Here is a 119,578-nt window from a genome sequence, read left to right on the forward strand (position 1 = left end):
CCACGTCTGTGAGCCTCACAGCAGCTCATGACAATAATGAATCCTTAACCCACTGAGTGAGGCCAGGGATCGAACCCGCATCCTCACCAACACTATGTCAGGTTTTTAACCCGCTGAGCCCCAACGGGGACTCTAATCTTCCTCTTAGCCTACCTTCTGCAAAAGGTCCTAGGCCACTTGCCAGAGAACTGTGGTCTGTGAAAGGAAAATACACAGGCTTCTCAGGGATTAGCAGACCTTGAATCTATCTAATGCTAATTCCTGAGGACAGAGAAGGCTGCTGTGTAAGGCTCAGGGGGTCAGGTCATAACCGGAGCTCTGACTCAAGTCCAGGCGCAGTGTCTGAACTCATCCTGCAATTCTATTTTCAGTTTCAGGGTGCACATTGAAACAGAGGCAGAAGTCACACAGGAGCCTCCGGACCTGTGCCATAACGGCCATTGTGGTAACAAGGGCCAAGTAGAAGCTTCGAGAACTTTTTCTTCTTACGAATCAGTAAACCAAAGCAATGCTGCATGTCTGGGAGAATCAGAAATGTCTGCCATCGTCAAAGACTTGAGAGATGCAGGGTGGTTTCTATTATATCCTACTTAACTCACCTCTTTGTGCAGAAGGCATAGGTCTTGGAGAATGACAGGAGATTATCACAAGCTCACTCAAACGATGATTCTAGTTGTGGCTGCTATTCTAGATGTGGTCTTTTTTTGTGTGTTTTTTATTGTTGTTGTTGTTGTTTTTGGCCACGTCCACAACATGTGAAAGTTCCCGGGCCAGGCACTGAACCCAGGCCACAGCAGTGACCTGAACCACGGCAGTGACAACACTGAATCCTTAACCCACTGAGCCACGAGGCAACTCCTTGGTGTGGTCTTTTTATGGGAGCAAATATACATATTTTTGTCACTTAATATGAAACTGTTTATCTGAAAAAGAATTTTTAAAAATCCCCTTTACAGAAAATACCAGACACAGCTTTCTTTTTTGTTTTTTTTTCTTTTGTCCTTTTAGGGCCACACCCGCGACATATGGAGATTTCCAGGCTAGGGGTCTAATCAGAGCTGTTGCCATTGGCCTACACTACAGCCACAGCCACAACAACGTGGGATCCGAGCCACGTCTGCGACCTACACCACAGCTCACGGCAACACTGGATCCTTAACCCGCTGAGCAAGGGCAGGGATCGAACCCACGACCTCATGGTTCCTAGTCGGATTCATTTCCGCTGCGCCACGACAGGACCTCCCAGACACAGCTTTCTTTCTCTTGGCAGGGACAGCAGAACAGCTTTCTCATCTTGTCTTGAAACCCCCCACGTCTCTGGTTCTCTGTTACAATGTAACCCAGGGGGATTCTAATCATCTTCCCCAAATCACAGAACCCCAGACTTATCTACTGCATTTTTCACATCATGTTCCCAGGATCCAGAGACTAGAAAGTAGCAGGTACTGTAGATGCATTGATAAGACACAGATCTGCTGAGAATGGGAGATAAATCCCATGAGAACACAGGGGCCTGCCACCTAAGTGAAGTTTCTGGGTGTTCAGGGGTCTGGATCATGCTGGGAAAGATGAATTAGGCAGGGTTCTCCAGAGAAACAGAATCAGCAGAAGATACACTAGAATTTTATACATTCATATATATAAGTATGCATATAACTCTCTAGACAGAGTTATATATATATAACTCTCCTCCATATATATGAGATGTATATATGTATATAGAGAGGTGTATATACTCTGTATATAGTTTTATATCTTTCTATAAAACTGTCTCTATATAGAGAGGTTTATATATGTATATATAAATATATAGTATACATAATATATATAAAATGTAAACTTTACATGTATAAACATCTCTATAGAGAGACATTTATATATACACACACATATATGTGTGAGTGTGTGTGTGTGTGTAGAGAGAGAGAGGGAGGGAGAGAGGGAGGTTTATTACAAGGAACTGCCTCACACGATTAAGGAGATTGAGAAGCCCCAAGATCTCCAGTCAGCTGGCTGGAGCCCCAGAAGAGCAAACGCTATATATTTCCAGTCCAAGTTTGAAGGTTTGAGGAGCAGGAGAGCTGCTGGGGTAATGCTCCAATCTGAAGGCCAGATGAGATCAATGTCCCAGCCTGAAGGCAGCCAGGGAGAGCGCGAACGTGCCTTTACTCAGCCTTTTGCTCGACTTCAACTGATTGGATGAGGCTCACCCACACTGGGGCGGGCGGTCTGCGGGACTCTGTCCGCAGAGCCAGTGATGGTTTCACTTCTTGCAAGCACACCTGGAGGAATGCGTGACCATATATCTTGGCACCCAGTGGCCTGGTCAAGTTGAGACATAAACTGAACAGTCCCACCCAGCAGAGTGTAGAGAACTCGCTGCGCCTTCTGCCCCCAGCTGCAGTAAGAAAGATGCACACTTGTGGGGCTTCTGTGTCTTTTGCCGGCGAGGGGGGATCATCAGCTTTGTGCAGCTCGGGTTCATTTATGGCGAAACCTGCCAGTTTCAAGGGGAGCCCCGGGCAAGTGAACGCATCCAGGCTGAAGGGCAGGCAGCTCTTGCTCAGAGCCCTGAAGACCCAGCAGATGCAAAGGTGATTCAGGCGTCTGTGGCCGACGCGGCTGATGGCTGAGCCCACGGTAAACCCTGAGAGAAGAACCGCAAGGGAGCGAGAGGGAGCTGGCCACGGAGCCAGGCACTCCTCAGCAGGCAAATTTCCTCCTTTTGAGGAAGAGCTCCTGGCTGGCTGCTGGGCCTGCTGAGAATGGTCCCTGTGTGAGAGGCACCAACTGTGATCAATGCCTTTTTTTTTTTTTTTTTTTTTTTTTTTGTCTTTTTGTCTTTTTAGGGCCACACCCGCGGCATACGGAGGTTCCCAGGCTAGGGGTCTAATCGCAGCTGTTGCTGCCGGCCTACACCACAGCCACAGCAACACCAGATCCAAGCCCAAGCCGCATCTGTGACCTACGCCACAGCTCACAGCAACGACGGATCCTTAATCCACTGAGCAAGGCCAGGGATCGAACCTGCAACCTCATGGTTCCTAGACAGATTCGTTTCCGCTGCGCCACGAGGGGAACTCCGATTGACGTCTTTCATGACTGTCACACACACATCTTCTCTTTCCTCAGAAACACTTGGTGGGGGGGGTGCCCAGGGATCGCCTCTGGGATGTCAGTGAATCACGCATCGGATGTGAAGACACGATTTCACTCCTTTTTGTCCCCCGTTCACTGGACCTGGGTTTCGTCCCTCCACTCTAGAGACCCTGCAATTGCCAAGTTCACCAGCCATCTCTTTATTGTTTGTGGAGTCTTTAAAACAGGATTTTGGAAATATGGAAAATTTCAAATATGTGTGAGAGTTGAGAGGGCAGCATGATGAACCCCCAGGTACCTGTCACAAGCCTTCACTGTGTCTGCCGCTTTACCCACCTTGTTCTATGGACATTTTAAAATCCCTGTCCTGGGAAGCACTCGTGTCTCTGATCCTGCTGAGCCCTTCCTCTTTGATGCCTTCTCCAAGGTGAGGTTCCTTTCTAGTTCTCCTCTGGCCTCTCTGCTGCTCCGTGGGGGGCTCCATGCAGGGCCCCTTCCTTGCCTGTCCCTTAAACGCTGGTGTTTCCCAAGGCTCTGTCTTGGACCCTTCTCCCCTTCCCACACTCCCCCGGGGTAACTCTCCCTCCCTCAAGGCCTCAACATAACTTCCCAGGGCTAGTGAGGCCCACATTTTAGCGAGGTCCCCATCTCTGCCCTCCCCCCAGGCCCCTGTTCCAGGCCAAGGCCACTCTATCAGGAGTCTCCTAGATGCCTCTCCCTGTCCCAAAGCCATCTGCCATTCGACATGCCCCAAATCAAGGCCATCCCCCTGCCCAAACCTGCTGTGCCTTCTTTTCCTCTTCATCCTCTCAACACACAGTTATGACATATATCTATCAGGTGTGTAAGAAAAAAATGGAAGATTCTGGAATAAGCGAAGAAATCACTGCTCTGATAAAAAATGATGGACAATAACAAGTGTTGACAGGCATGTGGAGAAGTTGGAAACCTGACATGTTGCCGGTGAGAATATAAGATGGTATAACCCTTACCCTCCAAGAATCAGGTCTAGGAGTTCCCATCATGGCTCAGCGGAAATGAATCTGACTAGCATCCATGAAGACGAAGGTTCGATCCCTGACCTCGCTCAGTGGGTTAAGGATCTGGCATTGCAGTGAGCTATGGTGTAGGTCGCAGACGTGGTTTGGATCTGGCATGGCTGTGGCTGTGGTGTAGGCTGGCAGCTGTAGCTTCAACTCGACCCCTAGCCTGGGAACTTTCAAGTGCTGCAGGTGCGGCCCTAAAAAGACCATTAAAAAAAAAAAAGAAAAAAAAAAAAAGAATCAGGTCTAAGTTCTTGTGAAGTAAGAGTTCTAACTAAGGGACACAATACCACCCCCACCCCAAAAAGGCAGCTGGGCGCCTTTTCAGCTCTGCCCACTTCATACCATCCTTGTAATTATGTAGCAACCACATGCCCTGTGTCCAAGCCAGCAGCCCTGCTAAGGGTGCTCCAAGCATTGCTGATCAGTTTCGCTTCTGTAACCTTGCTCCCCTTCTTAGGCTGGAACCCTGTCTGCTGGGGGAAGGGGAAGGGGGAGGTCGGGGGGCTGCTTACATGGGAGAAGCAAGACCCTGTCTTATATAAAAGTTGCTGAGAACAAAGACCTGGTGCTCAGACTCTGGAGGGGACTCCTCTGAGCCGGCACCGGTGCTGAATAAACCTTGCTTTTCTGCATTTCTGAGTGCCGTTTGTCTCTTTCCACCGCCATGGTTTCTCCATACTCGGAGTATGTTACACTGGATGGGCTGAGGTGGAGCGGGGATAAAACTGTAGGTGCTTTGATGGATGAGGGGGTGAAGTGGCCTGACTTGGGAAATGGGGGTGTTTAGGCCGGGCAGGGAGCTGGGGTCTGGATTACGGCGCCTTTGAGGGATGGGCTCAGATGTGGATGGCTATAGAGTGCCTGGGAACCAGCAGGAACACAGCACAACCTGGGTAGGCTTTGGGAGCTCCCCAGCCAAGCATGGTGTGTGTGGGGGGGAGGGGCTATGCCCCTCTGACTGTGCTGGGGCAGCCATTGTGACAACCTATGTGTCTCCTCTGGACCTAGGGACGGGGTGAAGCTCCAGGAAAATGACTAACATTGAGTTCCTGCCAACCCTGGCAGTGAGAGAAGGGGCTCCAACTAGATTTAATTTGACTTATCAAAAGAAAGAAATTTCTTTTTTCCTATCTCTTTCGGCCACATGTCTAAGTTCCCCGGCCAGGGATTGAACCTGTGCCACAGCAGTAACCCAAGCCACAGCAGTGATCACACAATCCTTAACCTGCTGAGCCACCAGGGAGCTCCAATGCTTCATTTCTTACACCCTGAGCGCCATCATGTAATTCACAGATGGAATTACAAACCGTGATCTGTGTGAAGCAGGAGGGGGCACAGAGATAGAGAAAAGAGAGCAGATTCACCATGTACTTAGCAGGTAGAGTGAGCAGGTCTTAGTGACAGATTGGAAGTGGAGGGCTGGAAATTGGTGCGAAAAAAAGATTCCAGGTTTCTGATTGAGAATGGGGTGCATTTCCATCCCCTTCCTCTGGAGGATCCATCCTCGCCGCGACAAGACACGGAATCTGCAGTACGACCGGCCCTGTGGCCTACCCGGAGTCCGCCTGCACGGTCTCCTTGCTCCCTACAAAAACCACGAAGTGCGCAGGCAGTGCAGGGCCTAAGTAGGTGTTCAAGGCGGGGATCACAGCGCAAAAGGAGGAAAGTCGCAGCCTTTCCCCGGATTCGCCACCAGGGGCTCCTGCGAGGCCTCCGCCCAGCTCCTGGAGGGCGCGCCCCCTCGCCCGTGACACCACCCCCATCTCCAGGTGGCGCGCGCCCGCGGGTCCCTGGACTTCTCTTGCCTGCTCTCGCCAGGGCACCGCCTCCGCACGGAGCCGACTCCTTGTCGCCAGGCGGGGGCAGGGGGGGGCCGCGCGCGGGCAGCGAAACTGACCTGGCGGAGCGGGCGCGGCGGGGTGCGCGTGCGCGGACGGCGGCAGCTGGGTGTGCGGGTTCAGCCCTGACCGCCCTGGGGCGGCCTCCGGTCCCCAGCGGTCAGATTCCGATCCGGGAGGCGTACTCGAGGCTCTTAAGGGGAGCCTGGGCATCTTCAGGGTCCAAGTCTCGGATTCCAGCCACTTCAGAGGCCGAGCAGCGGGGAGGGGGCGCCGCCCTCCCCCTTACCCCAGGCGGCCGCGTGTGTGCGCGGGCGGGGCAGCCGTGGAGCCCCTGGGTCCTAATCTGGATTCGCCAGGCCGCCGCCGAGGGGAGGGATGGGTAGGGGTGGGGCTGGGAAATGGCTGCAGCTGGGAAGAACCAGGCCAAGGATGAAATCTGCATCTGGGAAGGGCCAGGAACTTCTAGGTCATATCTCATCTTTCCCGCCCAGGTCGGGGGTCCTTGAGGCGACCACCTCCCTCATGGGCCCCTTCTCCCGGTGCGGTGGGGAGCTGGGCAGGACGCAGGCGGGGCGGTGGCTGCAGCTCACCCCTGAGCTGGAGGTTTTGTGCCCCAGGATCTCCTCTTCCGGTCAGGACTATTTTACAAATGGAAAAATTAAAGGCGGCTGGCGCTGGGCTGGAGCTCCGGTCGATCTGGGCCTTCTCCGAAGCTGCCACAGCCCGCAGTGCCCTCTTGGTCCTCGTCTGCGCTCTCTCCCCTTTAGGCCTTGCCCACAGCATGCAGAAGTTCCACGGCCAGGGGTCAAACCTGCGCCACCTGCAGTGACCCGGGCCACAGCAGTGTTAACCCCTGATCCCTAACCTCTAGGCCACCAGGGAACTCCTCTCCCTCTGAGTATCTCTTTCCTGATTGAATCTGCCCGCAGTACAGGCCCCTGGCCTCCTTACAGGGCTGGCTCAGCCCTTACTCCGGCTTCCCTTGCGCGTCTCTTCTCACCTTTAAAAATCTCCAGAGCCTTAAGCCGGGCCCAGCTCTCTTTCCACTCTGACACTGTTGCTGAGGGAGCTCAGCCATCCTTGTTTCCAGGCAGCTCTGTCTTCAGTGGGAAGCCCTAGTAGCCAGTGGCTCCCTGGGCATTAGCCCCTGGATGCTGCCCATCACAGAGACAGCACCACCTGCCTGGCCCTGGGCATGAGTGTGCCATGGGACCTGGTGTATGAGTCAGAGAGAACTGAAAGGAAAGGGCTAGTGGTCATACGTGATACTTTCTTATTCCATACACGATACCTTTTTAGCTCCAGTATGGCCTTTTCTTGTCTAATGGGGCCCTGTTAGAACTCATATGGCAGCAAACCCTGTGTTGGGCCAGGAAGAATCCTCCTAATATGTGTGTGTGTGTGTTTATAGAGGTGGTTTGTGGGGGCTGTTGGGAGTGGAGTAAGGAGAAGGCTTGGGGCCAACTGCTTAGAGAATTGGGCCATTTGGGAGTCATCAACACAAGCCGAGCTCCTTTAAAAAGAGCCTTGGCGTTCCCGTCGTGGCTCAGTGGAAATGAACCTGACTCATATCCATGAGGACGCAGGTTCAATCCCTGACCTTGCGCAGTGGGTTAAGGATCCGGCGTTGCCCTGAGCTGTGGTGTAGGTTGCAGATGCAGCTTGGCTCTGGCGTTGCTATAGCTCTGGCGTAGGCCAGTGGCTACAGCTCTGATTCGATCCCTAGCCTGAGAACTTCCATATGCCCCTGGTGCCGGCCTAAGAAGACAAAAAATAAAAATTGTATCCATTGAGTTGCAGTGCAATGGGATCAGGGGCGTCTTGGGAGCACTGGGACACAGGTTTGATCCCCAGCTCAGCACCGTAGGTTAAGGATCTGGCATTGTGGCAGCCGTGGCTTAGGTCACAACTGTGGCTCGGATCTGATCCCTGGCCTGGGAACTCCATAGGCCTAGGGGTGGCCAAAAAAGAAAAAAAGAACCCTGTGAAAAAGAGACCTTTAGGAGTTCCCTTTGTGGTGCAGTGGTTAACAAATCCGACTAGGAACCATGAGATTGCTGGTTCGATCCTTGGCCTTGCTCGAACCAGGGGTTAAGGATCTGGCGTTGCCGTGAGCTGTGGTGTAGGTTGCAGACGCGGCTCGGATCCCGCGTTGCTGTGGTTGTGGCGTAGGCCGGCGGCTACAACTCCGATTCGACCCCTAGCCTGGGAACCTCCATATGCCGTGGGAGCGGCCCTAGAAAAGGCAGGAAAAAAAAAAAAAAGAGAGACCTTTACAAGGGGTTAATGTCCTTACTGGGTCTCTAAGGTCTTAAAGGGGAGAGGTGTTCCTTGGGAGCCGGCTCCCAAGGCCCCTAGGCCCCTGAGGACCCTCGGTTTTAAGGGGGAGGCTACAGTGGCCCATACCAGTGGGATCCTGGTGGGACGCATCTCTGAGCAAGGCTGAACTTGAGCCTTGCCGGCAGCCCCCAGCCTTTTCCCCAGTAACACACTGACAGCTACAACACGGACCCCCTGACTCCCTCCCGAGGTCCTGGGATTCAGAGAGCTGCTCCCCCTGCCTGGGTGACAGTCCTTGTGCAAAGCATTTTCATTCATTTGTGCAAGCCCTCGTGCAAAGCACTTTCTTTCATTCAAGGGCTTCCAGAGGGGGCTAACCCTGGCCCCCCAACCATATCCGTGACACCCCTTCCTGTCCCCGCTGCCTGGGATGTCTCTACCGCGTGGCCACTTCCTCCGGGTAGCCTTCCTGTATCCTTTCTTCGCTGTCCTCTGAGAGCCGGTCCCTCAGCTGTCCCAGGGCCTCATCCACACCACTACACATCTTATTGTCATAAAATGGGGACTTTTGTTTCTTTTTACAGCCGCACACGTGGCATAAGTTCCCGGGCTGGGGGTTGAATTGGAGCTGCACCTGAGGCTTATACCACAGCCAGGGCAACACCAGATCCGAGCTGCATCCGTAACCTGTGCTGCACTTTGCAGCTGTGCCAGATCTGTAACCCATGGATCTGGCATTAACAGGCCAGGACTGAACCCGCACCCTCACGGAGGCAATGTTGGGTTACTTAACCTGCTGAGCCACAGTGGGAACTCCAAGACGGGGGACTGAGTGATGCACCAAGCCCAGCACTGAGTGATGCACGGAGTAGGGGCTAAGAACAAGTCAAGTGCCTGCATGAATGAATGCAGGCGGCACGCATTGTTTTAGGAGCCGTCCTGGATACTGAATGAGGACCAGCCAGTGTTCGGTTCTGCCCTCATGAGTGTCCTGGGACTCTTCCCATCAGAGGCCTGGTTTTCTCAAGAAGCATGACCTCTGAATGAGCTTCGGGACTGAGCCTTGGCAAACAACTGTCATCCAGAATTACCCTGCGCCGCCTGGGTCCTTCCTCTGTCTCCTCTGCAGGTTTCAACTCTGACCAATCCAGGGCTCAGCCTGCCATGGTTTGGTACCTGTTCCCAGGCTTTTGTGGGACCTGACCTGTGACATAAGAGAAAAGATATGTCTTGGTCTCTGCCCTTGGTTCCTGGCACAGAGCTCCTGGGGCATAGGCGTGTCTTTCGTCTTAGGAAGGAACTCTCGGTGGGTTCCTGGATGGCTTCGGGATGGGGGCTGGTCATCAGAAAGACCAAGTCATGATTAAAAGCCTGGCATTTTCGGTCCCACTCTCTCTCCTCCGGGAAGGAGAGAGGGGCTGGAGCGCGAGGAAATGACTGATTATCCCAACATGATGAAGCCTCCGTAAAAATCCCCAAAGTTCAAGGTTTGGAGAACTCCGGGGTTGCTAGAGGTGCTGGGAGCGCGCTGTGCCTGGCGCTGTGCCTTCCCCTCGACCTTCCCCTAATGCATCTCTTCCGTCTGCATGTATTCTTTATCCTTTTAGGATAAATTAGCAAACGGAAGCAAGTGTTTCCCTGAGTTTTATGAACCAATCATTCTGGCAGATTACTAAACCCAAGCAGGGGGTTGTGAGAACTCTGATTTACAGCCAGTCCGTCAGAAGTACCAGTGGCAACCAGGGACGTGCAGTTGGCATCTGAGGTGGGCGCTGGGTGGGGCGGGGGCAGTCGTGTGGGAGCTGAGGGTCCGTCTCTCCAGGGAGACAGCGTCGGAAGTCAGGTAAATGTAGGACGCCCAGCTCGTGTCAGATAATTAACTGCCTGATGGGCAGGAACTGCACCCCCCAACACACACGCCTGGCATCGGAATTGCAGGGTGGTGCGTGTGTGAGAGTCAAGGGGAGACCTGGGTGTGTCCTGCCCACACCGGCACGGTGGTGTCTTGTCCTCCGTCTCCTAGCGTCTCCCACCCACGGTCACGCTGGCAACTCACAGGAGCCGGGGATTTCTCAGATGGCCCAGAAGGATGAACACGGAGGGCTGCGTGCCCGCCCTCAAATGTGCATCACACATGCGCGCGCGCGCACACACACACACACACACACACACACACACACACACACACACCCTCCAGTGGAGCCAGAGAGAGACACTGCTGAGCCAGAGGGACCAGTTTTATTCGATTCCAGCAAGACTCTACAAGACGTGTTTCATGCAGATTAAATATGTGTCTTCGCTGCCCCTGGGGGAGCACCTTCACGGCCAGCTCCTTCTTTGGCATGTCAAGGGGTGAGTGTCAAGGGGAACTCTCAACATATTCTGCGTGGGGGACAGTTGGGATCATGACTGGGGGGGGCTGAGGGCCCTTGGGACCTTGAGTCTTCAGAGGTTCAGGGACCACAGGCCCCTGGTCCTTTGCCGAGGATGGTACCAGAGGAGCTTGATCTTTCAGAGGCACTGGGATTGTAGGAACGGGAGTCTTCGCAGGCTCAGGGACCACAGGACCTTGAATCTGAGGCGGCTCTGGGATCACGGGGCCTTGATCTCTGACTAGGGCTGGGACCACAGGCCCTTGATTCTTTACAGGCGCTGCTACCACAGAGCTGTGATCCTTCGGCAGCTCTGGGATGCCCCCACCTCGATCCTTGACTGGCTCTGGGATCACCAGACCTTGATTCTTTACAGATTCAGAGCGTACAGGACCTTCATTCTTCATAGGTGCTGTGACCATGGCGCTTTGATCCTTCAGATGCTCTGGGACCACGGGGCCTTGATCCCTGACAGGTGCCTGGACCGCAGGGCCTTGATCCTGGGTGTGTACTGGGGCCTCAGAGCCTTGATCCTTGACAGGTGCCTGGGCCTCAGAGCCTTGATCCCTGACAGGTGCCTGGACGGCAGGGCCTTGATCCTGGGTGTGTACTGGGGCCACAGGGCCTTGATGCTTGTCAGGTGCCTGGGCCTCAGAGCCTTGATCCTGGATGGGTGCTGGGGCCACAGAGTCCTTATCCTTCAGAAGCGCTGGTACCACGAAACTTTGCTCTTTAACTGTTGCTGGAGCCATAGGACTTTGATTCTTTAGAGGCACTGGGACCAAGGAATCTGGGTCCTTGACTGGTGCTGAGATCACAGAACCTTCATTCTTTAAAGGCTCAGGGACCACGTGGTCTTCATCCCTAACTGGCACAGGGGCCTTGGGACCTAGATCCTTTAGAGGCTCTGGGACCGAGGGGCCTTGGCCCTTTGAAGGCTCTTGGATCACAGGACCTTGAGCTTTAGGAGGCCCCGAGCCCAGGGGACCTTGATCCTTGCCTGGCTCTGTGGCCACAGGACCTTGAATCTTACGTGAATCCCTGGTGGGCTCCCCCTGGCTCCTGCAGAGGAGAGAAAGGCGGTCACTGTGAGGGCCAGCGCTCGGGCAGGGATGGGGCAGAACACAGGCTGCCTGATAAGTCTTGGCCTAGTGGAGCATGGGCAGGGCAGCTCTTGCTGGAGAGTCAGGAGGGGACTCTGAGCTCCAAAGCCTGAGGACGGAATGTGGGGGTGGGGGTGGGGGTGAGGGGCAGGCGTGGGAGTGGGTCATTCAATGTGATTGCCAATTGATTATAACCTGCACGCGGCACCGAGGGCAGCCCCCCGGGGGACAGCAGCAGTCCCAGCGGGCATCCAGCAGCCTGTCCACCCCACACTCCACCAGGCTGCTCTTCCTTCCTCCGTCCCAGGGGCCCATCTTAGCTGTCCACTCAGATGACCCTAAGGCCACAGTGCTCTTGTTCCCAGGGCCTTCCCAGACTCCTTCCCCTCCCCGACCCCCTTGTTAAGGGCTGAGTGGGGAGGGCAGAGGGTCCAGGGCATGCAGGAAAGAAAGAGGGCAGCGCGAATGTTCCCCGCCCCCCGTCCCTTGCCAGGGGAAAAGTATTTTATCACTGATATTGTTTAGAACAGCTGGCCAGGGTGACAGTAAAAAGCAGACCATTAATTGGTTTTATATTGCTCTTAGCTTCTTTCGTCGCCTGCACCGTGTTTGGTAGGGACTGGTGGGGACTCTCCGTTCAGGCCGTGAAGGGGCCCTGCTGTCCTCGCTCTGTCCCCACTCTGGTTCCTTCTTTTTCTGGACCCTCCCTTGCTCCAGGGCTCTGGGGCTGATTTCCCAGCAACCAAGAGTCCAGGCCTCTAACCAGAACCCTCAGCGGCTGCCCCACCTTCCTCACCCTGGACGCCAGCCCCGCCCCTTGGCCCGCCCACATCGTGGAGAGCAGGTGGCATCACTGACACCAAGGGCAAACACCACCACATTCAGACCCTCCCCCGGCCCCCGCCTGGCCCGTCTAGATTTGTGGGCACGCTGGCAGGCCCGGCTCAGCCGGTGTCACAAGCCCTTGCCCACCTACAGCACATTCCACTTTCCAAAGCATTTTTTTTTTCAAAGCTCATTTCAGCAACTCAGCCACCCTGTGACGCTCGAAGAGCGGGTTTATTGCCCTCAGCTGCATGATGTACAGAAGAAGACACGGAGGCCCAGAGCGGGCAAGGGATGCGGGAAACGAGGGAAGCTGTCTGGACTGCAGCATCTGGGGCTTTCCACTCCTGGGGCCTGTGCTTCTTCGCCTACAGTGCCCGGCGCCCAGGACGTGCTCAGTGCAGAAGCGCTCTTATCTGTTACACACTGTGGCCCATCAGGCCTTCGCGCTTGAAACCGCGGCAGCATTTTAACGGTTCTGATCATCTAAAGCGAACCCAACAGACCTCTGCTCCGTAATGCTTTCTTAGCTCCTTATGCTTTGTTTCTCTGGGCCTCAAGTGTGGCATCTATTTCATTGGGTGTAATGATATCTATTCAGAAATTTATGATGCTTAGAAATTATATGGAGCACCTTGTACCATATCACTATGTGATACTACAATTATTTTTCAATTTACTTAGAAGTTATACATATTTGGACTATTTTTATTGTGACAAGTTATCCCAATCTAGCATTTTTTTTTTTTTTTTTTTTTTTTGACAATATGTAGCATCTTGAGCTACATGGGAACTGACTTGTCTCCGTCTGGTACCCGGCGCTCCAGGTGGCCTGCCTAAACAGCCCCTGTTGATGTCTCTGAGCATCACGGTGGGCAGAGAGGGGCCAGGGTGGCTCCCTGGTTCAACACGACACAGAGCACAGCGGCTCGGGTCACATGACACATCTGGCTGCCATCCGTAGGGCCTTCGTGTTTGTGGAAGGATCCAGGCAAGGCTGGAAGAAGCATGCCGAAGCCAAAGATGGCACTAAAATACCTCTACTCTTTGGTGGTTGGCCAGAGAGGAAAGATAAAAACCTCATTCAGAAGAGAAGCCAACAGGAAATTGATGAGATGAATCCTACCAGGTAGGGAACAGCCTGGGTGGAGTCCCCCCGAAGGGGTGATGAAGCTGAGACAGGAGGCAAAAGAGGTGACTAGGCCTTAACTTGACCTCAGGAGCTTGGCTTGTGAAACCTGTCCCGCTGGCAGGACACGGACTCAGTGTCCCCTGCTGGCCTGGAGATTTAAAAGAAGGCCAGATGGGGAGCACAGGGTGCAAAGTCCATTTCCCTGCTGTCTGCAGCCCTGGCTCCCTGCCCGGCCCTATTTTTCTGCTTAATGAGCACCAGCCTGCTGCAAGCTCACCCCAGCTTTGTTCTGATGTATACCCCATATTGTTCTGGTTCGTAAACTTGTTTACGTAGTAAGAATCTGGAATCGTAGAAAGGTTTAGAATTAAGATTAGAAATGATAAGTAAAATCTAGAATATTGCCTTTTTTTGGTATTAAACTTAGGAAAACTCTGTGTAAATTTTTTTTTTTTTTCTTACAGCATGAATCAGCCTGATGTGGGATCTCAGTTCCCAGACCAGGGACCAAACCTCCTGGGGCCGCAGTGGTGAAAGCACTGACTCACTAGACCGCCGGGAAACTCCTCAAATAGGTTTAGTTTGAAAATACCTGTAATGTGTAAAATTATTTGGGATATTGTATCTTAAAGATTAGTTTTATGATTCCAATATAAAATGTATAATGGAATATTTAATTTAGACCTGTGATTTTAAGTCGGAAGATATAAGACAGTTTTATAAATGTTATAAACAATGATGGAGCTTTTATTATTACCCACTCATTAATAATTTTTAAGCTTTGTTTCAGATAACTTATTTAATTTAAAATATTTAGGAGAACTGAATTAAGTTATAAAATCCTCTTTACAAGAGTTTGTTAAATGTTAAATGGTACTAAATTTTGAAGTTTGTTACTTTCATAAATTAAGTGTTTTTTTGGCTTGTTTTGTTTTGCTTTTCAGGGCTGCACCCGTGGCATATGGAGGTTCCCAGGCTAGGGGTCAAATCGGAGCTGTAGCTGCTGGCCTACACCACAGCCACAGCAATGCAGGATCTGAGCCGCGTCTGTGACCTACACCACAGCTCACGGCAATGCCAGATCCTTAACCCACTGAGCGTGGCCAGGGATCGAACCCGAGACCTCATGGTTCCTAGTCGGATTCGTTAACCACTGCGCCATGATGAGAGCTCCAAACATTTGTTTTTAAAACCAAAGCTGCCTTGGCTGGTTTTTCTATGAACAAACTGCCATCAAGGCTGACGTAAAACTCTCATTGACACTGACTGGTCAGCACTTGGTGCCACGGTGGCCTGCCTGTCTCCCCATCTGTAAAGTGCCCCACCACCCACAGTGCCCTCTGTGAATGAGGCAGAGCTGCCCCCACAGGGTGGAAGCTGGGATGCTTTTGGCGAGCAGAAATGGGCTGGGCTCAGCCCCACTCGGCCCAGCTGCCCTGGGATCTGGTCCAACCTGCCTGACTGAGTCTGGCACCTTAAGCCAGCTGCAGACCCTCTCAAGACAGCATTGGAGACAGGCTCCCCCCCCACTCCCCAGCCTCTGGGAAACTAGCACGACCTGCTGGCTATATCTTGGCTTCTGTGCTGCTTATTGCCCGTCAGATCTTGGGCAATTTCTCAACTTTGATAGACCTCGGTTTCCTCATCTGTAAAATGGGAATAAAAATACAACTGTCAGGGACTCTCAAGATGGAGGACTGGCTGATCCTGTTAGGCAGGGATCTGAAACCATCATCTGTGACAGGCGCACAGACGGGGCTTGGGCGCATCACGGAGTACGCCCGACCAGAATAACTGCGTAACTGCCTGAGAACTGTGCTTGGCACTTGAGCTCCCGGGAGCCTCCCGGTAGCCCTGGCGGAAGGCAGGGGAGGTGGAGGACGGCCTGGCAGCCCTGCCCTCTGGCCGCCCCCCGCTGCTCTACCACACTCCCGGTGGTTCCTTTGCTGCCGCTGCCTGCACCGCCCTCTTGGACCCACTTCCCTGTCAGCCCCCGATGGCTCTGCTCAGATCCCCCCTCCTCTCGAGGTCTGCTTGGGTGCGTCTCGCCAAGATGCTTGTGACTCTGTCTCCCCTGCGGCACGCTTTACGGTCTCTGCCCACATTTCCAGATGCCCTCATCGCACGTCAGCTTCCCCCCATCAGACTGTGAGCTCCCTGAAGGCAGGCTCATCCACCGGCCTGCAGCCCCAGCGCCCAGCACGGTACCCGAGACAAAGGTCTGGTGGAAAGATTTACAAGTTAATTGTTACGGAAGCCTGGTTCACGGTCCATCCCGCGGCCCCAGCCAGAGCCTCGGGGTCATCCTCGATGCCTCCCTCCCTCCCCCGGGCCATCAGCAACCCTCTGTCCAGGCTGCTAACGTTTATCTCCTGAATATTCCCATTTCCTTCCCTCCCTCCCTTCCCCTGCCCGCGGTGCCATCGCTGTCTCTGTGGACCACTGTCTCGGCCCCCTAACTGGTATGCTTGGCTCCTCCTCCAATCCTTTTCTTTTCTTTTGCTTTTTTAGGGCCGCAAGGGCAGCATATGGAGATTCCCGGGCTAGGGGCTGAATTGGAGCTTCAGCCGCTGGCCTACACCACAGCCACAGCAGCGCACGATCTGAGCCGCAGCTATACGTATACTGTGACTTACACCACAGCTCACAGCAACATCAGACACCTAACCCATTGAGTGGGGCCAGGGATCAAACCCGCATCCTCATGGATACTAGTTGGGTTCCTTACTGCTGAGCCATAATGGGAACTCCAATCCATTCTTTATACAGAAGGCAAACCCCTCCCCTGCTGACAAGGGAGCACCCAGAATAAAGAGTAAAACTGTTCCATGGCCCCGCCTCGCTGACCACCTGCGCCTGCTGCCTTCTGGCTCCCTGTGCCCCAGACTCTCAGGACCAGGTTCTGCTCCTCCTCCTGTGCCCTGCTCCCTTTACCCGCAGCGCTGCACATGCTGTCGTCTCCTCCTGGGACAGTCCCGTGCTCCCTCTTCCCCCGTTGATTCCTCCCCATCCTCCCGCTCTCTGCTCAATTTCCCAGGCCCCTGCTACAGGCTCTCCTAGTCCCTGACCCTTTCTTCCTACCCCTTGTCACAGCTAATTACTTACATTCTCTTCCATTAATGTTTTCCCCACTGGACTTCAAACGTTCAAAGGGCAGGACCACGTTAATTTTGTAAATCATTGTCCCTAAGACAGTACCTGACCCAGGGAAAGCCCAGACGAAATGCTGGTGGAATGAATGAGTAAATGACTTTTCTGGGCCAAGCGCTGTCCTATTTGCAAAATATAATGTTCTGAGTTTACAGGAGACATCCTAAGTCTTAGGAACTTATTTTTCTGCCCTCCTCCTGTTTCCATGGCAACAGGCCATACTTCCTGGATACACACGTGCTAACCTTGGATCCAAGCTTTATCACAGTCTGGAAGCAGGATGACCAAGCCCTGCTCAAGATTATCTGGAGAAAGGGCTTCCAACCCTCTCGCTGATTTTTGCCTTGAACACAATTCTAATCCAATAATCCACCTGTGGTTTTTTTTTTTTTTTAATTTATTTTTTATTCCAAACTGTCTCCTGACACCATCGCCACAGCCCAGAGCTGAAGCAGTGCTCCTGGTACAGGGCCCTGCTCAGACACCAGGGACATGTGGGCCCTGTCCTTGAACCCTCTGCTTCGACAGCTTGAAAAAGCCCTGAGGAGGGAAGAAGCTCAGATCTGCTGAGTAATAACACAGGCCAGGCCCGGTGCTGGGTATTTTAACCTAGACCTTTTCTCATCTGGTAAAGAGCAGCTTGCTGGAGGAGAAAGTGCACTGACTGGGCCCGAAAGAGCTGGGTTCGAGGCTGACTCAACTCCCTCCTGGCCACGGATGGCATCGTGGGCATCCAGGCTGCAAGCTTCTGTTTCATTAATCTATAAAGTGGGAATTACAGGCCCCACCTTCTAGGGAGGATTAGTTTATGGGGACACTCATGGCATAACCCCTGGAATAGAGGTGATATATTTAGTAAATGTTAGTTGCAAAGAAGGACTTGGTGATCTGATCCCAGTGTCACTCTATAAATGGGAAACTGGGCCCAGAGTGGGCAAGCAACTCTCCTAGAGCCACACAGCTAAGGAATAGCAGGTCCAGGAATGAAAACAGGCCTCTCGGAGTCTCACTGGGTGGGTAAAAGGGATGGCACAAACTCACTTGAAGCAAAGTTGGGCAGGGGGCGCTGAGAGGGGTCAGGCTGCCTATGCCTCTGGGGCCCTGCAGGGGGAGCAGACGAGGGGCTGGGTGATTTCACGGCTTTGTCTCCTCCTGTCTGCCTCCAAGGGCCCTGTACAGGCGCCCACAATTCCCAGATACAGACAAAGCACCCAAGACCTTATAAAAGATGCAGCCACCTGGGAGGGGGGGGAGTGCCCAGGAAAGCATCTTTGAAAGGCTTGTTATTCCTATGAAGAACTGCAGGAGACAAGGCCTTCTCAGAACAAGAACCCTCGCCCCGCCCCTCTGCCTCCCGAACTCCGTGGCCTCTATTTTAGCAATTATCATGGTGTTTGGTGATTACCTGCCTCTCTCTAGCTCGTGGGCTGTGTTATGCTCATCTCTGCATCGTGAGTTTCTAGCGTCTGGCTCACAGGACCCGGCAGATATCTGTGGGAGTGAGTAATGGATGGACAACTCTTTTCTCTTGACTCTATTTGACGTTTTTTCTCTTTTATCCATTCAGTGAACAAAGTCTGCTGAGCCCGTTGCTCGGGGGGCACAGGTGTGAATGAGCCTCAGGGTCTGCCTCAAGGAACCCCCTTGCATGGAGTGCACACCAGGAACGCTGCAGAGCTACCGGTGCCCCAGGACCTCAGCGCTGGCCCCAAGCCCTCGTCCCATCAGAGGCCTGAAAGTCCCTTGAGGGCATAGCTGTCACTTAGCTGGAGAAGTCCTCCCTCTCTGGTCCTTGGAAGCACAGCTCCGCAGAGCCAATTCAAAGGCACCTAGGCTGGAGGGACAGACCCGAGGGTTGCTGGGTCTCCTGAGCTTGGGCTGCTGTCTGCCTTCCAGATGGCCCAGCACTGCCCACGCTGCCCTGGGTGTGCCCCAGGGAGGCAGCCCACCCTCTGAGCCCAGAGCCGTTGCAGAAGCCCGTGTTTCTGTCAGCCCCTCTCCCTCCCATCCTTGCCCTGATCTGAGTTCTGTGCTCTGGGGCCGCCTTCCTAGAGAGTGGCATGCTGCCTCATCGTGCCCTTATGCCTGGCTTCTCTGGGCAACACATGCCCGACCTGACTCAGAGCCCCCACTGTCCTGACCGCCCTTCTCACCACGATCTCAATTGGCTCCCCTCCCTTGGAAAGTGTGACACCAGAACGAAAGTAAAATCCTATGTGCAGGACACACCTCCTCTGCCCTGGCATCTATACCTCCATTGATAGAACCCTTGCCTGGTCAGCATTTTCTCAGGTACGTCAGTGCTGCCCACACACCACCACCCTCTTCATCTGCTAGGAACACCCTCCCTCCTCAGCAACTAAAGATTCGGTTCCAGGGTCACTTGCTCAGTGAAATCACCCGGACCCTCCACCCCCAGGGGTCTAGCATGGGTTCTCCCGTCTTCCTACAGCCCTGCCCCCGATCCCATCCCCTCGCCCCATCACAGCGGTGACCTGCCAACTGTTTTGTAGCTGCCTCTCCAGATGGGGGCGCTCTGAGGGCAGAGATCGCGTCTGCTTCTCTCCTCTCCCTCCTCCCTCCCTCCTCCTTCCACAAGCATCTAACAAATGCCTGCCCAGGGCTGGGTCCCTGCATGGGGCGAGGAGCCAGAGGGCCCTGGCACGGGGCTGGCACACGCAGGAGGGAAGCTTTAAAAAGAACTCACGCAAGATCAAATGCTAACCACCGCAGTCACGTGACACACAAAGGCTTTTCTATTTTTACCTGCCTTAGCGCCTTTTCGGTCCTCCTAGACCGTACCTGTATGGACGGTTCTCTAAGAGGACTGTCCGTTCAAGGCAGCTCGCTGTAGTCTCGTAGCCGCCCGTCAGCCCGCCAGGCAGGGTCCCTCGCGCCCCGATTTTCCAGAGATGGAAGTGAGGCTTGGCAAAGTCACGCAGCGAGTCTGGGGCAATGTCAAGAGCATAAACTGAGGAAGACAGGCTTTCCTTTCTACACCAGGATCCCTCCTGGGTGTCTTTAACCATAGAGCTTCCACATCTGTCTGCACATGTCTGGACCCTGCCTGGTTCTGCCCGGTCCAGGGGGCTGGAGCCCCTGACCTCTGTAGGGTCCAAGCTCTGAGCTCCCAACAGCACCCCCTGAGAGCTGCCCCTCCGGGGGTCCAACAAGCAGCCCCTCTGCCTTGGCCCTTGCTGCATCCTACAACAGGCCCTCCCTGGTGTATCTCCTGGGGTTGAGCAGACCCTGGCGAAGCAGCTGGTCCCAGAAAGCAGCGGCAGCCTGGTCTAAGAGCGCCCGCCTGCGCCCACACCTGTAAGCCCTACCTGTGCGGCTGCCAGGGGGTCTGCCGGCCCGGGGCCACACAAAGAGCCAGCCAGATGTGGCTCATCAGCACAGGAAGAGCAGCGAGGACAACGCCTAAACAAAGGCTGCCACCACAAGGCTTAATTCTGCGTGTGTGTGTGGGGGGTGGGGGGGGTGGAAGGCTGGAGGGGGGTAGAGCGTAGTAACTGCTGATTGAAGGCAGCATCGTGACCTTCGCCTGACTCCTTCTCCAAAGAGGGTGGGAATGCTCAGGGTCACTGAAGGTTGCGGAGCAAAGAGGGGGCAGGACGAAGAGACCGCCCTCTCAGAAATTCTTTACAGCCGGGATCCTAGAGAAGGTCCCAAGAACTGGACAAAGACTGGGTTTCTGTCACCCAAACCTGGCTCCAAATCCTGGCTCACCACGTACAAGTTGTGTGACTTTGTCATTTAATCCCCGAGTCTCGCTGTCTGTGTCTGGGCGTGAGGATGATGCCTAGAGACCATCGGCCCCACTGGGAGGACGAAGCCGGAATGAGTCTGCAAAGGTCAAATAAGCCGCTAGGTGGCTACAGGGTCAGTTTTCTGCCCTGCGTTTGTTCCTTTTTGCTAAGTGCCCTTTTTGCTGTAAGTGCCCTCCCTATAGGTATAATCTGCTAGGAACTAAATATACTTCCAGTTGTATTTTATATATATATATATATTTGCATTTTAGGGCCGTACCTGTGGCATATGGAGATTCCCAAGCTAGAAAATGAATCAGAGCTGTAGCCGCCAGCCTACACCACAGCCCCAGCAACTCGGGATCTGAGCCTCATCTGTGACCTACACCACAGCTCACGGCAACACCAGATCCTTAACCCATTGATCGAGGCCAGGGTTCGAACCCGCAACCTCATGGTTCCTAGTCGGATTCGTTTCCACTGCACCACAATGGGAACTCCCATAATAAATATTGTAAAAGCTTCCTTGGTTGTTTTAACACCAAGAAGGCAAAGTCAAGGGCATAGCTGGCTTTCGATAAACTGCCAAGAATCTGGTAATCTCACTAGGGACCCTTTTTAAAATGTGAAGTGCTGGACTAAGGCAACCGGACAGTGATGCCCAGTGCTTGCCTAGCTGGGAACTTGTAAGTCAGTCTCTGTCCCTGTCCCCCCTCGACCCCCCCCCCCCATCTGAAGCAAAGGATGGGATCGTGAGTCATTACGTGAAAACTGGTTTGAATGTGTCCAGAGGAGATTAATGAAAATGACGGTGTCATTGCAGGCATGGATTCTGCACCGGGAGGTTGACTGGTGCTCAGGGAGGAGGGACCGGAAGGGCTGGGGAGGGGGCAGCAGGAGCCAGTCCTGGCGGGGCTCTACTCAAGTGACGCCTGGCAGAGGGAGTGGATTTGCCAGGTGTAGCTCCAGTACCACCACTCCACCAGGACCCAGGGTGGTGAGTAAGTGGGAAGTGGCGGTCAGCAAATGAGCCGTAAAACGAGCTGTGACCAGGGCGTCCCACTGCCAGTTCACAGAGGCCTGTGCCCACCCTCCCGGGGCCCTTGTAACAGGCCTCTGAGCCATGAATGGGATTTTCTGAGATCAGACCACTTTCCACTGGCAACCCGACGCTCTGGAAACAAACAGATTCGGCTCAAACTATATCCCTTGCCCACCAAATTCCTACTTCTTGAATTTGGGAGTCAGATTTGGGTTGTGATGAATGTATTCTTGTTATCTCTTTAGGATCAAAGAAACCCAGCTAAAGTCACACAGCTAGTAACGAGCAGAGCCTGGGTTTAGAACCAGGATTTTGGCTCTAATCCCCAGCCCTTCTTTCTGCCATGGCCCCTGGAGGGACGGCTCCGATATCAGGGCTCAGGAGCACAGCACTGGGCAGGGGGCAGGGTCAGCCAACCTCTTCAGATGACCTCTAACTGAGAGGCTGTGGTTTTATGACGTCAGGACTGTTTAGAAAAAGTGCCCGTGCAAAGCACAGAGAGGGGCTGGCCCAGAGGCTGGCCGCTGTCAAACCAGCTGCTGACTCTGGGCTCTGCTATTGCCATGACGTTTCTGGAAACCACCCCTCACGTGAGCCGAGCCAGTGATTCGGCAGAATAAAGCCTTGTGGAGGCTCAGCGGTGCCTATGGCAGCAGACGGTAAATATCATCTTTCACTCATTCACTTACTGGTCTTTCAACAAACACCTACAAGAACTGTAGGCACTGAGCCAGAAGCCAGGGCCACAAAGATGAACAGGACTGAGTCCTTGCCCTGGGGGAGCACAGTCTACTGAGGGGACAGACACACAGACACACAGACACACAACACACACACACAGGCAGATGACACATGTGCTGAGGTCCACGATGAAGGACACACGGGGAGCATCTTACCCAGCCTGGGAGGTGCGGGAAAGGCTTCCTGGAGCGGTCCCCTGAGCGGAGTCTTGAAAGATGAGTTAGCCAGGTGGAGGAGCAGGAGGAGGGCAATCTGAGCAGGTGGGGCAGCGTGGGTAAAGCATGGAGATGAGAAGCCGCATGGTGCGCTGAGCAGACACAAGCTTCTGCAGGCCGCGAGGAGCCCACGGATGGTTAAAAGCAGGGCGGGACATGGTCAGAGGTGCGTGTTCTAAAGATCCCTCCAGCAGCTTAAACCAGTCGCAATGGCAGTAATTTGTGTATCTCAGCATCTGATGCTCTCTTGGCCCCAGATAAGATGTCTGGGCTGAGATCGTTACATCCAATGCCAAGTTACCTAGCAACCGAGAGCCACTTACATGAGGACAAGGGACAGAAAGTTCAGCTCAGTCCACTGTTTGACATAAAATGTGCAAGATGGCGGTCTCTGAGCCCATCCCGCCAGTGTCAGGTGGTGGACTCCACAGTTTTATCTCCAGTACCAAATATATTCCTTTCTTTCTTTCTCTTTCTTTCTTTCTGTGGCTGCCCTTGTGGCATATGAAAGTTCCTGGGCCAGAGACCGAACTTGTGCCACAGCGGTGACCTAAGCCATTGCGGTGACAGTGGTGGGTCCTTAACCTGCTGTACCACAAGGGAACTCCCACAAGTATATTTCTTAGGAATGAAAACGGTTGGATCATTCTGTATTCACTAACAATGCATTTTAGCCACCCAGTCAGTTTAGCTCCCAAAGGATATTGGGCTGAGACAACTGGTCAGTTCGGTCCAGATGTTGCGGCCCGTGGTGTGTGAAGACCTGACCCAATTCTGTTCCCCCCATTTCGTGTCTGGTTCCCAAGACTTAACGGGAATCCTAGGTAAGCCTGTAGGGTGCAGAGCAGACGGGGCACCTGCGGTGAGGGTTTAGCTAGGAGTCCGCCTTGTCTGAAACCTGCCTCCCTCCAGGCCAGCCCCCTCCCTCAGGTGACACAGGGAGGCAGCAGACCTGCCCTGTGCTTCTTCCTCCATCCTTCCCAGCCAGGCACACCTGCCTGGCAGGTGCCCTCCTCTCTGAGCTTCCCTCCCGTCTGTCACCTGGGCAAACACCTGCTCACTACGTTCGGGGAGGGGGAGGGGTCAGTGAGACCCCGCAGGATGAAAGGCTTCGCAAGCAATGCATGAGTATAAATTGGTAGAATATTATGGTTTAGGCCTGTGGACTCAAGGTCATTCGACAGCTGGAATTCTTTAAAAGCATTCTTATCAGTGTTTGCCTCAATCAACCTCATACATTGTCAGAGATCAGTGATCAGAAGGAGAACACAGACCGTTCAAGTACCGTACGAGGGAGATGGAAGGGCCGAAATGAGTTCTACTTCGGGTCCACTCCGGGTGCCCTATAGCCATCAAGTCGTTTCCTTCTCACTCTTCTCCTCCGAGGTGAGCATCAGTGTCCTGCTTTTCAGAGGCGGACACCAAAGCTCAGAGAGTTTAGTGAATGACCCAGCCTCGCATCACTGGCACTGGCCTCCATCCGTGACCCTCCTAAAGGCCTAAGGGCTCCACCACTGTGAATGCAGTCACATGCTAAGGAAGAAACGTGCAAGGACGGCACCTCTGTCATTAGAGCGCGTCTAGGGGGGTCCAGGCGTCATGAGCCTCGAAGCGTCAGTGGCAGTGGGACGGAGCGCTCTGGACCACGTGCTGGGTCCTGCAGGAGGGGAGGCCGAGGAGGGTTGCTTCCACTCATTTGAAAGAGCTGCCTCTCCTGCCCTGGTGGCCTCGGCTGCCCTGGCCACTGTCCCTGTCCTGCTGGTCTCAGGTGGGGCTGCGGTAGGGTCTCCCTTTAACGGTAGGTGGTCCTTGGGCTACGGCTTAAAAGAAACTTTTTATACCTGAGGTCCTGAAGATGCAAACTGCTCTAGGACATTTTTGCAGGGCAAGGGCCTTGAGCCCACAGGGACACGCCACGGGAGTTCATCGCCTTTGGGAAGGGGGACTTGGCATTCCCTGAATCAATGGGAAGCAGGCTATACCTTTAAAACCCTAGTGAAAAAAGAAAGACTTCACTAAGAACACACCCACTCCAAGGAGAAATTCAACTGCATTTATAACCAATGTAGCAGTGGGGACCTATTTTAAAACTAGACGCTGGTTGTCACTTGGTTTGCTGTCCCGGGACGGGGGGTGTGGGTAGCAAGGGCGGAGGTTTGCCCCCTGGGTTTCTGGGAGCGGAGCCGAGGCTCTGGCTGAGCCCGCCCGCTGGGTGGTTCCTACCTTCCTGCTTCTCTGCCGACCACCATCGCCTTCTCTCTGATTCCCGGTACGGCTCACCTTCTGGGCTACCGTCAGTGTCTTCAGACATGTGTTTCCTGTGTGTCTTCATCTCTCTGCCTCTCTTTCCACCTCTCCTACCTTTCCACCTCTCTCCATCCCTAGTTTTGATCAAGACAGTTCTTAACAGATCAAGAGAGTGCTAAATAATATACATTTGTGTATGTTTTATTTACTGAACACTATTTGGTGTCTTCCGCCTCAGACAACAGCGAGCACGTGGGTGGAATGCTTGCCGTTCATCTGGAAAACAAATACATAGAGGTTTTTCATATACGTGACCCTTGATTTCTGACACGGCTCCTCCCCAAAGCCTGGAAACTGGGGATGAGCAACAGGATGAGTCCCAGCCTTGAGCTCCTAGCCCAGATCAAGAGAGGACTGGGGTTGGCGGCTGGTATGAGGTGAGCATGGAAAGCACGATGGCAGGAGCATGCACGGGTCGGGGGCAGGCTGGGGTGTGGATGGAGACCCCGGGAAGCATCCGCCTGCCCCCCGGCACCAGGGTGTCCAGGGCACCCTGACCCTCCCCGAGGGAACCACTCCCCAGGCCTTGCACCCCCAGCCTTGCTCCTGCCGCCCCTCTGCCTGGCATGCTGGCCATCCCCGGCTCTGTGCACCTAGTCACCACCTGCCCATCCACTGAGGTCCTCCTGACCCACAGAATCTGCTAGAACAGACTCCTCCTTCATGCTCCACTCCAATCGGAGGCAGGGTCTCAGCCATCCTGGTTCCTTGCTGCAGGCCCCATGCCTGCCTGGTACATAACAGGTATTCAAGCAACATGGGTTGAAAAAAGGAAAGGCTCCCTTGTCTCCCATTTCGGCAGAGGGTATCAGAACAGGCACCCTCGGCCCCGGCTCCGAGGTGCCCACCCTTCCGCGCTCCTCCCGCAGGCCAGCCCCTGTGTGCCCCGCGATCCACCTCCCCCCACTCTCCACGCTTCCCCCATGAGACCTCTGATTCCGCATCCCACCCCCAGGTTAGAACCCTGTCCTCCTCCTGAGCCACCAGCGCCCTGCTAGCTGGCCTGTCGCTACCTTATCTGGCTTCTCTTATGGGGTTTCCACACCCCTGTGTTAGGCGCACACCAGACCGTCTCGCCGCAACCCCCACGCCGACCGGATTAAATGAACGGGTGAGGGCTCGCCCCGGGAGGGGAGAAAAGCCAGAACAGACAGTCCTGCGGGGCCAACGGGCAGCGGGTGGAGGTCAGGGCCCAGCCGCCCGGTGGGGCCAGGCTGTGCTGCTCACGCACCCCCGGCAACGTGCATCAAAACGTTACGCTACCTTGTTGGCCACTGGGTCTCCCGGTCCATCGTCGCCCTTCTCAACACTTAGCTCTGACTGCTTGCGCTCAGTATCTGAGAGGCAAGTATCTAAAAGAGTCAAGCTGCATTCTGGAGAAGCCCAGAGAACCTGCAGGGCACAGCTCATCTGTGGGAGCAGCTCAAATGGCAAAGGTTGGTTCCTTCACCTACTCAGCTGGGCCTTACCGAGGAAATAAGATCAAGAAAGTGGTGTTCGTCTTTAGCATTTATTTATAACTGGAAAAACTGTGGGTTTGTTCATTCGTTTGTTTCTGAGCAAGCACAGACCACAAGCACGTCACAATCAATTGGCTATACATGAATATTTTTGTCATTTTCTTACTAACAGCAGGAATGAAGTAGCACCAGGAGAGGTGTGCGTTACACATACATAGACAATCTGTGGTATGCGACAAAACCCAGGCCACGAAATTGTAATTAGACGCTTCCGGTCCGCCTTGAGAGAGGCAGAGGCAGAGCGGGAGCACCAGCGGCTCATGAGAGGCCGGAAAGGACCCGACGCACAGCTTTAGGGACGGTTTCTGCAGGCGAGTGACGTCGACAGTGGGAAAGCTCCGGCCCTCGCTCCTCTGTCGGTGGTGGGTTGGGGGGGGTCAGGGAGCCGGGGTTCGGGGGGGGGGAGTGTAGACAAACGGGGGGTGGGGGGAGGAGGAGGCGCTCAAAGCTGGGCCACCGTCAGGAAGGCAACAGCGAACACTGCTTGTGCAGCTGAAATCAGATGCAGTCAGCACTCTGGGATCTGGGACGAGACAGGCTGAGTTTTGTTTGTAAACAGTAGAAATCAAAGCGCCTTCTTGCCAGGGAAGGACACGTTTAAGAGTCAAAGTGAAATCCCAACTGGGTTGTCTCAGCTGGAGGCACTCAAAAGATGGGGGAACTATGGGGGAACTACGGGTGAAAAGACCAGAAGGCGGCCTCCGGCGCAGCTCGAGCCTCCCGTGGGGCAGGGAGGCTCTACAAGTTGGGCAACGCAAACCTGAATCAGACACAGGGATCGAGTCCCACGGAACGCGGCTGTGCTGCTGGGGAGACGGATTTCCACACACCGAGCCCCGGGCTGGGCCCGGGTCAGGCACACAGGCCGTCAGCAAGTGGCTGCCGAGTGACTGGTCCCCTGCGTGTGGTCACATTTGACCTACTTTACTGCACAAAACAGCTGCCTATTCTACAGAGAAACCCAAACCGACTAACAACCTGTCTGGCTAAAGCCACGTGGCCAGAGAATGAACACACGTTGGCAAACTGTCCGGACACAGCGCAGACCGTGCTGACAGCGCGCGGGCCTTCGTCGGGGCCGGCGCGCAAGCAGGGGACTCAGCACTGAGACCGACCCTTCCCCGTGCCCTAGGCCTCCGGATCCGTGATTCTTGAACACGGAGACTCACTAACAGCTCCGGCCTTCCCGAAGCCATCCCCCTCCTCGCGGCTCCGTTCCTTCCCCGGGACAGGAAAGAGGACGGGGGGCCAGGCGGCAGCCCCCTGAGCACCTCATTCCTGCAGCACCTGTTCTCTTCAGGAAAAGCCGGTGGAGCCCGGGCTCAATTAACCTGCAAGGGTCGTCTCCATCGGCCTGGAGGTGGCAAATAAAATGGTGCAAACGGGGACTTTTCCTCCTTGCGGAGGCTCTGCTTCCTTCACCCAGAAGGACCTACGGGGCTTTCGGGTGAGGCACTGGGATGACTTCATTCTTCACCGCTTTTGTTGCCAAAGAAAAGTACGCCTGAGCAGAGGCTGGCATCACGCAGCAGCCCAGTGACCTCAGGATGCCGGCGACCGTAAATCTGAGGGCATGAGTCATAAAGGGTACCGGGCAACGCACATGCCGCAGGGTTTGCAAGTGTAACTTTCCCGGCAGGTGTGTGGGCTCTTTCCACGACTCCCCAACTAATGCCTACGACACAACTCTAGCACAGCTAAGGCAGCCCTGCCACACTGGCAGCTCTGGCCACACAGACACAAGACACACAATACAGGGAGAGCTGCTTTTTATTCATGGATGAGGTCAAAAAATGCTTGCTAACCACGTAGCAGGGAACTCTCCTCCTCAGGCTATGCCACAGGAATTTCCCGTAACCTCAAGTTCCGCATCATCCACTCTGTCCAAGGGACAGAGCAGGGACAATGCAGGCAGGGAGATAAACATTGTCGCAGTAACCACTACAGCTGCTTCCTGCTGTGTGTTCCCCAGGAGCAAGAACGCCGCCTTCTAAACACACTATACTTATGCCTCGAAGCTTCTTCCTCAGTCCCCTGCAACCAGTCGCTCTGCAAAATCGGCGGCACTGGACAGGCTGAGAGTTAACAGGAAAACAATCTCTTCGTTTTGTCATCTTCCTACGATGGCTGGGCGCTACCGGCACCACCTCACCGTTTTGCCCTGGCCTCGTTTTGGTCATCGAGGCGTGTCTCTCACTTGGTATACGGTTGACAGCGCACGAATAGGGAACTACATGTAGCCACCTGCGCCTACTACAAGAGTCCATGAAAAAATTACCTAAACGTAGCAGACACAACTCATTCTACTACCATTAAGGCCGAAAATAACTTTTGTTTGTTTTTTAAAACATTTTCACAAATGTTGTCACTTGCGGAAGCCCAGGTTGAGCTCGTACAGCACGTGATAACTCTGAAATTTGGAAAAGAACAAATTTACCTAAAGTCCACAATTGATCCCCGGCACAGCCCCTGGGGAGGAAGAGGAGAAGGACGCCCCATGCTCAGGTCTGAGCGCCCCCGGGACGGCTTCCCGGGGCCCTCCTGCCTCCTCCCAGGCACACCCTCCCGGGCTGCCCCGGCCTGCACACGGCCTCGGGAGCCCGTGGCAAGGACCTGGTCTAGATCCGGACAGGAGACAGGCCGCCCGGTCTCTGAAATAGGATCCTTCTGTTCAAAGAAACCAAATGAAAGAGATGCTGCAATGCTTGGGATCCAGGCAGATGGGAAGCCTCTAATCAATTTTGTGGCCTTTTTTTGTTGGTTAGTGAAAAGGAAAAAAAAAAAAAAAAAAGCAAAAGGAGAAGAAGAAAGGGAATTGCAGTGCATTACTCTTTCGCTTCCGCCAGCTTATTGTTCATCTCCGCGCTCTGCTCCTTGTCGGCAGGCGGGGTGGCGCTGGCGCCCTCCGCGCTCTTTTTCTTGGAGGCCCGGCCCGACGCCACCTGCTTGTCCTTGGCCTTCCTCGGGGCCTTATGGCTCGCGGAGGTCTTTTTTGGTTTGGAACTCGGGGCACTGGGTTTTTCCACCTGCACGGAGAGACAGGCAGACAGACAGACGCAAACAGAAACACAGAGGGGAGGGAGAATTGAGAGAGAAGGTGCGATTAGTGAAAGGGTAACGGGAATGGCAGCATAGACTCGGAGGAGCTTGGTGCCAGAGACAGACGCTACCGCGCCCGGTGGCTCCCGTCTGAAGCCCGGGATCAGCCCTTCTGGCCGCCCTCTTGCTGGCCACACTGACTCCTGGCCGCCAGCTGTCGCCCTGGGCCACCCCAGGCGGTGGGCCTGTTCGGAGTTGCTCTCTCTGTGACCCTCCCGTGGGAAGGTCATTCCTCACCATTGTGTTCAACTCAGGCAGGTGCGCGATTGGCTTTAGTCAGTGAAACGTGAGCAGGGGTGACGGGTCACCTCCAGGCAGAGGTCAGGAGTCAGCTCGCGTGTCCCACGAGCTCTTTCCTTTGCCAGAGAGGCTGCTCCCTGCCTGAGTCCCAGACCCAAGAGGTGACGATGGGGAGAGCTGCGGCCTTCCTCCTTAATAAGAAATAAACCTTTGCTGATGGAAGGCGCCGGGGTTCTGGGGGGTTATCGCCACTGCCTGAACCAGCCTTCCTCTGTTTCTGTCTCCTGCGGACAACCGCGAGGTCCTCACTGAGAGGCTTGGACAGGCAGACGCGCCCAGTGGGGACTTCGCACTGCCCTGCCATCCCTCGTCCTCTCTGGCTGGACCCCTGGACGGTCTCCCCAAGAACTGCTGCTCAAGCCCACTCGTTCTGCCCAGGCCCCCTCCTCTAGTGCTGCCCCCTCATTCTCAGAAGGCGGCCTTGCCTTCTCTTTCTCAAGAACATGGGGCCACGATCCCTCAATATGCCACCCTGCTCCCATCCATCTCTGGACACACTTCCCCCAATCCTCCCTCCTTCCTCCACTTCCATCTTCTTTTGTCCAAAGCCAACCCCACGTCCCAGGTCCCACTTAATCCACAGGGGTGGACAGAGATGACGTCGGGCCTCCTAGGCTGGGTCATTCACTCGGTGAGGTGCAGGGGTTTTCAGAGACCCCTGACCTGTAAATAAGGTAATCGATCATCCTGGTTGGCTCAGGACCGAGGGCTTTCATGGGATATAGAACTGGAGTAGTCTAGGCAAACTGGGTTGGGTAGTTCCCTTACCTGTATGTAAACCAGTCCCGGGCCAAATAGGAAACTCCGCTTGACTGCAAGACTCCAGGGCAAAGCAGGGCAGAGGCTACTTAGGTTCTCAGACTTTTTCTGCTATTAGAGGTGAGCTGATATTTGCACAATTTCGTGTGGCGTGACATCATAGAATAAGCTACGCATGTATGATTCCCGCTTCAACAGCTGAATCTCCAATATGCTTCTCTGGCTCGTGAGTGCATATTGGGATGCAAATAAAGCAAAGCAGTGTAGTCATGGGAACAACCTCTGAATCCCCTGGAAATTCCTTAGAAATGAAAATCATTCACAAACTGCTTATTATAGTAGCAAATTCCTCAGAACACATCTTGCAGCTGATGTGACAAGTGTGTTGTGACAGACTAAGAATTGCTAGTGGATCGAGGGAAAGGATAAGAAAGGGCAGGTGATTTTCAGGGACTCCAGAGGTAAGGCAGCATCCAATGACTGGAGCTGAGGATGAAGCAGGGGCTGGGCGGGAAGGAAGTCAGGCAAGGATGCCTTTGAGGCTGGGTCAGCACTTCACAGGCAACCAAGAACAGTTATTTTAAGGCAAGGGGATTTAGGGCTCAGGTGAGATTTTCTGCCTTTTCCCCCCTGGGTTTTTCAAAATTAAAAACTAGTTCTCTATGGCAATAAATACATATCTATCAATAATTACCTTAAATGTCAATGGGCTGAATGCTCCAATCAAAAGAAACAGAGTGGTAGATTGGATAAAAAAGCAAAAACCTACAATCTGCTGTCTACGAGAGACTCACTTTAGGGCAATGGACATATAGAGATTGAAAATGAGGGGATAGGAAAAGATATTTGCCAATGGGTGAGACAGGAAAGCAGGAGTTGCAATGCTCATGTTAGACAAAATAGGCTTTAAAATGGAGGCCAGAAAGAAAGACAAAGAAGGACACTATTTAATGGTAAAAGGATCCATTCAAGAAGAGGATATTACAGTCGTCAATATCTATGCCCCAGTATAGGAGCACCCAGAGACCTATAACAAATACTAACAGAAATAAAAGGAGAAATTGATGGGAATACAATCATAGTAGGAGACTTTAACACCCCACTCACATCCATGGACAGATCCTCTAGACAGCAAATCAGTAAGGCAACAGAGATCCTAAATGACACAATAGAAAAGTTAGACTTAATTGACATTTTCAGGACATTACATCCAAAAAAATCAGAATGTACATTCTTCTCAAGCACACATGGAACATTCTCATGGATCAATCACATACTGGGGCACAAAGCTAACCTCAACAAATTTAAGAGTACAGAAATTATTTCAAGTATCTTCTCTGACCACAGTAGCATGAAACTAGAAATCAACCACAGGAAAAGAAATAGGAAAAGACTACATGGAGATTAAACAGCATGCTACTAAAAAACCAATGGGTCAACGAGGAAATCAAGAAGGAAATTAAAAAATACCTCGAGACAAATGACAATGAAGACAGAGCCACTCAAAATCTATAGGGTGCCACAAAAGCAGTGCTCAGAGGGAAGTTCATAGCAATACAGACCTTCCTCAAAATGAAGAAAAATCTCAAATTAGCAACTTAACCCACCACCTAAATTAATTAGGAAAAAAAAAAAAAAAAGAAACCTGAAGTTAGCCGAAGGAAGGAAATCATAAAGATCAGAGAGGCAATCAATAAAATAGAGATTCAAAAAACAATAGAAAAAAATCAATACAACCAAGATCTGGTTCTTTGAAAAGGTAAACAAAATTCAAAATCCTCTGGCCAGACTCACCAAGAAGAAGAGAGAAAAAACCCAAATAAACAAAATAAGAAATGAAAAAGGAGAAATCACAACAGATACTGCAGAAATACAAAAAAACCATAAGAGAATACTATGAAAAACATATGTATTGTTGTATGTGTTGTATGTGTGGTATGTGTTGTATGGGCTGTTCTATGCCAACAAATTTGACAACCTAGAAGAAATGGACAACTTTCTAGAGACTTACAGCCTGCCAAAACTGAATCAGGAAGAAACAGATCAACTGAACAGACTGATCACTACAAAGGATATTAAATATGTAATAAAAACACTCCCTACAAATAAAAGTCCCGAACCAGACGGCTTTACAGGCAAGCTCTACCAAACATACAAAGAGGAACTTATACCCATCCTCCTTAAATTTTTCCAAAAGTTTTCAGAAGAAGAAACACTCCCAAAGACATTCTATGATGCCACCACCACGCTAATACCAAAACCAGACGAAGATACCACCAAAAAAGAAACCTATAGTTCAATATCTTTGATGAATATAGATGCAAAAATTCTCAACAAACTTAACCAACCGAATCCAACAACATATAAAAAAGATCATACACCACAACCAGGTGGGATTCATCCCAGGTTTGCAAGGATGGTTCAACATACGCAAATCAAACAATGTCATATATCACATTAACAAAAGAAAAGTCAAAAACCACATGATCATCTCAACAGATGCAGAAAAAGCTTTGGACAAAGTCCAACATCCATTCAGGATAAAAACTCTTACCAAAGTGAGTATAGAGGGAACAATACCTTAACATAATAAAAGCCATTTATGACAAACCCACAGCAAATATAATACTCAATAGAGAAAAGCTGAAAGCCTTCCCACTAAAATCTGGAACAAGACAAGGATGCCCCCTCTCACCACTGTTATTCAACATAGTATTGGGAGTCCTAGCTACAGCAATCAGACACACAAAGGAAATAAAAGGCATCCAAATTGGAAGAGAAGAGATAAAATGGTCACTGTATGCAGATGACATGATACTATATATAGAAAACCCTAAGGACTCAACCCCAAAACTACTTGAACTGATCAACAAATTCAGCAAAGTAGCAGGATATAAGATTAACATTCAGATACCAGTTGCATGTCTGTATACTAACAGTGAAATATTAGAAAAGGAATACAAAACTACAATACCTTTTAAAATTGCACCCCCAAAAATCAAATACCTGGGAATAAACCTGACCAAGGAGGCAAAAGACTTATATGCTGAGAGCTATAAAACATTCATCAAGGAAATTAAAGAGGATTCAAAGAAATGGAAAGATATTCCATACTCCTGGATTGGAAAAATTAATATTGTAAAAATGGCCATACTACCCAAAGCAATCTACAGATTCAATGTGATCCCTATCAAATTACCCATGACATTTTTCACAGAACTAGAACAAACAATCCAAAAATTTATATGGAACCACAAAAGACCCAGAATTGCCAAAGCAATCCTGAGAAACAAAAACCAAGCAGGAGGCATAAATCTCCCAGACTTCAGGCAATATTACAAAGCCACAGTAATCAAGACAGTGTGGTATTGGTACCAAAACAGACACACAGACCAATGGAACAGAATAAAGAACCCAGAAATAAACCCAGATAACCACAGTCAATTAACCTTCAACAAAGGAGGCAAGAATATAAAATGGGAAAAAGACAGTCTTTTCAGGAAGTGGTGCTGGGAAAACTGAACAGCTGCATGTAAATCAATGAAACTGGAACACACCCTCACACCATGAACAAAAATAAAGTCAAAATGGCTTGAAGACTTAAATGTAAGACAGGACACCATCAAACTCCTAGAAGAGAACATAGGCAAAACATTCTCTGATATTGACCTTACAAATGTTTTCTCAGGTCAGTCTCCCAGGGCAACAGAAATAAAAGCAAGAATAAACCAATGGGACCTAATCAAACTGACAAGCTTTTGCACAGTAAAGGAAACCATAACAAACAAACAAACAAACAAACAAACAAAAAAACAACAAAAAGACAACTCACAGAATGGGAGAAAATAGTTTCAAACAATGCAACTGACAAAGGCTTAATCTTTAAAATATACAAACAACTTACACAACTCAACAGCAAAAAAGCCAACAACCCAATTGAAACATGGGCAAAAGACTTGAATAGACATTTCTCCAAAGAAGATATACAGATGGCCAACAAGCACATGAAAAAATGCTCAACATCACTGATTATTAGAGAAATGCAAGTCAAAACTGCTGTGAGATACCACCTCACACTGGTCAGAATGGCCATCATTAATAAATCAACAAATAACAAGTGCTGGAGAGGATGTGGAGAAAAGGGAACCCTCCTGCACTGCTGGTGGGAATGTAAGCAGGTACAACCACTAAAGAAAACAGTATGGGGTACCTTAGAAAACTATACATAGAACAACCATATGACCCAGCAATCCCACTCTTGGGCATATATCTGGACAAAATTTTCTTTGAAAAAGACACATGCACCTGTATGTTCATTGCAGCACTATTCCCAATAGCCAAGACATGGAAACAACCCAAATGTCCATCAACAGATGATTGGATTAAGACGATGTGGTATATATACACAATGGAATATTTTTTCAGCCATAAAAAAGAACAATAATGCCATTTGCAGCAACACAGATGGAACTAGAGACTTTCATACTAAGTGAAGTAAATCAGAAAGAGAAAGACAAATACCATATGATATCACTTATATCTGGAATCTAATATAGGGCGCATATGAACCTTCCCACAGAAAAGAAAATCATGGACATGGAGAACAGACTTGTGGTTGCCAAGGGGGAGGGGGAGGGAGCAGGATGGATGGGGAGCTTGGGGTTAATACGCGCAAACCATTGTCTTTGGAATTGATGAGCAATGAGATCCTGCTGTGTAGCACTGGGAACTATATCTAGTCACTTATGATGGAGCATGATAATGTGAGAAAAAAGAATGTATACATGTATGTGTAACTGAGTCCCCGTGATGTGCAGTAGAAAATTGACAGAACACTGTAAACTAGCTATAATGAGAAAAAATAAAAATCATTATAAATAAAAAAAAAAGAAACTAGTTCTCTGGAAATCTAACAATTTTTAAGCTGTCTTCATTGTAGGTAATATTCCTTTTTTCCCCCTGCACTTGTGGCAAATGGACGTTCCCAGTCTAGGGATTAAATCCAAGCCAGAGCTGCAACCTATGCCATAGTTGTGGCAATGCTGGATCCTTTAACCCACTGTGCTGGACTAGAGGTGGAACCTGCATCCTGGCACTGCAGAGACTCCCCGAATCCTGTTGTGCCACAGTGGGAACTCCTTAATGTCCCTTTCTAACATTCCTTTTGAGAGCAAAGTTCCTGGTAAGAAGCCCCTCCACCTGCTAAGAAGGAAAGGAGGGACTTCCAAGGAGCCCTTGGGGGCGGGGCTAGAGTTGGTAGGAGCCCCGCCCCCATCTCTGCCGCAGTTAATCCCTCTATGCCAGGCTGCATTGGTGGGTCCTCACAAGATCTGTCTCACCTTTGGGGGCTCCTTGAAGGGTTCGCTGTAGAGGCTGCGTATTCTTCTGCGATCAATGACCTTGTTGTCAGCTGGAGTTGGCTTATTGGCCTCCCCTTTGAACTGGGCACTGTAGCTGGTCTCGTGAGCCATCTTATCATCCGGGGGCTTGTACTGGGGCTTGGCTTTTATGGGTTTCACCGGCTTGATGTCCGTCCATGCTCTGAATTCATTCCTGCAAATCAAAGAAAGCCTCAGTGATAAGACATCCTATGCCTGGAAGCGGCGTCCTCACGCAGGGCTGCAAACACAGCGAGTTCTCCATCGGGGCTTGTCATGCTGGTGGAAGTGTGGCTGAAGACAGGGTCACTCTCCTCCTGGGCAAGCACAAGTGTCCCTTCCTGCCCAGTCAAGTCAGGGTGAGGCCACAGCAGTAGTTCCTTGGAGAAAGAACTTGGGCTCCCAGGTCCTACTGTGTGACCATGGACAGGCAATTCTAATTTGGGGAGCTCATTTTCTCAACACCTAACATGAGGCTGAAAAAACTCAATCCACGCATTCATTCATGGGTTCAGTACAAATGACCAAATGCTGCTGTGTGTGAGATTCCAGAACTATGACTGTTTTTTTGTTTTGTTTTAAAGGGCCACACCTGCTACATACAGAAGTTTCCAGGCTAGGGGTCCAATGAGAGCTATAAGCTGCCAGCCTACATCACAGCCACAGCAACTCCAGATTCTTAACCCACTGAACGAGGCCAGGGATCCAACCCACAACCTCATGGTTCCTAGTCGGATTCGTTTCCACTGTGGCACAGCAGGAACTCCCAGACCACAACTTCTTAAGAGACCCTTCCCCAAACTTCAGACTTGCCTCCCCGTGCAGCTGGCACCTGAACTCAGCGTCCCTCTGACCAAACCATCTTGCATCCCCTGCTAAACTGTCTTCTTGGATTCCCTCGCTGCTCCATTCCACTCACTTGTGCATTTAATGAAACCCTGAGGGCTCAAGGTCCACCTGGCAGGATGCTGACCTCAAGGTGTGGGTCAGAGGGATTGGAGGTTACTCCCGGACAATAAGCCAGGAGCTGCAAAGGAGGGAGGAGAGGAGAGCACGGGCAGCGAAGGGGGGAGCCCCTGTGCCAGCCCGGGAATTGGGGGGCGGGTTCTGGAGGGCATCACAGAGGCTGACAGGGCGTGGGCTGGAAGAGGAGGTCCAGCAGGATGAGGAACCCACAGAGAGGCTCCCAAGAGGCCCGGCTCTCCAGGGGGACCTGCGGCAGTGCACGTGGCTGGGTCAAAGCTTGGTGGGGAAGGACGCAGGAGGCTGGGAAGATTGCGAGGGCCCTGCTGGCCACAACGAGAGGAAGGTCTGCGCTGTCAGAAGGAGCTGCCAAGGGGTTTCAAGCCATGGGTGAGTGTGGCCAGGTTTGTCTTGGGGAAGGGAACCTTGGCAGCAGCATGTACGGGCACGGAAGAGGAGAGCTGGGGCGGGAGGTCGTGAGGCCAGGCAGGGAGCCAGGAGGAAGGTGGAGGCCTGAGCCAGGATAGTGGCAGTGGGGACGCGACACGGCAGCGAGTTAAGAGGGACATGAGCAGGACTTGAGCGGCCAGGCTCAGGGAGGGACCGGGGCTTGTGGGTTGGGCATGACACCCGCTGAGAGAGGAACCTGGGAAAAGAGGGGACTTGAGAGGACGGTTGAGACCCTCCTGATTCTGTTAATGGCAGCCGCCTACTCAGCTTCAAGGCGGCCTTTTTTTTTTTTTTTTTTTTTTTGCTTTTTAGGGCCACACTCGCAGCATATGGAGGGTCCCAGGCTAGGGGTCGAATCAGAGCTATAGCTGCCGGCCTACGCCACAGCCACTGCAACGCCAGATCGGAGCTGCGTCTGTGACCTACACCACAGCTCACAGCAACGCCGGATCCTTAATCCACTGAACAAGGCCAGGGATCGAACCCGAAACCTCAGGGTTCCTAGTCGGATTTGTTTCCACTGAGCCATGATGGGAACTCCTAGAACTTTCTTTGAAATCTCTGTAAAACCTCCCCCAGCCACATGAAACAACTAATCATATGAAATAAAAAAAAAGAATTAGGTACCCTTGATTAGTCACCTGTTAGAAGCTGGAAGGTTGTTTTGTTTTTGAACATTCTTTATAATCCTTACGACCACTTTGAAAAGAAGTAGTATTATTTCCATTTTACGGAAGAGGGTAACCAAGGCTCAGAGAGGTTAGGTGGCTTGCATAAGGCCACACAGCTGGCGAACAGCAGAGCTAGGTCTCAGCCCAGATCAGCCGCACTCCACGCCCCACACCCTCCCCACTGCAGTCAGACAACACGCTGGAGCTGCAGCCTGCTGGCTGCCCTCCCTGGAGGTGCTTGTACGGGGTCTGAGCCGTGTCTGCGGTGCCGTGGAGGGCTGACATGACACAGACTGGACAGAGGACACCTGAGTGCCTCCAGCCCTGAGATGCTCTGCCCGGAGCACTATGGGCCACAGGCTCAGGTCAGCCAGGTCCAGTGCCTTTTGCCACAAGTTAACATGGTCCTGTAACCCTCGACCGCCCTTTCTGTGCACCAGATTTCAGCTTCATCATTTATTCATTCGTTTGGCATTTGCCAGATGCCAGCCATGGCTGTGGCATGTGGCCTGCAGAGAGGAAGAAGCCGAGCCTGAGTTCTCTAGCGTTTTGTGGGTCAGCTGTCCACGTGTGACCCTAAGAACAGGAAAATGAAGCGAATGGGACAGAGTTCAGACGGAAAGAGGGCAGAGGATGCTGCGTCCTGAGGGCTGGCGGGGGGGGGCAGGTACGGAGGAGGACGAGGAGGGTCGGGCAGCAGCGGGGCTCAGAGAGCAGGTCAACTGCGCAGGGAGCGGGGGCAGGGCTCTGGAGGGGTGGCGAGGGGACAGGGTGGGGAGCAGGTACAGAGCCTGGAGGGCCACCCTGGATGCTTGCAAGAGGCCTGAGAGCTGCTGAACGCTTCGAGGGAGGCGGCGCTGTTGTTCCTCCTCCACTGGCGGTGTCCTCCTCCTCTCAGGCTGCCCCCAAGTCCGATCACTCCTCAAGGCCCAGCTCAGGGCTCTCCTCTTCCAGGAAGCCCTCCTGGATTACTCAGCCTGAGTCTCACAGCGCTCGGCTCCTGGACCCTCTGCAGTACCTGGCAGCTTCACACTCTTCAGTTCTTTCATGAGTCCATTTGTCTCTCTTGAGGGACAAGATACTACATAGGAAACTCATGACACAACTGTCCTTAAAGTCCGGTCTCGTTGGCGTGGTCCTTCACCTGACTCTGGGTCAGACCCCCGCGCCCTGCCCGCCAGGGCCCTTCCGTGGCTCAGGCCGTCGCTCAGAGCCATGGGGCCTGTCGGCCTACGCTCCTCGCAGGGCTGAAGGGTTCGGCCTTCAGTGGGAATTTAGGGAAACAGACTTCCTCTCTGGGCCGCTCCTGGCCTCCTCCTGAGCCCTTCCCGCCCGCCCAGATGAGACAGCGCTTTTTCATGGAGGCAGGAGAATATGTTATGTTTCCATCTGCTGCCGATCCCGCCGAGATGATGAGAGCCCCGCAGGCTTGTCCTCTGCCCTGGCCGGAGTCCCTCTTCTGCAGGGACCGAGCTCCATGTTCCCCAGCTGCCCTGCACAGCACGGAGCAAGAAACATCTGGAGACGGAAAGAACAGCCAGTGCTCTGCTCTACGACAGGTCCCTGTGCAGCTGCTCCCACGTGGGGCTTCTCTGGCTGCTTGGGCCACCCCCCAAAAGCCATGATCCCCGCGTCTTGAGTTCTCATTGGGAGGAGCTTCCTTTACCCAAGAAAACATTCAAAGTCACCCAGGCTCTTGTGGACTCCTTCCTCCCTAGACTGACAGGAGGCACCCAGGGCGCCCGCCGAGTGAAGTGGCTGCAAGGGCTGTGGCTGGAGCAGCGGGAACATCCGATCCGGGCCTCAGGACAGGTAAGGAGAGGAAAATGGAAACACTTGCCCAACACCTACTTTTTTTTTTTTTTGCTTTTTTAGGGCCTCAGCCGCATCATATGGAAGTTCCCAGGCTAGGGGTCAAAACAGATCTGCAACTGCCAAAGCCACAGCCACAGCAACACGGGATCTGAGCCGTGTCTGCAACCTACACCAGAGCTCACGGCATCGCTAGATCCTTACTTAACCCACCGAGTGAGGCCAGGGATCGAACCCGAGTCCTCATGGATACTAGTCAGGTTTGTTTCTACTGAGCCACAACGGGAACTTCCAATACCTACTTTTTTTTTTTTTTTAAGGCTGAGCTCTTTAAGAATCTAACCCTGTTTGAGCTTTTGAACGCCCTGTGGGTCACTGTTAGTCACCCCTTGCTGTGTGTGGGTACTGAGCTGGGCAAGGTGAGGGATGCCAAGCCAGCAGGGGGTGAGGCAGTGACTGGACGGCAGTCTGCCTGACTTGAAGCCCTTGTCCCACACCTGGGGGTGGGTGTGTGACCCACCTCAAGCTCATGGTGACTCTGGCTCCTGGCAGCAAACACAAGAAGCACTAGCCTTCAGCCTGTCCGGGACACACCACTGTGGTGCTGTGTGCACACGGTGGGTGGGGTGGGGAGCTGAAGCTGCAGGCTGCTGCCCCGGCCCCCAGAGATGTCCCTCTCGCCGCAGCTCCTCCAGTATCGCAATGCAAGGACGGGACGGGATGACCCAGCCGCACTGCCAAGGGCCCACTGACCCCTCTGCAGCAGAGCCCCAGCCGGACCCCGTCCCTTGAGGCTGAGTGCTGGTCCAGTGTCCTAATAATCCCCGCAGGGGCAGGGGGGTTTGGGACTGTGACGTCCCTCTGCGGGTGGGTTGATCACACGGAGAAGTGGCTCCGTCACCATGTTCAGGTCTGGGCATCAGGACTCCTTAAGGGTCCCTGCGGATGGCTCCTTGGAGAACCCATGGCGAGGAGCCTGGGCTGGGGGTGGCAGAGCCAGGCCCAGTGGGCGCCTTCTCAGGCAGACGTGGTGGCCAAGATGTCCCTGTCCCTGGGCTGCTCCCTCAGGGCCTCTCCAGGGCAGCAGGTCACGTTCAGGGCAGCTGCTAAATTGGGGCTTTCGGATCCTGCCGACCAGGCGAAGTTTTTAAAAGAGTCGACAAATATTCTGCCTTCACCTCCTCCTGTCCAGCCCCTGTGACCCACCCCGCCTGGTCCCTGTCTCCGCGCTCTGATCCACATGCTGCAGGACGATTCTGCCTCCCGCTGGGCTGTGAGCACGCTGCCCACCGACAGAAACACCTTAGCAGTGCCCAGTGTCCTAAAGGACCACGCCCCAACTAAAGGCCCTTCCAGGTCTCACGTGATGATTCCTCAGGATGATATGCTGCCTGCACTTGGCCCCTAGTGGGCGCTCCAGCCTCATGACTCTGTCCTCATCCGCTGTCGCATCCTCACCGAGGGAGCGTTTTCTGCGTGCCAGGGACAGTGCGGCACTCTGACTGCACCGTCTCACACAATCCTCTCGACAACTGCGTGCCACAGCACTGTCACCAACTCTGCCCAGGAGGACGTCACGCCACCCTTCGCCAGACAGACGGCACCTCCCTGCCGTGCTGTTCCCCTTCTTGGCATGCTATTCCCGCCACACCTCCAGCTCCAGAGATGCTGCACGACCTTACGTGTAGGCTCCAGCGCTTTCCCCTCTAGGGAGCCCCCCGGGCCCACGGACGAGTCAGCCCTGCCTCCTCTGACCTTCACCTCCAGGGAGCACTCGCCGAGGTCCAGCTTGTCCTGGGCCGCCTTCCCTCCCAGAGGGGGTGTCACTGAGGCTCAGGACTGTCCTTCTGCATCTGTGCCGCGATCCTGCCTGTTCTCGGGGCAGGGATTTGGAGCCCCCCTCACCCCTGTGAACAGTTCAACCAAAGTCCCTGGCCTGCCACAGCCCAGGAGGGGCACAGAGTTGCCACCCAAGCACCTGGCATTGGCACCACTTCTCGCAGTAGGGCCACAAATTCCTTGACACTCTTCCCCTAGGGGTAGTTTAGTTCCCTGCCCCTTGAATGCCATCAGACTTAGTGACTCGCTTCCAACCAACAGAAAACCGTGGAAGTGACAGTGTGAGGCCCCCCGGACCTCGCATGAGGGCGCTGTAGCCTCTTCCCCGCTCTCCCTCTCTTGGGTCACTCCCGCATGCTGCATGTCACGAGGACACTCAAACGGCCCCTGTGGAGAGGTCCAACTGGCAAGGAACCGAGCCTCCTGCCAAAAGCCTTGTGACTGCACCTTCCTAGAAGTGGGCCCGTAGCCCCCGGCCAGTGGGCCCTCAGCGCTCACGAGAGATCCTGAGCTCAACCTCTCCAGCTCTGTGCACCCCGGATTTCTGACCCTCAGAGACTGCCTGAGGTTGTTAATGTTTGTTGGCTTAAGCTGCTAAATTTTGGAGTAACAGATTCTAACACAGACCCCAGTTGGAAATTATTCTTCCCATCGAAAGAGGCTTTAAACACCCAGGCTTCCCATCGGCAAGGCGGAGAGCGCTGGCGTGAGCCGGGCCGGGAAGTTCGGCATCACGTGAACAGACAAGGTCAGGCTGGGCTTGTGAGAAGCTGCGAGGGACCATTCTACCGCCTTCACCAGAGGGCAGCACTGCCTCCTGTGTGGCAAAGCTGGTTGGGATGTGGCTGCCTGGGCGCCAGGTCACAGGCAGAAACAAAGAAGCCCAGGCCCTCACTGGAGAAAAGGATGCCTCAGTGCACAGAGTACATGGGGCGGGGGCACAGGCAGAGGCCAGGGAGGTGGGAACAAGCAGAGCCCAGAACTGAGGCAGTGGTTCTCTGGCAAGAGCACAGGCTCTGGAATAAGATAAACCTGGGTGCCAGTCTGGCTCTAAGCCTCCAGTCAGTCTCTCGCCTGCTCCGAATTTCAGAGAGCTCATTTGGAAAGGATTTACGCAAGGCCTGTTTCACAGGATGGATGTGGGGTTAAATGAGAAGGTGTTAGGGGCAGAAGCCCTGGGCATCCGCATCGGAATCACAAGCCTGTGACGGATAACTGGATGAGAAGGCATTCGGTTTTCCTTCCAGTGTTCAAGACAAATTCGTCAGCATCTGTCACATTCCAGGCACGGAGCTGGAAACGCAGTGGGAGAGCCAGACGCCGCTCCTGCCTCCACTGGCCTTGCACTTAGTGGGGAGGACTAGACAATGACACAGACGTCAAATATCTGTTCAGCTATTGTATTTTTTTTCTGGCTACTGCCGTCAACGTTCTGGTGCCTGAAGTGGACACGGTTTGCACAGAAGATTCCAATGCCAGGTTCATTTCTGAATGCATTTTGCCTTGGACTTAAATGAAGTAGCATTCAATGCATGACTGATGGACGGGCTCTCCAGGGCTGAGGGCCCACTGTAAGCAGACGTTCACTTCTTAAGGCCTCCGTCCCACTTAAGCACCTCTTCTTGCGGGGATTCAAGGGGAGATATTGAAAGAACAATTACAGGGGGAGAGAGATGGAAGACAGGCGAGAGCTGGGTGATTGCTGAAGCCAGGTCCCAGGAGGGGAGAGGCATCAGGAAAAGAGCGAGAGGGTTTGGCCTTGGAGAAACAGGGCTGTAAAAGAGAAGAGAGGCGGCTCCTTCATCTCTCATTTGGAAAAGCCTGACGTTTACAAGAAACAGTGAAATAGAATTATAGAAGGAGCATTTTATTGCTGTGAAGAATATTTACACGTGTCAACATCACTTCTTGGCAGAAGCGGAGTCTTCAAATAATAGATCACTGCCAGCTACGACCATATACAAATCCCCTTGCTCCACCCAGACGCCCCAGATGTATTTATTATGTGCCTAAGTCCTTGAGAAAGAGAATTCTTTCCCCATACTCGTGACAATAAAACGTTCGACAGTCCTTGACTGCTTTATGAAGGAAGAAAATCATGCTTTTAAGTCTAAAATCTTCCTGTAGGTTTTTATCCGTAATCTATGTTGTCATGGAAACATTAGGTCTTTGTTCCAAAATCGCGTCTACACCTGTCATGTTACAGTGTTCTAAGGAGGGAAGCAGGCCCTTCCTGACCTCTGATGGAGGCAGTCAGTGAACGCTGCTGGTTAAAGGAAGCAGCACTTAGGGATTCCAAAGAAAAGATCACCCCTGAGCCCAGAGGGCTGCAGGGAGCTTAGAGAGGTATGTGCCTCCTTCTAGAGGGAGAGGGTCTCTTCCCACCAGGGAGGACCGGGTCAGGAGAGGCGCTTTATGATGCACGCCTGTGTGCACGCAACATGCATCTCTCGGCTCCTTTTGTGCGAAAGGGAGAAAGGGGATCTTGTGGGGAATGCCAACATGCCCGGCGTTTAGATCGCTCTTTTATCTGCCAAAATCCAATAAGCAACGTACACCATGTATGATGGTTTTTTGAAATGAGGAAAGCACACTCTAGGGAAGAAAAGATTGTCGGTATATAAAGAAAAGTTTGTCGTTAATCTCATGTGAACAGAGAATGAGAGGCAAGGAGGCTTCCTTTCCCTTGCACGGAAAGATCTGGCACAGGCATCAGCTGGCAGTGGCATGTGTCAGGACGTGGGCCCCCTCATTAGGCGAATGGTTCGTTGCGCAGGTAACTGATGTCTTGGTCTGTCACAGGCCGCTTGGGGCTCACAGGCCTCTGTGCACCTGGGAAACAGTGTCTCACGCAGAGAAAGTCACGTGCACAGTATGTACAGAATTATAAAGACAGAGTTAAAAGTCAATTTAATTCTACACAGATTAATTTAGGTTGCAGTGTCTAGCAGGCACTGTGCTAGGAGCTGCAGGGAAGAAAAAGGGACCAAATAAGAAACTGACACTTGGCAGAGGATAGGAGTTGGGCAGTGTGGCGGTAAAGGTATGTTCACATGCAAATACACCTCACGTAGAAAAGAATAAGAGCTAGATGAGAGGGTGTATGAAAATTATTACTCCCTCCTCGGTCCGCGCATTCCCACTGTCCCATCACTGTCTGGGTTTCTTAGCTGTAGGAAGAGCTGTGCTCTAAGACCACAGGGCCAGCAGGTTGAGGCTGCTCTCTTCTGGATGGTTGGTCCCTAAAGACCTGTATCCATTATTCACAGAGGATGGGTCCTAAGACAGGAAGTGGGAACCCTGAGAGTTGCCCTGAAGGGTGGGAAGGAGTGTTGCCCCCTCCTGGGTGACCCCAGAGTTCTGAGAGGAGACTCCCATGAGATGATCTATAAGAAGAGCCAAGGACGTTGTATGATCCATCTAGTGGAGGGCTCGACAAACCCAACTTTCCTCATTCTTTTTTCGGTGGGTAGGATGGCCCCGATAAATATATTTTTTTAACACATAAAAATGATGCTAAAGATAAGATCATTGTATGACTTCTTTAAAGTGTAACTCCATTATAAGGAAAGAGTAGGAACAACTTTATGTCAATAAACTTGACAACACAGATGAAATGGACAAACTCTGAGAAAGATGAAAATCACAAAAACTGGTTCAAAAAGAAACAGAAAATCTGAATAAATGTATGTCAAGGAAAGAAACTAAGTTAGTAATTTTAAATCGTTCCACCAAAAAAATCTAGCTCCAGGTGATTTCCTATCAAACATTAGGATTAAAATTCATACTACTGCATCCTATCAACATTAAAGAACAAACAAACAAAATACTCACCCTAAAAACTACTTTAGGAGTTCTCGTCGTGTCTCAGTGGTTAATGAATCCAACTAGGAACCATGAGGTTGTAGGTTCGATCCCTGGACTCATTCAGTGGGTTAAGGATGTGGCGTTGCCGTGAGTTGTGGTGTAGGTCGAAGACTCGGCTCGGATCTGGCGTTGCCGTGGCTGTGGTGTAGGCCATCGGCTACAGCTCCGATTCAACCCCTAGCCTGGGAACCTCCATATGCCACGTGAGTGGCCCTAGAAAAGGCAAAAAGAAACCACCCCCCAAAAAAAACACCTACTTTAAAAAATAGAGGGAGAGTAAATATTTCTCAATTCATTTTAAGATTAGTAATATCAGGTATTACCCTGATACCAAGTCAGTCAAAGATCTTACAAGAAAACTACAGGCCAATATCACTCATCAATATAGATCTTAAACCCTTAATAAAAGGTTAGCAAATCAAATACAGCAACATAGAAGAAAATTTAAACTTCATGAATAAGTGAGGTTTACCCTAGGAATGCAAGGTTGGTTTTACACACACAAATAAATTAATGTAATATGTCATTTTCATAGAATGAAGAATACAAATGATATGATCATCTTAATATAGAAAAACATTGTACCAAATCTAATACCTTTTTCATGATACTGCAAAACAAAACCAAAAACTCAGCAAACTAGGAACAGAAGGGACCTTCCTCAACCTGATAGAGGACATCTACAAAAATCCTGCAATCACCACCATACTCAATGGGGAAGGACTTAACGCTTCCCCCCCAAGATCAAGAACAAGGCAAGGATGTCCACTGCCATCCCTGCTACTCAGCATTGTAGTGGAGGTCACGGCCAGTACAATAAAACAAGATTAAAAAAAAAATTAAAGGCATACAGATTAGAAAAGAAGTAAAATTGTCATTATTTGCATATAACATGATCTTGCATTTAGAAAATACTAAGAAATCTACAAAAAGTTCTAGAGCAAGAGAGTGAGTTTAGCAGGGTTACTAACGAATTATTATGCAAAAACTAGTTATATTTATATAGACTAGTCACAGAGAGTGAGAAAATAAAAAAAATTAAAAATCCATTCACAACAGTGTCAGAAAGAAACATGGCGGAATAGATTTAACAAAAGAAGTGCAACGCCTGAACACTGAAATATAATGTATAATGTATATGATGTATAATGTATAATGTTGCTGAATTGAAGACCTAAACAAGCGAAGACATACACAAGGTTTATAAGTTGGAAGATTCACTATTGCCAGGATGACAATTCTAGAAATTGATCGATAAATTCAAGAAAATCTTACCAACATCCCAGTAGAACTTTTTGTAGAAAAGAGAAGCTCATTTTAAAATTTATTTAAAATGGAGAAGATCTACAATTGCCAACACTTTTGTGAGAAAGAGAAAGTCTGAGGATTTACACTTCCTTATTTCAAAAATTATTATGGGAGTTCCCGTCGTGGCATAGTGGTTAACGAATCCGACTAGGAACCATGAGGTTGCGGGTTCGGTCCCTGCCCTTGCTCAGTGGGTTAACGATCCGGGGTTGCCGTGAGCTGTGGTGTAGGTTGCAGACGCGACTCGGATCCAGCGTTGCTGTGGCTCTGGCGTAGGCTGGTGGCTACAGCTCCGATTCAACCCCTGGCCTGGGAACCTCCATATGCCGCAGGAGCGGCCCAAGAAATAGCAACAACAACAACAAAAGACAAAAGACAAAAGACAAAAGGACAAAAAAAAATTATTATGAAGCTATAGTAATCACGTATGTTATTGGCTTAAAGACAGATACAGAGAACTATGAAAAAAAAAACAGAGGTCAGCAATGAAAGTATGTACACAGCAGTGTTTTGAAGCTGCCCTATCCTGGCTCGGAGAGCTGACTGTCGAATTTTCGGGAGTGTGGTGATCTGACAGTGACTGATAGCTTGGAATGAGCCGTGTGAGAGTATTCGTACTAGGAAGTTGGCCAACACTACACAGTAAGCCCTGTCTTCTTCCCAGAGAGTGAATTTTATTTGTTTGTTTGTTTGTTTGTCTAGGGCCTCACCCATGGCATATGGAGGTTCCCAGGCTAGGGGTTGAATCGGAGCTGTAGCTGCCAGCCTACACCACAGCCACAGCAACACGGGATCCAAACTGCGTCTTTGACCTACACCACAGCTCACGGCAATGCTGGACCCTAACCCACTGAGCAAGGCCAGGGATCATCCTCACGGATACTGGTCGGGTTCATAAACCACTGAGCCACAGCGGGAACTCCAGAGAGAGTTAGTTTTTCAACATTTACCATCATACCACTGCTCATAATTGACGTGTACAAGTCAATTTAGTTTTGACAAAGGTGCTAAGGTAATTCAATGGGGGAAAGAAGAGTCTTTTCAACAAATGGTGTTGGGAGAGCTGCATGTCCATGTGGGAAAAAAAAAAAAATCTAATCTCAACCATTATCTTACACCACCCACCAAAAATTAATTAGAAGTGAATTACAGACCTAAATTGAATGTCAATCCTAAAACCATACAACTTCATAAGACACGGAAGACAATCTCTGTGACCTTGAAGTAGGTCAAGATATCTTAGCTATGACATGGAACCCACACATAATAAAGTTTAAAAGGGATAAATTCAGTTCATCAACATGAAACCTTTTTACCCTTCAAAAGACACCATTAAGACAGAAAAGACAGAAGTTCCCGTCGTGATGCAGATGCAGCAGAAACGAATCTGACTAGTGAACCATGAGGTTGAGGGTTCGATCCCTGGCCTTGCTCAGTGGGTTAAGGATCCAGTTTTGCTGTGAGCTGTGGTGTAGGTCGCAGACACGGCTTGGGTCTGGTGTGGCTGTGGCTGTGGTGTAGGCCGACAGCTCTAGCTCCAGTTCGACCCCTAGCCTGGGAACCTCCATATGCAACGAGTGCGGCCCTAAAAAGCAAAAAAAAAAAAAAAAAAGAAAAGAAAAAAAAAGACAAACAATAGTCTGAGAAAAAAATATTTAAAACATACATCTGATTAAAAAATTTGTATCCAGAATGTATAAACATCTCTTAAGACTTGACAAGAGGACAAGATAACCCAATTTAAAATGGGAAAACTATTTAATAGACATTTTACTAATGAAAAATGGCAAATAAGTACACGAGGAGGGTCAACACCAGACTTTGCAGGGAAACACAAATTAAAATCGCAGTGAAATACCCCACACACTCACTAGAATGGCTAAAATAAATGTCTGAAGTCACTAAATGACTTCCCCGCCCTGGCTCCTTGTCTGATGGCTCACACTGTGTTCTTGGTTGTTTGCAAGCCCATCTGGGAGGCCTGGGAGGCCAGCGGGGGCTTCCAAGCCCCGTGTGTCCCAGGTGCCTGGTCTGGGGGCTGCAGTATATGTGCTCAGTTTGTGTTGCTGAACAAGCAGATAAATGCTCTTGTCCTTACACTTTTTTTTTTTTTTGGCCGCCCTGCAGCACACGGAGTCCCAGGCCAGGGATCAGATCCCAGCCGTAGTTGCAACCTAAGCTGCAGCTTCGGGGACGCCAGATCCTTTACCCACTGCATCGGGCTTGGAATGGGACCGAACCTGCGTCCCAGTGCTCCCACGTTGCTGCCGATTCCATTGCGCGGCAGCGGGAACTCCTGGTCTTCACTTTTTTAATGGTAAAAGCATCAAGGAGCAATTACAGTCAGTTGCCCATTTTTCTTTTTTGTATTAACTGGTAAGAATCTCTGTAAGTATTAGAGACAAAAAGAAGACATAATACTTCTTGGCCACTGTGTTTCCCAGTTTTTCTATCACCTACATCTCCATGGCTCTATCTATGCCTGTGTCCATACAAACCCCAATTCACGTAACTGTGACCTGCCACAGCCCCTGTTTATTCCTCCTCTTTTTGGGGGGTTTGTAACGGCCCCTGTATGGACTGGAGCTCCTGCTGCTCAGGGCCTCAGGGTGCTTGGGCAAGTCCACGACGAGAGGCCCCAGTGTTCCGCCAGCAGTCCTCTGAGCATCGCTGGAGAGCTGTGTACATAAGGTGTGAGAAGGGACAAGAGTCGGCGTGGCATCCTCGCACCTGGCTACATCTGGACATAAGCTTTAAAGGTGCACCTGGCCCAATCTATCAACCTGTTCCTTTATCCTATTTACTCTGGAGATGATTCTTTAAAAGTCCTTCTTTGTGTCACAATCATACAAATATGTATCATTTCTTCATTGTGCATTTATGTATTTATTTTGTACCTTTAAATCTTAAGCTTTCGGGATGATATTACTATTTTCATGTGACCTGCCAAAAAGGAGAAGGCATCGCTACCCACTCTTGGCAAGGATACGGGGAAGTGCAGCCCGATCCAGCACAGCAGGGCACCACTGTGACTCCAGGGCCCAGGGGAGGGTCTGGAACAGCCTAAGTGATCATTTCATATTTGTTGAATGTGTGAATTAGTGAAGGAAGCCTTGAAAATGGGCATCCTATGGTCTAACAATTCCATTTCTAGGAACTTGCCATGAAGAAATAACTGAATAAGAACGGCTTCTTTCCTGAATCACAAACTCTTGATTATCGTCTTGTATGAAGGCTGCAGATCATTCCTCGGTTTGGAAATAGGACCGCAGTCTAAGTCTGTTGGGGTCTGGCTAAATCTCAGAAATTGTGAAGTAATACTGAGCATAAAATTACTGAGTGGGTGAGCCCCAGGATGTCATTTTTCATGCATGTGATGTCCACCTGTTTCTTGGTAATGATTCACTGGAAGGGGTACCCCTTAAACTCTGCCTTTGGCTGCCTGGGCTCCATCTCATCTGAGGTCAGGGGACTCTGGGATGCAGCCCGGCAGGAACGGAGTGGTCGCTCTGCTGCGTGAATTCAGGGCTTCCTTTACTCAGGCAGACTAACCTTTTATGGCTTCAATACCATTCTTTCTTTTGACTTTGTAAATTTACTTCCAGGAAGACGTTCAGCAACTCGCCAGCTCTGAGGAAGGAAGGGGCCCCTTCAGAGGGATCACAGCCTGAGAACACGTGAGCCTGTTCTCAGGCCTCGCAGTCTGGAGAGGCCTCCTCGAACCCGGGATGGAAGACCTCCTCGTGAAGCTGCGCTGCAGAACTCGGTCTTGCGTGTCGCTTGCTGGGTCAGGGACCACGGTGACAGTGATTTGGTGTGGCTGATGCTCAGAGGCCAGGTGCTAAGAGGCCAAAGAAGGGCCGGGGCTGCGCCCTGTCCTTCTCCCTCTGTGTTCCAGGGGCAGGAGGAACGGACACATCTGCTCTTCAACCTTTAGTGCAGCCCTTAAGGCTGGAGGGCCCACGAGTCCCAGACTGGGGCAAGAACTTCCTCGGGGTGTCACTGTCAGGCAGGGCCCGATCTGAGCCCAGGTCTGTTCAATTCCACATTTCAACTCCGTAAGCTGCCCTGTGAAACCTGAAACACTCCTATTACTCTGTATTACTCTGGTATTTTTTTTTCTCCCTATTTTTGACTGGAGAAACCACTATGTCAAGATGCAACTTACACATAAGCATCTTAAGAGGAAGGACACAAGCCAGCATAACTCAGGGAAAGATCCTGCCTGACCCCTGACTGGCCATATCCTGGTCAGCAAACGTGATTGAACCCAGCACCCTGCACACAGCAGGCACTCACACAAGATTTCAAATCCTGTTTCCTGCCTCTGAGCCTCTGCTGGCTCTTCTGTCCCATAAGTACCCGTGAAGCATCCCTGAGTAACATAAAGTGTGAACTTGTCTTTCAGGAACTTTCCACCCAGTGGGGAGGGGCCCGTGCCCAACACGAGAAAGCAGAGGCAAAGGGGGACTGAGGAAGGCATGGGCTCTGGAGCCCAAAGCCCCACTGCGGAATCTGAGGGGGTTCAGAGGGTGAGCAGGGCTCCTCGGAGAAGGGGAGGCACTGGCATTTCTGAAAGAAGCACTGAAGTTCCTGCACCCCTCTCCCTCTGAGCTGTGCAGGGCTGTTTGTAGGAAGACAGTCTTATCCGCAGACTCATGGATGCAGCCTGGGTCCTTGGCACCGTCTTGCTTCCCCCCACCGCCACCAGCAGCCTGGAATGGCAGGTTCCAGCATGGAAGTTCATGAGTTTCAGCTGGGCCAGCAAAGCCCTTCAAAACACCTCATGTTTGGGGAAGCAATTAATATTTTGCAGCAAACTCCTTCAGATCAGTGCCCTGGCTCCTTTATCTGACACACTGTGCAGTCATCAGGCAGGTGACAGAGGGGGAGGGAAGAGGAGCGGTGTGTTGGGCCCACAGTGAGCAGCATGCTTCACAAAAACACGCTCTGCCTTTAATCCCCAGACAGGCTGGGTCTCCCTTTAATCCCCAGACAGGCTGGGACGCCAGCCCAGCCCCGCAGCACATCCTCTCCGCTGCTGCTGTCTCTCAAGGACGAGCCTGCCTCCTCCTCCTCTAGCTGGAGGCCCCCAAGGGAAGGAACCCCCAGAGCTGAGCCCAGGGCCAGGCACAGAGCAGACCCTGAGAAAAGGCTTGTCCAGTGAAAGCAATTGCATGAGAATCACAGAGCAGCAGAGCTGGACAGGCACCTGGCATGTTTTACCGCCGAGGATTAAACACGGGGCAGTGGAGGCAAAGAAGGTGGGTGGGCAGGTCAGGTGGGAACATGCACTGGACTTGGACTTGACTCCGGATGCAGCAGGAGCCCTGATCCCACAGTGGCCGGGGCCTGATGGCATGATGTGGCCTGAGAGGTACTTTGCTTGAGTGACTCAGGCCCCTTGGGGACAATGACAGGCTGGGGATAGGGAAAGACTAGAGGCTGCAGATTCATGTATGTTTTAGTTCACGATGATAGAACTACAAACTTAGTGTCAACTCCGTTAACAAATGACTGAGTACCTACAGCAGCTCTAAGATCGCTTTCCCTGCTGAGAACTGCGGGACGCCAGGTGCTGTGCACTCACCATTCAATCCTGGGAACCACCTTTTCAGATGGACGTGATTCCTTTCATTGTAAGGATGAGGACACAAAGCACAGAGAGGTGAAGCGACTGCCAAAGGCCTCAGAGGGGCTGGGGGCCAGGCAGCCCCTGGGAAGAGAGGAAAGGCGCTTCCCGTCCAGTGAGGGCGGGCGAGAAAGCTCAGCAGCCTTGAGACCTGAGACTCACGGGGGCTGGGCGGCCAGCGCAGGGCCTCTTACCACTCCTGGGGGTGATGAAAGAGGTCTCATTGGAGCAGGTGACAGGAGAAATGCATCACAAGTTGGAAACAGGCCATCATCTTACTAGTACTTCTCTTGCCTCTTTCTTTTTTTTTTTTGTTATTACTCAGATGAATTTATCACATCTATAGTTGTAATTCTCTTGCCTCTTTTTGGAGCAAACCAGACTATGCAAAACCTAAAAAGAAACAACTAAAAGCAGAAGGAAAAGTAGGCAGAGCATCACTGCATGAGATCCAAAGTCATCTTCACGCCTGTAATCATTTAACACAGAGGCCCCCGCATGTGTTTTCCTGACATGGGGGTGAGCCCCACCTTTCTGCAACAGGAAACTCTGGGGCCATGAGGGGGACCCCCGGGGGTCCTGAGAGAGAGAGACGGCTGACAGTCCCGCAGCAGACGGCCCCGCACACTTAATTAGGTTGCCGTGAAGGACATGGTAAGAGAGACACAAATTTGGGGGGGGGCACCTGGGGTGCTTTTGCAGGAGAGCCAGCATCAAAGGGGGTCAGGGACTGAGACACCCCCAAACAGCCTACTCTGCACATGCCCCGTGTCCGTATGTCCCTGTGTGTCCATGTGCTCCTGCCAAAGAGCAAGAAGAGGGAGGGCTGGCAGCAAAGGACATGAAAAGAGGCACCCACAGTGAGAGCCTGACTTGCTTTGAGATTCATCACGCTAATGGGGAGGGCAGCGAAGGCAGCTCACATTACAGAGAAGCGGCTCAGCACCTGGGACTGGAGGAAGCCCATTTGGCGCATTCTCCCCTCTGATCCAAGGCCAGCGCTCTTATTATCCTTCTCATTTCACAGATGAGGACACAGGAGCTGAGGGTGTTAGGTGTCTCGACCTTGGCCAGTGACAAGGGGAGTTCCTGGACATCATCTGTCAAGGGACCTGCAGGCTGAGATCTGCGTGATGGGTGGGGGCCTCCAGAGACCCCCACTCACCTGCGGTCCAGAGAGGGGCTGTCACCGTGAGGGTGTCAGCCCAGCAAGAACCCTCCTGCTCCCCTCCCTCTGCTCTTGCTCCCTGAACCCCAACCCTGGGCAGGTTAGACACAAGGAGGAGGGTAGAAGTCCCCCCCCCCCCCGCCAACAGGCGTCTGCTCTGGAGCAAGTGGAGCTGTAGGAGGGGGGAAATTCTTGAAAGAGACTGAGATTTTCACTACAACGTGGGACTGGACTTTTTAATGCCTAGAGGACGTTTATTCACTGAAATTGGCTGTACCAGTGATGGGACTTACCCCCAATTTCATGCCGTGGTAGGAGAAGTTGACCCACAGAACACATTTAAAGGGACAGTAGAGGCAAAAATAAAGTCCCCTTAGAATCATCCAGTGAGTCACAGTTAGTAAAGACTTACTGCAGGCCAGAAGCTTTAAAAAGTTGATTGACATGCTTGATCTAATTTAATCTCAAACCAATCCTTTAAGATAGGTTTTCTTTCTTTCTTCCTTCCTTTTCTTTTTTTTTTTTTTTTTTTTTTTTTTTTTTTGGTCTTTTTAGGGCTGCACTCACGGCGTATGGAAGTTTTCAGGCTAGGGGTTGAATCTGAGCTGTAGCTGCTGGCTTACACCACAGCCACAGCAACACGGGATCTGAGGCGCGTCTGCGAACTACACCCCAGCTCATGACAACACTGGATCCTTAACTCACTGAGCGAGGCTGGGGATAGAACTTGCATCCTCATGATGCTAATCAGATTCATTTCCGCTGAGCCACGACGGGAACTCCAGAAGGTATTATTTCTGAACATGGAGGTTCAGAGGAGAAAAGTGCCCTCTCTAAAGTCCCAGAGCTGGCAGGTCACAGCACTGGGGACCCATGCTGGAATCTTTCTCCCATGTCTTTACTCCGGACGCCAGCTGGTCCCCCTGAGCCAAAGAAAGTGGTTCCCTGGATGGGAGCTTCTTTGACATCCCTAATCACAGGTACATTTATTCTGCTCTTACCAGTCAATGAAAACATCACTACTAAGGATAAAAGGCTTTGCTCTAAATACTAAGTGACTCAAATATATTTTTATTTTGAGAGCAAAGGGATTGGAAAGTAAGCAGTTTATTCTGAAGACTCATTGCTCGACTGTCAAAGGATTACTATAAACTGAAGGGGTCAGAACCAAGTAAAACAATGAAAAGAGGCTGGATCTGGATCTGAATTCAAGTTGGGGAAACAAGGCTGGAGCTAGAGCGGCAGGAGTGAGGCGGTGTTCTGCGGGGGGAGCTCATTACAGGATGGGCGGCAGGGGAGCACAACTGGGGGCAAGGTGGGCTGAGTGGAGGCAGGAGAAAAGTCAGGGAGAGTAAATCTTGCTGACACAGGGGCAAGCGTCTCCTCGTAAGTCCTTGCCCGTAAGATAAATATTTAATTTTAATACCCTCTGTTAATACATTAGAATTACCCACGGCAAGGCAAAGCCCAAGATCTACCTTAGAGAAGATGCCTGACGAACACACAGGGTCTGTGTCTGGGTGGGTGGGTGCACGCGCTGTTGTGATTATAGCCACCACCACCGTCATTGTCACTGTCCTCATTGCCCTCTTGGAACTGATCTTTCTGTCGCACCCGCTCCCTGAAATCGGCCGGCCAGAGTCAGAGAAGGAGCAGGTGACTCGGGCTCACACACCTCCCACCTTCCGTGGCGAATCTCACATGTTGTCTGGTTTGGGTATCAGCTAACGCGGGCTTTCCAGAACGAGTTGTGAAAGCTTCCCTCCTCTATTTTTTGGATGCGTGTGTGAAGGATTGGTATTAACTCTTTGAATGTTTGGCAGAATTCGTTCGCTGATTTTTTTTTTTTTTTGTAACCCATACCAGGCACAGAGTTGCTATTCATTAAAGGTGCTGAGATACATGAAACAAACTAGTGGTTTTGAGTTGGGCGAGAGTGAGGGGGAGGGGCAGGATGCGGGAGGGAGGTTAAGAGGTACAAGCCACTCTGCCTAAGCGAGGCGGCCAAGGCGTACTGCACAGCGTGGGGAGTAGAGCCTGTATTTTATACCTAGAGATGGAGCATGGTCTTTAAAAATTAAGAAACACTTAATATTGTAAATCAACTATACCTCTATAAACGTTTGTAATTTTAAAAAAGGATATTGAGTTGAAAGGAATCTTTCTATATTTTTTTTATCTGATTAAATTTATTATAAATATTTTACTTAAATACATAAAAGAGGCTACTCGATATACCATAGAATATTACAAAGCTCCAGAATGGAGGGCATTTTCCAAACCATACCAGGACTTGAGTTGTGACCTACTAATCAGGCCTAAAAATAAATTCCCTCAGATTCCTCTGGCTGCCCAGGAAAATTCACTCAGCCTACCCTGGGTTCCAGCTTTCTCCCTTCTCCTTCCTAAACTCACTCACTGTGGGAGACTCCTTAATTGCATTTAATGTACAAAATGCTCAGCTCAGAAAGGCTTCAAAAAAGTAGTGCTTTTCAGTGTTGTATTACTCTAACTGTAATACTGTATTGTATTACTCTAACTGTATCACTCTAACTCTGAGTGGCAAACATTATCAGAGACTTTGTTAACAGTGAAAATTCCACTATTCTCAGCCCTGGGTGAGGTCCTGGGATGTGCATTTTAACAGGCTCCTCGGGGGCTGTCACACAGCTGGTCAGAGGAACCCGCTCTGGGAAAAACCACTTTAAAGTTGCCACGACCAGGAGTTCCTGTCGCAGCGCAGCAGATACCAATCTGACCAGCATCCATGAGGATGCAGGTTTGATTCCTGGCCTCGCTCAGTGGGTTGAAGAATCCCCATGAGCTGCTGTGTAGGTCGCAGACGCGGCTCAGATCCCATGTTGCTGTGGCTGTGGCTGTGGCTGTGGCAAAGGCCAGCAGCTGCAGCTTTGATGTAACCCCTAGCCTGGAAATGTCCATATGTCCTGGGTGCGGCCCAAAAAGGCAAAATAAAATAAAATAAAATAAAAAAGTTAACCATGATCAAAAATAAAATAAGATAAAATAACCATGACCACACGGATGGAAGGTGCTGAATAAAGAAACAACATCTGGGGAGGGCGGGCACAGCTGAGGGGCCAGTGTGACTGGTCTCAGTGCCACCTGAACTACCCTGCAGTGGGTTGCCGCTGGGCAAAGTTAGTTGTGGGTAGATCTGATACACCGACAATTGGTATATCCAGGTATTTCGGGTCACTCTTCCACAATCTCCACTCAGTCCCAACAATAACAGAGCCTGGCTTATCAGAAGGAGCTTGGGTTTGGCACCCCAAACATGACACTGACCTGCTGTGTCATGTCAAGAACGTCACCTGCCCTTTCTAAGCCTCAGTTTCCTCATCTGTAAAACGGGTAATGTCATCTACCTTGTTCTGTAATGTCAGGATAATGAAATACAGCAAAGGTATTTTCTTTTCTTTTTCTTTGTTGGCTGCAGCATGCAGTGGTTTGATCTGGGATCTCAGTTCCCAGACCTGGGACTGAACCCAGGCTACAACGGTAAAAGTGCCGCGTCCTAACCACTAGACTACCAGGGAGCTCCCCGGAAAAGTATTTTCTTACCTGACCTTTGCCCTTTGCTAACCCCCTTCCCATGCCCCACCCCCAGATGGGATCATTTAACTCAGGACCAGCGGGACACAGCACAAATGCACTTTCACACCTCTGACAAGGGATGGCTGCTCTGAGCTAACACAATCAAACACGAAAAAGGGCAGAAAAAAGAGGCAGCTTCAAAGGCTGGTGACTAGACCATCACAGGCTCGCTTCTGTGATGCTCCTTGAAGAGAGAAGGCTTGCATCCTTGGCGCTTTGATGTATTCAGGGGGAGACAGGAAGGAATGCTGAGGTCAGGTTTAAAAGGAGATCAATGACAAGCGATCCTTTCTGTTGTCCCAGGAGACGGGCACCGAGTATCCAATTATGTTACCTAGATGGAATCACACAATTCCATCCAGCAAATACCACCTGCCAAGGCATTTCTGGAGTATTTTGCTGCAATGAACACCAAGTGTGCGAGTACATCTCTAGCAATGGTAAAATGACCTCTCTAGGCAGCATACAGATATTTTTACTTGAAATCCATTAATCAATAGAGAGTCTAAAATTATGAGTTTTTCCATTCCTTTTATAGCCACTTGCTACTAGAGCTTCAGGGTTCCAGTGATTAGTTCTGTGACCTTGGAGGCAAGTTACTTTACCTTGCTGAGCTTTTTTTTACTTAATTCTCACCTCAACCCTATTAATTCTATTCTATTTCCAGGAAAAGGAGGTGTTAAATAGTGCTTTATCCAAGGTCACCTAGCAAGTGAGTGGCAGACTGAAGCCAGGCAGGCTCCTGTATCCTCACCCACGCCAACCCTGGGCATTTGCTCAAGGACACCAAGTTGGGTGGGCAAGATCTCTTTCACGTGACCTCCTGGGTCCCTCCATAGCCTTCCTTCTGGGATCATAATTTGCCAGAGGGAAGAGTCAGTGTAATTCTCTAATTCTTGCGCAAAAGCATACAAAGAAACGCCTCTCAAAACCAGACAGTGATAAGTAAAACAACCTCCATGAAATTATCTTCCTCCCCAATTCTCGGACGTAAGTCCATATATTTATCCTCTTCTTCCTTCCTTTCTTACAGAATAAGGATACTTCAGTCCCCATTGTTTCTGCTTTATGATTCTATAATCTGCTCTTTTCTGCTTACTCCTCAGGTGTATACATAACACAGTTTCAGGTAAAGAGCAGGGCCCTTCTGGATTAGGAGAGAATGGGAAGAAGAAACCCAGAACCCTCAGGAGAGTCAATACCAGGGAAACGTGGTGGGATTTTAGAGCTGGGAGGCTCTGGAGAAGATGTGACCCGCTGTGTTACTTTTACAGATGGGAAAATGACAGGTGGAGAGAGGGAAGGTAATTCCCCAGAGTCACATAAACATTAGCCACAGAGATGGAGCCAGCACTGCAGCCTCCCAAGTCCTAGTCCAGGCTTTGGTTTGGCTTTGCACCAGGACAGACTGATAATTTTAAAGTTGCTCATATGTATTGTTATTAAAAACTATAAGAGATAATATGGACACAAAACCTAACAGTTTGCCATGTAATTTTATGTAAGGATTTCACGCGAGTTCCATTTGGAGGGCATCAGAAACCCTCCCTTTGTGTTCGTCAGGTTCCTTGGTGTTTGCTCAGAAATCCCCATCCTGCAGGACTTGTGAAGCCAAAAGGTCCACCTGCTTGCTGTTCTTTAGGTTAATCCTCATATAACTAGAAATTAAATCTCCCTTCTTTGGCAGATACCCTGAGCAAACAGGACTTTCCATCAGTAAGTATTTATTGAGGGATCACGGACTGATGCTTGGGCATTCACTCATTCATTCATTCAACATATATTAACCTACATTCTGTGGACAGGAGATTGGGATTCAATAGAGGCCAGAACAGCCCAAGTCCCTGCTGTCGTGGAGGGTGTGACATACATTCCAGTGAGTGGAGATGGGCAAGAAACCAATGAGCTGTTATGTAAGAAGTCAGGTGGTGCCAAGTTCTAATAAGACTACTCAAGGTGAGAGAGAGTCACATGTGCCTGTGTCTGTGTGTGCTGTGTCACCTAGGGTCGAGGGCAGCCTCTGCAATGAAGGGGCATTTGGCAGAGACCTGAGGAGGTGAACCTTGTGGGTGTGTGGGAAGGGTGCTCCAGGCAGGATGCTAAGATGCTGAGGCAAGAGGTGGGTGAGGAGCCAAGGCCTGTGTCCGGGTTGGAGTAAGGGGGGCAGGGGTGGGGCAGGGGCAGAGAAGGACAGGCGGAAGGGGAAGGCCTTGTGCATGCGAGCCAGGGATCTGATTTTATTCCATGGAGTTGGGAGTCGCTGCAGGGTTTGAGGAGACCCCCCTCTAGCACGGAGCACCATGAGTCTCTGGTCGTTTAGGAGGTTAAGAGCAGACAATGCTTGTGCCAGGAGGAAGCAGGAAGGCCAGGGAGGGGCAACTTCCACAGTCCCCACAAGACAGTACAGGTGGGTGGGCTACAGCAGCTGGGTCCCCATCCCCAGGCCAGGCAGATGAGACTCCGAGTAGAGGGAGTTGCTGGATGAAGGAACAATCTTATATTTTTGCAAGTATGCAGTTCCCATCACAGCTCAGTGGAAGCGAATCTGACTAGCATCCATGAGGACGAAGGTTTGATCCCTGGCCTTGCTCAGTGGGTTAAGGATCCGGTGTTGCTGTGCCGTGGTGTAGGTCGCAGACGTGGCTCAGATCCCAAGTTGCTGTGGCTGTGGTGTAGGCTGGCAGCTGTAACTGCGATTTGACCCCTAGCCTGGAACTTCCATACGCCACGAGTGTGGCCCTAAAAAGACCAAAAAAAAAAAAAAAAAAAAAAGAAAAGGGAAATGTATTCCACTTTATGGGAGAGGGGGCAGGGATGTCAGTGAGGCCAGGAGCTGAATCTGGAGGATGAGGATTCACCAAAGGTGGGGAACAAAGGGCTTTTCACGGCCAAAATGGCGAAAGACCGCAAAGACCCCAGGGTGTGCCTGCGGTCGGGTCCTGAGGGCAGGGACCGTGGGGTGCGTGGCAGTCGATGCCTGGACAGTGGAGCCCACTCGCACTCCTCCAGCCCTCAGGCCGATAGCCATGCGGGGCAGGACAAAGGCTCGGCCTCCAGGGGCTTCTGACCTGCTTTCAGCAGAAGGGACTTTGAGATGCCGGCGCTGGGGACTGATGACCGGGATACGAGTTCCCTTGGAGATGTGTGTCTTTTCCAGCCGGCCGAGGCCCTCCCTCCCCCACGCCCCCTCCCTATGTGGCCAGGGGGGCAGTGGGGCCTGTGAGGCTGCTCATCGTTGTTGCTGCTGCTTTTCTTTTCCAGAACTTTCAGGGGGCCTTCACTCACTTAGGAATGGGCGCCTCAATCCACAAGGAAGACTTAGAGAAACATGTATTGATTAATAGATAGGCTGATACTTTTCAAAATATTGGGCAGGAAATTCTCCCTTTTCGTTTAGGGAGGGTTTAAGGGCTGTGAAAACTGCATTTGTCATTAATAATTCTGGGTTTTAACGAGACGCCCCTTTGATTATTCTCTCCCAGAGCTTCTCACACCAAATTCCTAATGAGGTAATTACCAGCGTGATAATTACCGCATGATTACTGGGGGAGTGCAAGGAAAACAGAACAAAAGCGGCAGCCAGGGTCGGGCTTGTTGAGATCTGACAAGAGCGGCCTCTGTGAAAGGCAGTAACTACAGTTTTTCCCGCATAAACCAGAGCTCCATCACCCGGTTCTGTAAAGTGCTTAGTTGGAAGCACGCCTTTGCACCCGGCGCTGGCATCCAGCATCTTCCTGAGGCAGCCTGGCCGGGAAAGAGGACACCGCAACCCAACAGCCGCCTGGCCTCCCCCCACCCCTTTCTTCCCCGGAAACTGCACGAGCCCCTGGGCCGCCTGAGCCTCCCTACATTAAGGACACGGGAAAAGGCACCTCCCAGGCCTCCCAGGAGGGTTGACATGGCAACGCCCAGGCTAACCGAGTGCTGCTCACTGAGCCTTCCTCTCCTGGACCGCCGGTTCCCACACCTGCTGAGGTCGCATGAGGCAAGGCCGGAGGACTCTGCATTGTCCATAATTCTTACCCACGTATTTCCCTTGCAAGTCCCCACATCACTTGCAGTTAGTCTGTCAGTTCATATTTTAAAAATTCTGATGTAAAAACAGAAACCCACGCAGATAAACTTGGAATCTGAAGTCACCCAGCTACACTGGAGGCCAAGCTGTGCGTGGAGCCTGCTGGCCTTTGGAGGGGACTCGGCTCCTTGGCTGTGTTCCTTCCCGAGGCCATCGGAGCATCGGGAGCGTCAGCCACCCCCAGCAGCCGGCCTCAGACAGCAGGGCTGGGGCAGTATCTCTGTTGTCCTGCGTTTACTTCCGAGCTCAGCAGATGCTACATGAGGCAGGCAACCCAAACACAGTTCCTGTTTAGGTGCTGACGTGTAGAAGGTACCGGAGCACAGCGAAGGGACTTCAGGTCTCTGCATATGTGTAGCATCTTACCCTTTAGATTCTAGAATGCACCTGCTTGTTTTCCCTAAGCTGGTCTCCAGCTTCAGGGTTCCTGAGTCAAGTAGGGCGGGGGTTGGGGGCCCTGGGGGCCCCAGGAAGCTGCATTTTATGTGTGTGTGTGTATGTATGTATGTATTCATTTTTACTGAAGGAATTTTTACTATATTTATGGTTGTACAACAACCCCCACAACCCAATCTGACGGCACGTCCATCCCAACCCCCAGGCCATCCCTCCCTCCCCCACGACCTGTCTCCTTTGGAAACGAAGCTTTTCAAAGTCTGTGAGTCCGTATCTGTTCTGCTGAGAAGTTCGCTGATCTTTTTAGAGTCCACACGTCAGCGACAGCACATGACATCGCTCACTGTCTGATTAACTTCACTGAGCATGAGAATTTCTAAGTCCATCCGTGTTGCTGCAAAGGCCATTATTTCACTTCTTTCTGTGGCTGAGTGATTGTTCCTTGAGTACATGTACCAAGGAAGCTGCATTTTAAACAGACCCTCCACGCGGTTCTGAGGCAGCCCCAGGGACTGTCACCGCGAGAGAAACGCTGAGGTGTTCACTCGATCTGCACAACAGCTTTGGGATATAATGAGAATAAACACCCCGCAGAGGGCTGCAGTGATCCGCCCAAGGAGGGCGACTTCCGGTCGGGGAGAGGCCGGGACTCCCTCCCTCAGCTCGCCCTGCCGCGAAGCCGCTTCTTCTTGGCCAGAACAAGTATTCTCGAAATAATCTTTTCCTCTTAACACCCAAAGTGTGCTTCGTTTTTACTACCTAAGCTTCCCTCCTTCGACAACGATACAGACCTGACTTGTCTCTGCGGTGAGCATATCTTGCCTAAAAAATCTTTTTGGCTGTGCCCTGGGCATGTGGAATTTCCTGAGCCAGGGACTGAACCCACACCATCGCAGCGACCTGAGCCACAGTAGTGACAATGCCGGATCCTTAACCCACTGCACCACAGGGAACTCCAGGCATGTTTCTGGTGTTTGGCATCTAGGGCCTTATTGACCCTGTGGAGTCTGTTCTCACCCCTCCTCCAGGGCCAACCGTTCCTAGAGAGCAAACAGGCCTTGCACAAGCAAACAGCCAATCCAGCACCCACCCCCGCCACCTCTTTCCCGGGCTCTCGCTCTGGGGTCACTACCCTCCTGCCCTAACCATCCCAGGGCCAGGCACCAGACAACTATGGCCAGCCTCTATGCCCCAGGGGCCCCTGGCATTACTCAAACCAGCCAAGCCTGACTCTGGGCAGCCTGCTTCCTCTGCCTCACCCATTTCTTCCTGGGAAACCCACAACAAAGGCTCTTGCCCAAAGCTGCCCTCACTCCTTCTGTTTCCTGACCAACCCTGGCGCCTCCCTCTGTGGCCCTGCCGGGCATGTGTGGCCCGCCCCCTCCTCGAGAATAAACCATCTTTCAGTGGCGGCCCTCTGCTGATGTGGTGGCTTATCCTATCTGAATAACAAGGCCTACATTTGCTAGCAGCCTCCCATTGTAAAAGAAGCACCTTGAGAACAAACTCTGTTTCTCTCCGAATCGCTATTAGATTAACTCGGTGTCTTGTTTACTATGGGTGGTCAAAACGTATTCGCTGAATTGATTCTAAAAGTTAATCGAGACGCTTCAACGAAGCCTTCTATCAGTGACTTTGTTCTCTTTGAGGGTTAGATTTTTTTTTTTTTTTTTTGCCTTTTCTAGGGCCGCTCCCACAGCATGTGGAGGTTCCCAGGCTAGGAGTCCAATCAGAGCTGTAGCCGCCGGCCTACACCAGAGCCACAGCAACACGGGATCCGAGCCGCGTCTGCAACCTACACCACAGCTCAGGGCAACGTCAGATCCCTAACCCACTGAGCAAGGCCAGGGATCGAACCTGCAACCTCATGGTTCCTGGTCAGATTCGTTAACCACTGAGCTACAATGGGAACTCCAAGGGTTAGAATTTTTTTAAGTAAAATTTTAAGCTGCTCCAAAACTTATGTTGTTTTTTTTCTCAAGCAAAAGTATGTAAGTGGACGTTCCCGTTGTGGTTCAGCGGGTTATAATTCCAACTAGAATCCATGAGGATGCAGGTTCGATCCCTGGCCCCACCCTGTGGGTTAAGGATCTGGCATCGCTGTGAGCTGCAGTGTAGGTCACAGACAATGGCTTGAATCTGGTGTTGGCTGGCAGCTGCAACTCCGATATGACTCCTAGCCTGGGAACTTCCATATGCCATGGGTGCGGCCCTAAAAAGCAAGCAAAAAAAAAAAAAAAAAAAAAGTGTGCAAGTGAGCAGCAGACCGTGTGGAATGGTTGAGTTATTGAAATGGTGGGTCAAATCCATTTCACCTGCCTTCACTAATTAAGGTCATTTTAAGACTTGCATGTCCTCCAAGTGGCACTTAGCCTAGATAATAAGATGTTTGCCTGAGTTATTTCCCAGGAACTTGGAGGCAGCTGTGCCTTTTTCAAGCTGAGCTGGTTAAGACCGGGCGGGACTGCAAATCATTCAACAGGGCAGGCATGAGTGTCCACGCTCCACTCAGGAACATTTTGAAGGTGCAGAGGCCTGGGGCTTAGTTCCGTGTGTGCAGAGCGATGATTGTTACACTTTTTGTTTGGCTTTATTTTGCTTTTTAACGGTGGTACCCATGGTACATGGAAGTTCCCGGGTCAGGGACTGAATCCACGCTGCAGCTTCAGCAATGCTGGATCCCTTAACCCATTGCGCTGGGCCAGGGATCAAACCCTCATCTCCCCAACAACCCGAGCCACTGAAGTCGGATTCTTAACCCACTGTGCCACAGCAGGAACACCTCAACCTTTTCCGATCACCTTCCCCCTGCTCCCCAAGCCTCAGAGTGCTCTGCTTCTTTAACTTTATTCCATAAGTGCCCTGAGCCCCTTGTCTTCGGGGAGGCAGGTCTGAGACGTGTTCTCCCATCTTTTCGCCTGGCTGCCTTGTGAATAAGCCCTCTCTCTGCTGCAAACGTGGTGTCTCAGTGTTTCGGCCTGCTGAGCACAGCAGCAAATGAACCTGCTCTGGTAATATCACAGGCGCCCTTCAGTCATGCCAGGACGGCTTCCACTGCTACTAAGTCAAAAGAGACGTATTTCCTGCTTTCTCGTTTGCCATGAAAACAGACAGTTTTGACTTCATTAATAAACATATAAAAGAACAGAAATATTAAAAGGCAGAAACTTAGCCAATAAGATAAACTCAGTTATCCACAGAGTCTTAAATGGGCTCAGTCAGGAGTATTTCTGTGCAATGGGATGTGAAAGACGTGAGCAAGCAAAACAAAAGATAGAGCCGCAGGCTGCTTGCTGAGAGAGAGGCGAGCACTGGACCAGGAGTCCAGCAAGACTTAGATTCAACTCCCTGCGCTGAACCCCCCTCTGTGTGCCGCTGGGCAAATCACAAACCCTGCTGTCGCATCTGTAAAATGGGAGGTCAGACAGATTACTTTAAAAACTACTTTTGGTCACCGAGGTGCCAGTGGATTAAAAAAAAAAAGGCTTTGAAATGGAGTTCTTTCAAAAGAAAGAACACAAGAAGAAAGGGTGGGGGGAGAGGTGAGGGGGGTAAAATGACGTCCATCGTGATGTTCGGAGATAACGGGGGTGGAAAACCGAAAGCAAGTGGAAGGTCCAGGAAGAGAAGGATGGTTAAGTTAAAGGGCTCTGTCCACCCGACGGAAGAGCCTGCAGCCATTTGGATGACGCACATAAGGAGTTCACTGCCTGGGAAAACCCGCGAACAGCCAGGTGGCTCTCACTGAACCTTATTCACGCACCCTCGGCTCACTCATCACCGCTCGCCCTTGTTACAGATCTCGGGGTGGCTGTTATCACCCCCGCAGAATGTCTTGCTCGAGGTCACACAGAACTGGGTGAACCCCTCAGAAAAGAGCTGCTGTCAACAATGAATCAATCTGAGAAACACTCTGATGGAAACAGCATCGTGGTCTCACCTGCAGTGGGCACATTTTTGTTGGTGAGGCCACTTTCCCGCAAACATGACTGGTTCCGTGAGGACACAGTGCTGGCCAGGTGGCATCATCACTCTTGGGGTAACGGGAATAATTGGGCCTGATTGTACTTGAAATTCGGGAGAAATGCCCCAGCTACACTGTTCTTACCCACTATGCCACATTCTAGGTTCACTACAGCATTTCATTCTCACTGCTCTTTTCAGAAACAGCTCAGCAAAACCACTTCCATCCTCTCCTCCCTTTGGAAATTGCTTTTCTTTATGCACAGGCCTTATTAGTGCTGCTTAAACATGCAAGGAATGCCCAATTCAGAAACGGGCGAGATGACTAAAATGGGCACTGCAGGCCAGGAAGGCGTAAGAGGGTTCATGTAAGAATATCCACTTTAGATCAGTTTTTCAGTTTGACTTCAACCATTCATTTTTCAACAGGCAGATCTGAGAGGCGAATATGGTGGGGGAGCATCATCGTACTGCAAATCCCATGCTTTTTTCTCAAAGCTAAAAACACCGGACTCAAAGAACCTTCTAGAGAGCAGAATACAGGACTGGAAATGCATGATTTCAACCCTACAAAAATATGCATGGAGAAAAGGATGAGCACCAATGTTAAAGCACCTGATTACGAGTGGTGGGATGGAGGCGATTAAAAATCCCATGGTTTAGTTTTCTACTGAATTGTACTTAAAAGATTAAGTTTCCTATTAAAGGAGGGAGGAAGGAAGAGGGAGAGAAAGGCTATTATTCAAACTGCCTCAAGAGATGCCCCTGGGCGCAGCTGTGGGAGTCACGGCGCTGTCTGGGGGTTTCCTCTGGGGGCCAGATGCTAGGCTGGCTGCGCTCACGCCCACCCGCGCTCTCACAGCTGATGGCCTCCCACTCCAGTGAACACACAGGAGTCTGTCACTTTCGGTTCCACTTGATTTCCACTCTCCCTTCTGGCTGGTGGCCCTGAAGCCCTCCTGGCAACCTCTGTGCTGGTTCCCATGGATACCCTCGACTCCCAGACAGGCGGCTGCTCGGAGCAGATGGTCACTGGCTCTGGGCTGGGGCACCGGCTAGGAGACAAGGATGCACCCTGCATCCTTCTGCTCACCCTCTTCCAATGCTGCACACAGACACAGAAACACAGACACACAGACACACACACACACACACACACACACAAACACAATCTTTCCTTTGATCTTGCTTGCTTCTGGCCTTGACGGGGAACTCATGAGGTTTCGAATATCACAAATACTACAACAACAATGCTAATGTTTGCTGAACACCAACCATCTACCAGTCATTGACCTATGAAGTGCGTTGCATACAAAGGGAAAGAAATAATTTACCGAAACAGTTTAAGGGGTTAAATTTTTCTGACCCAATTCAAACATAACTGTTTGGACCAAGTCTTTTTTTTTCTCTAGGGCTGCACCTGCGGCATATGGAGCCCCAGGCTAGGGGTCAAATTGGAGCTGTAGCTGCCTGCCTACACCACAGCTACAGCAATGCCACATCCAAGCCGCGTCTGTGACCTACACCTACAGCTCATGGCAATGCCAGGCATATGACCAGGAGTCTGGGGTGGCGCCCAGGTGATTCCAGTGCTGGTGGTCGGGAACATCCGAGAAAAGCCTGCCCTAGCTCGGGGATGCTCAGAGTACCCATGGGGGTCTGTTAAAGTGGAGTCTGACTCAGGAAGTCCAGGGTGGTCCCTGAGAGTCCGCCTTTCTGATGAGCTCCCAGGTGAGGCCGATGCTGAGGTCACTGGAATATACTTTGAGTAACAAGAACATAAACGGTTAGTCACCCAGAGGCTGAGTCACACAGCACTTGTCCGCCAGCAGCCCAATTAGGGAAGCCATTGGACTTAGCAATTATTCAGTAATTTGGTTCGAAAAGGGTAGAGAACACTGACCCCACTTCCTGCCAGTGCAGGCTAAGGGCAGGACTATATCTAACACATCCACTGGCACAAGAGCCCTTGACACTCTGCCAAGAGTGCCCAGATTTCCAATCTATCCCTGCTATCCCTCAGCAGGCCCGCCAGGCCCCCACCATCCCTGTTCCCTGTGACTGGTTTCTCACCGCTCGAGTCTTTGCACTTGCTACGTGGGGTGTCTGGAGTGCACTGCTCTTACCGCACAACCTCCACCATCCGGCACCTTGCCAACTGCACCACAGCATCATGGCATGCCCTGCTCCCAGCCTTGGCCCTCTCCGAACCTCTCACCACACAGCTTCTGGAGAGGGCTCTTGAGAATGCAAACCCAATCTCTCCCTCTCTTTTTAAATATCCTTCAATGGATCCCTAGAATTTTGGGCTAATGGGTCCACAAGACCCTTCCATCAGCTCTGCCCTACTGCCCAGGTCTTCTCCTACTTCCTGCCTTGATCCTCAGAAGCCTGGGGATGTACCTTCATTCATTCTGCTCCCTCTGCCTGAGATGCCTCCCTCCGCTTGACCCAGCAGATGTCCGCTCGATCTGCAGAATCCCGCTCAAACATCAGTACTTCAGAAGCCCTCTCTGATTTCCATGTCTATTTCAGGTGAGAGCGGTGTGCTGCTACCAGCTCATGCTATCTTGAGAGAGCTGACTGCTAGATTTCCTGAGTCAGTTATTGAACACAGCCATTATAGAAATGTTTTTCTATTAATCTTTCATGAACTTCCTGATTGTGTAACAGAGTATATACAGTCTGTTTTGAATTATTTTCAGCATGATGTTATTTATTGCTTTCTTTCAATAACATACTAACCTACTTTCCTCTGCCAATAAAAAGTATGGACAATAAGCTGGAATTATGCTGAAAAATTATTACTTTCTAAAAATTATCTAAACATACAATTAAATAAATTATATTTATTTAAACGTATACTCAGAAAAATTAATCCAAGAGAGGGAGGGGACAAGATGGAGGAGTAGAAGGACTTGAGCTCACCTCCTCTCATGAAAACACTGAAATCATAACTAACTGCAGAAAAAAATTGATAAAAAAAGATTGGAACTTACCAAAAAAGATATTCTACATCCAAAGACAAAGAAGGAACCACAACAAGATGGTATGAGGGGGACATTCATGATATAATCAAATCCCATACCTTCTGGGTGGGTGGCCAACAAACTAGAAAATAATTATATTGCAGAGGAGTGAGAGTTCTAAGCCCCACGTCAGGCTCCCAGTCTAAGCATCTGGCACCAAGAGGAGGAGCCCCTAGAGCATGTGGCTTTGAAGGCTAGTGGGGCTTGAGGAGTGGAACTCCGCAAGACTGGGGGAAAGAGACACTCCACTCTTGGAGGGTGCACATAAGGTTTCACATGCACTGGGATGAAGGGCAAAGCAGTGAACACGGGAGCCTGGGCCTGACCTACCTGCGGGTCTTAGAAGGTCTTCTGGGGAGGCAGAGGTCGGCTGTGGCTCACTGTGGGGGCAAGGACACAGATGGCAGAGGCCTCAGGGAATAGTCATTGGCATGAGCTCCCCCAGAGCTCACCACTTTGGCACCAAGACCTGGCCCCACCCAAGAGCCTGGAGGCTCCAATGTTGGGATGCTTCAGGGCGAACAACCAACAGGGTGGGAACATTGCCCCACCCATCAGTAGACAGGCCACCAAAAGTTGTCCTGAGCTCACAGCCACCTCTAAACACACCACTTTACATGGCCCTGCCAACCAGAGGGACAAGACCCAGCTCTATCCACCAGTGGGCAGGCACCAGTCCTTCCTACTAGGAAGCCTGCATAAGACCCTGGACCAACCTCACCGACCAGGGGGCAGATACTAGAAGCAAGAAGAAATATAATCCTGCAGCCTGAAGACCATAGACCACAAACACATAAAGTAGGACAAATTGAGATGACAGAGAGAGATGTTCCAGATGAAGGAACAACTAAATGAAGTGGAGATAGGTAATCCACCTGAAAAAGAATTAAGAGTAATGATACTAAAGATGATCCAAGATCTCAGAAAAAGAATAGAGGTATAGAACAAGAAGATACAAGAAATATTTAACAAAGAGTTAAAAAATTTAAAGAACAAACAGAGATGAGTGATTCAATAACTGAAATGAAAACTACACCAACAGAACACTGTAAACCAGCTATAATGGAAAAAAAGAAAAATCATTATAAATGAAAAAAATACACCAGAAGGAATCATTAGCAGAACAAATGAGGCAGAAAAATGAATAAGTGAGCTGAAAGACAGATTGGTGGAAATCACTGCTACACAACAGAATAAAGAGAAAAGAATGAAAAGAAATGAGAACAGTCTAAGGGACCTCTAGGACAATATTAAATGTAACAACATTCGCATTACAGGGTCCCAGAAGGAGAAGAGGGGGAGGAAGGACCTAAAAAATATTTGAAGGGATAATAGTGGAAAACTTCCCTAACATGGGAAAGGAAACACTCATTCAAGTCAGGAAGCACAGAGTCCCACACAGAATAAATACAAGGAGAAACATATAAAAACATATATTAATCAAACTAACAAAATTTAAAGACAAATGAGAGAATATTAAAATCTACAAGGGAAAAGCAACAAATAACATAAAAATGAATTCCCATAACGTTATTGGTTGATTTTTCAACAGAAACTCTGCAGACCAGAAGGGAGTAGCATGATATATTTAGAGTGATGAAAGGGAGAAAACTATAACCAAGAATACTCGACCCAGCAAGGCTCTTGTTCAGATTCAATGGGAAAATCAAAATCTTTACACATAAGCAAAAGCTAAGAGAATTCAGCACCACCAAGCCAGCTGTACAACAAATGCTAAAGAAACTTCTCTAGGTGGAAAAGAAAAGGCCTCAACTAGAGATAAGAAAATTATGAATAGGAAAGCTTACCAGTAAAGGTAAACATTCAGCAAACTTAGGAAATCATCCATACACAAATACGATACCAAAACCAGCAATCATGAGAAGAAGAGAATTACAAATGCAAGATATTGGAGCTGTTTTTGATATTAAGTGATCAGCAACTTAAAACAATCACACACACACACACACACACACACACACACACTGCTATATAAAAAATCTCATGGTCTCATGGTATCTGCAAACCAAAAATCTACAAAAGATACACATACACACAAAGGAATCCAAACACAATGCTAAAGATAGTCATCGAACCAAAAGAGAAGAGAACAAAGGAGGAAGGGAAGAAAAAAAGACAAAAACAAATTCAAAACAATTAACAAAATGGTAATAAGAACATACATACCAATAACTACCATGAGTGTAAATGGATTAAATACTCCAATCAGAAGACACAGATTGGGTGAATGGATATGAAAACAAGACCCATATATATGCTGTCTTTAAGAGACTCGCTTCAGATCTAGGGACACGTACAGACTAAAACTGAGGGGATGGAAAAAGTTATTCCATGCAAATGGAAATAAAAGCAAAGCTGGGGTAGCAATACTCATATCAGAAAAAATAGACTTTAAAATGAAGACTGTTACAAGAGACAAAGGAGGACACTTCATAGTGATCAAGAGATCAGTCCAAGAAGAAGATGTAACAATTGTAAATATCAATGCACCCAACACAGGAGCACCTCAATACTTAAGGCAAATGCTAACAGCCATAAGAGGAGAAATCAACAGTAACACGATAATAGTGGGGGACTTTAACACCCCAGTGATATCAATGGACAGACCATCCAGACAGAAAATCAATAAGGAAATAAAGGCCTTAAATGACACATTACATGAAATGGACTTAATTGCAGAGTTCCTGTTGTGGCACAGTGGAAACAAATCTGACTAGAACCATGAGGTTGCAGGATTGATCCCTGGCCTCACTCAGTGGGTTAAGGATCCGGTGTTGCTGTGGCTGTGGTGCAGGTCACAGATGTGGCTCAGATCATCTGATGTTGCTGTGGCTGTGGCATAGCCCATTAGCTACAGCTCTGATTCAACCACTAGCCTAGGAACCTCCATGTGCTGCAGGTGCAGCCCTAAAAAGCAAAAAAAAAAAAAAAAAAAAAAAAAAGAACTTAATTGACATTTACAGAACATTCCATCTGAAAGCAGCAGAATATACTTTCTTTTGAAGTGCAAATGGAACATTCTCCAGGACAGATCACATTTTGGGCCACAAATTAAGCCTTAGTAAATTTAAGAAAACTGAAATCATACCAACCACAGCCCTGAGATTAGAAATCAACTACAAGAAAAAAAAATGTAAAAAAACACAAGCAGGTGAAGGCTAAACAATATGCTACTAAACAACCAATGGATCACTGAAGAACTCAAAGAGGAAATTAAACAATACCTAGAGACAAGTGAAAACAAAAACATGACAATCCAAAACCTACAGGACACAGAAAAAGCAGTTCTAAGAGGGAAGTTTATAGCCATATAATCTTAAGCTCAAGAAAGAAGAAAAATCTCAAACAAACAAACTAACCTTACACATAAAGCAACTAGAGAAAGAAGAACAAACAAAATCAAAAGTTAGTAGTTCCCTGGAGGTGCGGTGGGTCGAGGATACAGCATTGACACTGCTGTGGCTGGGGTTGCTGCTGTGACGTGGATTCAATCCCTGGCCTGGGAACTTCTGCATGCCATGGGTGTTAGTAAACAAACAAACAAACAAACAAAACCCAATGTTAGTAGAAGTAGAGAAATCATAAGTATCAGAACTGAAATAAATGAAATAGAGACAAAGAAAACAATTGATCAGAATAAGAAATTAAGGAAGGTATTCCATTTACCATTGTATCTAAAAGAATAAAATAGGAGTTACTGGAGTTCCTGTCGTGGCGCAGTGGTTAACGAATCCGACTAGGAACCATGAGGTTGCGGGTTCGGTCCCTACCCTTGCTCAGTGGGTTAAGGATCCGGCATTGCCGTGAGCTGTGGTGTAGGTTGCAGATGCGGCTCGGATCCTGCGTTGCTGTGGCTCTGGCGTAGGCCAGTGGCTACAGCTCCGATTGGACCCCTAGCCTGGGAACCTCCATATGCCGCGGGAGCGGCCCAAAGAAATAGCAAAAAAAAAAAGACAAAAAAAAAATAGGAGTTACTATTGTGGCTCATCGGGTTAGGAAACAGACCAGTATCCATGAGGATGTGGGTTTGATCCCTGGCCTTGCTCAGTGGACTAAGGATCTAGTGCTGCTGCAAGCTGTGGCATAGGTTACGGATGTAGCTCAGATCTGGCATTGCTGTGGCTGTGGTGTAGGCCAGCAGTTGCAGCTCCAATTTAACCTCTAGCCTGGGAACTTCCATATGTTGCAGGTGTGCCCCTAAAAAGAAAAAAAAAAATACCTAGAAATAAACCTACTGAGGAGGCAAAAGATCTGTACTCTGAAAACTATAAGACCCTACTGAAAGAAATTACAAACAAATGGAAAGATACACAATGTTCTTGGATTGGAAGAATCAATATCATTGAAATGACTATACTACCCAAGGCAATCTACAAATTTAGTGCAACCCTATTGAATTATCAATGGCATTTTTTCACAGAACTAGAACAAAAATTTTAAAAATTTGGATGGAAACGCAAAAGACCATGAATTGCCAAAGCAATCGTGAGAAAGAAAAACAGAGGTGGAAGAAGCAGGCTCCCTGGTTTCAGACTATACTACAAAGCTGCGGTCATCAGATTAGTGTGGTACTGGCACAAAAACAGACATATAGATCAGTGGAACAGGACAGAAAGCCCAGAATTAAACCCATGAATATATGGTCAATTCACCTATGACAAAAGGAGGCAAGAATATACAATGGAGAAAAGACAGTCTCTTCAATACATGGTGTTGGGAAAACTGGACAGCTACATCCCTTGCTCAGTGGGTTAAGGATCTGGGGTTGCCGTGAGCTGTGGTTGCAGACGCGGATCGGATCCCTCATTGCTATGGTTCTGGCGTAGGCCGGCGGCTACAGCTCCGATTCAACCCCTAGCCTGGGAACCTCCATATGCCGCGGGAGCAGCCCAAAGAAATAGCAAAAAGAAAAAAAGAAAAAAAAAAAAAACTCAAAATGGATTAAAGACCTAAATATAAGACTGGATACTATAAAACTTTTAAAGAAAAACATAGGCCAAACACTCCCTGACATAAACCACAGCAATATCTTCTCAGATCCACCTCCTAGAGTAATGACAATAAAAAAATAAACAAACAGATGGGACTTAATTAAACTTAAAAGTTTCTGCACAGCAAAGGAAACCCTAAACAAAACAAAAAGACAACCCACAGAATGGGAGAAAATATTTGCAAATGAAGTGACTGACAAGGGATTAATCTCCAAAATTTATAAACACCTCCTAAAGCTCAATACCAAAAAACAAACAAACAAACAATCCCATCAAAAAATGGGCAGATCTAAACAGACAATTCTCCAGAGAAGACATACAGACAGCCAAAAAACACATGAAAAGATGTTCAACATCACTCATTATTCGAGAAATGAAAATCAAAACCACTATGAGGTACCACCTTACACCAGCCAGAATGGCCATCATCAAAAAGTCTACAAACAATAAATGCTGGAGAGGGTGTGGAGAAAAAGAAACCCTACTACACTGTTGGTGGGATTGTAAATTAGTGCAACCACTGTGGAAAACAGTATGGAGATTTCTCAGAAAACTAAAAACAGAACTACCATTTGATCTAGCAATCCCACTCCCAGGCATCTAACCAGAGAAAACCATGACTCCAAAAAACACATGTACTCCAATGTTCATTGCAGCACTATTTGCAATAGCCAAGACATGGAAACAACCTAAATGTCCATCGACAGAGGAGTGGATCCAGAAGATGTGGTATATATACACAATGGAATATTACTCATCCCTGAAAAAGGAAAGAAATAACGGCATTTTTAGCAACATGGATGGACCTAGAAATTATCATGCTAAGTGAAGTTAGTCAGACAGTGAGACACCAACATCATATGCTATCACTTACATGTGGAATCTAAAAAAGGACACAATGAACTTCTTTCTAGAACAGATACTGACTCACAGACTTAAAAAAACTTATGTTTTCTAAAGGAAAGAAGTTGGGGGTGGGGGATGGGCTGGGGGTTTGGGATGGAAATGCTAAAAAAAGAGTTGTGATGATCGTTGTACAACTATAAATGTAATAAAGTGCATTGAGTAATTAAGTAAATAAATAAATAAAAGTGAAAAAAATATAGAACACACTGACATAAATCACAGCAATATCTTTTTGGAATCACTTCCTAAAGGAATGAAAATAAAAACAAAAATAAATGATACCTAATTCAACTGAAAAGCTTTTGCACAGCAAAGAAAACTACTGACAAAACAAACAAACCAAAAAACACCTCAGAATGGGAAAAAATATTTGCAAATGAAGCAGTTGACAAGGTATTAATCTCCAAAATATACAAATATCACATACAGCTTTATACCAAATTAACAAGCAACTCAATTTAAAAAATGGTCAGAAGATCTAAATAGATATTTCTCCAAAGATGACAGATGGGCAAAAAGCATATGAAAAGATGTAACATCACTTATTATTAGAGAAATGCAAACTAAAACTACCATGAGGTATCACCTCACACAGCAAGCTAAGTTCTCCTCTCCCCTTTAAAACACATAGAAAAGATGGATAAAATGTAATAAAAATCTTTTAACACTCAGAGATGAGCCTAAAAGAAATAAATGGGAAACCTCAGACGCCAAAAACAAAGTCACCCCCACATCATAGCAGTAAGCCTGAGAAGTGACCCCAATATCAGCTCTAATGGTAAGGTGGTGGGAGGAAACAAGGCCTTCCGGAGTCTCAGGAGTGTAAACTGAAACTCCTGCATGAAGCAGGTCCACAAAGGCCGCCCTTGCAGTGTAAGGGAGTTGCTGGCCTAGAGACGTAACAAGGAAGCCCTTTCTCCTTAGGGTATAGGTGGGGGTGGAGCAGAGGTGGGGAAGTCTGCCACAGTCAATCAATATACCAGCCATGGCTCTGGAGTCCTTAATTGTGGATAACTGCTCGTGTGTGTGTGTGTGTGTGTGTGTGACATTTACAACCCACAATAAAAGCTTTAAAATCATATAAGGAAGTGGTTTGCCACAATGATTAGTATCCTAAGAACTTGAGATAACATCATGACTTGAAAGGGACTATTTAATAACTGCTTAAAGACGCAAAGAAAAAGAAATCATGAGATAGTAGAGCACTATGAAAAACAGCATATTTGAAAAAATCAAATAGAGCTTCTAGAAATGAAATATGTTAGAAATGAAAAACTCAATGAATGAGGTAAAAATCATAGCTGTGAAAATTAGTGGCGAATTGAGAAAACTGTCCAGAATTAAGCACAAAGAGATAAGATATGTGAAAATAAGGACTTGTAACAACAAGGAAGATGTACGAGAAGTAAGAGCACAAGTTCCAGAGGAAATGGAGAGAGGCACTATCCAGAGATACAGGGAGGGAAATGCACTAAAGTGAAGAAATACGCATCTTCAAATTCAGGAAAACAACGACTCTCAAGCATAAAAATAAACCCGTGCCTAGATGCATTATGGCAAATGGTGGAAGAGCATAGACAAAGAGAAATACTTTTAAATGAAAATGAGGAAAGAGCACAGAGAAAGGAATGACTGTTAGAGTCACGGCAGACTCCTCACAGGCAATGACCGTGGCCAGCAGACAACGGAGTGATGTCTTCAACGCACTAGAGAAAACTCTTATGCCCCTAGAGTCTTTGCTCAGCTACCTTTCACTAAAGATGAGGTGAGATAAAGATACGTCAGACAAAAAATCCTTCTGGAAGGCAAGGATGATGTTCAAAGCGCAATGGTGAGCAAAATATTACTGAATATTGAGGCAAGTCTAAACAAGCAGTGGATAGAAACAATTTATTGTTGATTCTTTCTAAACGAAAAGGCCTATAAAGCAAAGATAAGCTAAAACATAAGACCACAAGAACACGCAAGTTGGGAGGGGTGATCAGAGGGAAAATTTGACTAATTGGAAATGTTGACATATACGGATTGAAAAAACAGGGATAGCCACCAAAAAAACTCACCCCAAACAACAAAATACAAAAATAGAATGTATAACTTCTACATACAAAGGAATATAGAAAGTTTAACCAATTCAGAAAAAGCCAGAATCGGAGTTCCCGTCGTGGCACAGTGGTTAACGAATCCAACTAGGAACCATGAGGTTGCGGGTTCGGTCCCTGCCCTTGCTCAGTGGGTTAACGATCCGGCGTTGCCGTGAGCTGTGGTGTAGGTTGCAGACTCGGCTCGGATCCCGCGTTGCTGTGGCTCTGGCGTAGGCCGGTGGCTACAGCTCCGATTCAACCCCTAGCCTGGGAACCTCCATGTGCCGCGGGAGCGGCCCAAGAAATAGCAGCAACAACAACAACAAAAAGACAAAAGACAAAAAAAAAAAAGAAAAGCCAGAATGCATCAAAAGCCAGAATGGATACAAAAGATAATAGAAAAAAATCTCTTACTTCTCGTACATCCTCCTTGTCATTGCAAGTCCTTATTTTCACATATCTTTATCTCTTTGTGCTTAATTCTGGACAGTTTTCTCAATTTGCCACTAATTTTCACAACTATGATTTTCACCTCATCCATTGAGTTTTTCATTTCTAACATATTTCATTTCTAGAAGCTCTATTTGATTTTTTCAAATATGCTATTTTTCATAGTGCTCTACTGTCTCATCAAAGCCAGAATGGCCCAGGAAATACATACACTGTGAGGTGGCCAAAAGAGAAAAAAAATATCACCAGTAATGTTTGTGGCAGCTGAAAACTGAAAAAGAAGGAACAAAGGAAATCATGGTAAATAGAAAAATCCAAGGGAATCAGATGAGAAAATGTAAGAATTAATAAGAGAATTCAGCAAGTTTATAGGCACGAGATAACTTGCAGCAATCAACGTCATTCCTATGAATCACCAACAACCAGTTACAAAAGATAACAGAAAAAATCTCATTCACAACAGCAATAAAATCTAGAAATCATTTAGGAAAAACAAAGAGAAAAGACCTTTTTGAAGGATATAAAAGAGCTGAGTAAATGTAATGGCGCACAGTTGTCCCCTGATATTTGAGGGGACTGGTTCCAGGACTTCCACAGATACCAAGATCTGTGGATGCTCAAATCCTTTAGATAAAATGGTACAAGACATCCACCCTCCCTATGTCCAGGTTCCACATCTGCAGTATCTTGTTTACTCACAGAAACACTCAGTATTAAAGATCAATTTTCAGATTAATCCATAACTTTAACCCAAGTCCAATCAAAATCTCAATAGGCGTTCCTGCTGTGGCTCAACAGGATTGGGGGTTTCACTGTAGCGCCAGGAGGCAGGTTCGATTCCTGGCCGGGCGCAGTGGATTAAAGGATCCAGCGATGCTGCAGCTGCTGTGTAAGTTGCAACTGCAGCTTGGATCTGATCCCTGGCCCAGGAAATATATACACTGTGAGGTGGCCAAAAGAGAAAAAAAATATATCACCAGTAATGTTTGTGGTGGCTGAAAACTGAGTCCACAATAACTATGAAAGGGTAAATGCCTAAGAAAGGCCAAGACAATTATGAAAAAGACCAACTAGGAGTTCCTGTGTGGCTCGGCAGGTTACAAATCTCATTAGTATCCATGAGGATGTGGGTTCAATCACTGGCCGAGATCAGCGGGTTAAGGATGTGGCATTGCTATGAGCTGTGGTGTAGGTCGAAGACACAGCCCGGATTTGGCATTGCTGTGACTGTGGCGTAGGCCAGCAGCTACAGCTCTGATTTGACCCCTAGTCTGGGATTCCCACATGCTGCAAGTGTGGCCTTAAAAAGCAAAAAAGAAAGAAAGAAAAGAAAAAGACCAACTAGAGGGAGATTGCCCTAGTTAAAAATCAAAACACTTTGCAAAGCAATAATATAATAAAGTATGGTATTTGTTAGGAATAGACAAGCAGGTTATGCAACAAAATAGAGAGCCCAGAGCAGATCCACGCCAATGAGGGAATTTGCTATGAGCCAGAGGAAACTTTAAAAATCAGGAGTAAAATGGCTCTTCTAACAAAGGATTCAGGTCACTGGCTTTCTACACAGAACATGAAAACATATCCCTATCTCACTCTATCCCCGAGAACTAATTCCAGATGCGTTACAACATTCAATATGAAAATAAACCTTGAGGAGTTCCCGTCGTGGCGCAGTGGTTAACTAATCCGACTAGGAACCATGAGGTTGCGGGTTCGGTCCCTGCCCTTGCTCAGTGGGTTAATGATCCGGCGTTGCCGTGAGCTGTGGTGTAGGTTGCAGACTCGGCTCGGATCCCGCGTTGCTGCGGCTCTGGCGTAGGCCGGTGGCTACAGCTCCGATTCAACCCCTAGCCTGGGAACCTCCATGTGCCGCGGGAGCGGCCCAAGAAATAGCAACAACAACAACAACAACAACAAAAAGACAAAAGACAAAAAAAAAAAAAAAAAAAAAAAAAAGAAAATAAACCTTGAAACTATCAGGGGAAAAGATAAAAGAATGTACCTATCTCTGTGGGATAGTGAAGTATTTCTTCAATTAGGAATAAAAACACTGGGGATTCCTTGGTGGCCTACCAGTTAGGATTTAGTGTTGTCACTGTTGTGGCACAGGTTTGATCCCTGGCCCAGGAACTTCTGCACGCCGTGAGCATAGCCCAAAAAAAATCCCCCCCCAAAAAAAAACAAAAAGAAAGAAAGGAATAAAAACATAAGTCATAAAGGCAAGGACTAAATATGCTGAATACATTAAAATGAAAAATTTCCTCCCAAAGCAACAGAAATAAAAGCAAAAATAAACCAATGGGACCTAATTAAACTGACAAGCTTTTGCATGGCAAAGGAAACCATTAAAAAAAAAAAAAAAAGACAGGCAGTTCCCGTTGTGGCTTAGCGGTTAACAAACCTGACTAGTATTCATGAGGACATAGGTTCGAACCCTGGCACTGCTCAGTGGGTGCCACTGTGGTGTAGGATGCCATGAGTTGTGGTGTAGGCTCAGATGCCAAGTTGCTGCATCTGGGGAGTGTAGCTCTGATTCAGCCCCTAGCCTGGGAACCTCCCTATGCCAGCGTGCAGCCCTAAAAAGATAAAAATTAAAAAAAAAAAAAAGACAACTTACAGAATGGGAGAAAATAATTTCAAATGATGCACCTGACAAGGGCTTAATCTCTAAAATATACAAACAACTTACACAACTCAACAGCAAAAAAGCCAACAACCCAATTGAAACATGAGCAAAAGACCTGAATAGACATTTCTCCAAAGAAGATATACAGATGGCCAACAAGCACATGAAAAAATGCTCAACATCACTGATTATTAGAGAAACGCAAATCAAAACTACTATGAGATACCACCTCACACCAGTCAGAATAGCCATCATTAATAAGTCTACAAATATCAAATGCTGGAGAGGGTGTGGAGAAAAGGGAATCCTCCCGCACTGCTGGTGGGAATGTAAATTGGTACAACCACTAAAGAAAACAGTATGGAGGTACCTTAGAAAACTATACACAGAACTACCATATGACCCAGCAACCCCACTCTGGGGCATATATCTGGACAAAACTTTCCTTGAAAAAGACACATGCACCTGTATGTTCATTGCAGCACTATTCACAATAGCTGAGACATGGAAACAACCTAAATGTCCATTGACAGATGATTGGATTAGGAAGACGTGGTATATATACACAATGGAACACTACTCAGCCATCGAAAAGAACAAAATAATGCCATTTGCAGCAACATGGTTGGAACTAGAGTCTCTCATAATAAGTGAAGTCAGAAAGAGAAAGACAAATACCATATGATATCACTTATATCTGGAATCTAATATATGGCACAAAGGAACCTTTCCACAGAAAAGAAAATCATGGACTTGGAGAATAGACTTGTGGTTGCCGGGGAGGGGTGGGGGAGGGGGAGTTGGGGAACTTGGGGTTAATAGATACAGACTATGCCTTTGGAATGGATAAGCAATGGGATCCTGCTGTGTAGCACTGGGAACTATATCTAGTCACTTATGATGGAGCATGATAATGTGAGAAAAAAGAATGTATACATGTATGTGTGACTGGGTCACCATGCTGTACAGTAGAAAACTGACAGAACACTGTAAACTAGCTATAATGAGAAAAAATAAAAATCATTATATATAAAAAAAGAAAATTTTGTGTGACAAAAGACATTGTAAATAAAGGTAAAAGACAAGCCACATGAAAAAAGGATTGATATTCAGAATCAATGTAGCTCAATGAAAAAAAGATAACTTGCTAACAGTACAATGGCCATAGAGTATGACTATTTAGTGCACAAAAGAGGAAAGCATTCTGACAATAAACACTTGAAAAACTTCCTAATTTCACTGAAAATTAGGGAAATATGAATTAAGCAATATACTATTTCCACACTATAAAACTGGCAAAATTTTAAAATTCTGGCATTATAAGAAAAAGGGGTACTTTTTATACTATTAGTATAAATGAGTTCACCAACTTCCCAATATCTAGGAAAATCCATCAATTTCATATTTACTCTTAAATATATTCACAGAGATACATATATAAGAATATTCATTGCAACATTATTTGTGCAGTTAAAAATCAGGAAAACCTAAATATAGAGAAAGATAATAACATATGATATAGTCATATGCTGGCAGATTATACAGCCATTAAAAAGAAGGAACTGTATATGAGTGGGTGTTTTATATGCATATTTGTATTTTTTCAAAATATATCATTTTTAACTCTTTTTTTTTAAAATGGAAGTATACTTAATGTTGTGCCAATTTCTGCTGTACAGCAAAGTGACTCAGTCATCCATATAGTCACATTCTTTTTAAAATTCAAGATGTATAATGCTGAGCGACAAAAATAAAGTCATAAAACGATACACAGCGTTGGAGGTCATGTAACTAAACACACACACACACACACACACACACATACACACACACACACAGTGCTATGCCTAACATAATTCATGGATAAAGAGGTATGGACATCACAGTTGTGCTGATGGCAACCTCCTGGGGGACCAAGGGAGAGGCCCAATGGGTCAGGGCCAGGTGGGCAAAAAGACCTTTACTATGAAAAAAAAAATGTCTAGCATAAGAAAGACTGAAAGTAAATATAATAAAATAATTTTTAAAATCTGGGCAGTAACAGTATGGGCATGATACTATTCTTTGTACAGTTTTTTTTTTTTTTTTTTTTAAATCTTTTAAGGGCCGTACCCACAGCATATGGAAGTTCCCAGGCTAGGGATCAAACTGGAGCTGCAGCTGCTGGTCTACACCACAGGCACAGCAATGCCAGATCCTTAACTCTCTGAGCGAGGCCAGGGATCAACCCTGAGTCCTCATGGACACTAGCTGGGTTTGTTACCACTGAGCTACAACAGGAACTCCCAGTATTTTTTCAAGTTCTGAAAAAGAAAAAAAGAAAGAAAATGAAAAGTGCTTTGAAGATTTCTCGGACAAGAAAGCATCAGCTATTCAGAATGGAAGGAGAGAAGCATCAAATGGATGAAACCAAATCCGTGGCCACAAGCTCCCTCTTCAATGTCATTGGATTTTCGGATCACGGTCACGGCTCCCTCCTCTACCCCGTGTTGTCTACCGCAAGCTGATGACAAGCGCGCTTTGGCACCTTGTGCTGGGGCCTTTGAGTCTGGTCTCTCAGCCCTGGGAAGGACTGAGAGGGGACCAGGCCAGCCCTCTAATGACAGGTGAGGAAAATGAAGCCAGAGGAGGAGAGGCTTGTTCAGGGTCACGCGGGAGGTGGAGCAGACGTCAAAGCTCGGCTCCCTCCTGCAGGGCTTGGCTGAAACGCTGCTTCCTCAGATGATGCTCCAACTCCTGCTCCGGCTGAGGAACAGGACAGCTCTGTTAGCCCCTTGTACTCTCTGTGCCTAAGATGCCTCACGGCTGCATTCACATTCGTTATTGGAATACATGCCTAACGCCCCATCGCTGTGCTGCTCACCCGTGATGAACCACGTCTGTCCTGCTCACAGCTGTAATCCAGGAACTTAACCCTGATCCTCGACTAACTGCTCTCCTGGCCTCTCAACTACTGTGCATTTCTGAGTATTAAGGCTTAAAATTACAAGGACCTAGCGGTTTACAGAACACGTTCACATCCACACAACCTATGACACGTGTCACCTATGACTGGCCATTTTCTGGCGGAGGAAACTGAAGCTCAGAGACTGGACATAACTTCACCAAGTTACAGAAACAGCAAATGGAAAGGCTGGGATCTGAACTGAGGTTTATCTGATGCCAGGATATGTGGTTGGTCCACTGCACCCTGGCTACCAGATCGGTAACCCTGACTATTAATTAATTTCCTTTATGTTCCTCTGGTTCTTCAGAGCTCTTCCCTCTTCTATTTCCCCCTAAAGACCTTTCTGGTTAAAAGCACTCACGCTTACGCCAGTGCAAGGTCTCCTTCTGCCTCTTCCTCCCTTTCCATCATCATCCCCCCCATAATCCGCCTCATCATACTTCTCCCTGCTGTGAAGTAGCAACAGACACAGAGTAAATAAGGATGCCCCAGACTGGGGGCCTCACGGTCATATCCCCAGAGCTGAGCTCGGTGTCTTAGATATAGGAAATAGTCAACAAGTATGAAGTGAATTAAATAGAATGAACGAATTGAATATAAACTGAATTGAATTGCATTATGTGGGAGGTCCTGGGCCAGGGGTTGAACCCGAGCCACAGCAGCAACCCAGGCCACTGCAGTGACAACACCAGGTCCTTACCCACTGCACCACAAGGGAACTCACCTCTGTAATTTTAACATCACCTTTTCCTTGTCTGGTTTGTTTTTTTTTTTAAAGCCTGTTCAGGGCTCCTGGGGGAAGTCATATCAGCCAGAGACTGGTGATATCTCGTAATGGTGACTCCTGTACCTTGTATCCTTGGTTGCTATGAGAGATGGGTTGATGACTCATTACATATGAAGACAAGAAGACCCTCACATGTACTTCAGTGCCCCATTGCTTTTCAGTTGTAAGGAAGCAAGAGAGTGACTACGTCACTCGGGAGGAATAAAGGATGTACTTAATCAGGCAGGATCAAACCAAGCATCCTCAGGCACTCTGTTCAGGAGGTTATTCGCACATTACGGAGTCTGAAACTTGTTGGCACTGTATTCTGCCCTTAATGATGTAGATCAGAGACTGGCAAACTGTGCTCCTGGAGTCAAATCTGGCCCTTGACCTGTTTTTGTTCAGCCAGGGGCTAAGAATGACTTTGTAGATAAATGTTGGCAATCGATATGATAAAAAAGAACATTCATTTTGGACCCAATTTCAGCAAATGCTATTCCCCTAAAAAATCCATTTTGCTCATTAGTAGACCCATATTCCCAAAGGTTATATTCAGTTATGATTATGATTATATTTTGAATTTTATCAATAAAAGTTTGGGAAATTTGTTCTCTCTGGTTATGCAATATATAAGGGCCTAAAATATCTGCTACCTACCCCTTTACACAAAGGGTTCCCATCACCGTCTAGACCCTGCCAGACTCGCCTCCTGCCGTATCATTCCTCACACTGGGAACACTTGTCATTTCTGAAGAGGTGAGTTTCCCCACATGCTCTACATGCTCCAGCTGTCCCTTCAGCATGCAGTGTGTCACCTCCCTGCCCACCTGACTGTTCTCTCTACTGAAATCGGACTGATCCTTCCAAGGTCAGCTCACATGATACCCTCCTTTCTGAGGTTTTCCCGGAGCCTTCAAGTCGGACTAAAAATACTCACAGAAAATCTTTTAGCTGAGCATTTCATGGTTGTGTTCTCAGAAATTCAGACTGCGTGCACACAGAAGGTCCAAATTACCTCTATATTAGCCAAGCGGTACTCGAACCCACAGGGGAGCATGAGGGTGAGGGTAGCTGCCACTGACTGAGTGCTTACCATGGACTAAGCACTAGGCTAAGTACTGAACACACATCATTCATTTGTTCAGTTAAAACCTATGGAGCATCTCCTAAACACCATGCACTAAGCTTGGTGCTGAGGGCGCAATGGTAAATACGACTGGTGAGCGAGTCACCGACTTAAAGGAATGTTAAGTCTTTAGACACCTTGCAAGGGATGTATTATTGGTTGTATTTTATCAATGAGGAAACAAAATCAGAGCAGAGAGGGTAAGTAACTTGACAAACGGTTACATGGTAAGCAGGGTTTGAACGCAAAGGCAAATCAAACTAGATATCTGAGAGGAGCTGAAATTACTAGTAAGTGTCATATTCTTAAATGGCCTTCTTCATTTTTATCTCATAGTTCCTAATCTTTGCCTTCCCAGTAGAACTAACTCCACACTTTTGACAAACTGCATGGATCCACCTCTGCAGGAAGTGGTTCCTGATTCAGACTGAGTCAGAGTCCCCCTCAATACCTCGGGCATGTTTCTATTACTGCACTTACTATCATCCTATCATCTTCTGAGTACATTTCTCTCACTAGACCGGGAAGTCTTTTAGGACAGGTACTGTGTCATTCATTTCTGTATCCCCAGATTCTAACATAGTGCCTGATACAAGATGTGGTAGACGCTGAACGAATGAGTCAGTGAAAGACTTTTCTTGGGACCCACCTTGTTCTATGCGCTCAGTGATAACAACACAAGCAGCCAGCGCTTATGGATGGGCTGCACTGGTAAAAGCGTCATCTCCCTCCACCGTCATCATGACTCTGTGAAGTGACTTCTGTGTATTTATCTCCATCTTACTGATGAGAAGTATGAAGACTTCCTCAAGGTCAACAGGTTTTTAGTTAGAGAGAGAGATGATTTAAATCCAGTTTCACTGATCACCAAATCCTTCATGGGGCACCAGGAAATCACCCAGGACTCATACAACCGTCCCTTCCATAAACCTTCCAGAATTATTAACCAGCCCTTGTTGTGGCCCTAGAGAACCTGGCCCCACTTCTAAGTCTCCCTAGGCCCTGCCTGGTACTTTGGATACTTGCATCCACGTTACCTCCCCCGTAAGGCAAGCTCCTGCACGTGGGAATCATGTGCTCTGCACCCTGAATCCTCCTCGCCCAAAGCCCCAGCCTTATGTGCTCTTAACATGCGGCACTGAACTTGGAATAAAAATGATATTAAGCCCACTACATTATTATGATGATATTACAATCAAATAAATCCAACCTAATTCCCTCTTTTACAGTGTAAGCCTCTTTTACAATGGACTAAACACCCTGAAGGATAGAAAGGATTTAGAAAGAAGAGGCAGGCAGGAGGGGAAATTGCGATTGAAATCCGGCAGTGGAGATGTGTGGGGATTGTCAAGGCCCAGCTCAGCCTACGATCTGGCTAATCATCCACTGGGGTGCCCAACGATTTTAATGTGCAGCCGGAACTGAGACTCTATAGGAAAAAGCATTAGGGGTGTGTGTGTGTGTGTGTGCGTGCGCGTGTGGAGCAGTGGGAGATGCAGGGTGCACCAGATAGGTCAGCTCCTGGAAGGCCTTGACTGCAGGCTGAGGTGCCAGACCCTTGCTCTGGAAGGGAAGGGGATCCATAGACAGCTTAGGACGGGAGCAGTCAGACCACCCACCCCTTTGCCACTGCAGAAGGTGGTGAAGGAGGATGGTGTGGGTTTAGGAGGGTGGGAGCCAAAAAGACAGCACAAAGGGAAGGGGCTGGGGGGCAGGCAGCAGCCCTCTCAGGAACGAGGGGACATGGCAGGAGTCTGCTTGAGCTGCACAAGTAAGACACTGCTGCAGGCCGGAACGAGGAGACCTGGGCTCCTGGGCCAGCCCCGCCACTGGCTGGCTGTGTGACCTCCGTCCCCAGGCCTCCCTGACTCTATTCTTCATCTTTCAAGAGATGTTTACCTTCAAAGGTCATAATGAAGTCTCATAAGAAGATATGTTACAGCAACTGCCATGTGCACGCAGCAAATGGGGCTGAAACTCAATTATGTCTCTGTTCTAACATTCTGCTCTTCTGCTTTCTTCCTCTGTCTTCCGCTCATTAGTATGGTTTAATAGGGAACGATTCTTAGGGGCCAAGAAAATTGTAAAAATGTACTTTAGGATATGCCACAACATGCGCCAGCTTTTTGAAGTCACTGCATGAAACAGACGGTGACCATAGGGAACAGCACTGGGGAGGCGCTTATGGTGGGTTTTATGGTTTGGGGCTTGGGCCCCATTTTCCCACCAAAAGAGGTTACATCAGGCTTGGACCCGCAAAGCCTCTGCATTCAGTTTGAAAAGAAACACACACCGAATGGCCTATGCTGGGAAGGGGGGATGCAAGGCAGCGCTATTATGTTCTGCGCTTGCGGGTGGCTCCTGTGGGTAACTAAGGAGGCCAGAGCAGCGGAGGTGGGAGCTTGGGACACGTGGGTCTATGCTCTCGTTCTCAGATGGGGACAACACAGACACACGGGCTCCTTCCTTGACTGACTCTACTGCTTCTCCCTGCTGATGTCAGGGCGGCTGGGCTCCGGACTCAGTGTGTTCTCACCCTCTTTCTTTCTTTTTTCTTTTAGGGCTGCACCCATGGCATATGGAAGTTCCCAGGCTAGGGGTTGAATCAGAGTTGCAGCTGCGTGCCTACACCACAGCCATGGCAACACCAGACCCAAGCCACACCTGCAAGCTACACCACGGCTAAAGGCAATGCCGGAACCTTAAGCCACTGAATGAGGCCAGGGATTGAACCCACATCCTCATGGACACCAAGTTGAGTTCTTAACCTGCTGAGCCACAATGGGAAATCCCTCGCCATCTACACTGACTCCTATGTGGGTTTGAGCTTCACTGACAGCTTGATGTCTAGATTTTTCTTTTCTGTTCTGTCTTTTCTCCTGAGCATCAAACCTACATCTCCATTTACTTAGTTTGTAATCTGTTTCTTATTTTTTGTTGAGATATAACAAACAGAAAAAAGTCCAAAAATCTTAATTGTTCATATGCACAGATTCACAGAATCACCATCCAGATCAAGACACAGAACAGGAGTTCCCATCGTGGTGCAGCAGAAACGAATCTGACTAGGAAGCATGAAGTTGCGGGTTCGATCCCAGGCCTCGCTCAGTGGGTTAAGGATCCAGTGTTGCCGTGAGCTGTGGCGTAGGTCACAGACTTGGCTCTGATCCTGCGTTGCTGTGGCTCTGGCGTAGGCTGGCAGCTGCAGCTCCGATTAGACCCCTATCCTGGGAACCTCCATATGCTGCAGGTGCAGCCCTAAAAAAGACAAAAAGACAAGACAAGAAAAAAAAAGACAAAGACACAGAAATTTCCAACATCTCAGCCAATCACCCAGCCCCACCCCAGAGTGATCGCTATTCTGACATCCATCACCATCAATTGCCTTTACCTGTTTTGGAAATTTCATATTCATTTCACCTGAATAAAAATTTCATATTTCATACAGAGTCATTTAGTAAGTGCACTTGCATCTGGTTTCTTTCACTCATCCTTGGCAGCAGATCTATCCAGACCAGTGAGTATTACAGTAATTTGCACTGCCATAAAACAGTGGTTCTCAACCAGAGGCAATCTTGCCCCACCCCGGAAGGCTTTTGGTGATGTCTGGAGACACTTCTGACTGTCACAACTCAGAGGTGGGGGATGTGGTGGGAATGCTACTGACAAGGAGTGGGAAGAGGCCAGGGGTGCTGCCAATATCCTATAATGCACAGGAGAGTTTCACAACAGAGAGTTATCTGTTCCAAGATGTCAACAGCGCCGAGATTGAGAAACCCCGTGTATTAGTTTCCTATAGCTGCGGTAACAAATTACCACAAACAGAATGGCTTAAAACCACACGAAGTATCATCTTATAGTTCTATCATTAGGAGTCAGAAATGGGTCTCACGGGCTAGAATCATGGTGCCAGCAGGAAGCAAGGTGTTCCTTCTGCAGGCTCTAGGGAGAATCCATTTCCTTGCCTTTTCCAGTTTCTGAGAGGTGGCCCGTGTTCTTTGGCACATGTCCCCCTTCCGTCTTCAAAGCCAACAATGGCTGGCCAAGAAGGCGCCGCTGTGAGGATCCCTATAATTACAACAGATAATCCAGGATACTCACCGCACCTCAAAGACCCTCAACTTAATGACATCAGCAAAGTCCCTTTTGCTTTGCAACATAACATACTCATGGCTTCCGGGAATTAGGATGTGGACATTTGTGTGTGTGTGTGGGGTGATTACACCCTGCACATGATGGTCCACTGTGTGGCTCTACCCCAAGGTACCTATCCCAGTGCGGATGGGCATTCGAGTTGGTTTTGCTTTTTAGCTGTGATGAATAAAGCTCCTATACACATTTTAAGCAGGTCTTTGCACTCATTTCTCCTGAGCACATACTCGAGAAAGCAATTGCTGAATCATAGAGGAAACATATGCTTCCCTTGAGTATGAGGCGGAAGCGTTCGTACACCCTTTCCAGCAGTGTTTCTGTTTTTCATTTTCTACTGAACATCTCCGTATACTCCTTCCAACAGCACCTCCAATTCAACTTGTCCAAAACTGTGCTTTTTTTCCTGATTATTTCCTGAGAGTGTTTCCTATGATTATTTCCTGAGATACGTAAAACACGAAATCTGGGAAACAGCCCAGATTATTCCTTAGACTCTTCCTTTCTGCTGACTTTCAATTAGCCACTGCCCTGATATGCTGTCACAAGGGCATACATGAAACTCTTGAGCATTACACTCAGATGAAACATATGTTTTCCCTATGACTCAGCAATGGCATTCTCGAGGATATGCTTAACACAAATGAGTGCAAAGACCTGTATAAGAATGTGTATAGGCGCCTTATTTGTAATAGTTAAAAAGTAAAACCAACCATCAGTGCTTGCTTTATCCTTTCCTGGCGGGAGGCGTTTATTACCTCTCACCTACGGTTTCCTTCCCAGACTCCATGCTCCCAGCTTCATCCCCTCCCATCCTTCCTTCCCACTGCTGCCAAAGTCACCTTTGTGTGCTTTTGGGTTTTTTCTTTTTTTATGTTTTTATTTATTTTTATTTTTTTATTTTTTATTTTTTATTTTTTTTTTGTCTTTTTGCTTTTTCTTTGGGCCGCTCCCGCGGCATATGGAGGTTCCCAGGCTAGGGATCGAATCGGAGCTGTAGCCACTGGCCTACGCCAGAGACACAGCAACGCAGGATCCGAGCCGCGTCTGCAACCTACACCACAGCTCAAGGCAACGCCGGATCCTTAACCCACTGAGCAAGGCCAGGGACCGAACCCGCATCCTCATGGTTCCTAGTCGGATTCGTTAACCACTGCGCCACGACGGGAACTCCTTGTTTTTATTTTTTATTTTATGTCCTGTGGTAGGGGTCAAATCGGAGCTACAGCTGCTGACCTACGCCACAGCCAAAGCAATGCGGGATCTGAGCCACATCTGCGGCCTACACTACAGCCACAGCAACGCCAGATCGTTAACCCACTGAGCGAGGCCAGGGATCAAACCCACATCCTCATGGATACTAGTTAGGTTTGTTTCTGCTGAGCTACAACAGGAACTCTCAAAGTCACCTTTGTTAAAATCCAAAACCTAACCCCACTTCTTCCTTTGCTTACAGGATGAAGGAGCTGGCCCAGCCCACCAACCTGGTCTACCTCTCGCCATTCCCTTCTCATTCGATGAGATGTCTAAGTTCCACCTGCTCAGAACTGCTGACAGTTTCTCTTCTGTACTTTTAATCAGATGGATCCCTCCCCACTGAATGCCCACTCATCTTTGAAGATTCAGCCTACCAGTCCCTTCTCTACTGAACCCTCTCCCTGATAACCCTCAGAGCAAGTCGACTTAACTCCTTCTCCCTCTGTGCCCCACCATACCCCGCATAGACTCTTTATTAGAGTAACTATAACTTTTCAGCACATCTGTCTCTGCCTAGTAAACATAAGCCTTCCAAGAGCAAGGACGACTTTGTCTTCCTAGGAATAGAATAGACACCAATCAACATTTACTGGATTGAAACTGGGCTGAGACAACACATGCTAATGTGACTTGGAGATAGTGCTGTGTGTAGAAAAAGACTAGCTAGCATTAGACGAGGTCTGTGCCTTCAACAGTCTTTAAACCTAATGGCAGACAAGAGGCCTTGTGGGTCCTGAAACCTAGCCAGGAAGTAGCAGTAGTACCGCTTCTGCAGGGCTGCTACAAAGACTGCAGGAGCAGACAGGTCTAAGGTTTCTAGCAGCCTGCCAGGCACACAGCAGGCCCTCAATTAACTACTATTTTTATTTCTAATGGTGAAAATTAGCATCTTTAGTGAACATCAAGAGAATTTTCAGCTTGCTGGTCGAGGTCTCCTTGCAGTTTTCTTCATGTGGCAGAGAATCATTAGCTCACCTTTCTACGTGTATACAACTGACCTAATCTGAAACGTCAAAGCTGCACTGATTACAGAGATGGCTCTTTAATCCTGCTCGACAGTGTTGGATTATTTCAGTTTTGTATCTGGGACACTGAGTGATCCTTCCTGATTATAGACTTAAATCGACCACTGGCTGGACTGTTTCTTGCAAGTTCACAGGGGCATTAGATGCCGTTTTTTCCCAAGAGAGCAACCAAGGATGAAATGCGTGTTATGTTATCTCTTCTCCTCTTTGTGGGTTAGTCTTACAGTAACATCATATCTAACTGCGCAAGGTCAACCGATGATCTAGGAAAGTGCTTTGCACGCAGTAATTCCTCAGTAAAAATTTCCAGGGAGGCATCCGGCTTTGCTGAGTTAGGCACCTGGTGTGGTGTCTGCGGTAAGCCCCTGGTTTACGCCCCCTTCCTTCTGACCACTCCTTCATCTTTTGCGTGGCTATTCCTTCTGCTGTCAGTACCCCCAGTACCTGTATCCCTCAGGACTCCAGGCTCTGATGGCTGATTTTCTCTACTCCTTCTCTCAGGTCGATTTTGCCTCCTCCTATGGCTTTAATAATAACCATAGGATGTTTCATATCTATATTCACTCACAGCCCAGATCTCTCTCCACTTCAGATCCATTTACTCAGCTGCCCCTTGAAACTTCTTGTCAGATAGCTCATAAACAACTCAAATTCTAGATACTAAAAATGAGCTCAACTTCCTCTCTAGGAGACTTTTTTCTCCTCAGTATTCATCATAGAAGTCTAGATGAAAGTCTGTTCCAATAACTAGCACCACAGTTACCCAAACCAGAAAAACGTTATCCTGGGCTTATCCTCTTCCTTGCATCTCAACTGGTCATTAAGAGCTATTGTTCTGTAACTATATGTACTATGTGATAAATCTCTAATCCCACAGCCACAGTTCCAGGTTTATCATGCTCTCTGGATTCTTTCAACAGCCTCGTTGTTGGCCACCCTTTCTCTAACCTCCCCAGGTTGCCATCCAGGGGACATTTATAAAATGTAAATCATATTAAACTATTATGTAGTCCTTCTGCCTAGATTCTCTCAGCGACCTATTTCTTTAGAAAAAATCCAGACTCCTTAGGGATATAAAACTGTGTGTAATGTGACAAATGACTACCTCTCAGAATGTAAAAAAGAAGCAGTAAAAATAAGAGCAAATTCTACCGAAAAGGGATATGTACACCAAAACCAAAATTTGATCCTCTGAAAAGACTAAAAAAGTAAACAACCTCAATAAGACAATTACAGGGGTGGGGTGGGAGGGAAGGCCCCAATTAATATTAAGTATGAAAGGAGATACAACTGTAGATAAGTAGAAATGGTTTTTAAAGCCACAATATAATGCTATAGTGAATCTTACATCAATAAATTTAAAAATAAGAAAAAAGTAACATTTTCTAGAAAAATATAAGTGATTGACATTGGCTCAAGAAATATAAAAGCTGAATAAATAAATCACTGTTAAAACCATCAAATTGGTAGTAAAAAAAAACAGTCTGTCCATGAAAAAGACATCAGGCACAGAGAGCCTTACAGGAGAATCTTATCAGATATTTAAGGAGGAGGAGCACTTGTTAGAGGAACTGTTCCAAACAACTGAAAAGAAGAAAAAATCTACCCATCTAACTATATAGTCACAACCAACCGTGATTCCCAACATTGCACCAGACTAACAGAAAAAAGGAAAACGTTTTAGACTAATTTCACTTACGGGCATGTATGCAAACAGTTCAAATTAAAAGTAGCAAAAGAATTCGGCATGATAAAAGATGTATTTTTACCCAAGTAAGATTTATCCTAGGAATGAAAAGATGGTCTGTATCAGAAAAATCTAATAACATTAAAAATAAATACCATATGACTTTCTCAGGTGATGCAAAAGAAATTTAGTAAAATTCAATATCAATCCACATTTTTATTATTTAATTTTTTATTTGTATTTATTTATCTATTTATTTAGTCTTGTTTGGGCCACACCCTCAGGATATGGAAATTCCCAGGCTGAATCGGAGCTGTAGCTTCTGGCCTACACCACAGCTGACGGCAATGCTAGATCCTTAACCCTCTAAGCAAGGCCAGGGATTGAACCTGTGTCCTCATGGATACTAGTCAGGTTCGTTACTGCTGAGCCACAATGGGAACTCCTCAATCCACATTTTTAGAACTTCCTAGAAAACTAGTACAAAGATGAGTTTCTTAACCTGATATGATGCTATCTAATAACAATACAGAGTAAACTTCAAACTTAATGATCGAATTTTAGAAACATTTCCATGTCTGAAGACAAAGATGTCTGCTGCCACCTGCTATCAAAACTACACCGGAAGAGTTCCCTGGTGGCTAGTGGTTAAGGATCTGGCATGTCACAGCTGTGGCGCAGGTTCAATTCCCGGCCCAGGAACTTCTGCATGCCACAGGCATGGCCAAAAAACAAACGACCCCCGCCCCCGAACCCCAAACATATCAGATATCCTTACCAGTGTAGCAACACACACACACACACACACACATCAGAATGAAGACAGTAAACTGGCATTTGCTCAAAGCATACATTAATTATCTCCATAGACAGCCCAAGAGAATCAGCAGACAAAATTAGAGTGTGGTAAAGTTGCTGAATATAAGAAAAACATAAAATTAACACATATGAGCAATAACGAATTAGAAAATGTAGGAAGATATATGCTTCAAACAAAATGAAAAATAATTTAAAATAGCTCAAAAGAAAAAAAGATGATACTATGGCATTAGCTCAGATAGTTCAGGTTAAAGGAAACACAGCAGAGATCTCCGATATATTCGTGCACTTGTGACCCTTATGTGATAGACGCTGCATTAATGGAGAGATATCAGTGGGGAAAAGCTGACCTTTCAAAAAGGCATTGGGATGAATGACTTTCCAAACAGGCAAAAAGAAAACTAGGTCCCTACCGCATTACATACATAAAGTTAAATCCCATTAGTCTATTAAAGACTTAATTATAGAAAAATAAAACTTCAAAACGTGTGTGTGGGTGTGACTTTTGTGGAGAAAATTACAAAATGTAAGTGAAGGACATAAAAGACTTAAATAAATGACAAGCAACCCCAAACGCAGTACCTTGAAGACAGCAAACCTCCTCAGGCAGTGTTTCCCCAAGTAAAGCCTCAAGTTCATCTGCATCAAAATTACCTAGAGTGCTTTTTTTTCTTTTCTTTTTTTCTTTTTTTCTTTTTAGGGTCGTGCTTGGGGCATAGGGAGGTTCCCAGGCTAGGGCTTGTTGGAATGCAGATTCTTAGGCTTCATTTTAAAGCCACTGAATCAGCATGTCTGTGGGCGAGGCCCAGGAATCTGCATTTTAGAAAGCTCTCCAGATGACTCTTTTGTGTACTAAATTTTGAGAACCTCTGCCTTAAGGAAAGAGGTCAAGACTTTGAATTGCCCCAGAGAATGACATGGGGCGGTTTCAAAAGATTCACTTCAAAAGATTCACGCATGCAAGCCACACCCCAGACCAATTAAATCAAAATTCCTGGGCAAGGCACTTAGGCATCAGCATTTTTAAAGTTCTCCCGTGATTCCTCTGTACGGCAAAGGTTGAGGACCACTGCCCTGGGTGAAGGTGCCCCTGGAGTCAGGTCTGTAAGGTTTGCTGCCCCTTCCCCATTTGGATACTTACTTCTAGTGCTAACAGAGCAGGAATTCTATTAGATTTTGCTTAAGGAAAACAGTCTCTTTACACAGGGGTTATCACTTTTTGTCTGATACACAGCAGGGGCTCGGTGGTCATTTTCCAAAATCAATTTAACTACATAAAACTAAAAGAAATGAATCAATACATAGGTGAATAGAAGTTTCACCGAACTCTAAAAATTTCATTGGATTCAACAAACCTATGTGGTACCTAAGCACAATATTAGGCCGTGAAAGATACACAGATGAACAAAAGAAAGATAGCTCTCCTCTTCATGTGTTCATATCTGGTCGGGGGTGGCAGCTGGAGGCAAAAGCATCTTACAACCAAGCAGACAATGAGAAGTGAACAGAATGTGAAAAGGAACTAAGACAAAAATTAGTTCTAAATGGCAAGACCTGGAAGGTGTTGTGGAGACAAGTATGTGATATTGGCCTTGGAGTACGTATTGCTGAGATTTACTCAGGAAGACACTAGGGTTACAACCAGTGGCCTTGTAGACATCAGGCTGTTCTGTATAGCATAAGTCAAGTCAGATGGGCCTTTCTCTTTTTTTTGGCTTTTCTAGGGCCGCTCCCGTGACATATGGAGGTTCCCAGGCCAGGGGTCCAATCGGAGCTGTAGCCACTGGCCTACACCACAGCCACAGCCACAGCCACGCCAGATCCAAGCCATGTCTGTGACCCACACCACAGCTCACGGCAACGCCGGATCCTTAACCCACTGAGCAAGGCCAGAGACCAAACCCGCAACCTCCTAGTTCCTAATCGGATTCACTTCCCCTGAGCCACAACGGGAACTCCGAGATGGGCCTTTTTCTAACCCTTGTGGAAGACTGTGGGGTAGATAGTAAAGCCTCCTTTTCTTTCTGATTACCTTGTTAACCATTCTCATTTTTCAAGTACTCTCTTGCCTCTGGTGTATTATTCTGCCTCTTTGTGCCCCAGCTGATTCCGTCCAGGAAAAGCTGCTCATTAGCATGTCTATGGGGAGCACCTGCTACCCCATCTATCACTATTAACTGATGGCTGGGGCAATGGGGTTGGCTGAGAGAGGCATTTTAATCTGCTCCTATGACTCATCTGTTTTCTAATTGAGAATGTGAGGTCTAAAGTCACAAATGGCTGCCCAGTGAAATCCTTCCCGAACATCAGAAATGGCAACAAAGACAAGTTTCTCAATTTTATACCATCATTTATGTAATATGAATCACTGAAAGTGAATCAATTTCACGAATGTGAATAGTTCTAACTATACCTCAGATATCACACTAGTGTGGATAGATCCTAAGTTAGATGGACTGTTGAACAGGGAAGGTTTCTCAATAGCCTCAGCATCAAAGGACATTTGACGTTATCTACTCATTATCTGTTTTCAGGGGAAAACCAATTAGCATGTCTCTGACTCTGGATGCTGACTGCATATTGTATATTGCATATCAATATATTAAGCTGATATACTGTGTGTCCTTTCTCTATTTAAGCAAACTGCTCACACTGATATTACGTGACAGACATCATTTGTAAAGCCCACGAAATGAAGCAGTCACTATGGTCTAAACCATCATGATTTATATATAGTGACAGACGAAAAGGGGTTATCAATCAAATTATTGATGAAATGGAGCCCATCTTCGCTTCTAAGGTGATGTATGACATCTATAGAAGACACGGGAGCATATTTAAATTTAGGAAATATTCAGAATCCTAGCAAGAAAAAGGATGTGAGAGAATAAGGGGGAAAAAATCATTGTTCCAGATAAGCCTATAATTTCCAGGCATTTTTTTTCTTTATAGCATATTTAATTATCTTATTTCTTCACATTTACTTTCACCCAAAGAGCACTTCCCTATTATTAGTTAATTTTTATTCTGGAACAAAAAAATAATACTATATTTCATATCAAATTTGTCACGTACTTAAATTGTCCATTAAAGAAATTGATGTCTTGGTGTGGAAAAAAAAAAAAAGAAACTGATGGATGTCTCTTAGCAATACTTATTCTCTTAATGTTTCAAAACCCTTCTGATTATACAGCAAAGTGGAATTGCTGACCCCAAAGTCATATACATAATTAAATTTTGCAGAAGACCCAAATCAGATAAAAAATATTTTTTTGAGGTGTACAGACTTTTCTTGACAAGTTGATAAAATTCTGATAGCTATTTAAAAAAAAAAAGCATTGTTACCAGCCTCAAGAGCATAGCCTCCTCTTCTATCCAATCACGTGCAGTATGTGTGTAATTCTAACTATGAAGCATGACAAGCTTACTGCACAGTTTAAGGTGTGGCTTTGGGGAAAGAATTTATACAGAACAAAGGTTCGACCCAAAATATTTGGAGAGAGTTGTGTCTGACAGGTGAGTTACTCCCTGACTGTCTGGCCAATCATTTATGGACAAAGCAATTCCTACCAACCTGGAAACATACACTGAGTAGTGTAACCGAATGACGTTTGAAAATCTGGGTCTCCCTTGACTGGCATCCACTATATGGAGGTGAGGAGAGGTCGATTCTGCCTGGTAGGTGGTAAGGTTCTGCCTGGCACAGGGTGGTGGATTGGGAGTGGGATGATGAAGAGCCAATCCAGAAACCCGTGATGGTAGGTCAACCTTAAGGTTCTTCGGGAACAAAGTAGGACCGTGTAGACTAGAAAGCCATGACGGAATCACAGAACGATATCTTGGCTTTGTTTTTTATTCCCCTCACTTATTTGTTTCCTTTCCTTTCTTTTCTTTTTGATCGTCCTTGGTAGCAGCATAGAGATATTGTGAAAATTCCGCCTTCTCATAGCTAGAACCAAGGAGAAGGATTTGTGTCCTTGCCTGACCCAGAGCTTTAAAAGGAAGTAGTGTACCCCTGGGGGACCCAGTGTGGTCATTATAACAACAGAGCAAGAGAGAAATGCCAAGTGGGAGGTGGAATTCAGGGAAAAGGAATGGGGCCAATTGATTAGCTGCCCCCTTTTCATTGGGAAACTCTTTCCAGAGGTAAAGCCTGCATGGGGGGCAGATTTTGTCTTAATAAGAGAGCATGTCTATCAATGCCATTCCTTCCTCAGTGTAAGAGGGAGTGTTTGTCCTATTTGCTGGAGAAGGACAGTCTGATGAGGCCACGTATAAGGTCTTGGCAAAAGACACTAACGCTGCAGTCCTCCTGTCCACACCCTCCTGCAGAAAGGAGGCGACTGGCTATGGCGTCGATGAAGGACCCCATCCGCCACATTCTGAACACCTCCAGCACAATTACTCATCACGCGCGTCTTCTTCCCCAGAGACCCCAAGGCCAATGTTACATATTCAGAGTCAACGGTGATCTTTCAGCTCATTGTTTTGGTTTGAAACATGAGGGCACCACTGAACGCTAAGCCTTCAGAAATACATATTAAATGAATGAAGAGCAACAAAGAAGGGATATTCTAGAAAGAGAGAGAGAATGAATGGATGAAGAAAGGAAAGAAGGAAGGAATATGACTATGCTCTTGTTTAAAGGCATTCACTTAAGGAGTTCCCGTCATGGCGCCGCGGAAGTGAACCCCACCGGGAACCATGAGGTTGCGGGTTTGATCCCTGGCCTCGTTCAGTGGATTAAAGATCCGGCGTTGCCGTAAGCTGCGGTGTAGGTCACAGACGCAGCTCGGATCTGATGTGGCTGTGGCTGTGGCTGTGGCTATGTTGTAGGCCAGAAGCTACAGCTCCGATTAGGCCCCTGGCCTGAGAACCTCCATATGCCATGGGTGGGGCCCTGAAAAGCAAAAATAAATAAATAAAATAAATAAATAAATAAAAAGAACAAATAAAGGCATTCACTTCACTTAAAGGGAATTTAAGTGTGCTGAAGAGGGGTTTCTTGGTGGTAAGAGAACGAGAACCGTATCTAGAGAACAAGAAAGAAAAGGACAAAGGAGATGCATCAAAAGGGGAGGAGGCTGGAGGTGTCTAGGAAGTGGAAATCAGAATAAAGAGAAGTTCGGAAGGGAACCAAGAGGTACAGATTACCAAGCAGGTGCCAGGCATAATTCTCCTCCTGAATCATCTCCTTTACTCTTCGAAATGCCTAGCACAGTGCTTAGCATATAGGAAGTATTTAAAAATATGTTATTTACTATTAAATCAATACATGAGTGAACAATCTCAGAGAAGAACCTATTACCCATCACATCTTCCAGATAAGAACTTGAGTCCTAGAAAGCTTAAGAAACTTACCCCATGTGTCACAGCTAGTAAGAGGCATAAGGAATCTGCCTTCAAAGCCTGAGTGGCTGAAGGAAGAGGGCCGGGCAGGGCGTCTAGAAAAGGGTGTGGTGTTTAGGTGTCGCCCAGGGACTGAGAGAGAGAAGAAGGAAGGGCCAAGCGAAGCAGGCTAGGGGGTGGGGGCGGGGGCAGGTCACTGCTCCTTGAGGAGGATGGGACCCTGCGGGAAGGCACCGAGGCCCTTGGGCGGCAGCTGAGCCAGTAAGGGGCAGCAGCCAGGCTAACGCAGCTGGTGAGCTGGGTGGGGCAGAATGGAAGCGCAGCAGTGAAGACATTGCAAAGGTCTCGGTTGGGCGGGCAGGCAGGCACGTGGGTGGGGCGGGGATGGGGATGAGGTGGTGAAGCCAAAGACTTTGGCAGCTGGGATGGATAACACTAACAGCTTTCACAAAAGAAAGAGCCAGAAAGCCATGGGCGCGGGCCGGAGCTGGGGAGAGGGTGCGAGAGGGAGGCTAACAGTGAGGTCTGCGATGTGGAGAATCTGTGGGAGAGGGAAAGGGTGACCAGCAGGGTGGCGGGAGCTGCGGGCCGCGTCTCACCTGTAGGAGCTCCCCACTGCACTCGCCACCTCCTCGCGGATTTGCCTGTTGAGGGCGTCGGCCGCCGCACGCCCCTTGCCCACCTCCGGGCCCGCGGCTGGGACCAGGGCCTGGGCTAAGGGCAACGGCGACGGCTCCTGCCCCAGCGCCTCGGCGCGACGCACCATCCAGGCGGGCCCGGGCTTTCTGCGTGTGTCGCGCTCGTCCCCACCGGACGCCTTTCCAGCCGCAAGGCCACCTGCTCCACCAGGGGCAGCCTCTTGCTCCGAGGCCTCGGCGGCGGCCTGCACAGGCCAGCGCTCCTGGCTCTGCGGCCGGCGCTGGGGCGCCCCGAGCACCGGCGCCGCCGCCTGGGAGGACGTGGCAATCTGCACGGGCTTGGGGATCCACGGGTGGTCCCCGCGGCGCGGCAGCGGCCAGGCGCGGAAGTCCTTCTGGTACTGGGTCTCGCGCTCAAAGGGTGCGTCTGAGGGCTGGTACTCGCTGCGCGGACGGCAGCTCGGCTCGGGCCGTTGCACCTTCCAGGCGCGGTAGTCCTGCCGCATCACTGAGTCCGCAGGGCCTGCACTGGAGGTGGAGCCGGAACCAGAGCCCTGGCTTGGCCCGCTCCGGCCGAAGGCTGCCCCGGTCTCGCGTTCGCCGCTAGGCCCCGGCGCAGGCCCTGTTGCCCGGGCAACCGCATCCCCGTCGCCCTGGGCCGGCTGCGTTTCTATGGCGACCGCGCGCGCCGAGGGGGGCGCGGGCGCCGGCTGCGCCGGCTGCTGGAGCGGCGGCGGGGCGCCGGGGTGCTCGGTGGCCTCCGAGTACTTGGTGAAAACCAGCGGCACAGCTATGTCCGCCTTGTCCAGCTGGTTCCAGAAGCGGGCGATGCAGCAGGCACGCGTGATGCACGGCCACGCCATGATGCTCGCTGCAGAACTGGCCCTCCCTCTTCTTGCTAGATTCTAAAGCAAGTCCCTAATCTCCCCCAGTTCCCTGGCCCTCGAGCGGCCAATCTGATTCCCACCGTGTTTTCCTTGGTAGCCTGAGCTACCGCGTCCTCCTCCTTCAGGGAGCACCCGGGAAGGTCGGGCGGGCAGCGCTATCGCTGAGATAAAGTCTGTAAAGTCCCTGGATTCCCAGCTGTAAACGCCTTCAGGAGCCACCGCAAAGGTCACTGGAGCGCGGTCTGCTGCGGGCACCGCAGCGTGAGACACCGCGTCCCGGGTCTCCCGGCGAGGGCGTCTGGGATTCGCCCCTCCCTGCGGCTGCGGCGGCGCGCAGACCCCAGCCAGGCGAGGCTACGCGAGGCGAAGTGGCTGCGGGTTTAAGCCATGGCGCAGAGAAAGGGCCGAGTAGTGTGGCCGCAGTTGCTGCGGACAAGGCTCTCTCTTCTTTCAGCCGGCGTCCTGTCGCAGCTGGCCACCTAGCAGGGCTCGGAGGCGATCACCTCTCGAGGAGACAGAGCATTGCTGCCGCCGCCGCTGCTCCCAGTGATGCTGCAGCTGCCGCCGCCGCCGTCTCTGCTGCAGGGACGCGGCCCCACCCTTTTCTGTCGCTCAGCGTGGGGGGCGGGCGGGCGGGGAGAAACGAATCCAGGGAAGATGCTGAGAGAAAGCGCGCTGCAGAAAAAAAATCACCTGCTGTCGTCAGCACGCGCTGCTGGGAGCTCGGCCTCCCTCCCCTCCTCCCCCTGATCTGGCGGCTCCTCCCTCTTCTGCTCCTAGGCAACAGCACAGTCTGGGGCCTGGGTGGGTTCAAGGCCCAGGCTCCTTATGACCTGCTGTCCTTACACTGGCTGTTTCCCCAACTGGGAGCCTCAGGCTCCATTCTCTCCGTCTCTCTCTGTGTTTGTGAGTGAAGTAGGATCAATTATAGGGGAAAGAGGGTGGGAATTCAATTTAAACATATGGAGGAAACCCCTAGTGAAATGTCTGTCCCAGAACAGATTCTTTTTAAAAAGGGAGCTTCTGTTATTGGCCAAAGTCTCTGGGCTGGATTTGAACCTCTTTGGCTGGCTTCTGATACAAGCACTTGTCAGTCTTACGCACAGCCTTTGCACAGATGCGTGGGGATGGGAACCCCCAGACTGGTGGTAGCTTAGCTATTCCCTTGCTAGGGGACCCTTGGGGGAGGGGATGTCTTAGAGCCTCTCAAGAACCACCCAGCCCCTGTTCATGCTGGGGGCCACACTGGAGGAGAAGCAGTGAGAAGATTCTTGAAAGGTGTCTAAGTGGGAAGGTTGGAGTGTTGGAAAACAGGAAGACAGAGTCCTGGGAGAGGGTAGGGGCTGCCATGCAGCAGCTTTCTGACTTGTTGCTGGCCCCAGGCCCTTCCTCTACTTCTACCTGGGAGGCAGAAAAATTTTGGAGTCATACATTCCAACTTTGGCTCGGATGACTTCCTACTCGTGTCACTTGGGCAAGTTGGGTCATCCTTGGACCCCATCTCCTCATCTACAGAAAGGAAGAAATAATAGCTACATCCAAGTGATTTTGTGAAAATAGTTAAGGACTCAGAGCAGAAGCTTTGAGTCAAATCAGATCCCAGAGGATCCAAATCCTGACTTCTGCTCACCTTAGCTCATGGTCATGGGCACATCACTGTGACCTTCTGACCTTTAGTTTCATCTAAGAATGAGGGTGGGAGTTCCTGTCGTGGCTCAGCGGTTAACGAGTCCGACTAGGAACCATGAGGTTGCCGGTTCGATCCCTGGCCTTGCTCCGTGGGTTAAGGATCTGGCATTGCCGTGAGCTGTGGTGTAGGTCACGGATGCGGCTCGGATCCTGCGTTGCTGTGGCTCTGGTGTAGGCTGTCGGCTACAGCTCCAATTCGACCCCTGGCCTGGGAATCTCCATGTGCCGCGGGAGCAGCTTAAGAAATGGCAAAAGGACAAAAAAAGAATGAGGGTGCCAGTCTCAACTCCCAAGCTTATTCTAAGAATTAAAATGAGCTAATCACTGAAAGCGCTTATGACAACATCCGGAATATAGCAATGGCTCAGTATTAGTATTCACAGGACCCACCCAGGAAACCCAGATGTGGAGCTTTCCAAGCAGGCCAGCAACGTGGACACCGTTTGCAGGAAGACCTCTTGTTTTTCTGAGTGTCTCCTTGATGTCCCTCTATTTGCGTCTCAGGCACCGTCTTCCACTCCCTGTCTCTAGTTTCTCTCCAATGTAGGCCGAGTTTTCTCTGTTTCTCTCCAGTATAGGTGGGTTTTCAGCATCAGTTAAGCTGGGGGCCTGGGTGCTTAAGGGGGAAAAGGTCATTTATGTGTTTAGATTGGGAATTGATTGCAAAATACAGCTTTTTAAAAATCGTAGAATCAAACAGGATGAGAAGACAGCTCTGATTATTCAATTATCAGCTGAACTTCCTCCTACTGGGGTCTGTGCCTCTCAGTGATTTGATTTGAGTTTCATAAATAAAATGATGCCTGACACTGTGTTCCTATCGTTACAGAGATCATTTCTGTAAACAAAAGAATCTGGTCTCACCCTTCCACTCCCCGATTCTGCAGAACTCCTTGGGATTCGGCTGATGTGTCTTTCCAATAATGATTTCCAAAGATAAAAAGAGGGGCTAGCAAATGGAGTGGGGGGGGCATTGAGAGTCACTGTGACTCAGCTGTCCTTCATTTAGATGCCCACTCTGTGGAAGTGGGCACTGGGAAAGACAGATGGATTCTAGCTCCAGGGAAGTCCTCACTCAGAGGGGTGTGTTATAGAAGGGCTGGGAGACAGATATATAAATAATTAGCAAACAGTAAGGTCAGTAAAAGAGACGTTCGTGCACAAGGTGCTGAATGAATGGCTAATGACAGATAAGTAGGAGCTCTCCTAGCAGAAGTGTGAGCGAACGCTCCAGCAACTTCATCTTCAATATCACCTTCCACAGTCCTGCATTTGGAATTTTAAAACATATTGCATTGGGAGTTGCCTGGTGGCTCAGCAGGAAAAGGATCCAGCATTGTTATGGCTGTGGCTTGCGTTGCTGCTGTGATATGGGTTTGACCCCCGGCCCCGGAAATTCCGTGGTCAAAATAAATAAAATAAAATCCTTAATTAAAAAAAAATGTTCAGAATTCCCATTGTGGCTCAGCCGGTTAAGAATCTGACGAGTGGAGTTACTGTTGTGGCGAAGTGGAAACAATCAGACTAGTAACCTTAGGCTGCGGGTTCGACCCCTGTCTTTGCTCAGTGGGTTAAGGATCTGGCATTGCCTGAGCTTTGGTGTAGGTAGCAGACACAGCTTGGATCCCGTGTTGCTGTGGCTGTGGTGGAGGCCAGCAATTGCGGCTCCGATTCGACCCCTAGACTGGGAACCTCCATATGCCACGGGTAGGGCCCTAAAAAGACACAAAAAGAGAATCTGACTAGTATCCATGAAGATGCAGGTTCATAACCTGGCCTCGCTCATCAGTAGGTTAAAGGATCCGGTATTGCTACAAACTGCAGTGCAGGTCGCAGATGCAGTTCAGACCTGGCTCGGATTTGGCACAGCCTGGCAGCTGCATCTCTGATTCAACCCCTAGCCTGGGAACTTACATATGCCTGGGGTGCAGCCCTTAAAAAAAAAAAAAAAAAAAAAAGAGTTCAATTGTACAAACTCCTTGAAACATCCAATGGCGTTATCAAGTCTAACGGTTGTTATGTGGCCTGCTTAGCATCCATTCTCATCATAATAACACCTCATCTTTTGTCTTTTGGAGACTGCCCCTTTTCTAATTGCAGTCCACATTATTTGAGTGGGGTTAACTCTACTCAGTCCAACTTCCAGGGGTGATTATGTGACCCACACCTGTCTACCAGGCACTGCATCCCACTGGTCAAAGTGACTAGTTAAGTGATTGACATGTGATTCACACTGGACCAACTGGAGGAAATCCTAGGCTTAAGCTGGGATTCCTAATCAGAGCCATTCTCCTTCTCACCAAATTGCTCCACGGGAGACCAGGAGGCTAATGGTGTTAGCCACCATCTTTGCCATCCCTGGGGGAGGCTGCCTGCCTAAGGTTGAGGTGAACACAGAGAAAATTAGAAGAAAACGCAGGATGCCGGTGATGTCTATGGAAGATTGCAGTTTGTTCCAAGCTCATTCGCTCCTTCTTCCCTTTAGGAAGAGAAGCCTCCAAGTTTTAGTTGGGCTCTTGGTCACCAAGCAGAGAAGACATTTTCCAACTTCTCTGCAGCCAAGGGCAAAAGCATGCACTTCTAGTCACTTTAGGAAGTTGCTTGGGGAGTTCCCTAGTGGCACCGCCTAGGGATCTGGTGGTGTCACTGCAGTGACCTGGGTCACTGCTGTGGCTTGGGATCAATCCCTGGTCCAGGAACTTCCACATGTCATGGGTGTGGCCAAAAAAAAAAAAAAAAAAAAGGTGCTTGGGTTCAACTTCATCTCTCTCCTTCCCTTGGTGGTAGATTGTGGACACAGTAGAGATGAATTATCATCTGGGGCTTAAGGTGACTATGATGTGGTGGGTAAGATTGTTCTGGTGCCAGGATTTAGTCCTGGGTATGGAGGGTAAAGAACAAGATTGAGGAAACCTCTCTTGGGTGACGTCCTAGGATTGAGCTCCCTCAGCAGCCCTGGACCACTGTTATGTGAGAAAGAAATACACTTCTTGGCGTTCCCGTTGTGACACAGTGGAAATGAATCTGACTAGTATCCATGAAGTTGCGGGTTCAATGCCTAGCTCCGCTCGGGGGGTTAAGGATCTGGCATTGCCGTGAGCTGCGGTGTAGGTCATGGACATGGCTCGGATCTGGTTTTGATATGGCTGTGGTGTAGGTCTGCAGCTTTAGCTCTGATTGGATCCTTAGCCTGGGAATCTCCATATGCTGTGGGGGTGGCCCTAAAAAGCAAAAAAAGGAAAAAGAAGGAAAGAAAGAAGGAAGGAAGGAAGGAAGGAAGGAAGACACTTCTGTCTTGTTTGAACTACTGCTCTGGGTCTCTGTTTAGTCTTTTTTTTTTTTTTAATTTTATTTTATTATTATTATTTTGTCTTTTTGCTATTTCTTTGGGCCACTCCCATGGCATATGGAGGTTCCCAGGCTAGGGGTCTAATCAGAGCTGTAGCCGCCAGCCTACGCCAGAGCCACAGCATCGCGGAATCCGAGCCGCATCTGCAACCTACACCACCACAGCTCACGCGATGCCACCAAGCAAGGGCAGGGACCGAACCCGCAACCTCATGGTTCCTAGTCGGATTCGTTAACCACTGCGCCACGACGGGAACTCCTGTTTAGTCTTTTATTCATCTGAGTGTAGGGGTCTGGCCATATGCGAACTAATTTGAGGTACATGAAAGCACAGTGGAACTACAACACTGGCAAATAAAACCATGTAGATAGGAGTGATCAGAGTGGAAGTGTTCCAATGTCTTTAGTTGTTTTTGAGGAGAGTAGATATACTGATTGATTTATTAACCTAAAGCGTTCATTCACTTAAAGATGTACCTTGAGAGAAAGAAAAGGCGGAGTTCCCGTCATGGCTCAGAGGAAACCAATCTGACTAGCATCCGTGAGGACGCAAGTTCGATCCCTGGCCTCGCTCCATGGGTTAAGGATTTGGCGTTGCCATGAGCTGTGGTGTAGGTCACAGACTCGGCTTGGTTCCTGTTTTGCTGTGGCTGTGGTGTAGGCCAGTGGCTACAGCTCCGATTTGACCCCTAGCTTGGGAACCTCCATATGCCGAGGGAATGGCCTTAAAAAAAAGAGAGAGAGAGAGAGAGAGAGAGAAAAGGGAATATAGATAACTTTATTAAGGCCAGAAAAAGGTAAAAATAAGCAAAGAAACACAGCAAATAGAAAATAGAGTGGAAGGTGGAGGGAATATTTCCAAATATACTAGTGATTGAAGTAAAGGTAAATGATCAAAACATTTCAGTTAAAAGAGAATGTCAGATTGGAGAAAAATACTAAACAAAGAAAATGCAACTATACCTGTTGCAGGAGACATACTGAAACATAACGACATATAAATATGCACAAAAAGTGATGGGAAAAGGTGTAGTGGATAAATACAAACCCAAAGAAAGCTAGCACCGTTATAGTAATATCAGACAAATTGATCATAAACCAAAAAGCATTATTGGGTATGAGAATGAAGGGTTATCACATAAAAATAGAAGAAACAATTCACCAGAAACATGTGACATAGTTTGTATCTAACAATACAGCTTTAAAACATATACTGAAAAACCGGACAGAATTTTAAGAAAAAAATGCACAAGTCCACTACTATCATCAGAGAGAGTTTTTTGCTATTTTGTTTTTAGGGCCACACCTGCAGCATACGGAAATTCCCAGGCTAGGGGTCAAATTGGAGCTACAGCTGCCAGCTTACACCACAGCCACAGCAACGTGGGATCAGAGCTGAGTCTGAGACCTATACCACAGCTCATGGCAATGCCAGATCCTTAACCCACCGAGCAAGGCCAGGGATTGAACCTGAATCCTCATAGATCCTAGGTTAATCGGGTTCATTAACCACTGAGCCATGAAGGGAATTCCCTATGATCCATTTTGGGTCAATTTTTTCAAAGGGTGTAAATCTATGTCTAGATTCATTTTTTTGCCATGCGGCTGTCCATTGTTCCAGCATCACTTTTCAGATGGCTATCTTATCTCTTTTCCATTGTATTGCCTCTGTTCCTTTGTCAAAGGATCAGTTAACCCTACTTACATGGACCTATTTTGGGCCTCTCTATTCTGTTCCATTGATCTGTCTCTTCTTTTGCCAACGTGACACTGTCTTGATTATTCTAGCTTTACAGTAAGTCTTGTAGTAAAGTAGTGCCAAACTTCCAACGTTGTTCTTTTTGTGGTGGCTGTTCTGGGTCTTTGCCATACAAACTTTAGAATTAGTTTATTGATATCCATAAAATAATTTGCTAGGATTTTGATTGGGACTGTTGAAGTTTTATTGGAGTAATTTGTTATGCAGCAATACACAGCTAACATGCCCAGGGGAAATAAAAAATTTTCTTAGGACAAAGTATGTCTTACTAAAACCGATTTAAGGAATAGAAAACTTAAATACTTTGACAAGTTGAATCAGAAGTTAAAAATCTACCCACAAAGGAAAACAAAAACAAGACAAAATACTGGAGTTACAGCTGCCAGCTTATGCCACAGCCACAGCAATGCCAGATCCGAGCCCTATCTGTGATCTACACTGCATTTACAGCAATGCCAGATCCTAACCCACTGAGTGAGGCCAGGGATTGAACCTGCATCCTCATGGATACCAGTTGGGTTTTTGTTGTTGTTGTTTTGGCTGGTTTGGGGCTGCACCTGTGGCATATGGAAGTTCCCAGCCTAGGGGTGGAATCGGAGCTACAGCTACTGGCCTATACCACAGCCACCGACACGCCAGATCTGAGCCGCATCTGCAACCTACATCACAGCTCATGGCAATGCCGGATCCCTAACCCACTGAGTGAGGCCAGGGATCGAACCTTTGTCCTCATGGTTCCTAGTTGGATTTGTTTCTGCTGCACCACGACGGGAACTCCTGCAGTCAGATCCTTAACCCACCGCGCCACAGCAGGAACCCCAGTTTGTTCTTTCTTACTGATGAATATTATTCCTTTGGTTTAACCACTCACCCATGGAAGGGTTATTTCCAGTTTGGGGAGATTACAAACAAAGCTGCTATGAACATGCATGCCCATACAAGTTTTTCTGTGAACGTGTTTTCATTTCTCTAGCATAAATGCACAGGAGTACATTTACAGGGTATATGGTGAGCGTATGTTTAACTTTTTAAGCAGCTGCCATTTGTTTTCCAGAGTGGCTGCATCATTTTTCACTCCCGCCAGTATTATTTATTTATTTATTTTTGTCTTTTTAGGCCCGAACCCACTGCATATGGAGGTTCCCAGGGTAGGGGTTGAATTGGAGCTGTAGGAGCCTGCCCACACCACAGCCACAGACATGTGGGATCCGAGTTATGTCTGTGACCTACACCCCAGCTTACGGCAATGCTGCTGGACCATTAACCCACTGAGCGAGGCCAGGGATTGAACCAGAGTCTTCATGGATACAAGTTGGGTTTGTTACCACTGAACCACGATGGGAACTCCACTATCTATCATCATTTTAATTTCCACTTCCCTGGGGGCTAATGATGTTGAACATACTTTCATGCTCTTCTTTGAAATCACGTATTTAAAACTCACATCTTTCACGTAATTGTTGAAGTTTTGCATGTATTGGTCTCTATTCAGCAGCCATACTAAATTCTCTAATTGGTTTTAATAGTTTCTAGATGATCTTGAACTTAATGTTCACAAAAATGACAGTTTTGCCTCCTTCTTTCTTATTTATACCCCTCACTTCTTTCTCTTATCCAGGTGTGCCTAATGTGCCCCTAGAATTATTCTTGACTTTGATGAAAATGTTCTCAGCATTTCACATTGAGCATGATCATTGTTGATTTTTGGCATAATATATTTAGAAACTATCCACTTACTCCAATTTTATTTACAATTTTTTTAAAAAATTGAGAGTATGTGGTGAATTTTGAGTTCCCATCGTGGCTCAGTGGTTAACGAACCTGACTAGTATCCATGAGAATGTGGGTTCGATCCCTGGCCTCGCTCAGTGGGTTAAGGATCTGGTGTTGCCATGAGCTGTGGTGTAGGTCAAAGATGTGGCTCAGATCCTACGTTGCTGTGGCTGTGGTGTAGGCCGGCAGCTACAGCTCCAATTGACCCCTAGCCTGGGAACCTCCGTAGGATGCGGGTGTGGCCCTAAAAAGACAAAGGCCAAAAAAAAAAAAAAAAAAAAAAAAAAAAAAAAAAAAGAGAGTATGTGGTGAATTTATCCAATGTCTTTACCTTGGATAATGAATGTAAAATGAATCTACCCATGGTCTTTTCAGAGATGACTATGTCCTTTCCATTTTTATATTTCAATATATTTAATTATAATATAGATTTTTAATATTGAATCATTCTTGCTTTTTTGGTATAATGCCAATTTGGCTGTGGTGTGTCATTCTTTCCATGTGCTTCAGAATTGTATTTACTAAAAATTGAAGGCTCTTTTTGTATTAATACTTATAGTAGCCATAAAAAAGAAGGAAATAGGAGTTTCCGTCGTGGCGCAGTGGTTAACGAATCCGACTAGGAACCATGAGGTTGCGGGTTCGGTCCCTGCCCTTGCTCAGTGGGTTAACGATCCGGTGAGCTGTGGTGTAGATTGCAGATGTGGCTCGGATCCCATGTTGCTATGGCTCTGGCGTAGGCCAGTGGCTACAGCTCCCATTAGACCCCTAGCCTGGGAACCTTCATATGCCATGGGTGTGGCCCTAGAAAAAAGACAAAAAAACCCAAAACCCAAAAACCAAAAACTGATAAACACCCTTGGATTGTTTTCTCTTTGCTGCACCTCTTTGTCAGAGTGGCTAACAGTGTTAGGATGACTTTACAAAAAGCAGCAGGATGCTTTGCTTTTCTGAGTGCTCTAACAGTTTAAATGGCGCAGGAGTTACCCCTTTCTTAAGGACTTGAGATAAAGCACCCGAGGCCTCTGCACCTGGGGCTTGGAGGGGCAGCTCCTTGCCCCCTGCCGGAGGGATCGTGTCATTCCCGTTTGAGACTCTCCTGCGGCTTCCCGGGCTCTTGGAATAAAACCTGACTCTGGAGTTCCCGTTGTGGCGCAGTGGTTAACGAATCCGACTAGGAACCATGAGGTTGCGGGTTCGGTCCCTGCCCTTGCTCAGTGGGTTAATGATCCGGCGTTGCCTTGAGCTGTGGTGTAGGTTGCAGACGCGGCTCGGATCCCGCGTTGCTGTGGCTCTGGCGTAGGCCGGTGGCTACAGCTTCGATTCAACCCCTAGCCTGGGAACCTCCATATGCCGCGGGAGTGGCCCAAGAAATAGCAACAACAACAACAGCAACAACAACAAAAAAAAGACAAAAAGACAAAAAAAAAAAAAAAAAAACCTGACTCCTAACCATGGTCTTCCGGGCCCTGCAGGACCTGGCCCAGGTCTGTTTACAACCTTCTCTTGGAGAGTCTCCTGCTGTTCACTGCACCCCAGCCACTGGGCCCCTGCCTGTTTCTGAAACACACCAGGCTCTGTCCAGCCCAGAGTCTTTGCACTTGCTGGTTCCTCCGCTGGAATGTTCTTCTTTTAGTTCTATTATCGAACAGCTTATTCTCATCCTTCAGGAGACTTCGAACAAGCCCTCCCTGGCCATCTTACCTGCTGTGAAATCCTTCACTTCTCCTGCATCATTATGTATTTCCTTAACCTATCACTCATTACGCTCTGCTATGATCTCGCTAACGTTTTACTTGTTGTTTGCTACACCGCTTTCCACCCCACCTTTGACCGTTAACTCCTTCGAGCTGTCCTGAACCTTGCCTGTCTCAGGTACTCTGTTCTATTCCCGAGACGGCGTTTGGCACATAGCAGACAGGCAGACACACAAGCAAAAAATCAGTGATCCCATCTGAGCCCCAGTCTTCTCCCTGGAAAACAGAGATAACAGTGCTAACCTCACAGCAACGTTGTAGGGTGTATCTTGCTGGTGCCTAGCGGATACTTGTGACGGTGGCTGGATGATGGGAATGGTGGTGGTGGTAGTGAGAGTGGTAACGATGGCGCTGCTGCTGTGGGCAGTGGTGGTGATGGTGGTGGTGGTGGTGACAGTGATGGTGGTGGTGGTGGTGACAGTGATGACGTGACAGTGATGGTGATGGTGGTGGTGATGGTGACAGTGATGACGTGACAGTGATGGTGGTGGTGGTGGTGGTGGTGATACATGAAGATGGCGGTGGTGGTAATTGGAAGACAATGTGGAGAACTGACTTCTTGCTTACTGGGCAGTATTCGACTTGGATTTCTTGAGGCATTGCCCCTTGTTAGGAGAAAGCCACGTGAAGCTTTGGTAGACAGCAAGAGGGTGGGCCAAGTTTGTGCCATGGTCTTTTACAGGATGACTGCAGTTTGTTTTGTTTTTTTGCTTTCTTGGGCCGCCCCCATGGCCATATAGAGGTTCTCATGCTAGGGGTCGAATCAGAACTACAGCGGCCGGGAGAAATGTCTTCTTGAGAGGATTAAGATGGTGGAATAGAAAGACTGGAGCTCAACTTCTCTCCTAAAAACAACGAAATTCACAACTAAAGATTGAGCACACTTCACCAAAATGGATCGGAAACCTTAAAAAAGATACCCTACTCCAGAAGACAAAGAGGAGGCCACATCAAGAGGTAGGAGGGACAATTTCGTGATATAAACAACCCCATACCTCCAGGGTGGGAAGCTCCACAGACTGGAAACTAACTGATTCACAGAGACTCACCTATAGGAGTGAGAGTTCTGAGCCACACATCAAACTCTCACGTGTGGGTATCTGGCACAGGAAGAAAGAGCCCCGGAGCATCTGGCATTGAAGGCCAGTGGGGCTTGTGCGCAAGAGCTCCACGGGACTGGGGGAAATGGAGACCCTATTCTTAAAAGGCGCACACAGACTTTCACGTGCACTGAGTCCCAGGGCAAAGCAAAGTCTCCAAGGGAATCTGGGTCAAACCTGACTGCAGTTCTTAAAGGACATCCTGGGAAAACGGGTGAATGTGGCTTGTTGTGAGGGAAGGACATTGAAGGCAAAGCTCTCAGGAATATTCAGCAGCTGCCTTTCTCTGGAGGTGGCCATTTTGGGAAAATCTGGCCCCACCCATCAGCCAGCTACTGAGAAGCCCCAGGGCAAATAACAACCCAGGTGGGATCACAGCCTGCCTCTCAGTAAACAGGCTGCCTAAAGACCCCTGGCACACAGCTGCCTCTAATCCCATCCAGAGACTAAGCCCCACCCACCAGAGGGATTAGAATTGGCTCCTCCTACCAGGGGGCAGGCATCAGCCCCTCCCATCAGGAAGCCTACACCAAGCCCCCATACTGACTTCAGCCACAGGGGGGCAGACATGAGAAGTAAGAGAGGCTACAACTCTATTATCTGTAAGAAGGTCACCGCACCAAAAACCTATAAAAATGAAAAAACAGAGAACTATAACTCAGATGAGGGAGAAAGAAAAAACCCCAGAAAAACAGCTAAGCCATGAGGAGATTCTCAGCCTCCAGGAAAAAGACTTTAGACTGTTGATGCTGAAGAAGATACAAGACATTGAAAATAAACTGGAGGCAAAGATGGATAACTTACAGGAAACACTGACCAAAGAGATACAAGATATAAAACTTAAACAAGAAGAGATGCAAAATACAATAACTGAAATAAAAAATTCACTAGAAGCAGCTAACAGCAGAATACAGGAGGCAGAAGAACGAATAAGCGAGGTGGAGGACAGATTAGTGGAAATTACGGATGCAGAACAGAAAAGAGAAAAAAGATTGAAAACAAATGAAGAGAGTCTCAGAGAACTCTGGGACAATGTGAAACGCACCAACATCCATATTATAGGGGTGCCAGAAGGAGAAGAGAGAGAGAAGGAGACAGAAAAAATATTCCAAGAGCTAATAGCTGAAAACTTCCCTAACATGGGGAAGGAATCACTCACTCAAATCCAGGAAGCACAAGTGCCATACAAAATAAACCCAAGGAGGAACACCCCGAGACACATACTAATCAAACTGACCAAAATTAAAGACAAAGAGAAAATCTTGAAAGCAGCTAGGGAAAAGAAACAAATAACATACAAGGGAACCCCGATAAGGCTATTGGCAGATTTTTCAACAGAAACTCTGCAGGCCAGAAGGGAGTGGCATGATATACTCAACGTGATGAAAGGAAAAAACCTCCAACCAAGATTACTCTACCCAGCAAGGCTCTCGTTCAGATTTGAAGGAGAAATCAAAATCTCAGATAAGCAAAAGCTGAGAGAATTCAGCAACACTAAACCAGCCTTACAACAAATACTAAAGGAACTTCTATAGGCAGAAAAGAACAAGAGAAGAAGGAAAGGGAAAACAGCAGCAAAAACAAATCCAAAGTAATTAATAAAATGGCAATAAGAACATACATATCAATAATTACCTTAAATGTGAATGGACTAAACACCCCAACCAAAAGACACAGGCTGGCTGAATGGATACAAAAACAAGATCCTTATATATGCTGTCTTCAAGAGACCCACTTCACTTCTAGGGACACATACAAATTGAAAGTGAAAGGATGGAAGAAAATATTTCATGCAAACGGGGATCAAAAGAAAGCTGGAGTAGCAATACTCATATCAGACAAAATAGACTTTAAAATGAGGAATATTTTCAGGGACAAAGAAGGACATTACATAATGGTCAAAGGATCAATCCAAGAAGATGATATAACAATTTTAAATATCTACGCACCCAACACAGGTTCACCACCATATATAAGGCAACTGCTAACAACCTTAAAAGGAGAAATCGACAATAACACAATCACAGTGGGGGACTTGAACACCCCACTTACATCAATGGACAGATCAACCAGACAGAAAATCAATAAGGAAACACAGGCCCTGAATGAAGCATTAAACCAGATGGACTTAATAGATATTTATAGGACATTCCATCCAAAAGCAACAGAATACACATTCTTCTCAAATGTACATGGAACATTCTCTAAGATTGACCATATCCTGGGCTACAAATCCAACCTCAGTAACTTTAAGAAAATTGAAATCATATCAAGCATCTTTTTCCAACCACAACGCTATACGACTGGAAATCAACAACAAGAAAAAAACTGCAAAAAACACAAACACGTGGAGACTCAACAACATGCTACTAAACAATCAATGGATCACTGAAGAAATCAAAGAGGAAATTAAAAAATACCTAGCAGCAAATGACAATGAAGATACAACACTGCAAAACCTATGGGATGCAGCAAAAGCCGTTCTAAGAGGAAAGTTTATAGCAATACAAGCCCACCTCAGGAAACAAGAAAAAGTCCAAATAAACAAGCTAACTTTACATCTAAAGCAGCTTTAGAGAGAGGAACAGACAAGACATAAAGTTAGTAGAAGGACATAAATCATAAAGATCAGAGCAGAAATCAATGAAATAGAAACAAGAAAAACCACAGAAAAGATCAATGAAACGAAAAGCTGGTTCTTTGAAAAGATCAACAAAATTGATAAACCCCTAGCCAGACTTATCAAGCAAAAAAGAGAGAGGACTCAAATCAATAAAATTAGAAATGAAAAAGGAGAAGTAACAATGGACACCACAGAAATACAAAGGATCATAAGAGACTACTATATGCACCTATATGCCAATAAAATGGAAAACCTAGAAGAAATGGACAAATTCTTAGAAAAGTACAATCTTCCAAGACTAAAGAAAGATGAAATAGAAAAGATGAATGGACCCATCACAAGAACTGAAACTGTGATGAAAAAACTTCCAACAAACAAAAGTCCAGGACCAGATGGCTTCACAGGCGAATTCTATCAAACAGTTAGAGAAGAGCTAACACCTCTCCTTCTGAAACTATTTCAAAAAATTGTAGAAGAAGGGATACTCCCGAACTCATTCTATGAGGCCACCATCCCCCTGGTACCAAAACCAGACAAAGACTCCACAAAAAAAGAAAACTACAGGCCAGTTTCACTGATGAACATTGATGCAAAAATCCTCAACAAAATACTAGCAAACCACATCCAACAATACATTAAAAAGATTGTACATCATGATCAAGTGGGATTTATCCCAGGGATGCAAGGGTTCTTCAATATCCGCAAATCCATCAGTGCGATACACCACATTAACAAACTGAAGAATAAAAACCATATGATCCTCTCAACAGACGCAGAAAAAGCCTTTGACAAAATCCAACACCCATTTCTGATAAGGCCATATATGACAAACCCACAGCGAACATCATTCTCAATGGTGAAAAGCTGAAAGAATTCCCGCTGAGATCAGGAACAAGACAAGAATGTCTGCTCTTGCCACTACTCTTCAACATAGTTCTGGAAGTCCTAGCCACAGCAATCAGAGAAGTAAAAGAAATAAAAGGAATCCAAATTGGAAAGGAAGAAGTAAAACTATCGTTATTTGCAGATGACATGATACTATACCTAGAGACTCCTAAAGACTCTACCAGAAAACTGTTAGAGCTTATCCACGAATTTGGCAAAGTTGCAGGATACAAAATCAATACACAAAAATCAACAGCGTTTCTATATACTAACAATGAAAAAGCAGAAAAGGAAATTAGGGAAGCAATCCCGTTTACCATCGCATCCAAAAGAATAAAATACCTAGGAGTAAACCTACCTAAAGAAACAAAAGACCTGTACTCTGAAAACTACAAGCCACTGATGAAAGAAATCAAAGATGACACAAATAGATGGAAAGATATACCATGCTCGTGGATTGGAAGAGTTAATATTATCAAAATGACTATAGTACCCAAGGCAATCTACAGATTCAATGCAATCCCTATCAAATTACCAAGGACATTTTTCACAGAACTTGAACAAAATATTTTAAAGTTTTTTTGGAAGTACAAAAGACCCAGAATAGCCAAAGACATCCTGAAAAAGAAAAATGGAGATGGAGGAATCAGGCTCCCGGACTTCAGACTATACTACGAAGCAACAGTCGTCAAAACTGCATGGTACTGGCACAAAGACAGACATATAGATCAGTGGAACAGGATAGAAAGCCCAGAATTAAACCCATGCACTTACGGCCAACTAATCTATGACAAAAGAAGCAAGACTATACAATGGAGAAAGGACAGCTTGTTCAATAAGTGGTGCTGGGAAAACTGGACAGCCACATGGAAAAGAATGAAAATACAACACTCCCTAACACCATACACAAAAATAAACTCAAAATAGATTAAAGACCTAGATATAAGACCAGACACTATCAAACTGTTAGAGGAAAACATAGGCCAACCACTCTCTGACATAAACAACAGCAACATCTTCTCAGATCCACCTCTTAGAGTATTGACAATAAAAACAAAAATAAACAAATGGGACCTAATGAAACTTCAGAGTTTCTGCACAGCAAAGGAAACCCTAAACACAAAAAGACAACCCAGAGAATGGGAGAAAATCTTTGCAAATGAATCAACTGACAAGGGATTAATCTCCAAAATTTATAAACAACTTCTGCAGCTCCATACCAAAAAAACAAACAACCCCATCCAAAAATGGGCGGAAGATCTAAACAGACAGTTCTCCAAAAAAGACATACAGATGGCTGAGAAACACATGAAATTCAGCATCACTCATTATTAGAGAAATGCAAATCAAAACCACTATGAGGTACCACCTTATACCAGCCAGAATGGCCATCATCCAAAAGTCTACAAACAAGAAGTGCTGGAGAGAGTGTGGAGAAAAAGGAACACTAGTACACTGTTGGTGGGATTGCAAATTGGTGCAACCACTGTGGAAAGCAATATGGAGATTCCTCAGAAAACTAAACATAGAACCACCATTTGATCCAGCAAATCCACTCCTGGGCATCTATCCAGAGAAAACCATGACTTGCAAAGACACATGTACTCCAATGTTCATTGCAGCACTATTTACAATAGCCAAGACATGGAAACAACCTAAATGTCCATCGACAGAGGAGTGGATCCAGAAGATGTGGTACATATACACAATGGAATATTACTCAGCCATCAAAAAGAATGAAATACCAGCATTTTTAGCAACGTGGATGGACCTAGAAATTATCATGCTAAGTGAAGTCAGCCATACAATGAGACACCAACATCCAATGCTTTCACTGACATGTGGAATCTGAAAAAAGGACAGACGGAACTTCTTTGCAGAACAGATGCTGACTCACAGACATTGAAAAACTTATGGTCTCCAGAGGAGACAGTTTGGGGGTTGGGGGATGAGCTTGGGCTGTGGGATGGAAATCCTGTGAAATCAGATTGTTATGATCATTATACAACTACAGATGTGATAAATTCATCTGAGTAATTAAAAAAAAGAAAAATAAATAAAATAGATAACTACACCAAAAAACAAACAAACAAACAAACAAACAAAAAAAACCAAAGAACTACTGCAGCCAGCCTACGCCAGAGCCACAGCCATGTGGGATCCAAGCCACATCTGTGACCTATACCACAGCTCATGGCAGCGCCGGATCCTTAACCCACTGAGTGGGGCCAGGAGTCAAACCTGCAACCTGCTGGTTACTAGTTGGATTTGTTTCTGCTGCACCATAACGGGAATTTCAGGATAACTGCAGTTTTGATGGAGGCTGGCTATAGGCCATCTGCTTTCTGTAAGAAAAATGCATTAGCTACAATCCATTTAGCTGGTTTGCTGACTCAGAATCTTTTATGATGATGCTGGGATTAAGTGATTGCATTATTTTTACTTTAAAAGACATGCCTTCCTGCGGAGCTTAAACAGTTGAGTCAATGGTCAGGAAAACTAGTTTTTAGTTAGAATCAATTTCCTCTTGATACTATGAAGGACGGTGGCTTGTAACTTTGCCAAAAGGATCCACATTTTTATTCCACTGGGGATACTGAGGGCAGGGAAGGGGGTGCAGAGCCTGTTGGGAAAAAGAGAAATAGTTCTGTCAGGCAGGGCTTAAAGAGTGGTAGTGTCACCTACTTGAAGCACCAGCCACTGTGCCCAGCACCCATCATCTATGTGGCAAAAAAAACCTCTCATCCCCTTCCTCAAGTAGGACTGGCATCCAGGTGCCCTAGTGGCAAGAACCATCTAGAAAGGTCAGGAAGCCAGGATATGGGTGCCAAGCTCGATGATTGGTGCGGCTATTGGGTCAGAAACGGCTGGAGGGGAGGAAACTAGTCTTTACCAAGTGCCTACAGAGCCAAGGATTGTGCCACACTGGATCCTTACACTAAGTTAGTATTGGGCAGTGCAGTTTGCAAATGAGGAAATCAGGAAATGAGAAGGCAAGCGATCTGCCCCAAATCATGGAACAAATTCAAAGCTGAGCCAGGCCTTTCTGACCCCAAAGTCTGCTCTCTTTCTATCAGACAGCCCTGTGAGGTTGGACCAGTGGGCCAACTGGAAAGGAGGCCAAGGTGGGGTCCCTTCACTCGGCTCAGGGCCTTAAGTTCTTGCAGGAGCCAAGCTTCAAGACAGCTGGGCCTCAGAGTTCCCATTGTGACTCAGTGGGTTAAGAACCCAACTAATATCCATGAGCATGTGGGTTCAATCCCTGGCCTCACTGAGTGGGTTAAGGAGCCAGCGTTGCCACAAGTTATTGTGTAGGTCACAGGTGCTGCTCAGATTCGATGTTGCTATGGCTGTGGGTAGGCCGGCAGCTGCAGCTCCAATCTCACTCCTGGCCTGGGAACTTCCATGTGCTGCAGGTGTGGCCATAAAAAAGAAAAGAAAAGGAATTTCCGTCGTGGCTCAGTGGTTAACGAATCCAACTAGGAACCATGAGGTTGTGGGTTCGATCCCTGGCCTTGCTCAGTGGGTTAAGGATCCGGCGTTGCTGTGAGCTGTGGTGTGGGTTGCAGACGCGGCTCGGATCCCGTGTCACTGTGACTCTGGCATAGGCTGGCGGCTACAGCTCTGATTCAACCCGTAGCCTGGGAACCTCCATGTACTGCAGGAGCGGCCCTAGAAAAGGCAAAAAGACGGAAAAAAAAAAAAAAAAAGAAAGAAAGAAAGAAAAGATTAAATAATAATAAAAAAAAAATAGAGCTAGGTCTAAGCCAGCAACACATGGTGGGAGGGGGCAGGGAAAGCAGAAGTGGTGTGAGGTAAAGGCGGGAAGGGGTGCTCTGCTCAAAATGCCCAGGATCTCCCCACACCCAAACCTCCTTCCCCCTTCCTCACCCCAGATCCTCTATGGGACAGGAGAAGCCCGGACCTCTCTCACCCCAGCCACCCGCTCTGGTGTGCACTCAGCCCTAAGCGGTTTGGGGATCCAGGCCTCTGCAGAGACCTAAGGACCTTAAAATAGTCTTATGGCCTCAAGGCTTGGGGCCCATGAGCTTTTCAAAAGCTTACACAAATATTTAAGCCCTGAGAAGAAAACCAGATTGGCTCCAAAATGTGAGCAGAAAAAACAGCAACATCGAAATGAACAAATGTTTAACTAAACATCTACAA

At 48.2% G+C, this 119,578-nt stretch overlaps 1 protein-coding gene across 1 annotated transcript; it reads right to left on the minus strand.

Annotated features, from left to right (window-relative positions):
- Positions 1 to 10,485: 10,485 nt before the first annotated feature.
- MAP6 (microtubule associated protein 6) lies at positions 10,486 to 101,055 on the minus strand. Its single transcript, XM_021062525.2, has 4 exons — positions 99,552 to 101,055; positions 35,923 to 36,136; positions 29,255 to 29,451; positions 10,486 to 11,700 (listed from the first exon to the last, which is right to left on the minus strand). The coding sequence occupies exons 1-4, from the start codon at positions 100,451 to 100,453 to the stop codon at positions 10,626 to 10,628; spliced, it is 2,388 nt and encodes a 795-aa protein (XP_020918184.2). The 5' UTR covers positions 100,454 to 101,055; the 3' UTR covers positions 10,486 to 10,625.
- Positions 101,056 to 119,578: the final 18,523 nt, after the last annotated feature.

Source organism: Sus scrofa, chromosome 9 (assembly GCF_054392235.1).
Source record: "Sus scrofa isolate SSC_HxYL_T2T_F1_AM1 chromosome 9, Sscrofa_HxYL_maternal_Yorkshire_Landrace_v2.0, whole genome shotgun sequence".
Taxonomy (NCBI): Eukaryota; Metazoa; Chordata; class Mammalia; order Artiodactyla; family Suidae; genus Sus; species Sus scrofa.

Coding starts and splice junctions, on each gene's coding strand:
- MAP6 (XM_021062525.2), bottom strand. CDS start 100,453: ATGGCGTGGCCGTGCATCACGCGTGCCTGCTGCATCGCCCGCTTCTGG. Junction 36,137..99,551: donor GCAGTGGGGAGCTCCTACAG/GTGAGACGCGGC, acceptor TTTGATTTGCAG/GAATGAATTCAGAGCATGGA. Junction 29,452..35,922: donor CCTTCAAGGAGCCCCCAAAG/GTGAGACAGATC, acceptor CTCTCCGTGCAG/GTGGAAAAACCCAGTGCCCC.